The sequence below is a fragment of the Equus caballus genome, chromosome 18 (assembly GCF_041296265.1).
Source record: "Equus caballus isolate H_3958 breed thoroughbred chromosome 18, TB-T2T, whole genome shotgun sequence".
NCBI classification, from domain to species: domain Eukaryota; kingdom Metazoa; phylum Chordata; class Mammalia; order Perissodactyla; family Equidae; genus Equus; species Equus caballus.
Window position 1 is genome coordinate 72,789,033 of NC_091701.1, and position 123,195 is coordinate 72,912,227.

The following is a 123,195-nucleotide window of genomic DNA, read 5'->3' on the forward strand; positions in this document are numbered from 1 at the left end:
CAAATCAAATCAAATATAGGAATATATAAAAAGGGTAATACCGAATAACCTAGTGGGGTTTATCCTAGGAATGCAAGGTTGGTTAAGCCTTTGAAAAGTCAATGTAATTCACCAGAATACCAGACTAAAAAAAAAAATCTGTACAATCATCTCAATAGCATTTCACAAAATTCGACATCTCTTCATAACAAAAACTCTCAGCACACTAGGAATGGAAGGAGACTTCCTTAACCTGATAAAGGACAACTATAAAAAACCTACAACTAACATCAAACTTAATGGGAATCAGGCAAGGATACGCTTTCACTATTCCTATTCAACATCACTGTGAAAGTCCTAGCCAGTGCAACAAGGTGAGAAAAATAAAGTCATTCAGATTTTAAGGGGCAAAAATACTCTATTTATACATGACAGGACTGTTTATGTAGAAAATCCCAAAAAATATACAAAAAAAATCCCTAAAACGAATAAGTGATAGTTTAGCAAGGTCACAGGATAAGAGATCAAAATACAAAAGCTATGCTATCTACAATAGCACCAAAAAAAAAAAAAAAGCTAGATATAAATCTAACAAAATATGTATAGGATCTATATGCTGACAACTACAATACACTGATTAAAGAAACCAAAGAAGATGTAAAGAAGTGGAAAGATATATCATGTTCAAGGATAGACTCAATAATATTAATATTAATTCTCTCCAATTTGATATATAGATTCAGCATATTCCCAATCAAAATCCTAGCAGAACTTTTTGTAGGAATCAAGTTGATTTTTAAATTTCTAGGAAAAGTCAAAGGAACTAGTACAGCCAAAATAAATTTGAAAAAGAACAAAGTTGGAGGACTACAATTTTTTATTTCAAGTATTACTACAGACTGGAGTAATCAGAGACACTGTGGCACTGATGGCAACAAAGATACATAGGCCAATGGACCAGAATGGAGAGCCTAGAAAGAGGCTCACATAAATATGTTCAACTGATTTTTGACAATGGTGCAAAGGCAATTCAATGGAGAAAGGATGGATAATCTTTCCAACAATAGTGTTGGAATAATTGGATGTCCATAAGCCAAAAATAAAACACAAAAAACCCACAATCTATACCTCATATCTTATCTTACAAAATTAATTCTAAGTGGATCACAGCCCTAGAGGTAAAGCACAATACAACGTCTAGAAGAAAGCATAAGAAAAAATCTGCATGACCTATGGTTAGGCAAAGAGTTTTTAGATACGACCCCAAAAGCACAATCCATAAAAGAAAAAACTGGTAAATTGGACTCTATCAAAACTAAAAGCTTTTACTCTGCAGAAGACACTGTTCAGAGAATGAAAAGATGAGCCATAGACTTGAAAATGAAAATATTGTCAAATCACGTTTTGATAAATGAGTTGTATCTCAAAAAATTCATCAAGAAGAAAACCACTCAATTAAAAAAATCGGCAAAATGTATGAATAGACACTTTACTAAAAAAAGATATGTGCATATGAAAATATGTTCAACATCATTACTCAATGAGGAGATGTAAATTAAACCATAACAAAATACCACTACACATTTACTAGAATGGCTAGAAAAAATACTGACAATATCAAGTGGTGACAAGGACAAAGAGCAACTAGGAATGTCATACATTCCACGCAAAATGGTAGAGCCACTTTGGAAAGAAGTTTGGCAGTTTCTTACAAACTTAAACATTTACCTTCTATATAATCCAGCAATCCAACTCCTAGGCATTTATCCAAAAGAAATGAAAAATTGATTTTCACACAAAACCTCTATGCAAATGTTTACAGCAGCCTTATTAATCATCACCCAAAACTGGAAACCACACAGAAGTCCTTCAACCAGTAAACGAATAAGCAAAGTGTGATATATCCATACAGTGGAATGCTAGTCAGCTACAAAAATGAATTACTGATTCACCCAACAAATGGATGAATCTTAAATACATCTGCTAAACGAAAGAAGTTAGACCCAAAAGGGTATGACTCCATCAATGTGACATTTTGAAAAGCAAAATTATAGGTATGGAAAGCACATCACTGGTTGCCAGCAACTGGGAGGTAGGGGAAGAGGTTGGCTCAAATGGGGAAGCATGACGGAATTTTGAGGGTGAGGAAACTATTTTGCATACAATTGTGGGAGAACTAAGACTCAAATAACTTGTCAAAACCCACTTTTGTGTACACAAAAAAGTGAATTTTACTGTATGCAAATAAAATAAAACCAAGCAGGATGTGGGCAGAACACAAAATGGAATGTAGACTGTGAGCCCCAAATCAAACTGTATTACAAACAAATCAAACAGCCACACTGAAGCAGGTAGAGGAGAAGGGAGCTGACCTAAGAAACTTTGGAAAACAGTGTTTTGACTGGGTAGTGCAGGCCAACGACAAAAAGACGTACACCCAAGCAATATGCTCTAGTTTTCAATTTGTTTCTCATTGGGTATGGGTTAGCAATTTTTTAAAAAAATTTTTATTTTTCCTTCCTAGCCCCAAAGCCCCCCAGAACATAGTTGTATATTTTTTTTAGTTGTGGGTCCTTCTAGTTGTGGCATGTGGGATACCGCCTCAGCATGGCTTGATGAGCGGTGCCATGTCCTTGCCCAAGATCCGAACTGGCAAAAACCTGGGCCACCAAAGCGGAGTACACAAGCTTAACCACTCAGCCACGGGGCTGGCCCCTGGGTTAGCAATTTTTAAAACTACTATATGTGTGGACTAGGGTTGAACAAATAGACATGTTGTAGATAATGAGAGTCAGGTTTCCTACAGCCATAGAAAGGAGTTGAAGGTAAAGAAAGGGCAAAGGTTAGAATAAGTTGAGGTGCTGGATTTGAGTGGGAGTACCAGTATGAACTCCTGTTTTATTTATATATATACACATTTACATATATGTAAAAATATATATATACAGACAGAGACAGAAATATAGATATGTAAGTACATGCATGGGTTGGTATTTATACATATATTTCCTATCTCCATCTTCTGAGAGGAACTAGCAGCAGTGACACCCTAGCACTCAAATTTTAAATACTATAATACAAAGGAATAGGTCTCCTTGGAGAAGTGGTTGAATCTAAGGCTGGGCAGGGAAAATATAAGCTGAGCCTGGAAATCTTGCAGTGACAGAAAATAAGGAAGTGCTTAAAAAAAGAAAGATAAGATGGGACACAGCAGCTCCTCAGTGGTCTCCAAATGGCCAAAGCTGGAACAATTTGAACAATAAAGCAATGAGAGTTTTGAATTATAACCCAAAGAATAATTATCTATAAGCCCATACTGATATAAATAAATAACCAAATAAATAAACAGGAGAAAACATACAACTCCTCTCCACAAAAGAATTCCAATTAATAAATGAGGAAACTATACAGTCACTATCAGAATAGCATAATAACTGCTGCTAGCGAGATATACCAGCTAAAATTAGTGAGTGAACGTTTAAGGAGAAACAGACACAAATATCTCTCTCCAAATATTTATCAGTTACAGAGAGCAACATTGTAAGATCATAGTGGAGAAATCTAGTAGACGTCACCATAAGCAACTGATGAATAGTAACAAACAGTAATAAGACCCATACATCACGTACCCCCAGATACGATGCACCAGGAAGTGCACAACATCACTTTTGTGGTATTGTTCCCAAAATGCATAACCTTGATCTAATCTTGAGAAATCACGACAAACCCAATGGAGGGACATTTTACAAAATAACTGACCAGTAGTCTTCAAAAATCCCCAGGTCATGAAAAGACAAAGCCTGAGGAAGGAGACAGGACAAGTAAATGCAATGTAAGACCCTGGATTACATCCTGGAACAGAAAAAGAACGTTAGTGAGCAATCTGGTGAAATCCAAATGAAGTCTGTGGTTCAGTTGATTGTATTGTACAAGTATTAACTTCTTAGTTTTGATCATCGTACCATGATTACATAAGATGTTAACGTTAGTGGAAGCTGAGTGAAGGGTATACAGGAACTCTTTGCTGTTTTTGCAACAGGTTTGTAAATCTAAAATTATGTCATAATACAAAGCTTGTGAAGAATTATCTTGGTTAAGATGGAAATTATATGGTCACCCTACCTACAGAGATCCTCCTAGTGCTTATTTAGACAAATACAAAATTCTTACCCCCGTTTTCACACAACACCTTGCTTTTTTCACTTAAAATATATCCTGGAAACTTTCCATAAAAGTACATAGAGATTTCCTTCCTTTTCTTTTCCAATTTTTTATTATGAAAAAATTTTAAGACATACAGAAAATTAGCAAGAATGGCATAAATACCCTTATGCCACCTATATTTCCTTATTTTCTTTTATAAATGTGTGTTTTTCCATTGTGTGGAGTTAAGGCACGTATTTCTCATCTCATAGTTAGAGACTGATACTTCTGTCTTGACCCACTGTTGTCAGAATAGAGTGGAGAACGGGTAGGAGATGGAATCAGACTGAAAAGCAGGGGCTTTGAAGCCAGACAGACCCAAGTCCCAACAACCATTCTGGCTCTTCCTGGCTGTATGGCCCTAGACAAGTTACTTAGCTTCCCCAAATCTCAGTTGTCTCAGTAAAATGAGAATATAATTACTACATCTTAAAGTTACAGCCAGAACCATGTGAGACAATATATGCAAAACACCCATAGGTAACAGATTCACTAGGTGATACACACTGTTATTGTTTTTAATCAGAACATTTCAGAAATAGCACGCAGCTGATCTATGTGAGCCAATTTAAAGAACACTCATATTTCTTCCTTTTCCTTTTGTCATCCTATTAAGACCAAAAGAGTACTCTAATCTTAAGAAATGTAAAACAGAGCTACAGCAACATGCTCATAACCTTGACCTTATTTTTAAGTTTGGTCAATAGAACAATGTGAAAATCCACTTGACCACAAAATTCAGTTGGTGAAGCTAAGTGAGAGAGACCTTATAAGAAGTGTTGTTACCCTAGACCGATTCAACTAACAGATTTATCTTCGCAGTCCTGGGCTGATTCCTCAGTTCATTAAAAAGTCAGAGGCTCCTCTAAATTCTAATCTCTATACCCAGAGTCAACACTTTACCAAGAGGTCTGGACTGCCCACGTAAGGAGAGGAACTGCTTAGTGAATCTGCCATTCACTTTCCTCCATTGTATCAACGAGATATGAAAACTTTGATTTTTCGTGTTTGCATTTCTTTATCCACAGGATACATTTTCAACTCCAAGAGGAAGTGGTTGCAGGTAACTTTGCTGTCATTTGTGTAATTGCAATGTCAAATCATTGCCAGCTCTGGAAGAAAGCAGATGCCTTTTCCTGGTCTACAAATAGAATATATAGTCAAGAGAATGAGACATAGCCTCTGCCAGGAGAAGCATTCAAAACATATTCCTTAACTCACTCAATTAACAAGGACTCAGCAAGCCTCTACTGTGTACCAGGCACTGAGCTTGGCGTTGAAAATAAAAAACCAAAATCAAAACAACAAAACTCCTGTCCTCAAGTAGTTTACAGTCTAATTAAGGGGAGATGAGACACACTGACGATTACAATGCAGCGCAGTAAGTACTTTGGGAGGGGACAGAACGGCTTCACGGAAGAGGTTAAATTTCCGTTGGGTTTGCCAAACTGACAAGAGGAAAGGCATGCCTGGCAGAGGGTGCAGAGCCTGCAAGCACAAAGACACGCCAGGGGGCTGGAATTCAAGGTTCCCTTGGGGGATCAGGTGCACGTGAGGCTGGCAGATTAGGCTGAAGCCATTAGCAGTTTGGGCCTCCTCCTGTTGAATGGAAAAACTACTAGTTCAAAGGGAGAATTATTAAATGTTTTTCAGCAAGGGACCGAGATAAACAGTTACTTTTTAAAAACATTAGTAGCTGATGAAAGATGCATTGGGAAGGGTGATGGAAAACCAGTTAGAAGGCTATTATAGTATTGTAGTGAGACAGTGTGTGGTCCTCATGGAATCTCTGGAATTCCATGACTGAAAAGACCTTGTTTTATGAATGGGGTCAATAAGTAGGAAAACCATTTATCAATTGAAAATCAAGAGGGAAATCAGAAAGAAAATCAATATGTTCAGGCACTTGAAAGAATAAAAACAGAATTTTAACATAATAAATTCTCAGGTAGCCAGAGAGTGGTTTTCCAGCAGATGAATTAGTTTATTGAAGACTTCAGATTCTTTTCTCTGACTTTGTAATTGCTTAAGTTCTTATATGGTTTTGCCAGATGGTGGATAGAGGAAAAGAAATGAAAAACACTAAATTTAATCAATTTAGTTTCCTAACTGCTGCTTAATATGGAGATTCAAGGAGAAGGTGAAAACTCGCACTACACTGATACAGGTGGATTATCTGTGGAGTCATACATATTCCTCATCTCCACAGATAAATCAGAGGTCATTGCAAGAGAAAATGTACATACCGAGAGAATAATTGGGTCTTTGCATTGACGCTCTAAAATACCCTCCCACTTTTCATATTAAAAGCTTTATTTGGTTCCTTCACCTGAATAATGTATGCTGTGCTCATTTCTCTTTCACCGGTTGGGCTCACTGGTTGATGAATGTCTTACAGCTCTGGTTTGATGGACATTCTCTCCATCTCACGTTGAGGCTCGGCTATCAGAAGAAACAGCCAGACCAATTCAGTCCAACCACTTGCTAAGCAAATGAGGACTCATCTCGCATCTGACTGCACTCATCTGAGGGCTGAAGTTATTCTCAGCTGCGCCCCAAGGAGACGAGAGGAATGCGTTAATTGCCCGGTGGTGGTAACAGGTGTTCTCCCCAGCTACCTAAACGCAAAGCCGTGCTGTCTTTTCACTGTAGAAGCCTTCTCACTAAGTGTGCATCCCCACTCTTGCAGCAAAACAACTCAGAAATGGATGCAGTTTTATTTTCAATGTTCTTTCTCGTTTCTTAGCTACTTACAGTTAGATTTAGAAATACCTATTCACTTACCTGTCGACAAGGGGAGAAATAAATTAGGGAGAAAAGACAAAAGACAAGAGAGCAGATTCCAAGTGTTTTACTCTCCGTCTGGCCATCATGGACGAGGATGAAGAGGGGTTCGGTTTTTCCTTTAACGAGAAAACTGTTTGAGCTCTGTATTTTTACCATTTTTTACGCTCATTAACAAAATCGGTTACTTTCCTGTCATTCCGAAGTTACTTGATACTTCAGTCCTCCTGAAACTAAAAACATTTTCTAATCTTGGCCTCTCGCCTGCTGCTGGGTATGTGTTCGCCAGGTTACCCAAACGCCACACGTTCACTGGAGTGAGACTAGTAACTCCAAGCGGAGAGAACTGGACCTCCAGGAGGTGAGTGGGAGGAAACTACATATCCCGGCGTGCCCCGCTCGCGAGCACAATGGAGCCCTGTCGTCATCCGGGTCACGGGGCTGCGTATTCCGTGCGCGCCGCCGGATTCCGGCCTGGGTCCGCCCCGGGAGGAGGGCCCTCCTGGGCCGGGAAAACTGCAATTCCCGGCATGCTCTGTCACGGATGCGCCTGCGTACGGGAACGACCGTGCCGGGGAGCGCGTTGGTTTAAAGCGCTGTCTTAGTTCCATGGAAACCGGCCCTCTTGCTGCCGGACAGAGCCACAGGCGGACAGATGGACTGTGGGGTGAGGCTGCCGGGCCCAGGGCGGGTGAGCTGGGAACGGAGGCTCGAGGCCCGCGGGGGACAGTCGGCGGCTCAGATAAGGTCACCATCACCCCTCCCCGCCGTCCCCTCCCCTCCCCGGCGGAGTGTAGTCTCGTCCTCTGGATCCGAGGACTTAATTTACGGATCTTCTGCACTGGATGCGTATGGAAACCATTTAGGAGGAAGTTTGCGTTGGCCTGGCTCCAGCTGAGGGAGGCAGGATAGCCACCAGGGAGAGCCTCCACATAAGCCCCAAAGCCACCTTTTCTTTCTTTATATGTTAGGTTGGAGGTTACAGGTTCCTGGGAAAGCCATTTCGACGTTAAGGATTTTTGATTTTTGCCACCTGTTATCCTCCCTGGTCTGCTTGTTAGAGTGCAAGTGTCGGGAATTTACTTTGGTTCATTGCTGTTTCCCCTGTTCCTGGCACTTGTGCTACAACAGAATAGATGTTCCTTAAATTTTTGTTGAATTATCCCTCCGTTTGTTTGCCATCCACAATGTCCCATGCGCTAGGCTCTCAAGATAGAAAAGGGTTAAGAATCTGACCCTGCTTTGGGATGCTCGCATTAGCTTGCCCTTAACACCCACACACTCCTCACGTCCCTGATTGTTAATCTTGGAGTGTCCAGGACTAGGACTAGGTCCTTGAATCCTTTCTGTTCTCCACTATCCAGTCTCAAGGCTTTACAAGCCATGTGTATATTGACAATTCATTTTTGTTTCCAGTCCACACTTCTCCCTTGAACTCCAGATCTGCAACTTCAGTGATGTACTGGGCATCTTTCCTGGTTTACTTTAGTATTTGCAAAACAACTCTTGACCTTCCCCCTAAAACTAGTTCTTCCTAACAGGCTTCCATTGTCTCAATTACTGGCAACACCCTCCTTCCAATTGCTTTCTTTCTTTCACATCTAATCCATCAGGAAAACTTGTCTTTAAAATATGTCCGGACTCTGACCACTTCTTACTATTCCCTTGCTCTCACCCTGGTCCTAGTCAGCAGCATCTCCTGCCTGGATTAATGTAGCAGCTTCCCAACTGGTCTTCCTGCTTCTGCCGTTGTCCTTCTCCCGTCTTGGGGGGTAGCCAGTTACCCAGTTAAGAGATAAGTTAGAGCACAGCACTCAGCCCTGAACCCTCCGGTGGCTCTGAGACTCTGTGAGTTAAAGGCAAGCCTTTACAATAGCCCTTATGGCCCTATGTGACCTGGTCCTGTTACCAGCCTCTGACCTCCTTACTGTTTGTGGACCAAGGCATTCTGACCAAGGGTCTTTGCACTTGCTTTTTACTCTTTCTGGACCTGTCTGTCCCCCAGATATCCACATGGCTCTCTCCTTCACAGGTCTTTGCTCAAATATTGTCTCAGTGAGGCTTTCATTGACAACTCTGTCTAAATTAGAGGCCCGCGCCACAGTCTCCGTCCCGTCCTCTTCCTTGCTTTGTTTTTCTCCGTTGCACTTACCACCAGTGAACAAACTATGTGTTTTACTTAAGGTCTGTATTCCTCAAATGGAATGGAAGTTCCATGAGGGCAAGGAGTTTTGTCTGCTTTGTCCACTGCTGTGTTCCCTGGTGCCTATAACAGTGTCTGGCACATGGTTGGCATTCAGGAAATGTTTGTTGGATGTATGAATGAATGAAGACAATGTTACTGACCAAATTATTTTCCAGTGGTTATGATAATCAACATCGAGTCCCTGGCCTGTTATTTTGGAAGCAACAGCATATAGTTGTGCCTATTGCCAGGTATAGGAATGGAGCCTGTGTCCACGGAAGCAAGTAGCTCCTTTTCAAAGTCACCTGGCTTTTACTAGTATATTACTTCTGACCTCGGTCTTATTCATCCCATGCTTTCAGTGAGGTAACCTACTTAGGAGCTCCTTGGAAATACTTTCCCTAAACATAGAGACAGAATTGTATTAATTTGTTAATGATATATTTATAAAAGTAGCTGTGAGTGAACTTTTTAAAAAATAAAAGTTTGTATCTTAGTATTTTTATTATTACTATCAAGGATCAGGACTTAGGTTCAAGACTGCACTCAGTGATATTTACACCTTTTCAAAAACAGCAAAGCACAGTTATGTTCAAGCTGTAGCCTCTTTGCTGGAATATTAGCCATTAGAGCTAGGTTTTTTTGTGTTTTTTTTAAAGATTTTATTTTTTCCTTTTTCTCCCCAAATCCCCCCAGCACATAGTTGTATATTCTTCATTGTGGATCCTTCTAGTTGTGGCATGTGGGACGCTGCCTCAGCGTGGTTTGATGAGCAGTGCCATGTCCGCGCCCAGGATTCGAACCAACGAAACGCTGGGCCGCCTGCAGCGGAGCGCGAGAACTTAACCAGTCGGCCACGGGGCCAGCCCCAGAGTGTTTTTGTTTTTGTTTTTGTTTTTGAGGAAGATTAGCCCTCAGCTAGCTACTTCTAGTCCTCTTTTTGCTGAGGAAGCCTGGCCCTGAGCTAACATCTGTGCCCATCTTCCTCTCCTTTATATGTGGGATGCCTACCACAGCATAGCTTGCCAAGAAGTGCCATGTCCACACCCGGGATCCGAACCAGTGAAATCCAGGCCGCTGAGAAGCGGAACGTGCGAACTTCACCGCTGTGCCACCAGGCCACCCTGGTTTTTTTCTTCTAAGACTGTGCTTCTTAGACTATGAGCTATGGAGTTATGGCGTCTCAGGATTTACCAAGTGGGCAGTGGATTGTGTGTGGGGGTGGCATTTCTCTTACCCTGCGTTGGCCTGCCTGATGAGGAAGGGCAGGCAAGGATGAGTAACTGCAGTGAAATGAGAGTCTCTCCTGAGTCTAAACCGCAACTCATCAGAGTCACTGGGTCCCAAGTCCGTACCTCCGTCTTCCTTTAACAGGCACTCAGGGACTCTCCCTGGTGGATGTTGAGGCTGTCCTGCTCTTGCTGCTCAGCCGCCATTGCTTCCTTCTCTGCTTCTGAGGGCTCTCCTTACCGTGACATTTTTTTTCCCCATGGATGGGGTTGGGCACGGAGTGTTTTCAGCTAACCCTGTTTTTTTATTAAATCCCCGAAGGGTAGATTGGCTTGTTTAGTTTTCGAGTCAACTTCTTTGATGATCTGAACACATTCCTAGGTGATCGACCAAGAGGATATGTCAAGAACAACACCATGGATTTCTTTCAAAAGCTTTATCCCCTGCCCACCCCCAGTGTCTCCCAATCACCTCCAGCTCCCCTTCCTTCGGGTGAATTTTCTGTAAACCTCCTCCTCCTCAGAGGCTGGGGCCAAGGTGGTTTCTCCTTTTTGAGAGTATCTTTTCTCTCCGGAAGCCTGAGACGCTGCAGTGTAGATCAGGTTCAGGTGGGCGTGAGTGATGATGCAAATCAGATTCTTATCCAAACATGTATAGACTTTCTCTTTTTTGAGCAGATGAAGCAATTTAATTAGAGTTGTCTTCCATTTTGTTTTTGTGGCCATATGTCTTCACATCTTTGTATATCCAAAGACTCCATTAATATTCACATGTGCCTTTGTCTTTCCCGTCAAGATCTAATTGAAACATGAAAGGGAATAAATGCACATGCTATAAAATAAATTTTATATGTTTCATGGGTACTTTAGGGAAATATCAGCAAAACTATGACGTTTCAACAAACATGAAAAAATTTTAGGTGGGAATCTGCATCCCATTCAAAATTTGTGGAAAACTTGTATTCTATGTCTTGTATTTTTTCCCAAAAATGGACTTTTACTATATTTCTATTAGTATTAATTATATTATTATTATTAATAATTAATAGAGACAGTCCTTTATACTATAACTGGCTACTTGGGCCTAATAAGCTGCCATGGGAATTGTCCTCCCCTCCCACCTCTGGTACTGCTTGTCATTTCCTTAACCTCCTCCTTTTACTTGTTTCCCCACCAACTACCGTGTGTCAGGAGTGTTTTGTTTCAAGCAACAAAAAACACTGACTAAAACAAAAAACAATAAAAGTGTATTTTTTTCAAATAAGCCGAGTTTGGAGGTTGTTAGTTTTGGGAAAAAAAAAATGAGGTTAATCTGAGCTGCTCTAGCCTTTTCCTTGTGTTTCTCAGGCAGTGGTGATCCCTGGCTCTATGTTGATATTTAAGAGTGAGGCACTGCATGAAAGAGAGCTTGCAGAGCTCTGAGCATCATGGGGGGCTGAAGAAAGGACAGGTGCCCCATTTCTGCCTTTTTATCAGAAAAATGAAAATCTGCCCAGAAGCTCCTTGCAAACTTCTGTGTAAGGTCACATTGGCCAGAATGTGTCACATGGGTGTGCCACTTGTAAGGGAGGCTGGGGATGTGAACTTTTCAGCTTCTTTTGGAGAGAGGACAAAGGAGCCAACTCTGTCTTCCAGAAGCCCCATTCAATACTCTTTCCTTGCTTTTTCTCCTCGCCGCAGGCCTGGTTTATTTCCAGGTTGGCAGTAGCCAGGCGGCAGGTGAAGAAAATGGAATGGAGGGTGAACCTGGGCAGTGTTTCTCCATTGTTACCCCTTCATTTTCTCCCCACCCCACAGTATTGGTGACTCCCCCAACCCTCGCCCTGGTTTCATGACAGCAGAACAGCCCTAGAATCTTCTTCGGGCTCTTGCTTCTGTTACCTGAGGAATGCTATCCTGGCCCATGTGGTAACATGAGCAGGAGTCTCCAAATCTGGCTTTTTTCAGAAATGTAGGTGAACCTCACTTCACATCTTTGTATATCCAAAGACTCCATTAATATTCACATGTGCCTTTGTCTTTCCCGTCAAGATCTAATTGAAACATGAAAGGGAATAAATAATAGAGAGCTTCTTTACCCTCATGTCCTTAAACTGATGGTTAACAGAAAACCTGTTAGCAAATTCAAACAGATTATATGTGTCAGAAATGCATTCTGTTTCATAGAGGAGCATAAAAGAAAGAAATCCTGGTCAGAAGCAAAAAAATAAGAGCAAAAAAGAAAATTTGTACCCTTTGACCTAGATCATGTCCCCTCCCCCACCAGCCCCTGGCAACCACCATTCTATTCTCTGTTTCTATGAAATCAGCTTTTTTTTTTTGGTTCCAAATATAAGTAATACTATACAGTATTTTTCTTTCTCTGGCTTATTTCACTTAGCATCATGCCCCCCAGATTCATCCATGTTATTGCAAATGGTAGAATTTCCTTCCTTTTTGTGGCTGAATAATATTCCATTGGGGTGTGTGCGTGTTATATATATACATCTTCTTTATCCATTTATGCATTGAAGGACATTTAGGTTGTTTCTTTATCTTGGCTATTGTGAATAATGCTGCACTGAACATGGGTGTGCAGATATCTCTTTGAGATACTGATTTCGGTTCCTTCTGGTATATACCCAGGAGGAGGATTACTGGATCATATGGTAGTTCAATTTTTAATTTTTTGAGGAAACTCCATATTGTTTTCCATAATGGCTGCATCAATTTACATTCCTACCAACAGTATTTAAGGGTTCCCTTTTCTCCACATCTTTGCCAATACTTATTATCTCCCTTTTTGATAATAGCTGTCCTAATAGGTGTGAGGGTGATATCTCATTGTGGTTTTGATTTGCATTTCCCTGATGATTAGTGATATTGAGGGCCTTTTCATTTACCTATTGGCCATTTGTATGTCTTTGGGAAAATGTCTATTCAGATCCTCTTCCTATTTTTAAGTTGGATTATTTGCTTTTTTGCTTTTGAGTTGTATGAGTTCTTTATATATTTTGGATATTATGGTTTGTGAATACTGTCTCCCATTCTGTAGGTTACCTTTTTTTTTTTTTAAAGATTTTAGTTTTTTTCCCCCTCAAAGCCCCCCAGTACATAGTTGTATATTGTTTGTTGTGGGTCGTTCTGGTTGTGGCATGTGGGATGCTGCCTCAGCATGGCTTGATGAGCAGTGCCATGTCCGCGCCCAGGATTCGAACCAACGAAACCCTGGGCCGCCTGCAGCAGAGCGCGCGAACTTAACCACTTGGCTACGGGGCCAGCCCCTGTAGGTTACCTTTTGAAATAAAAAGCAGAAGTTCTGAGGCTCTAACATACAGCATGGTAACTATAGTTAATAATATGGTATAGTATACCTGAAAGTTGCAAGAGTACATCTTAACAATTGTTACTACAAAGGAAAACAAGAGGGGTTAACTCTGTTAACTATGTGAGGTGATGGATGTGTTAATTATCTTGGTCTTGATGACCATTCTACGATGTATATAGATATCAAATCATCATGATGTACATCTTAAATATATATAATTATATTTATCAAATATTCCTCAATAAAGTTTAAAAAAAGAGTGAAAAGAGAATGAGGAAGGCCATTCTCTGGGACCTGTGGAGGGAATATGGAAGGTGATGGAGTGCTATTTCAGGATGAAGGAAGGTCCTGGATACTTGTAGTAGTGTTATATTGGCAAGAAGCTCAGCCTTTCCACAGCCTCCTGCCGCACTTCTTGCCCCCTTAAATCCTGCCACCCATTTTCCCACTTCTTTAATTCCTGTCTTGGGGCCCACCTTTAGTGACTTGGACCTGAAGCAGTCCCCACTTCCACGGCCTGGGAAGTGAAGGGAAGGGAGACACCTGATTACACAGCAAGTGGGAGAGAAAGATGTGTTCCTCATATCCCAGTGGGACCTTGGTGAGCACATTCCCATAGGAACACTACTGCTAGTGATGATTAAGGTTTACAGTCTGATTAGTGTAGAAATGTCTGTACGGGATGGAGTTGCAGGAAAATGTCCTGAAAGTTTCCACCAGCAAGCTTGTCATTGAACTTTGGGCACATAACTCATTTAAATGTTGGCACTGCTTATAAGCTAATTCTGCTTCTGTCACTAACACCTGAAAGAGTAGTCTCGCTACTCCCATTTACTCTCATGTGATTTTGTGGGAGGAGTCTGGAAATTTGATGTCAATAGCTGTAGAAGAGTCTTTGCTATGTAGTTAAGTTTGCATATTATTTTTAAAGATCGCAGCTTCAGTGTAGTTGGTAAATTTATTTTATGACACCTGCTCAGAGGTCCAAGTATAGAATTTTTTTCAGAAAGCTTAGATGGAAATATGTTAAAATGAAAATGGCTGGTAATAAAAGAGGTAATAACTCCCTTAACCAAGTCATAGGTCCTAGTGTGTGTCTAATAGTAGCAGATAGGATAGACTAGATTATGATGCAGTAACAAACTACTCAACAATCTCAGTAGCTAATAGCAACATAAGTTTATTGCTCACTCACACTGGATATGACGGACGGGTCATGTCATCTTCACTCTGGGATCTTCGCACTTGGAGCAAACCCTGTCTGGGATCTTGCTCATCTCATGGGAGGAGATGGGGAGAAAGAAAGAGACGGTCTCCCCCAGGCAGCAGACAAAACTCTCTGTCTGCCATTAGCAGAGGGGCCACGCCCAGCATTCAGGGCTCCCGGCAGAGGCTCGGACAGAAGCCCAGAGGGCGGGGCGTCCCCCAGCTGCTGTTGCCCGCCCCGTGGGACTAGGGATTGCCGGAGATCTCGGAGAGGACCGGGGCGGGGGAACTTTCAAAGGCGGGTCCGGCGACCCGGAGGGGAAGCGCCGGAGCTCCGCCAGGCAGCAGACAAAACTCTCTGTCTGCCGGTAGCAGAGGGGCCACGCTGAGCATTCAGAGCTCCCGGCAGAGGCCCGGAGAGAAGCCCAGAGGACGGGGCGACCCCCAGCTGCCGTTGCCCACCCGGTGAGGCTAGGGATTGCCGGAGATCTCGGAGAGGACTGGGGCTGGAGAGAGTTCCAGAGACCCAGCTTAGTAGCCTAGGGGGAAACCCTACAGGCTCACAGAAGCCTTAGGGAAAGCCTCTGCACAGCACCAGTAGAAGGCACCCAGCCGCCAGCCACAAGGCTGGAAGACCCCAGGGCAAAAGCAGCATAGCTAGGTGTACTAACCACAGACTGTAGAAGATGCCAATAGCTCTCCTGCGACCCATAGAGGACAAGTGAGATTTGGTGGGTGCCGACAGCAACGGAGCGACAAATATAAGTGATCCCACCCCTGGCTGCTGGAAAAGCCCATAACACCGTTGCAGACCCCAAGGAGAGAGCGCATCTAGGTGGGCAACAACAGTAGGCCCCTGCAGCCTGAAGCCCCCCGTGACGGCCCCCACGGCAGAGGAGGGAATCCAAAGGGCCACTGTGGCTACGAAGAGGGGCCCAGGCCCAGTTAGCAACTACGGACAGGGTTCCTGGTTGGTGAAGTATAAACAGCTGCTCCCCCCACCGCAGCAGCTGAAACAAGTGAAAGGAGCAACTAAACTCTATCTCCATGCGGAGGCACAAATCAACATCATCAAGCAATATGAAAAAATACATTAAATCTCCAGAACAGAAAGAAAGTAACAAATACACAGAAAACAATCCCAAAGAAAATGAGATATATAACCTAAATGATGATGACTTCAAAACAGCCATCATTAAAATACTCACTGAGTTAAGAGAGAATTCTGACCGACAACTCAACGAGTTCAGGAGCTATGTCACAAAAGAGTTTGATACGATAAAGAAGAACCAAACAGAAATATTGGAAATGAAGAACACAATAGAGGAGATTAAGAAAAATCTAGATGCTCTGAACAGTAGGGCCGATAATATGGAGGAAAGAATTAGCAATTTGGAAGATGGCAATATAGAATTGTTGCAGGCAGAGGAGGAGAGAGAAGCAAGACTTAAAAGAAATGAAGAAACTCTCCGAGAATTATCAGACACAATTAGGAGATGCAACGTAAGGATTATAGGTATACCAGAGGGAGAAGAGAAGGAGAAAGGGGCAGAAAACCTATTCAAAGAAATAATGGCTGAGAACTTCCCAAATCTGGTGAGGGAGATGGATCTTCAGGTGACAGAAGCCAATAGATCTCCAAACTTTATCAATGCAAGAAGACCAACTCCACGGCATATAGTAGTGAAGCTAGCAAAAGTCAACGACAAGGAGAAAATATTAAGGACAGCCAGGCAAAAGAAACTAACCTACAAAGGAACCCCCATCAGGCTATCAGCAGATTTCTCAGCAGAAACTTTACAGGCTAGAAGAGAGTGGAATGATATATTCAAAAATCTGAAGGACAAAAACCTACAGCCGAGAATTCTCTACCCAGCGAAAATATCCTTCAAATACGATGGAGAAATAAAAACTTTCCCAGATAAACAAAAATTAAGGGAGTTCATTGTCACAAAACCTCCTCTTCAGGAAATCCTCAGGAAAACCCTCATTCCTGAAAAATCCAAAAAAGGAAAGGGGCTACAAAACCAAGAGCAGAGGAGATAAGTAGAAGGACAACAACAGAGAGTAGCAGCTCTACATCAGAACAGATTAAACCATGGGACGAGAAACAAAGGAAACTGAAGAAAACCGGAAAACAAGACACAAAATGGTAGTGGTAGGCCCCCACGTCTCAATAATCACTCTAAATGTAAATGGATTGAACTCCCCAATCAAAAGACACAGAGTGGCAGGATGGATCAAAGAACAAGATCCAACAATATGCTGCCTCCAGGAAACACACCTCAGCCCCAAAGACAAACACAGACTCAGAGTGAAGGGATGGAGAACAATACTCCAAGCTAATAATGAACAAAAGAAAGCAGGTGTCGCTATACTAATATCAGACAAGGTAGATTTCAAAGCAAAACAGATAAAGAAAGACAAAGAGGGACAGTATATAATGATAAAAGGGACTCTCCACCAAGAAGACATAACACTTATAAATATATACGCACCCAACACAGGAGCACCAAAATTTGTAAAGCAACTCTTAATAGAACTAAAAGAAGACATCAACAACAATACAATAATAGTAGGGGACCTCAACACACCATTAACACCAATGGACAGAACATCCAGACAGAAAATCAACAAGGAAATAATAGAATTAAATGAAAAATTAGACCAGATGGACTTAATAGATATATATAGAACACTTCATCCAAAAACAGCAGGTTACACATTCTTCTCAAGTGCACATGGAACATTCTCAAGGATTGACCATATTTTGGGAACCAAAGCAAACATCAATAAATACAAGAGAGTTGAAATAATATCAAGCATCTTTTCTGATCATAACGCTATTAAACTAGAAATCAACTACAAGAAAAAAGCAGAGAAAGGTGCAAAAATGTGGAGACTAAACAACACGCTTCTCAACAAACAATGGATCATTGAAGAAATTAAAGAAGAAATCAAATATTATCTGGAGACAAATGAAAATGAGAACACGACATACCAAATCATTTGGGATGCAGCAAAAGCAGTCCTAAGAGGGAAATTCATCGCAATACAGGCTCACCTCACTAAACAAGAAAAAGCTCACGTAAGCAACCTCAAACGACACCTAACAGAACTAGAAAAAGAAGAACAAACAAGGCCCAGAGTCAGTAGAAGGAGGGAAATAATAAAAATAAGAGCAGAAATAAACGATATTGAAACAAAAAAGACAATAGAAAGGATCAATGAAACAAAGAGTTGGTTCTTCGAAAGAATTAACAAAATTGACAAACCCCTAGCCAGACTCACCAAGAAAAGAAGAGAGAAATCGCAAATTAATAAAATCAGGAATGACAGAGGAGAAATCACAACAGATACCAATGAAATACAAGAGATCATAAGAGAAGACTATGAAAAACTATATGCCAACAAATTGAACAACCTGGAAGAAATGGACAAATTCCTAGACTCCTACAATCTCCCCAAACTGAATCAGGAAGAAATGGAGAATCTGAATAGACCAATCACAAGTAAGGAAATAGAAACGGTAATCAAAAACCTCCCCAAAAATAAGAGTCCAGGACCAGACGGCTTCTCTGGAGAATTCTACCAAACATTCAAAGAAGACTTAATACCTATTCTCCTCAAACTGTTCCAGAAAATTGAGAAAGATGGAGAACTCCCTAACACATTCTATGAAGCCAACATCACTCTGATCCCCAAACCTGACAAGGACAACACAAAGAAGGAGAACTACAGGCCGATATCACTGATGAACATAGATGCAAAAATCCTCAACAAAATTTTGGCTAACCGATTACAGCAATACATCAAAAAGATTATACACCATGATCAAGTGGGATTTATACCAGGGACACAGGGATGGTTCAACATCCGCAAGTCAATCAACGTGATACACTACATCAACAAAATGAAAACCAAAAACCACATGATCATCTCAATAGATGCAGAGAAAGCATTCGACAAGATCCAACACCCATTTATGATAAAAACCCTCAGTAAAATGGGTATAGAAGGAAAGTACCTCAACATAATAAAGGCCATATATGATAGACCCACAGCCAACATCATACTCAATGGACAAAAGCTGAAAGCCATCCCTCTGAGGACAGGAACAAGACAAGGGTGCCCACTTTCACCACTCCTATTCAACATAGTTCTGGAGGTGCTGGCCAGAGCAATTCGGCAGGAAAAAGAAATAAAAGGAATCCAAATAGGTAACGAAGAAGTAAAACTCTCGTTGTTTGCAGACGACATGATCTTATACATAGAAAACCCCAAAGAATCCACAGAAAAACTATTAGAAATAATCCACAACTACAGCAAAGTAGCAGGGTATAAAATTAACGTGCATAAATCAGTAGCATTTCTATACACTAACAATAAACTAACAGAAAAAGAACTCAAGAACTCTATCCCATTCACAATCGCAACGAAAAGAATAAAATACCTTGGGATAAACTTAACCAAGGAAGTGAAGGATCTATACAATGAAAACTACAAGACTTTCTTGAAAGAAATAGGCGATGACATAAAGAGATGGAAAAACATTCCTTGCACATGGATTGGAAGAATAAACATAGTTAAAATGTCCATACTACCTAAAGCAATATACAGGTTCAATGCTATCCCAATCAGAATCCCAAGAACATTCTTCACAGAAATTGAACAAACAATCCTAAAATTCATATGGGGCAACAAAAGACCGCGAATTGCTAAAGCAATCCTGAGCAAGAAAAACAAAGCCGGCGGAATCACAATCCCCGATTTCAAAACATACTACAAAGCTACAGTGATCAAAACAGCATGGTACTGGTACAAAAACAGATCCACAGATCAATGGAACAGAATTGAAAGCCCAGAGATAAAACCACACATCTATGGACAGCTAATCTTCGACAAAGGAGCAGAGGGCCTACAATGGAGAAAAGAAAGTCTCTTCAACAAATGGTGCTGGGAAAACTGGACAGCCACATGCAAAAGATTGAAAATAGACCATTCTTTTTCACCACACACCAAAATAAACTCAAAATGGATCAAAGACCTAAAGATTAGGCCTGAGACAATAAGTCTTTTGGAAGAGAATATAGGCAGTACACTCTTTGACATCAGTTTCAAAAGAATCTTTTCGGACACTGTAACTCCTCAGTTGAGGGAAACAATAGAAAGAATAAACAAATGGGACTTCATCAGACTAAAGAGCTTCTTCAAGGCAAGGGAAAACAGGATTGAAACAAAAAAACAGCTCACTAATTGGGAAAAAATATTTACAAGCCACTTATCCGACAAAGGGTTAATCTCCATAATATACAAAGAACTCACACTGCTTAACAACAAAAAAACAAACAACCCGATCAAAAAATGGGCAGAGGACATGAACAGACATTTCTCAAAAGAAGATATGAATATGGCCAATAGACACATGAAAAGATGTTCATCATCGCTAATCATCAGGGAAATGCAAATCAAAACTACACTAAGATATCACCTTACCCCCGTTAGATTGGCAAAAACATCCAAAACCAAGAACGACAAATGTTGGAGAGGTTGTGGAGAAAGAGGAACCCTCATACACTGTTGGTGGGAATGCAAACTGGTACAGCCACTATGGAAAACAGTATGGAGATTTCTCAAAAAGTTAAAAATAGAAATACCCTATGACCCAGCCATCCCATTACTGGGTATCTATCCTAAGAACCTGATATCAGATATCTCAAGAGTCCGTTGCACCCCTATGTTCATCGCAGCATTATTTACAATAGCCAAGACGTGGAACCAGCCTACATGCCCAGAAACTGATGATTGGATAAAGAAGATGTGGTATATATACACAATGGAATACTACTCAGCCATAAAAAAAGACGAAATTGGCCCATTCACAACAATGTGGATGGACCTCGAGGGCATTATGTTAAGCGAAATAAGTCAGTCAGAGAAAGACGAACTCTATATGACTCCACTCATAGGTGGAAATTAGCATATTGATAAGGAGATCTGATCGGTGGTTACCAGGGAAAAGGGGGGGTGGGGGGAGGGTACGGAGGGGGAAGTGGTGTACCCACAACATGACTAACAAAAATGTACAACTGAAATCTCACAAGGTTGTAATCTATCATAACATTAATAAAAAAAAAAAAAAAAAAAAAAAAAAGAAAGAGACGGTGAACAACAAATTGGCTCTTAAAGCTTCCACCTACATTTAACTGCCCAAAGCAGGATACATGGCCATTCCAGAGCTCAACAGGACAGGGATGATAATCCTCCCACAGGAAGGGGCAGTGATTTTTTTTAATTTTTAATTTTTCTTATTTATTTATTTATTTGAGGAAGATTAGCCCTGAGCTAACATCTGTCGCCAACCCTCCTCTTTTTGCTGAGGAAGACTAGCCCTGAGCTAACATATGTGCCCATCTTCCTCTACTTTATATGTGGGACACCTGCCACAGCATGGCTTGCCAAGCAGTGCCTGGGTCCATGCCTGGGATCCAAACTGGCGAACCCCAGGCCGCCCAAGCGGAATGTGCAAACTTAACTGCAACGCCACTGGGCTTGGGGCAGTGATTATTTTGAACAATAATAGGACCTACTACACTAATATTCTGCCTTTAATCTCAGGTGCATATGGAAACTACACTGTCCAGACGGGTCCTCTCTCCAACCCACATCAATGCTACAGCTTCTGAAACATTCACGGTACTTCAGCAAAGGATGAGAATAGTTGAGGAACAGACCAGTTCTCTGAGGGATGACCTAGTAATGTTGGACTTTGGTGAAAAAAGGTGACATGAAAAATGAATTAGATCTCTATAGGTTGAAGAATTTTGCTTCATTGGTTATTAATAAAGAGTCACAGTGTGGATGGTTTGGCAGGAAAATAGGTATTTACAAAAGAATTGAGAAATAACAGTTTCTATGTGAACATTAATTAGAAAATATTTGCAAGATAAAGAGTTGTCATCCTGTAATAGAGCCAGTACCGCTATTCCTCTAGACAGATTTTACAGCATATTAATTAAGTGCACAAACTTTCATGGCCTGTTCACCTTCAACACTTCATTAAAAACAAACATGTAATTTTTTGTGTAATTAGAAAAAATGTTGGTTATTTTTTAAATCAAAAATAGACTTTGATGTTAGTTAAGGTTAGTTAAGGTGAACATCGAAACTTGATTCATGCCATTAACATGGTCTTCATTTTCTTTTCCCAGATTTGTTGTAAATTAAAAGAAGTTTTAAGTCTTAAAAAATATTTTATAATTTAGAATGAGGTACTCAAAAAGAACTTTTTATGTTTTGTGGTGCTAAAGAAGTTATTGCCATTAAAAGTTGGATTATCAATAGCCTGAGGACTCTGGGTGCTTAAGCAGCCAATATCAAATTCACTGCTGTGATTTTCTGTAAAACTGTATGTACGTTTGTCTCTCGTGAAGACCTAAAATTACTATAGGTGGTATCTTAGCACCCATGGAATAAATAACACTTTAGCAGTTAAAGATTAAATATGTACAAATATTGAGTATATTGGAACAAAATAGGAACATTTATTACGACCTTGTTTAAAAATTTTCTAAAAATATGTGAATATATGGCCTCCATGCTAACTTTAATCTTAGTTTACCATGATAGAGTTAGCATTTAACGTGTTTTATGTATCACTTGTTTTTATATACAAAAAAAGTTCAGATTAAAGTAATCAACTGTTGAGCCTGCCTTGGTGGACTGGTGGTTAAGATTCGGTGCTCTCACCGCCGAGGCCCAGGTTCGTTTCCAGATCGTGGAACCACACCACCTGTCTGTCAGTTGTCATACAGTGGCGGCAGCTCACATAGGGAACTACAAAACTAACAACTAGGATACACAACCGTGTAGTGAAGCTTTAAAGACAAATAAATAAATAAATGAAAATAAACAATCATTGAAATGTCAGTAATCTTTACCCATCCCACACTGGTCTCACCCTCTTAACCTAATAGTGCTCTCTATAGTTACGTTGGAGGGGCTAACACATGCTTGTTGACTAAGGAATCTAATTTTTATTCTTAGTAGAAATGTTACATTGACTCAGTGGTTAGGATTGCATAATATTGTTATATTGGGATCTTTGTCCAGAGGCCAACTTGAAACTCCAGAGTGTTTAGAAGCATCTGTGAATCAGAACATCGTTAGTCCTATCCAGAATGAAGTACTTTGTTCAGGAAGGACAGATGTTTTATGGAAGAACTGTGAGTTTCTGGTAAGTCGAATGTGCCATCTGGAAAGCCTCATCCAGTCCTTGAAGATGAACATCTTTCGTCTGCAAACTGAAAAGGATTTGAATCCACAGAAAACAGGTATGGAGAGAAGAGAATCATGAGAATTTGGTCCTGCATGGGTGCTTGATAAGTTTATGATTCTTTTCCTTTCCTGGCCTTCTTTCAACTGCTCGATGCCCCTCCTGCGCTGTCTGGTAGCTTTTCTGAAGGATCGATTAAATACAATACAGGAGGAGCATTCCAAGGACCTGAAGCTGTTGCATCTCGAAGTGATGAATTTGCGCCAGCAGCTAAGAGACGTAAAAGAGGAAGAAGACAAGGCACAAGACGAAGTGCAGAGGTTGACTGCCACGCTGGAGATTGCCTCAGAGACAAAGGTTTGAGTCCAGAGCTCTGAAACGCACATTCACTGTGTGTTAGCTAGAGGAGGCAACAGACCCATAAAACTCAACTTTAAAAATAGGTGATGTTGATGTGAGGATTCTTTGCATTTGAAATTTATCTACATTGATAACCTAAACCATTGTGTGCTATCAGTAATTGAGTATTTATAGAGCCCTCAGCCTGTACACATGACCTTGGGGGTCCAGGGATACAAGGTAGCGTCTGTGCTCTTCAAGAGCTTATAGGCTAGCTGGGAGAACAAGGGGTAGCATGAGAAATTGGATAGAGAAAAAATAAGACATAGGAAATGTCAAAGGACAGTAGAGGACAGTAAGTGAATATTGAAGGGTAAGTGTTTTGTAGTCAGGTGGGTTGAGAGGGTGTGAATGCCCTGTCTAGAATAGATTAGGGTAGGCCTCAAGAAAGAGAGGACTTGAGCCGAACCTTTAGAAGGCAAAGTAGAAAAGTGAGGACATTTCAAGGAGCACACACACTGGCAGCAAAGAATAAAGACTAGGAAAATAAACTAACCGTTTTGTTTCCTGCCACGGGCCAGGCAATATAATAGATGTTCAACATGTTATTTTGTTTAATCTTTGCAAAACTTCATGACGTAGGGTGTTATTGTCCCCATCTTAATGATGAGTACTGAAGCCTAGAGAGAAGTCACTTCTCCAAGATCACACTTCCTGTCTTCTTCTGTAACCCACGTGTGAACCTAGATCTTTCCACTGGGTGCTGTTAGGGGGAAATGCATAAACTAGCCTGACAGGAGTGAGTATTTGTTTGTGGGAAATAAGCTGGAAATTAGCTAGGGATCGCATTATAGAGGATCTCAAAATCAAGAATAGTCAGTAGTTGGGCTTGATCTTATGGGGAGTGATTACGATTTTTGATAAGGCAGTGACATGATGAAAACAGGAAAACGAATCTGGCAGCAGTGAGAAGAGGAGAAGAGATTGGAGGCAGGGAAACCAATTAGGAATCCATTGCATTATTTGGGGCATGAGCCTTGCTAGGTCTGACCTAGAGTTGTGGCATTTTGAAAGAAAGAGGGATGTTCTGTAAAGAAAGACATGCTAGAATATGGTACTGGATAAGGGCCGGAGGTCAGAAAGAGACAAAGATGACTGAGGCTTCACGTCTTGGATTGCAGTGTGATAAATAATAATATAAAAAAGAATAAATAGTGAAAGCTATGTTTTTCATCCTCAATTCCTAAGCATGGATAATATTTGAGGCTAGAAAAAGTACTTAAAAAAACAGGAGTATACACCGTAAGAAAAATTTCTGTCAATTATCAAGTTCTCCTCTGATGATTGAATTTTATATAGGAAATTAATGTGACTAATCATTTTTTAGGATCTGAAAGGGAAGATGGTAGAAGTCATGAATCAAAGTAATCAGATAACTTTCTTTTTAAATATCTCATAGTAATAATTACTTCAGACTCAAGATAGGAAGTATTTATAACCATATTCAGAAAGCATTTATAGCTTGCCACAAAAAGGTCTAGATTTGAACGATATAGATAGTTTGTTCCTATCATTCCAGGTTATTTAGAACCTTTTCTCCTTCTACTTTTAGAAGACTGCAGCCATCATTGAAGAGGAACTGAAGACCACAAAACGTAAAATGAACCTTAGAATTCAGGAGGTAAGATAAAAAGATGCTGGAGGGTGGCGCGGTGTTGGAATTGCAGAAGGGAAGTCAAGAAAGTAAATAGAATGAAAAGAAACCTTTGAAGAAGGAAATATGTGACTATATACTAGGAAGGTTTAAAAAATATGCCACATGAAATTCAAGTGAAAGTGCCTGCCTTTATTTGACATTAAGCCTTCTTTTGCCTCAATACGGCCATAAAACCAGAGATAAAAAACATCACTGCTCTCTGAGCCAGGAGGGAGACAGTTACCATAAAATGCATGCGGTTGCCCGGACACTAGAGTTAAGTGAGCACCTTCATACAAAGGCCTTTTAAACTAAAGTTGTGTTAAAAATAAAAAGATTTTAATAAGCCTGCTCATCTAATTTTACCTTGAAACCTTCATTTCAGCCTAAGTTTTAGGAGGTAACAGATTGAAAATTGTGACGTAGGTGGCTGCTAAAAGCTGTTGGACTAAAAATTTGCAAGTGAAAACAGTGAAAGAGAAGACTTACTAACTTGATAGACCCTGACAGCAGCCTGAAAGCTCACTCTCCCCTGACGGAGTACGAACTGATGTCAGTCCCAATCAAAAGGGTCAAGTTATGTTTAAAATACTCTGTTATATGAAACAGGTACATGTACTTTTTAGGAAAATTCTCATGCAAAATTATTTTTTAAATTATGAACTTCAGTGCTTAAGGTGGTAAGTGTAGCTATCTGGAAAATTCTCTTATGTACTTTATTTGCCAGTAATTACTGATAGAAGGATGATTGTTCACAGTTAGAATGTGTTAAGTTTAGCACAGTTTTTATTTTTTAGACATTTTAATAGACTTTTTTTAGAGAAGCTTTAAGTTTATAGAAAAGTTGCACAGAAGACAGTTTCTGTAAACCCGCTCTCCCCACCCCCACAGTTTCCCCTATTATTAACATCTTGCATTAGTCTGGTACATTTGTTACATCTGATGAGCCAGTATTGATACATCATAATTAACTGAAGCCCACAGTTTATCTTAAGATTCGCTCTTTGTTCATTGCAGTAACATACAGGACAGTTGCACTGCTCTGAAAGTGCTCTGTGCTCCGTGTACTCATCCCTACGCACCCCAGCCCCTGGCACCCGCTGATCTTTTCACTGTCGCTATAGTTTTGTTATATTTGGAGTCATATGGTGTGTAGACTTTTTGGACTGGCTTCTTTCACTTTGCATGTGCATTTAAGTTCTTCCGTGTCTTCTCATAGTTTGGTAATTCATTTTATTGCTAATAGCATTCCATTGTCTGGATGTGCCGCAGTTTGTCTATCCGTTCACCTATTGAAGGACATCTTGGTTGCTTCTCAGCTTTGGCAGTTATGAAGAAAGCTACTGTAAACATTCATATACAGGTTTTGGAGTGGACATGTTTTCATCTTATTTGGATAAATACATAGGAGCACGATTACTGGATCATATGGTAGGCTTATGTTTAGCTTTGTAAGAAACTGCCAACCTGCCTTATAAAATGGCTGCACCATTTTGCATTCGCATCAGCAATGAATGAGAGTTCCTGTTGCTCCACATCCTCACCAGCGTTTGGTGTCGTCAGTGTTTTGAATTTTTGCCATTCTAGTAGATGTGTAGTGGTATCTTGTTTTAATTTTTAATTCCCTAGTGCAATATGATACTGAACGTCTTTTTATATGTGCATTTGCCATCTGTATATCTTATTTGGTAAGGTGTCTGTTAGATCCTTTGCTCATTTTGTAACTGGGTTGTTTGTTTTCTTATGTTGAGTTTTCAGAGTTCTTTGTATATTTTGGATACCAGTCCTTTATCAAATATCTGTTTTACAAATATTTTTTCCCAGTCTATAGCTTATCCTTTCATTCTTTTAACAATGTCTTTTGCAGAGCAGAAGCTTTTAATTTTAATGAAGTCCAATTTATCAATTTTTTCTTTCAGGGATTATACTTTTGGTGTTATATCTGAAAAGTTGTCAGCAAGATTTTTCTGCCATGTTGTCTTTTAGAAGTTTTATAGTTTTGCATTTTATATTTAGGTCTATGATACATTTTGAATTAATTTTTGTGAAAGATATGAAGTCTGTATCTAGATTCTTTGTGTGTGTGTATATGTTTACTTGTTCCAGCAGCACTTGTTTAAAAGACTATCATTGATTGCCATTTATCACTATTTTTTACTGGCAAAGTCTTAATTCTGAGTGCTATGATAAAATCTTGGATTTTCATTGAGCTCTATCAAGGACCCACAGAAGGGCTGTCTTAGTCAAAAGGCATCCTGAGGGCAGTGGAGCACTTTGCTAGGGCTGCCATAACAAAGTACCACAGACTAGGTGGCTTAAATGACAGAAATTTATTTCATATTTCTGGAGATGGAAGTCAAAGATCAAGGTGTTGGCGGGTTTGATTTCTCCTGGGGCCTCTCTCCTTGGCTTGCAGATGGCTGTCTTCTCACTGTGTCCTCACATGGTCTTTTCTTTGTGTGCACATCTCTGGGGTCTCCTTGTGTGTCCCAATTTCCTCCTCTTATAAGCACAGTCAGGTTGGATTAGGGCCCACCCTAACAGCCTCACTATAACTTAATCACCTTATTAACAGACCTGTCTCCAAATACAGTCACATTTTGAGATACTGGGGGTTAGGGCCTCAAGATAATAATTTGGGAGGAATACAGTGCCGCCTCTTACAGAGGGCTATACAAAGACAGAATAAATTTAGTCTGTATCTTCCTAAGAGATAAGAAATATGCATATATATAAAATCTAGTTCTGATGAACATAAAATGGATTAACCAATTGCCTTTAATAATGCTTCAGAAATTTGTACCTCAGTAGTATAATTATCAAATAGATTCCCTTTATAAACCACTCAAATTATATCTTAAGCAAATTATACTACATAATTTGATGCAGAGCTTAGAAAAATATATTAAGCTACTCTATATTAAAAAAAAATTATAATCTGATAGTTGTAGTATCAGATTATTATAAAATATAGCCCAAACCAAAAACTATGGCTCATTCTTAAATAAGATTGACTATTTAACTGATCACTGGATGAGGAAGGAATTTCTAAACTCGAAAAGAAGGAACAGAATTATAAGAAGCTCAATAGAGATTTGGCCAAATAAGAATTAAAAATTTGGGGACCGGCTGGGTGGCGTAGCGGTTAAGTTTGTGCACTCTACTTCAGTGGCCTAGAGTTTGCCGGTTTGCATCCCAGACAAAGACGTACACACCACTTATCAAGCCATGCTGTGGTATGCGTCCCACATATAAAGTGGAGGAAGATGGGTATGGATGTGAGCTCAGGGCCAGACTTCCTCAGCAAAAAGAGGACTGGCAGTGGATGTTATCTTAGGACTAATCTTCCTAAAAAAAAAGAAAAATTTGTACATGTAAAAAAAAAAAGCTAAACTAATAAAACATAACAAGACTAAACAAAGAGTTAATAATCTATTTTAAAGAACTTAAAATTGACTAAAAAAAAACAACCAAAAAACCAATGGGCAAAGAATAAGAACTCATAGTTCAGAAAAATGATATAAAGAACTAATAACCACATTAGAAAATGTTTAATCTCACTAGTAACCAAAGAAATGAAAAACTATTAAGATGTTATTTTTCATGTATTAGATTAGCAAAGATTTAAGAAAATAATACATAGTGCAGATGAGATTTATTCAAATACTACTGATAGGAGGCTAAAATTGGAAGGAAAATTACAATAAGAATCAAAAGTCTAAAAAGTGATTTTTAGCCTAGTGATTCCTCTTATAGAAATTTATCCTAAGGAAATAACCATAAATGCAGTGAAAGATTTATTCACCAGCATGTTCAACAGGACTGTATTTAGAATAGTGAAAAACTGGAAGAACCTAAGTGTTCAATCCTGGGGGTGTGATTAAGAACCTCATAGAACATTTCCAAAATGGGCTATCTTATAACAGTTTTATGTCACACGTTTTTCGTCTTTCAACTTTTTAAACATTATAAAATGTATCATCCGTAGAGAAAACATATAAAATATATATGTACAATTTAGAGAAGAGTTATAAAGAGTACTCATGTCATCTTCATCAGGGCTTAAAAACAGAATTTCTTTCAATTTAACATCACTTAATAAAAGGAATAGCATTCTGCAATTCCCCTTTAAGTTAGCAAGGGTCTCTTTACCTCATGATAAAAAGACTCTTTCTTTTTTATATCTTTATCTGACTCACTTTATAGTTATTTATTGAGAGAAGTGAGGTCAGTGTACCCCAATTCTGGACTGTCGGTTTTGTCTGCTGTTTAGTTACTTCATTATTTGTTTAGACCTTTAAATTCCAAGACAGAATTGAAACAACCTTCAGGGGTATGTTTATAATACTATGAGATAAAAAAATATATAGACAAATCAAAATATAGGAAAATAGGAGTTAAAAAGTAAAACCAGAACATACAGAAATACAGAGAGTAAATACACAGAGATACAATATTAGTGTTTTTCAAACTTCTTTTTGACACCAATCCAATATATCACATATAGTTTTTATTGCAACACTATATGCACGTACACAAACATATCACAAAGCATTACTTACCCTTCCTTATTACTTGCTATATGCGCTGATATTTTCTTTGTATTCTTTTTTTCCTTTTTGAAGTGCGGCTTGCAACTTACTAATGGATCTTGATCTGCAATTTGGAAAACAGACTTAGAAAATAGGAAGACCAGGGCAACAAATCTGACTCTACATTTCTTAGAAGGTTATCCGTTAGGGAGAAACAAGAGCATGTTTCTGAGCAGTCATAAACGAATGCAGAATGTGTGGGGGTGAGAGGGCAGGTCTGGTAAACTTTCCATGGTGGCTTTGATCTTTGTTAAACTGCTGTGATGTTCTCTTAGTCTTGCCTAACTGCACTGTTGCTCTGTAGCTAAGGAGACAGCTGTCTCAGGAGAAGCACCTAAGGGAATGTCTTGAGAAATCTGGATCAGCCATGCTACTCAAAATACAGGAAATGGGATCAACAGTGGAGGTGGAACGGAAACAGGTAGAGAGATTTTTCCCTCCTTGTTTGTGATGGAAAAGTGAAACCTAAAGAGAAAAGCTGCTATTTTACCTATGAGCCTATTGTTTTGCAAATTTCCTCTAGATTTATTAAATTATTTACTTTTCTTTAGTAATCTTCTGCTAACATTCTTACTACAGTTTAGGACTCTGATGTCATTCAGTCCAGTACTCTTAATTTATGAGTGAGGGAGCTCAGGACCAGAGGGGTTAATTTGCCTCAGGCTTTATCGAGGTGAGTGACCGCTTAGCTCCTGGGACAGTATCCTTCCCCCTGCACCATATAATCTCTGTGACAGGAACTGATTTTGGAAGGCATTGCCCTGGTTTCGTGTTGTATGTATGTGATGTGGCTAGAAAATAAAGATTAAACTGAGCTAACACTTGAAGCAAAGAATGCCAATAAGTAAAATAACCAGGAATGTTTTTTACGTGGCTCTTTTCAATTCTCATTATTATTTCAGCATAATATTTTTGCCTTCATCATAGTTATTTGACGTACATACATGTAATTTAGAATATTTTAAATTCTAACTACCCAAGGCAATTAGTTCCAAATCCTAATATCTGTAATTAGATTACATAATCTTTATTATTTTAACCAATGACTATTGGTCACTTTAGAATCATAAAAAGGATTCTATGTAAGGAGTTGGTAAACAATCCTTTATTGCTCTAACCTGCACTGCTAGTATTGTAGCCACTAGCCACATATGGCTATTTAAATTTAAATTAGTTAAAATTAAATAAAATTAAAGATTCAGTTTCCCACTCTCTCAGGCCACATTTCAAGTGCTCAGCAGTCACTGTGACTGGTGATGGCTCTGTTGCTGTGTTGGAGAGCACACAGGAAGCTCTGTGGACAGCTTTGCTCTCAGACACTGCACCCTGTTGAGACTGTAACAGACATAAACTCCCCTTCTCCGCCAGTGATCTTAAGATTGGAAAACCTGCCTTGCATGTGGTGCTATAAGGTAGTTTTTTAGAAATCTACCTTACAGAAAAGGAGTTTTTCTTTTCAGGTTCAAATTTTGCAGCAAAACTGTATTGGCCTACGCAATTCTATACAGACTACCCAAGAACTGCTGGCACAGGAGCAACGAAGAAAAGGAGAGCTGGAGACTGCTACCTCGCAGCTCAAGTCTGATCTAAGTATGAAAATAGATGCTACAAATACACTTTTGTTAGTTTTTCGAGATTTCATGCAAAAACTCTTAAGATCTCAAATTCTTGAAGTGTTACTGGTATTTTCTGCAGACCTGAATGCAGAAAATTGCTGATTTCCTTTTCATATGTGACATTGAGGGAAAAAAAGAGAATGTTGGTAATAAAATAGAATTTGACCCTCTTAATTGTAAACTGTTCTTTATTTAGGTTTTTTTCCAGGTTTATTTAAGTGTTTGTGGACTTGAGAACATTTGATTTCTAGGACTCTAGATTGATTATTGGATAATAGAATGTTAATAAGGAAATAAGGCTGTTAATCCTTTCTAACCTACCGATCCTAACTGTTAGATTGTGTCAGACTCTTCATTCTCCAGGGTACCAATCTATTTTGCTTAACCTGTATTTGTAGAAATGGATGGTTGTAAGGTACCTTAGAGCTTAGATTAATCTCATTTTACAGATGAGTAGAGTCCTTAGAGGTGACAGAGCTAGGAAATGGAAGAGTCTAGACTTGATTCTAAGTTTCTCAGAGTCATGCTTTCTGCAGCCCATCAGCCCTTATCATATTACTCTTGTTAATGTGTAATTGTAAAGCGGTTTTCGGATAGTCCCAATATGGAGATCACAAAGAATTACAGCGCAGTGCCTCACACATGAATAACACTTCATAGTTTACATAGAGCTTTCACATAAATGATCTCGTGTAACACACCCAACTATCTGTACTGCCCAAAGTGACAAAATGAATACGTGGTGAAGAGGGGCCTGAACCTGGATCTTCCAACTCCAAGCCCAGTGTTCTTGCCAGTGTGCCTTCTCTGCTGTCTGGCTGTGGTGAGGGCAGGGAATACCAAAAGGGAAATGAAAACTATAAAAAACATGGAGCAAAGAGAAATCGATTCAATGTTTTGACTTACTGCTTTTAGCAGAAAGTACTCTTTTTCTGGCTGGTTGTTGAGTAGTGAATTACTCTGTGAGATTCTCACTGATGATGCCCCAAGATAATTTTCTGTCTCCCTGTAATTGCATGGCTACAAAAATACATGCTACCTGTTATGGGGTTGCCACATTATCTCGTTTGAGCCTTACAACAACCTTGTGAGAAAGATAAGAAAATATACCCTATTCTACAGAAGATTAAAAAGATGTGTATCCAAGGACCCACAGCAAGTAGGATAGCTGGGGCTAAACCACTGATCTTTTTATTATAATAATTGTCCTTCTGATTAAGTGATTTTTAAAAATGTTACTTTCTCAATGGATTAATGCTTTATTTTTGAATTTTGTAAAGACTATATGGAAGACCATTTAAAAAAAATGAAGATTAAAGGAACAGTAATTCAAACTAACATGAGGAAAAGGAAGCCTGTCTGAATACCAACTATATGCTTCATATTGAATAATAGACTCTTTACATGCATGCAATTTTATTACTTTAAGGTACAAATAGTTATGCTAACTAGATTACTAAAAGGAATGCCTTTAGATATTTGCTTCAATGAATTTAAAAATGAAATTGTTTATTAACAATTGTTTATTGTGTTTATTAACAATAAACATATTTATATATATATGTGCACACACACATATATACTAATTAAGGGGATTAACTTGTTCTCCCAAGTAAGACAAACACTCCCCTTACTTTTTTTTTTTCTCCTCCCCAAAGCCCCCCGGTACATAGTTGTATATTCTTCGTTGGGGGTCCTTCTAGTTGTGGCATGTGGGACGCTGCCTCAGCGTGGTTTGATGAGCAGTGCCATGTCTGTGCCCAGCATTCAAACCAACGAAACACTGGGCCGCCCTCAGCGGAGTGCGCGAACTTAACCACTCGGCCACAGGGCCAGCCCCTCCCCTTTCATTCTTACTTTGATTGGTGGAATTTCCAAAATAGATCATATAGTTGATCTTTTCGATCCTTCACATATTTTAAATTAGAATTTACTCTAATGGAATGAATCTTGGACTCATAAATGTTCAAAAAGTATAGTTTTTCTGAGTATATCCTATATAAAATGTGAGTTTTTATTTGTTTTGTGATTTTTCTGGCTTTAGAACATTTAAGTGAAAGAAAACTAAAAAGTCTTTATGAATTTTCTATGAAGCCAAAACATTATTCTCAGAAAAGTTTACATCTTTTGGCTACTTGTATACAATGCCAAACTGTTCCCCTATTTCTGTCTTTGGTTTTATTTTCACTGTATATACCCTCTGAGTTGTTTCAGATCTTTTTTTTCTACACAAAATCATCCTCCTGAGCTCCAGATGGTGTCTTACTGCCTACTAAACATCTATATTTGGATGCCTTGCAGATACCTCAAAACACATGATGAAAACTTAAGTATTGCCATCGTTCTTACTCATTCTCTCCCCCAAACCTGCTCCTTGCCCTGTATTCCCTATTTAGTTGAAGAGTCCACTGTGCACGCCACTGCCTGTCTGAACACTAGATATTTTCCTTGACTCATTTACGGCCTTTACCCCACCGGTCAGTCAGCCACCAAGTCCTGACAGTTCTCCCTGTTCGTTATTCCCCCAGTCTGCTTTTCCTCTGCATCCCCACTGTCTTTACCTTAGAGCCCACTCTCGTCGTTTTTCACTTGGGTAACTGCAGCAGCTGCTAAACTGATCGCCCTGTCTGTGCCGAGCCTGTTAGAGTGAGCTCTCCAAGGAAACGCTTTGGATTGTGTGCCGCTCGGCTTAAAATCCCTCAGAGGCTCATCATCATCTGTGCGTGGAGTAACATGTGACCTCATCTACCATCGCACATGACTAGGGACTAGTTCTTGGTAATTCCATGACTTAGTTTCCAGTCTATGAAAATATGATAGAAATGCATTCTCCTTATTTCTGCAAAATACAGACTGAAAAAAAAAAAAATCAAAGCTTCTCAGGGAAAAACATACCATGTGATTTCAGTGTAATTGTAGTAAGTTGTTATTATACTTATGTGGACTTTTTGTTTTTAGTTTCTAGAGATGACCTCATTTCCAAGTTGGTTGAAGAAAATAAGGTAAGTTTTGAGGTTGTGGAGTACAGCGGTGTTCTTTCCTCTCTTCACTAAGTAATGCTTCCTCACTCACGGTGGTTTACTGGCCTTCTGATTCTCCTAAAATCTTTATTTCAAAAAATTTTCAGTGTAAATGAGTTATATATTCAGAACTGTTGTTAACTGGATGTTAGGAAATAAATCATTTCATGCAGGTTGTTATAGTTTGAAAAGGGTGAATTGGCAAAAATAATGAGACATTTGCATTTTATGCCTATTGCAAACTAATTGTTATAAAGAAGCTTTTTTATGAAATGTAAGAAATATTAACTACTTTTTGGTGGTGATGGTTGTACAACAATGTGAATGTACTTAATGCCACTGCACTTAACACTGAAAACTTTTGTGTACTGTATACTTAAAAATTGTAAGAATGGTAAATTTTATGTTATGTATATTTTACTATAATAAAAAATAAAGAAATATTGCTACTTTATATCTTAATACATGTCTAAATCAATCTCAATGTGTAGCTTCTGTTTAGGGTAAGTTTTCTGGATTCTCGCTCATCCTGTGTTATGTGATTTACCATTCTTGAGATGCTTCTCTTGGGAAAAGAGAAGAGTGGTTCTCTCTCTGTGTGGAGAGGACTTACACTTGGTCCTTCCCCATTTGACTGAGTACCTGTTAGGGAAAGCCCAGCCCACAACTCACATCCCTATCACCTTTTTCTCATCTCAAAGAGAACTAGCTATTTTTTTCACAGAGCAAAGGCACTTTCTTCTGCTGCACCCCCAGGCACTCCTTGATGAAAAGATCTTCACCTACTTATAACTTTAAAAGATCCTTGAATGTGTTTCTTTGAAATCACAAGATCTTACTGTTAATAGGAAAAACTGTGTATGTAGTATGAACCAACAAATATTTCATCTTGGAGAGTAGAACTTTCTTGACATAAGGATACTAGATAAATAGGTTATGATTTTAGGCAAATTATTTCTAGTTGGAATTCCAATATGAGAAATATTTAAAAACAGTTTTTATAAATAATTTATAAATAAGAAGTTTGAAAGTTGAAGATATCAAAATTATAAAAAATTCTTTATAAGACACTTATCTATGTATATCATTAGAACTTGAATTTGTACTGTCCAAAATACAGAGCAAGTATTTTGATAGAGATACATGTTATAGCTCTTAGAGAAGTTCTTTTTTTCTCCTATAGAATGTGAGGATGTCTTTCAATAAGGAACACGAAGAAAATGCATATTTGAGGTCTGAAATAGTATCCCTTCGTGAAGCATCAGAAAAAGCACAGGTAAATCTTCCCATTTCTCTAGTTTTTAGATGTTTAATTTTGTTCAATTAAAGAACCAAGAACCAGGATTAATCTTGATTATATAAATTCATACCATCACCATCATCCCTATTTTTTGTTTCCATATGATTTACTTCTTCTGTGAAACATTATCAAATTAACTGCATTTCTCATTTTGCTCTCCAAATTCCTGTGACACATAAGCATACGAGATGTGCTGCTAAATCATGCTCTAGTTTACACTTTGCCTTTGTTTACTTTCTCATTTATTCATTAAATATACACCTTTTGTTTCCCCCATGAACTTCTAAGCAGTTCAATGCCAAGGGGTATGTCTCATATTTCTTTGCATCTTCTATAGCAAATAGCACAGTAGGAATCTAATAAATCCTTGCTAGATTATGCGTAATTTTCTGTGGGATGGCAGTTTTCAAATTTAGCTGATGTTTTATATAAATATGCATGTATATAAAGAAGAGCCATCAACTATGCAGGCAAACAAGTTATTTCTCATAGGGCCCAATGAAACAGTATTGATCACTTAAATGAACTTTTTGTTAGTACAATTTGATTACTTCAAGGTTAGGATCATAGTAGCTGTACTCTGTTTATGATAAAGAAAATACAAAATAAATGTGTTCTTCTGTAAAATAATAATAACAATAACTGTTACTACCCTTACTATACTCATAGTAGTTAACATTTACTGAACCCGTTCTGCTTTCTAGGTACAATGCTAAGCACCTGGTGTTATTAACAAATTGTAATCCTTGCAATTAATACTACTATAGAAACTATTATTATTCCCAGTTTAAAGATAAGAAAGTGATATACAGAGAGGTTTAATAACATAGCTAATAAGTGACAGAGTTGGAATTTGAGCTCAGGCAATCTGGCTCCAAAGAAAATTAACTATTTCTTTTCAAGGAGCAAGAGTTCTCCTCTGTCTCACCCCCAGGTATTCCTTGATGAATAGTTTATAATCTAATTATAACTTTAAGATGCCTCTGAATGTGTTCCTATCTACTGTACTATACACACCACTTATGATAGTTTCCAGATAATCTATCATTTATGTTTCATTTCTTTTTACTGTTTTTTTGAGTGTGTTTTCTATTGATCCTTCAGAGTTATTTGGCCCCATCTTTGAAGAATTTGTTCATTAAAACGTAAGATCCTTGCCAAATATACTTGGCAAAAATAACTGGTAATTAAGATAAATATTTTCCACAGGAATACAAATTTCAAAATATCAAAAGGACAAGAGAATTATAAACTAACTACAAGTATGATAGATCTGTTTGCAGAAAAGATTTTGTTTTATTTTGGAAGATTAATCTTGTAAAATGGCACAATAATCTATATTTTGCTTTTGTAAATACAGTAATTGGTGATGGAGGAGCTTAGATATTTTCTGTTATCAGCTAAACAATTCTGAATACTCATTATCCAATTTAGGGAATGGATTTCTATAATATTGGCCGGGCATCTAGATTGTAAATTCCGTTCTGTCTTGCTCTAATTGATCAGTGTTCAAAATTGTGAAGAATGGGTCAGTAAACTGCCAAGTGCTGCAGTTGCTCCACCAAATCAACAAATTTCCCCCTTTTAATATAAAATTATTCAGAGTGTTGTCTCCAAATATTTGAAAGTATTTTATAAATTAGTGAAATAACAATTAGGTTAAATACATTAGGTTCTCATATATAGTGAAATACTCTGTAATCGTTAGAAAGAATGATCCATAAGTAAAAATAATTATTTATTGGAGAGGTTTATGACTTACTACATATGTTGTCTTAGGTTTTGAATGACCAACTGACTAGAAAGTGTTCAGAGCTGAACAGCATGCTGCAGACTGCTAGTACGGAAAATGCCAGAATCATTGCTGACCATCAAGCCCTTCTGCAGGTAGTCATTGTTAACACTCGTCAATTTCTGATAGAATCAGTAGGAAGCCTCCTTGTCTAAGAGATCAGGAAATGTAAATGGCCAACTGGATAAATAAAATATTTTAACAATTAATTCCAAGAAATTTTACTGAATTATTTTATTTTTTGATTAGTGGTTTTCAGTTTTCATCAGAGGGGTCATTTGGCTTTACTTTTTTTGTTTTTAAAGATTTTATTTTTCCGGGGCTGGCTCCGTGGCTGAGTGGTTAAGTTCATGCACTCCGCTGCGGCGGCCCAGGGTTTGGATCCTGGTCATGGACATGGCACCGCTCGTCAGGCCACGTTGAGGTGGCGTCCCACATCCCACAACTAGAAGGACCTGCAACTAAGATATACAACTATGTACAGGGAGGTTTGGGGAGATAAAGCAGGAAAAAAAAAAAAAGATTGGCAACGGTTGTTAGCTCAGGTGCCAATCTTTAAAAAAAAAAAAAAAAAAGAAGATTTTATTTTTCCTTTTTCTCCCCAAAGCACCCTGGTATATGGTTGTATAATTTTAGTTGTGGGTCCTTCTCATTGTGGCACGTGGGACGCCGCCTTAACGTGGCTTGATGAGCAGTGCCATGTCTGCACCCAGGATCCGAACCAGCGAAACTCCAGGCCACCAAAGCGGAGTGTGCGAACCCAACCACTCGGCCACGGGGCCGGCCCATGGCTTTACTTTCTTAATGGTTTCTTCTCAAATATCATTACTTAGGAAAAGTAATTACTTGTGCCATTATTTGTAGAATCATGGAGAACACTTATGACTGACCCTGAAGTACTGACCTCTTCCTCAAACACTTGTGCTTTCCCATTTTGCTTATGCTGTTCCCTCTGCTGAGAACAGTCTTTACTTCAACTATTTGAAATTCTACTCATTCTTTAACTCTCACTTTCGTCAAGAAGCTTGATCACTCCAACCAGAAAGGATCAGTTTTCTCAACTTCTACTCCTCGGACACTAAACAGATTGTAATATTAATAGCTCTCTCTCTCTCTTTTTTTTGAGCATACTTACTATATGCCAAGCATGCTAAGGATTTTACATATGTTACCTCCTTTAATACTAGCAGCCATTATGTAAAGGGATATTTATTATCCTCATTTTATAGATAACAAAAATGAGGTTTAGCAAAATCAACCAACTTGCCTGAAATCACTTAGCTAGTAAGTGGTAGAGCCGGATTTAAACCTAAGTCTGACTCCAGACTCAGTGTTTTTTTTTTTGAGGAAGATTAGCCCTGAGCTAACTACTGCCAATCCTCCTCTTTTTTCTGAGGAAGACTGGCCCTGAGCTAACATCCGCGTCCATCTTCCTCTGCTTTATACGTGGGACGCCTACCACAGCATGGCTTCTGCCAAGCGGTGCCATGTCCACACCCGGGATCCAAACCGGCGAAACCCAGGCCGCCGAGAAGCAGAACCTGTGAACTTAACTGCTGCGCCACTGGGGGGCCCCACAGACTCAGTGTTTTTAATCATTATGCTATGTTGCCTCTCTGTTCTGCATTCTATAGTAGTAATTATGTGCATGGCTCCTTCCTTTGTTACACTGTGAACTTCCTAGAAGCAAGGACAGTGCCTTGTATATCTTTGTTATTACCCATAGTACTAAGTATGTTTTGCACATAATAGGTACTCAATAACTATCTTTCATTAACTCAACAAACATTTAGTGTTTGCCCCATTCAGGTATGATGCTAGATCTAGATAGGATTAAATAAGTGAACGAGACAAAATTCTTACTTTCATGGGACTTAGTTTAGTAGAGTGAATAATATGACTTATATATGTAACAGTGTCACAACATTTTAAAACTTCAGACTGTTACACAAGTGAGATCCCATTTTACCAAGTATGAAGGTGTGTATGTTTGCCTTGCAATCAAATATGGTTAAAAGTGTTTTAAAATATGTTTACAAAAGTAATTAATATGTACTGTATTTGCAAAAGCTTTATAAATGGAAGATAGAGGGAGTGTGTATAAAAAAATGTGATGTTTTGATAATTCCAAAATGGTGAGCCAGAGAAAATAAATTGTGCAAAACAGTTGTAGTACTTGTGCTGTAACAGTATCTGAGTGCAATTTCAGATATTCTCAAAAGAGTGCTCGCAGATTCTTAAACATCATCATCCTGGCGGGTGGGCTTGTCTGGAAGAGGTGAGGGGAGATAGAGGTGGAGGGATCTTTTAACTTTGTGCATTGATATTGTTTTACTTTTTAAAATAAAGTATGTCTCATAGTGAAATTTTAAAGTACCAAAAATATTCTTCATATAATTTTATACCTAAAAATATGTTCGTGTTAGGAGTTTTGTAAATTTTGTAGCAATCTGAGTAACTAATTGTTGTGCATCTTGATTGGTGACCAGCAGAGCTATAAAATGATAGAATGGTGGTCAAGTCAGGGTGGGGACAAAAAGAAAGCTGGGCGTTAAATTCTGTTAAAAAGAGGTTCTATTTATATAAATAAAATTTGTCTTTTGTAAGCTAATTCAGTATCTTTCATCAGTTATTTTGAGTGATAGTCTGTCAAATGACTTTCTGGCATCTTATCTTTTAATATTACTTATAATACTCAGGTAGAGCAGAAAATGATGACACAGACGTTTCAAGAACAAAACTTACTGCTGGATGCAGCCCATGCCAGTATCACAAGTGAGCTTCAGACTGTTCAGAATGAGAAAACCCAGCTCCAAGCACATCTGTAAGTAGATGGCATGCAACTTCTCATGCAGCTTTTGTTCTTGCACGTGTATTTCTTATCTTTAATGAAAATGTTTAGTTCTGCATTTGCTGGGTCAGCCACAAAAATAAAGACTGCCCTCAAGGAACTAGTTTTGTTAGAACGTTTTGGTTAACTGCTCTCAGGCAGGAGATAGGTTCTATAAGAACATTTCGTCCTTCTGTTGAAGAACAACTCGCATTTAGCTTTCCTCCCTCCTTGTTCTCTTCCTGCAGGGACCATTTAATCCTTGAACACAACCAATGTATCCAGAAAGCACAGGATGCTGAGAAGAGGACAGCTACGCAAAAAGAGCTGCTAGAATCAACTATTGCAAGATTGCGAGGAGAATTGGAAGCATCCGTGCAAGAGAAGTCGTCTCTGCTAGAGGAGAAAGAAAGACTTCAGAGAGAGGTAGATAGAGGAAGATTTATGTTACCTCCTGGTTGGGGTGGTGATCTTGTTTTAAAATTGTGTTTTAAATGCGAAAGACAAGGAAAGAAATACAACCCAGATGCAGTTTGTCTGAGTTGCCCATTAAAGAAATCTTTAGGTGGCGAATCTATGTCTTTGAGCATGTGAAGTAGTCTGTGCCAAATGGTGTACCCTTATACAGCACTAGTGAGTGTTAACTAATAGTTCACACATCCTCGTGTTAGGTAAGGAGTCAGATTTTAAAAAGTGATTTCCCTGAAGGAGTGGAACAGTGTAGGTTAAGGGGGAACAGCCCTGTCTTCTCAGTTAGGAGGGAACCAGCAGAGTCTGACATGCAGACGTGTCTTTCTAATTTCAGGGCTGTTTGCGAAGTTTGCTCTGCCTCAGAGACTCCCTGAGTGGCCCCTTTTCTGAGAGGATGTGCTGTCTCTGCAGTGTAGGTATTAACTGACGTGCAGGGTGTGTCTGCTATAATAGAGCCTGTCAGCTGCTTTCAAATTGACCCGTTTCTTCTTTTCCCCTCCTTGGGCAGATTCATAAAACAGACAAAGAAACAGCACAAGAAAAATGCAGTTTGGAAAAGGAATTAGCCCAAAACAAGGTATTCCACATTTTATTTGTTGTTATTTCGCTACATTTCATTTCCTTCTGTGTCACTACCTCCTGTGTCAGCTTATCTTAGTGAGGAGACAGCTCCTTTTCTTGAATACCTGGATGTGGGAGAATAGAGAAGCCGAGAAGCTGGGTGCGGTTCAGAGCGCTCAAGTCACTGCAGCGTAGGCTGCTTCTGGGGAGCGTTCGCTTGTCTGAACGTCTGGTGTTGGCCAGTGAGGCACTACTGCCCCTGGCCCTAGGCGCCACTGCAGTTCAGCCAGGAAGTCCCGTGAGAGTGAGCTAATGCGCCTGTGGGAGGCAGAGGGATGATTGCTGACTGCTGATGCAGTTTTTTTTAAAACAAAGCTAAGTTAGGGTTCCTATGTACCTATTAGCACCTGCCACTTTACTTGCCAGGTACCTTTTCTGGGTTCTAAAAAGGTAGAATGGCCACGTGTTTCTCTAGCAACCCTTATTAAAATAAAACAAAGAACAATCTTTAAAACATTGCTGTTTGTATTTCAAAATTTGAAGAGAGTAGAGAGTCTGTACCACTGTCATCTAGAGAATATATCTCAAGCATCAGGGAGTGTTAGCCTGTCCCAGACAACAAATCCAGCAACAGGTATCAGAGTCTTCGAGCCGCGACTGTTCCTTGGCTTCTGGCTCAACTAAATAGCATTCGTATTACCATATACATGTGAACTGTCAATGTAAGGATCTGAGAGAGAAGAAGAGCTCACTTCTCAGCCTGGGCTCAAATACAGGTCACCGAGCTGGCAGGTGCCTTCTGTGGTTTGGTCATTCACATCTAGAGATTTGAAAATAGTCCACCCTAAACGTCTTTAAATAAAGCTGATTTCCTGTGGCAAGGACTTTGCTGGTGTCAATTTGACCTCAAATATGCTTTTTAAAATTTGGAAAACTGGTGGATACCATTAAATTCATTAATGCTTTTTGTTTAAAAATGTTAGTGAATGTTACATGGCTAAGGCAAATGATATGTGTCTGTGATTAAAACATAGAGTTATTATTTTGCTTGTCTGATTTCATTTGAGTTAATGTAGGCTGAGTGTATGTTCAGGGGGCTGACATATACTTGCTCTGTAGAGAGGTTCTGGTTGGCCAAATGATAATGCTTATACAGGGTCCCATTTTTTGGTCTAACTTGATATTTTTTAAATGTGTATTCATTGTAAAGCTATGTTTGTTTTAAAGTCAGTTTTATTGGATTGTAATTTACGTACTGAAATTTGCCCTTTTTTTAGTGTGCACTTCTGTGAGTTTTGACAAACACATACAATCAGGTAACCACCACCACAATTGAAATATAGAAGATTTCTATCACCCTGGAAAGTTAGTTCCCTTGTGCTCCTTAGTAATCAACCTCTTCCTCTACCCCCATCCCCTGGCAACCACTGATCTGTTTTTCTGCCCCTGTAGTTATATCTTTTCCAGCATATCATGTAAATGGAATCACACAATATGTAGCATTTTAAGTCTGGCTTCTTTTATTTAGCATAAGCCATTTGAGATTCATCCATGTTGTTGTATGTATCAGGAGTTTGTGTTCAATTATATAGATATATCACAGTTCCCTTTTTTTAATATCATTGACATACAATATCCTATTAGTTTCAGGTGTGCATCATAGTGATACAATATTTATATACATTGTGAAATGATTACCACGATAAGTAGTTAACACCTGTCGGCATACAAAGTTATTATAATATTATTGACAATATTCTCTATGTTCTACATTACATCCCTTGATTTATTTATTTTATAACTGGGAACTTGTATCTCTTAATCCCCTGCACCCATTTTACCTCCCTACCTCTGGGAACCACGAGTTTGTTTCCTCTATTTGTGAACGTGTTTCTGTTTTGTTTTGTTTGTTTTTTCAGTATCACAGTTTCTCTACCCATTTGCCAATTGAAGGACATTTGGGTTGTTTCCAGATTTGGGCAATTATGAATGAAGCCTGTATAAATATTCACATATGAATATATATTTTTTATTTCTCTGGTGTAAATATCAGGAGTTGGATTTCTGACATAGTAACAAACTGTTCAACTATTTTCCAAGGGATCTGTTTTCCGAAAGATTCTCCAAAGCATCTTGTGTTCCCACCAGTAATATATATATAAGAGTTCCAGTTTCTTTACATTCTCACCAGCACTTGGTATTGTTGGTTCCTTTAGTTTCAGCCATTCTAACTGGTGTGTAGTGGTATATCATTGTGGCTGTAATTTGCATTTCTCCAATGACTAATAATATCAAGCATCTTTTCATTTATTTATTTGCCATCCACGTCTTGAAATGTCTCTTCAAATATTTTAACCATTATTTAACCATTATTAATTCAGTTGTTTGTTTTCTTTTTACTTTTTTTTGAGGAAGATTAGCCCTGAGCTAACATCTGCTGCCAATCCTCCTCTTTTTTGCTGAGGAAGACTGGCCCTGAGCTAACATTCATGCCCATCTTCCTCTACTTTATATGTGGGATGCCTGCCACAGCATGGTGTGCCAAGTGGTGCCATGTCCACATCCAGGATCTGAACCGCTGAACCCTGGGCTGCCGAAGAGGAACATGTGAACTTAACCACTGTGCCACCGGGCTGGCCCCTGTTTGTTTTCTTATTATTGATTTTTTCAGAGATTTTAAAAGTCTCACATTAATTCTTATATAAAAAAATTCTTACTATCTGTATATACATAAATCTTATATGTGCTTTACATATACTTTCTTCTGTTTTATGCCTTGTCTTTTCATGCTCTTTCAAGAGCAGAAGTTTTATATTTTAATGAAGTCTAATTTGTCGATTTTTAAAATTTTGTGGATCATACTTTTGGCATCATGTCTAAGGAATTTTCGCCTAATCTAAGTTCGCTAAGATTTGCTCCTTTGTTCTCCTCTAGAAGTTTTAGTTTTAGGTTTTACATTAGTTCTATGATCCTTTTCAAGTTAATTTTTGGATATCAAACCAGATACAGTTCAAGGTTCATTTTATTTTTAGGTGGATTGTCTGATTGTGCTACTACCTTTTATTATTGAGAAATAATTAATATACTGTAGATTTACCTCCTTAAAATATACAATTCAGGAGTTTCTTAGTATATTCACAAGTTTGTGCAAACATCACCACTATCTAATTCTAGAACCTTTTAATCACCCCAAAAAGAAACCCAGTACCCATTAGCAGTCACTCCCCATTCACCCCTGCCCCCAGCCCCTGGCAACCACTATTCTACTTTCTGTCTCAATGGATTTGTCTATTCTGGACATTTCATATAAATAGAATCAAACAGTATGTGGCCTTTTGGGTCTGGCTTCTTAGCGTAATGTTTTCAAGGTTTATCCATATTGTAGTATATGTTGGTACTTCATTCCTTTTTGTGGCTGAATAATATTATGTTGTATGAATATACCACACTTCATTCATCCATTCATCAGTTGATAGACATTCAGGTTGTTTCTACTTTTTGGCTATTAAGAATAATGCTGTGAACATTTGTGTACAATTGTTTTGTGAGCATTTGTTTTCAGTTCTCTAAGAGTAAAACTACTGGGTCGTGTGATAACTGTTTATCATTTTGAAAAACTGCTGAACTGTTTGACAAAATGGCTGCACCGATGTTCAATCCCACCAGCACTATATGAGGATTCCAATATCTCGATGTCCTCACCTACTCTTGTTATTGTCTGCTTTTAAAAAATAGTTATCATACCCATCATAGTGGGTATGAAGTATCTCACTGTGTTTTTTTTTAATCGAGGTAAAATTCACATAATATAAAATCAACCATTTTAAAGTGAACAATTCAGTGGAATTTGGTACATTCACAATGCTGTGCAGCCACTACTTCTGTCTAGTTTCCATCACCCCAAAAGGAAACCCCATACCCATTAAGCAGTCACTCCCCGTTCCCTCCTTCCCCCAGCCCCTGACAACCACCAAGCTGCATTCTATCTCTGTGGATTTACCTATTCTAGATATTTCATATAAATATAGTCATCCAGTATGTGATCTTTTGTGTCTGGCTTCTCTCACATAGCATAACATTTGTGAGGTTCATCCATGTGGTATGCATCAGTACTTCCTTCCTTTTTTTGGCTGAGTATATTCATTGTGCGTGCCTGTGTGTATAGAGATATATGTAAATAAATGCATAGGTAGATGTATATACCACAATTTATCTGTTCATCTACTGATGCACATTTGCACTGTTTCCTTCTTTTGGCCGCTGTGGTTAGTGCTGCTATAAACATGTGTGTATGTGTATTTGTAAGTACCTGTTTTCAGTTCTTTGGGACATATACCTAGGAGTGGAATTGCTGGGTCATATGGTAATTTTATGTTTAGCTTTCTGAGGAACCACCAGACTTTTCCACAGTGCTGAACCCCTTTCCATTCCCACCGACAATTTACAAGGGTTCCAGCTTCTCCACATCTTCACCAACACGTTATTTTTCATTTTTTGATAATAGCTACGTTAGTAGGTGTGAAAGTAGTACCTCATTGTGGTTTTGATTTCAATTTCCCAAATAACTAATGATGCTGAGCATTTTTGCATGTGCTTGTTGGCCATTTGTATGTCTTCTTTGGAGAAATGTCTATTCAGATCCTTTACTCATTTTTAAACTGGGTTATTTGTCTTTTAATTGTTGAGTTGTAAGAGAGCTTTATATATTCTGGATAGTAGATCCTTATCAGATATGTGACTTGCAGGTATTTTTCTCCCATTCCGTGGGTTCTCTGTTTTAAATGTTTGTTTATTTATTTGTTTATTTATTGGTGAGGAAGATTGTCCCTGAACTAACATCTGTTGCCAATCTTCCTCTTTTTGCTTGAGGAAGATTGCCCCTGAGCTAACACCTGTGCCAGTCTTCCTCTATTTTGTATATGGGACACTGCCACAGCATGATTCTTTTTTTTAATTTTTAATTTTTCCTCCTTCTCCCTAAAGCCCCCCCAGTACGTAGTTGTGTATTTTAGTTGTGGGTCCTTCTAGTTGTGGCACGTGGGATGCCGCCTCAGCATGGCCTGATGAGCAGTGCTAGGTCCGCACCCAGGATCCAAACCAGTGAAACCCTGGGCCGCCGAAGCAGAGCACCAAACTCAACCACTCGGCCACGGGGCTGGCCCCTGCCACAGCATCATTTGATGAGCAGTGTGTAGCTCCATGCCTGGGCTCTGAACACCTGAACCCCAGGTTGCCGAAGCAGAGAGCATGAAGTTAACTATTACACCACTGGCTGGCCTTAAATTTTTAGTTTTTAATAAATCCAGTTTATTTTTTCTTTGGTCACCCATGCTTTCAGTGTCACATCTGAGAAACCATTGCCCAATCCAAGGTCACAAAGATTTATAGCTATTTTTTATTCTAATAATTTTATAGTTTTACATGTTATATTTAGGTATTTGATCCATTTTGAGTTAATTTTATATATGGTATGAAGTAGAGATTCAACTTCATTGTTTTGCCTTCGTTATTATCCCAACACCATTTGTTGAAAGACTGTTCTTTCCACTGAGTAGTCTTGTCTCCTTTGTCAAGACCCAGTTAACCATAGATGTATGGGTTTATTTCTGGACTCTGAATTCTGTTGCATTGATCTCTGTGACTGTCCTTATGCCAGTACCACACAGTCTTGACTACTGTAGCTTTGTAGTAAGTTTTGAAATCGAGATGTGTGAATCCTACAACTTTGTCTTCTTTTCAAGATTGTTCTGGCTATTCTGCATCCTCATATTTCTATATGAATTTTAGGATCAGCTTTTCCTTTTTTTCTGTAGGAAAGAGCAGCTGGAATTTTGATAGAGTTTGTATTGAATTTGTAGATCAATTTGGGAAGTATTGAAATCTTAACAATGCGACATCTTATATATTATCTCTCTATATATATATCTCATATATATATATATATATATGAAGATTGTATCATCTTCAAATAGTTTTATTTCTTCCTTTCCAATTTTGCTGCCTTTTTCTTCCTTTTTCTTGTGTAATTGCTTTGTCTAGAACCGCCAGTGCAATGTTGAATAGAAGCAGTGAGAGCAGACATCCTTGTCTTGTTCCTGATCTTAAAGGGAAAGCTTTCAGTTTGTCCCCATTGAGTATGATGTTAGCGGTGGGCTTTTTATAAATGCCCTTTATCAGGATGAGGAAATTCCCTTCTATTCGTACTTTGTTGAGATTTTTTTTTTTGGTGAGGAAAGTTGGCCCTGAGCTAACACTTGTTGCCAATCTTCCTCTTTTTGCTTGAGGAAGATTGTCACTGAGCTAACATTTGTGCCAGTCTCCCTCTGTTTTGTATGTGGGATGCTGCCACAGCATGGCTTGTTGAGTGGTGTGTAGGTGCATGCCCAGGATCTGAACTAGCGAACCCCAGGCTACTGAAGCGGAGTGTGTGAACTTAACCACTGTGCCACTGGGCTGGTCCCCATTGTTGAGAATTTTTATCATGAAAGTGTGTTGAATTTTGTCTACTGCTTTTTCTGTGTCTATTGAGATAATCTTGTGGATTTGTCCTTTATTCTGTTAATATGGTGTATTACATTGATTGATTTCAAATGTTGAACCAAGCTTTCATTTTTAGGATAAATTTCACTTGAGTCATGGTGTGTTTTTTTTATATGTTGTTTAATTTGGCTTGCTAGTATTTTGTTGAGGAATTTTGAATCTATGTTAATAAGGGATATCCTGTAGTTTTCTTGTGATGTCTTTGTCTGGTTTTGGTATCAAGGTAATATTGGCCTCTTAAAATGATTTGGTAAGTGTTCTCCCCTCTTCTATTTTTGGGAAGATCTGTGAGAGATTGGTGCTGATTCTTCTTGAAATATTTTGCAGGGGGCCAGCCTGGTGTCACAGCAGTTAAGTGTGCATGTTCCGCTTCGGTGGCCCGGGCTTCACTGGTTCAGATCCTGGGTGCAGACGTGGCACCGCTTGGCATGCCATGCTGTGGTAGGCATCCCACATATAAAGTAGAGGAAGATGGGCATGGATGTTAGCTCAGGGCCAGTCTTCCTCAGCAGAAAGAGGAGGATTGGCAGCAGTTAGCTCAGGGCTAATCTTCCTCAAAAAAAAAAAATTAAATTAAAAAAAAAGAAATATTTTGTAGAATTCACCAGTGAAGCCATCTGGTTCTAGGTTTCTTTTGTGTGGGGAGTTTTTTATTCTGTTCACGTTTAATTATTATAACTATTGATTCAGTCTTCTACTTGCTCCACTTCCATTCAGATTTTCTACTTTTTTTGAGTCAGTGTCAGTAGTTTGGGTCTTTCTAGGAATTTTTTCATTTCATCTAGGCTATCTAATTTATTGGCATATAATTGTTCATAGTAGCCCCATTCAAGTTCAGTATAATGTCCCTTCTTTCATTTCTAATTTTAGTAATTTTCTTTTTTCTTGGTTAATATGGCTAATGGCTTGTCAATTTTGTTGATCTTTTCAAAGAACCAACTTTTGGTTTTACTGATTTTCTCTTTTCTATTCTCTATTTTATTTCTGCTCTAATCCTTATTAGTTTTTTTCCTTTGCTTGCCTTGGGCTTAATTTTCTCTTCTTTTCTTAGTTTTTTAGGATGGAAGCGTAGATTATTGATTTGAGAGATTTCTTCTTTTTTAATATGTGTCTACAGCTATAAATTTCCCTCTAAGTACTGCTTTAGCTGTATACCATGCATTTTGTCATGTTTTCATATTCGTTCATCTCAAAGTATTCTTTAATTTCCCTTGTAATTTCCTCTTTGACCTATTGGTTATTTAGAAGTGTGTTGTTTAATTTCCCCATATATGTGAATTTCTCAAAGTTCCTTGTTTTATTGATTTCTAATTTTATTCCATTGTGGTTGGAGAACATACTTTGTATAATCTCAGTCCTTTCAAATTTATTGAGAGTTGTTTTATGGCTCAATATATGGTATATCCTGGAGAATGAGAATGCTTTCTGTGCGCATGAGAAAATATGTATTCTGCTGTTCTTGGGAGGAGTGTTCTATAGATGTCTGTTTGTTCCAGTTACTTTATGGTGTTGTTGAAGTCATCTGTTTCCTCACTGATCTGTCTGCTGTTCTGTCCATTATTGAAAGTGGGATATTGAATTCTCCAACTATTGTTGTTGAATCGTTTATTTCTCCTTTCAGTTATGTGAGTTTTTGCTTCATTGTTTTTACTTCATTTGTTCTCTGTTGTTAGATGCATATATATTTATAAATGTTATATCTTCTTGATGAGTTGACCCTTTTTTCAATATATAATGTCCTTCTTTATCTCACAGATTTTTGTCTTAATGTCTGTTTTGTCTAATGTTAGTGTAGCCACTTTAGCTCTTTTCAGATTACTGTTCACATGGTATATCTTTTTTTCATTCTTTTACTTTCAACCCTTTTGTGTCTTTGGACCTAAAGTGTGTTTCTTATAAACAGCATACAGTGGGATTTTTTTAAAAGTTCGTTCTATCTCTGCTTTTTAGCCAGAGTGTTTGATCCATTTATATTTAACACAATTACTGATAAGGTAAGATTTACATCTATCACTTTATTATCTGTTTTTTTGTATGTCTTATATGCTTTTTGTTCCACTGTTTCTCCATTACTGCCTTCTTTTGTGTTAAGTAGATATTTCTGGTGTGTTTAATTCTCTTGTTATTTCTTTTACTATCTATTTTTGATTTATAGGTAACAGAGAGTTACAATAAAAAATATATATTTATATATCTTTTATATGTACCTATGCTGCTAGCTTTACCAGTACCCTATATTTCTTTATGTGGCTTCCAGGTATTATCTAATGCCATTTTATTTAAGCCTGAAGAACTCCCTGTAGTATTTCTTATAGGACATAATTTCTATCCCCACAGTTCAGACCCCACCAAAGGGTGAACCTTGGTAAATTACTCCACGTAATTTTGATTGGGATTAGAGACAATTCACATCTTAGCAATATTGAATCTTCTAAAAAAAAAACATGATATATCTCTTCATTTTGTTTAGGTTTTTGATTCATCTTGTCAGTATTTTGTAGTTTTCTGCATATCAGATATTGGACATATTTTTTTAGATTTGTATCTGAGAATTTTATGGATTTTTGGTAGTGTTATAAATGACACTTTTAAGAAATATCAATTTCCAATTGTTTGTTGCTAGTATGTAGAAATACAATTGGCCTTGTATCCTTCAAACTTACTAAACTCACTTATTCTAGTATCTTTTTTGTAGATTCTTTGGGATTTCCTAAGTAGACAATAATGTCTGTTATAAGTAGAGACAGTTTTATTTCTCCCTTTCCAATCTCTATGCCTTTTATTACTTTTTCTTGCCTTATTGCACTAGCTATGGCCTCTTGTATGATGTTGAATAGGAATGGTGAAAGTAGATATCCTTGCCTTTTTCTCAGTCTTAGGGGGAAACATGCAGTCTTTATTAGTTGTAGGTTTTTTTATAGATATATTTCATCAGTTAGTGATGGTTCCTCTTCATTTCTAGATTGCTGAATTTTTATCACGAATTCATGTTGAAGTTTGTGAAATGCTTTTTCTTCATCTGTTGAAAAGGTCATATAGGTTTTCTTCTGTAGTCTCTTGATGTGGTGAATTATATTAATTGATTTTGAATGTTGAACAAGTTATGTATTAATGGGATAAACTTCACTTAGTCCTGATTTGTTATCCTTTTTATATATTTCTGTATTCATTTTGCTAATATTTTGTGGAGGGTTTTTGCTTCTGTATTCATAAGCTTAAATTAATATTTAAATAAATACCAAGTACCAGAAGGCCTTCCATTTCTAGTAAATGTGAACTATTAATTTGTAATAACTCTCCTGCTGAAGACAATGAGAAAAGCTGAAAAAATGTAAAAGAAAAGGAAAAAAAGTCTTTGAAATACTAGAGCTATCAGACTGTATCCCCACAAATAGAGGCAGGGGAAGATGTTCATATGATACCTTCTATTTTACAGTTACAAATGTCATTTTTAAATTAAGATAATATTTTTGGATCTGGCATAAATAAATTTCTGTTCTCCTTTTGTTTTTCAAAGGTACACATAAATGCATTAACTCACAACCTGCAAACTCTGGAGCAAAAGAATAAGCACCTGGCAGATCAAATGGCTTCCCTTGAACTTCAAGTCTCTTCTGATTACCATGGGGTGGGTATAAAAAGGTCAGTCTAAAGTAGAAATTAATGATTAATGAGTTAAAAAAAAAAAGGGAAGTCAGGACATGGTTTTTTTTCATTTGTTTGTGTTTTAATAATTATTATAAGTCTTAAATAACTCAAGCTAAATATGGCAGAGAGCCATACAGTATTCAAACAATAGAGGATTTAAGAAAACAAGTATTTAAGGCAGCTATTAAACATCTGCCTACACAGATGATCTATAATGCTGAAAAGCACAAAGATTTCTAATGTTTTAGAATATTGCCTCTTCCATAAATTGTGAGGAAGAAACTTGTATTTTTCCCCCTTTCTGACAGTTCCCCCCATTAGGCAATCCGTAATAAGTTCAGTTTCTAAAACCTATTTGATAAGGTCAATGCGTTACAAATGAATGGTAGAGTTCTTAACACGTCTTCTCTAAGTGAAGAGGATTTAAAGAAATGACCTTTGTGTTAAGCAGCTAATAAGTTTCCTGTGTGCTTTTGAGTACTTGAAAAAGAATTAGTTATTCCTTCTATACCATGCAAATCATCTTTGAAAATTGCGAAGAAGGCCCTGATATGAGTCTATCTAAATCTGAGCTAAATTCTTTCAAACTCTGTCATAAGCTGCTCATTACTTCAACTATGAAAAACTACAGAGTAAATCTAAATCCTCTTACCTTTTCATGGCTTTAGATCCACACTGCCTAGATTTCAATTTTGGCTGTGACTTTGGGTTTGATCCTTAACCTCTCTGAGCCTCAGTTTCCTAATCTGCCAAAATGGGGATAATACTACTATTATTAGGAGGTTGTTTGGGGATTAAGTTAATACACATAAAGCGTGTAGCAGACAGCTAACATTTATTGAATTCTTAGTATCTGAACTGTCCCAGAAAAAAAGCCTTTAAGTTTCTATTGGAGCAGCAAGGTGCATTGACATTAATTCCTGGTACTCTCAGACCAGCCCTGCTCCCCCAAGAGTAATGATTCATCCATGTCCTTTGCTGGTTGGCCAGGCCTCAGCTGGGCTTCCCCACCCACCTGGTTTTGGCACTTGTGGAAGACCACATTTAAGTCTGCCTGATTCTTTCATGCCCCCACTGCCAGCGAGCAGCCCTGTTAGTGACTCTGACAGATCTCTCCAGTGATTTGGTCAGTGTTGATGCTTGCCTGCTCACCACACCTCTTGATGAAGCTCTCCCAGTGATCACCCATACCTCGCTTCCAGCTTGCAGTTCTGTGTCTCGAGGTAGAAGCTCTCTGACCAAGGCTGCCTAGAAGTGTTTCAGTTGGTTGTATGAGTCTTGACGAATGAAGTCGAGATTTCAGGATTTTTTTTTGTCTTAGCAGTATCATTAAATCTATTGCCATTCAATGCTGGCAGTGTATTTTTGTTCTTTGGGAGTTAACACTTGAAATTCTCAGTAAGAGCTACCTTCTAGTGTAACTTCTTATTGATTTTTAGAGATGTACATAGTGTGTGTTGTGTATGCCACACCACAGATGTGAACTCAGACCTGGTTTCAACCCTTGGTTCCATTTATTTACTGTGAGACCTGGGCAGGTTCTTAACCTCTATGGCCTTCAGTGCCAAGGGGATCTCCCTTAACGGTTGGGTTCCCACAGCACACCATGCATACTTATATCAAAATAATTACTATGTTGATTAGAAATTGACCTGTTTCTGTGGACTGATCACTTTTATGGCTTTTCCATAGGTTTCCTATATCAAAACTAGAATGTCTAAAATGGCCGAATTCTTCTAGTCAAGGCAGTTACCAAGGAGTAAACAATGCTCCAGACTATGCGCCCTCTTATAGAACATATTCTATCACAAAAATATTTTGAACAGAGGAAAAAATGAGTTCCATGTTATTATATAATAATTTAGTTTGGCATGTGTTTTTGCTTTTTTTGGGAAAACATCCACAATACTTAAAGTGCACTACAAATGATGGCTAAAGAATAGTTGTAGCTATGTCGGAGGTAGTGAGGAGTATCTCTTGGGTAAATTAATATCCCTACATGTGTGGTTTCAACTGTATGAACTTGCCTAAAGTTGAACATAAAAGAAAAGTCTAAATTCTTTGGCTTTAAGTGCTTAAAAGTTTCCCTGTCCTATTATTCAGAGATTAAGCAAATGTAAACCAGAAATAGTGGTTATGTCAATATAGGAAATTTACCAGCATTAGTAAGACTTTGAACTCAAGATTTACTGCAGATGATCCACAGTGCAGCTAGTTGGCCTGTGAGATTAAGAAGTTGTGTTCTCAGTCACATCTGCTTGTGTGTGTATTATTCCCACAATTGATTTGTGAAAAATGATTTTAACATATGGCAAATACCAATATTTCCTGTTAAGACATAGCACTGAAATTGATTATGGAAGGTGAAAATTTCCATATTCAATCACCAGTAGTCTTCCTGAAGTACCACTAAGGCCCAAACTTAATCAAAAGAAAACTGCTTTATCTGACAAAGTCTGAGGAAAATGACATATGAAAAAAATAGCTGTCATTATGTAAGGCTGTCGGAATTATAAAACATGTAATTTCATGAAATATAGAGCCTTCAGTAACATTTGTCCCAGATAACGCTGTGTTGAGTACTTGATCAAACAATGTTGGACTTTCCAACAAAGGTTTCTTTTGTTTTTTCAGAGATTTATTATTTTTTTTTACTGACTTTTATTACGGTAACTGAAATGTCTCCTACCGTCTCAGTAGTTGTGATCATTTGCAGCCCCAATGTTCTTAAAGAACTATATAATCCTCAAACTGCATATCTGCAACCACTGATACCACCACCCCACCTCTGGCTTGGATTGCAACTACAAAGGAATAATCGATACACCAAAAACAGAATTAATAAGCAGAGAACAGCAGGCTGCAGGACTCGTGAGGCGCTGATGCCTCCATTAGCGGTCTCCCTGCAGGCGTGTGTTGGCGCTGTGATCAGCTATCTAAGAGGAGCAGGAGCAAATAAAGATGGATCCTGGTTTCGCTATTGTAGAAATGGAAAGGGTATAAATACTTGTTTAAAAAGGGAAATGCTTATTCCGTTCTATGCGTGGAGGTACTGATACCTGTGTTTGCTCTGTCAGCTTGCCCAACAGCAGTTGGAAAAGGTCTTGGGGAAAATTACTGAAAGTAAAAATAAACTGGCCTATGAAAAGGGAAAACTCCAGGTATGAGATTTCATTTTCTGATTTTTATTGTCTAATTTTTTAATGCCAATTATCAAGCTAAATGTTGCTGGATTTTGAGAGGACCTAATTCCGTCATTTACTAATTCTGTATCTTTGGACAAATCTTTGAACCTCCCTAAGTTTGTTGCCTCATTAAAATCTAGGTGACTTCTATTCATATACCTATAATATAATATAATGGTGAAACCTGACATTGTGAAGCCAAAGCCCATTCTGTGACTATATGAAGCTTTATTATAATTACTTTATGCATGGTCATTTGCTGATAATGTAGAGATCCTATGCTCTCTTTTTTTGCTGAATTTTTATGACATTCCTAAAAAGAAATTACCCTGGGAATTGGGACTCAAAGCAATAGAATAGACTTGAGTGAATGGGATGATGCTCTTCTTTGACTGCCTGTGGGTTTTGTCCCTGTAGAACCCACAGGGCAGAAAGCTTGCCACTGATCTGTCTAGGCCTGCTTTAAACGAAGTCCAGTGGAAACACTGAAGTCTAAAGCAGTGGTTCTCAGCCTTAGCTACACAGTGGAATCACCTGGGAAATTTTTAAAACTCCTCATGCTGGGAAGTGTATTATGTCTGCAATTTACTTTGAGATGAATCATTAAAAAAAAAGGAAAAAAAATTTTTGATGCGTGGATAGAGGAAATGATAGATGGATAGATATGTGATAAGCAAGTATAAAAAAGTTAATGGTAGAATTTGGATGGCATGTGTGTGCACATTCACAGTAAAATTCTTTCAATTTTTCTGTATATTTAAAATGTTTCACAATAAAATATAAGGGGAAAAATCTCCATGACAAGACTTGCACCTCAGAGCAATTAAATCAGAATCTCAGGAAGTAGGTCCTAGGCTTCAACACTTTCTGAAGCTCCCCAGTGATTCCAGTGTGCAACCATAGTTGAGGACCACTGGAGTAAATGGTATGAAGTGAAGTCCAGTCCGGCTGGGCAACTCTAGAGCCAATCTGATAAGTAATCTCAGTAGAGGCTTGCCAGACACGTCAGCGTTAACCTCATGTCATCTGCTCCAGGGGTTTACCCCATAGGGCTAGCAGACAAGATCAGGCCCGGACCCGGCAGGCTATCTGAAGGGCAGTCGACAAACCATGGATGTGAAACAGTATGTTGTCCACTTGAAAGATAAAGCTATTTGGCCACTACTCGTATGCTTTTAGTGAACATATTTCAGAGGCAGTGGTGCATTTATGATCATCTACACTTGTGTAACCTTGGACAAATCTTAATTTTCTTGAGTTTCATCTTATTCACCTGTAAATGAGAGGGAAAGCACACCTCACTGGGAAAGAAGGTCAACATTACAGGCTGAGTGTATAGATTATTACAGGCACAGAAGAACTTTGTCTTTTGTGAAACTAATAATCCCGTAGAAGCTATGACCCATGATTTTGACCTTCTTTTAGCTTTCCCAAGAGATACGAAATATATTTTTAAGTAAACAAGAAAAATCCCAAGTGCTCATAGCCAACTTAAAGCCGGATTTTGGCTGGGAATGGAATACATTTTAAAACTTATTAATGAGTCTGATGTTATCTATCTAACCTTTTAGACCATGATTATATAATATAAGAGGTTATCTTCATGATCTTAAGGAAAATACATGCCTTTTTTTCTGCCCATGTTCCTATAATGAGGGCTTAAGATTTCTGATAGTCTCTGAAAGCTGAAACACTTTTGAAACTTAATTCCCGGGTGTCTTTATGTCAAGCTTGAGTTGGCACATTCCAAAGGCACTGGTCTTGTCAGCAGAGCACCAGGGAAGGTGCTCTTACAGCACAGTACTCTTGCCAGATAATTTAAAGGAAAAGCTGGGGGCCAGCAAGGTGGTGCAGCGGTTAAGTTCGCACGTTCCGCTTCTCATCAGCCTGGGGTTTGCTGGTTCGGATCCTGGGTGCAGACATGGTACCGCTTGGCAAAAGCCATGCTGTGGTAGGCATCCCACGTATAAAGTAGAGGAAGGTGGGCGTGGCTGTTAGCTCAAGGTCAGTCTTCCTCAGCAAAAAGAGGAGGCTTGGCAGTAGTTAGCTCAGGGCTAATCTTCCTCAAAAAAATAAAAAATAAAGGAAAAGCTACATACTAAACATAATCAAAATAATAGTCTACTGTGTGTTCTCTCTCAATTGGGTTATAATCAATTAAAAATATCACATGAATCATATTAGATAAACGATTGTATTTTCAGAATTGACTTAATGATTGATATAAATACTGTACTGGGTTGTAGGTATTAATGTAGACTGTGTCAGAAACTGCTGCCCAGCATTCAAACCTGGTTTGGATTTCCTTTTCAGTGCTGTATACTATTCTGTTAAATAAATATGCCAAAATGTGTTTATCCTTTCTTCTGCTGATGACTATTTAGGCAGTTTCCAATTGCTTACAAACAATGCTTATATGATGAATTCTTGTACATGTCTCCTTGTACTCATATGCAAAAGATTCTTTAGGCTAGGTATAATTCTTAGGAGAATTACTGAGTTATAGGATATACATATCTTGAATTTTACTAGGGTTTGTCAGATTTTTCCTAAAAGTAGTTATACCAATTTAGAAAGCAGTCTATATAAGAGGGTATAGAGTTAGATGTGTTAACATAGATGAATCTCATAAAATAATACTATGTACTCTTTAGGGATACATTTTATAGTAAAATTGTTAAATAGGAATGACAAACAGCAAATTCAGCACAGTGGTTAACTCTAGGATGGAGGGAGATTTGGGTGGCGTGTAGGCTACACACAGGGTTTCAACTGTACTGGTAATGTTGTCTTTTTTAAGTTGAGTGACAGGTAGATGGGATATTCCTGTGTATGTCTGAAAGATTTCCAGCACTTTCATTGTTTTTAAACATGTCAGTTTGAGTGTGTTAGGCTCACTCTAATCTATTATTGACCCCATCACTTCCACCACTGGATTCCAATATTATATTAGCTGCCTAGCCCCTATAAGTAGCTGCATTTGTGACCTTAATTTAGAGATTAGCTAAGGGCTTTGTTTGTTTTGTGTAAATAAATTTTTTATTCAACTATAACATACATACAGAAAAGTACACAGTGTGCAGCCTAATGAATTTTCACAGAGTAAAGGTACCCATGTGATCAGCACTCAGAACGAGAAACAGGACATTACCAGCACCCAGAACCCGTTTCATAGCCTTTTCCAGTCACTGTTCCCCATGAGGGTAATTACCATCCTGACTTCTAACATTCAGATCAGTTCTACCTGTATTTGAACTTTATATAATAATACACTAGATATGTTTTCTTGTTTCTTTCACTTAATATCATGATTGAGAGATTCATCCACGTTGTTTGTTGTTGTAGTTCTTTGGTTTGGATTGCTGCATGATATTCTATTATATGAATATTAGTTAAGGATTTTAAAAGAAAAAAAAATCTTTGCTGCACTGAAATTATCAGTTTCCTCAATGTATTTTCATACTTTTAGTCAAAATACATAGCTTTGGCAGTTCAGGTTGTTTTAACTCTGAAGCTCATTTCAGACTATAAAGGGGCTCACAGTGCACCTGGTGGTGCACCGATTAAGTTCACACATTCTGCTTCGGCAGCCTGGGATTTGCCAGTTTGGATCCCGGGTGCGGACATGGCACTGCTCATCAAGCCATGCTGTGGTAGGCCTCCCACATATAAAGTAGAGGAAGATGGGCATGGATGTTAGCTCAGGGCCAGTCTTCCTCAGCAAAAAAAAGAGGAGGATTGTGTGGTAGATGTTAGCTCAGGGCTAATCTTCCTCAAAAAAAAAGAGGGAGCTCACATTGTGGGCATGTCCTCCTTTACTTCAAATTTATCATATGTATTGAATTTTAAAAAACCTGGGAAGTTAACTGCATTACTTTAGAATATCTGCATTACAAACAGATTAAAATAAGGATTCCTTTCCGTCCATTTCTTGGTTGTCTCATAGTTTCTATATATGTGTGTATATCTCTATATCTTCATATTTAGATCATTTGAAACAATATGAGGATATGACCGTGACCTAAATTACTGCTGTTCCTGAGACCTGAGAAGCTAGCTATGGGAGCTGCTCGGATTTTAATGACACAGAAACACCAGATCTCGGAGGGCAGCAGCATTTATTTGCTTCTTTGTTCTTTCCCGCTTGAATGTCCTGAATTAGTAATCCTGCCAAATAAGAAACTCAATACAAAAATTAGAGTGCTTTCTAGATGAGAACATGCCATCACACAAGTTTCAGGGCATCTTACTGAGCACCTGGAGGCTAAGCTGGGGTCAATTACCTGAGAAATATGAATAATCTGTGTTTTGCTTGAAGAGAGGCAAAGCTGAAAGTCTTTAGAGTTAGTCCATTTTCCATTGGATTCTGTAAGTTAATAGCAGTTTGCTTAGTTTAAAGTGAAAACAATCGTTGCATTAATTTTCAATCCTCAATCAAGAGGCAGCCATTTTAATTCTGCACCTTAAATGAAAACCGTGATTAATTTTTAGTGATGGCTTTAGGGAGCCACAGAACACATTTTATACTGTACACTGTGGAGAAGAGCAACAGAAACAGACAAAGCTGAGAGAAAGAAGGATCCTACTGATGGAACAAGAGATATTTCCTGAAACAAAATATGTTTTCATGTATCCTTTCAAAAAAACCTGACTATTAGCACTCAAATTTTAACAGTTCCTGAAAATGTCCAGTAGCTACAGCCAAGAAGCGTTAGCCCTTCACAGGTAGGAAACAAGAAAAGATATCAAGAAAGGAAAAGTTGACTTAAATAAAAAACTTTGAATGAAATTTTTCCTGATTCAAGGATATGCTCAGTAATGTTAATTGTTGATTTGTATGAGATGGTTGGGAATAAGAGGAAGAAAATGTGGACAAATACACTTTGGAGATTTGTGAGTAAATATTAATGATTTTATCCCTCTAAATGATCATTTTCTTTAATGAGAAAGATGTGAGTGCTCTTCTTTATAAGAATTCCATTTATTCAATTTTTGTAATTCTGTCAGTAAAATCCAAGACTATATCCCTTTCTTGCACATTGACAATTTTAATCATCCCTATTCAAAAAGATTTTGAATGCTAGATACCACAATTCCTTTAAAAATGAAATATATTACCCACAAAGTCTCACTCTTATATTCATGAGTCGTGTTAATTTGGAGTTTCCATAAGCAATAGAAACCAAATGAGTTATCTCAGTACATGTAAATGGCTATAGCCCACCTTGAGCTGTTGCAATAGCTGTTTAGTTGAAATAGCATTCATTCTTTGCATGATTAGAAAAACTTAGGATTGCTTTTTACAAGTTTTAATGATTTTCTGTCATTTTTTGCAAAATTCATGACACCTTTTTTTCCCCTTTTGGAGTATATCTCTCATTAATGAGGCTTGTTTTATTATTCTTCTGTTTTTCCCCTAGATAAAAGTTAAACAGCTAGAAGAACAACTACGTTCTTTTACTGAAACCAGTTCACAGAATGACCATCTGCGCAAGTTGAACAAGGCTCTAGAGGGCAAATATGCTCAGGTGTGATTAATAGCTACAAGAAGATTGCTGTTATATTGTTTTAATTAGTTTTTAAGAAATTGATGCCTTTCTCCCCACCTTACCATATAATCCCAGAAAGATGGATATCTGCTCACTTGACTCAATTAACAAACATTTTTTAAATACTCACCATGTACAAGCTTCTGCTAAGCCATGGAGGAATTCATAAAGATGCCTGAGGCAGGATTGGGACATTCAGATTGTTTATGCTGTAATTAGAGGCTTAGGAATGTACTCAATAAACTTTATGATAGAAAGTTAGGCCTTTCAGAAACAAAACAGATTGTATTATGAGCATTCATAGGGGGCATCATTATGAGGGAAGCATTGAGAAATGCTTTCATAGAGGAAGTAGGTTTTTAATCTGAGCCTTAAAACTTTTGGCAGTCGTGAGGAATCAATATCTTTGGTTTGTAAATTATAGGCAAACTCAGAACTCAGTCCCCAAAAGATACACCTGCAACAGACAGCTCACTCGAAGGAGATAGTAGTAGTGAAGGTGCTTACTTGTCTGCATGGTGGCTGCTGAGGCTGAAAACCTTTTGTCGGTCACAAACATGTTAACGTTAACAAATAAATAGAAAAGGTTAGACAAACAAGATATATAAAACATTTAATGAAGAAAATAATCCAGGAATCTGTTACCAAAAGAAAGTGATTCATTTCAATGATTTACAAATTTACCATGTATGTAATTTTTTTTTCATCTTGAACAGTCAGGATAAACTGTGTAACTTCTATATCTATAACATTTGTGTATGTATATATACCCCTGGCAACCAAGGAACTAGAATGTGTCTTCAAATGGAACACTGTCAGGGTTCTGACCATCTGACTGGACTGGTAGAGTGTCCCCAGTAGATCCGCTCTCCTGCTGGGAATTTGATTCAAGGTCTGTTTCTGTACTAGGACATACTTTACAGTGTGATTTCTTCATTCTGAAAGCAAAGGATACATTTTCAAGTATATTTTCCATCCTGGCTTCATTTAGAACATTGCGGTGTTTCTCTTAGTAAAGGGGGCACTCCTTGAAAAGTAACTCTAGGATTAGTTGATTTTTATTGTTTTTAATTGGTGATGCCTCCAAGAAAAAGGAAATCTCCAGAGAGGCCTGTGTCTTCAAAATTCCTTGAAAGCTGTAGGCCCCAAGTAAACAATGTAAAGGAAAGAACTTCATCAGTTGGTTTGCCCAGTGTTATTCCAAACTCTACACGCCGTGTGACCTTTGCACCTTCCCTGACTTCTGTGAGATCTTCTCAGGAGATTGGAGACGCTAGAATCTCTCTAAAGACTCTCTTGAATGCTATTAAAACCGTGGAGGGAAGACTGGAGGGTAAAATAGATATTCTGGCCGCAAGACCATTAATAAATGATGAGTCGACACATTTTCTTAAACTGGATTCGGTAAGTGAAGACCACAAATTAAATCATAAGGAAATGTCAGATTTATATGGCAATGAAGAAAATTAGTCGCAGTCCAGAAAGATAGTGTTTGGAGGTATCAGTAACAACACGGAAATTAGGTTCTTCACAAAAAGGAAAAATTGACAACGTAGATGGAAACCATCATTCTGGCTATCGCATAATTACATTTTTCTTTTAACACAGAAATATCAAATTTGGCTTAACATTAACCATTGAGGTTTTTTAAAATCTAATTTTTATTTTTTCAAAATTCAAAATGTCTACCTAATCTTCATATTTGCAGTAAAATATCTGGATAAAGCCTGATTTTAAAACAGAAATACATTAATAGAAGCCCCAAGAACTTGAACATTGGAAAATATTTTCCAAGAAGACTTGTGAGAGGATCCATCTTTGCTTGATATTTAAACATAGAAAGTACTATAGCTTGTCTGTTAGAGTTGACTACTATTTAGATCCTTTCTGTAAATATTTTTGCTTTTCATGTTTATGTCTTATAAACACTGGTAAAATTATAAAAACTGTTTTCTTCCTTGTATACTTTCCTAGAACAAAATCCAATAGGTTTTCAGAACCTATAAGTTGGCATCTTTTATGCTATTCTTGGATCCTTACAGAAAAAGTTAAAGTATTAAATGTTACAGGTTAAAAGTTTTCAGGAAGTGTAATAATGTTGAGGAAGATGGGAAAATACATTCTTCTTTGTTGCTGTCAGGAGTATAAAATGCTACAGCTTTCTGTGGAGGGCAATTTGGCAACATTTATCACTCTGCCCCACAATTGTACTTCTAGGAGTTTGTCCATGTGACATGTTTACAAGGTTACTTACTGAAGTAATGTTTATTAGTGAAACCCTGGAAGCAACTAAAAATCCATCAATAAGAGACTGGCTCAGTAAATCATGGTGTATCCATGGATTGGAATACTGCTTGAAGATATATATTAGGTTTAAAGTATCAAGGTTCATGGGGCCGGCCCCGTGGCCGAGTGGTTAAGTTCACATGCTCTGCTTCGGCAGCCCAGGGTTTTGCCGGTTCAGATCGTGGGTGCAGACATGGCACCTCTCATTAGGCCACACTGAGGCGGTGTCCCACATGCCACAACTAGAAGGACCCACAACTAAAATATACAACTATATACTGGGGGGACTTAGGAAGAAAAAGCAGCGGAAAAAAAAAAGATTGGCAACAGTTGTTAGCTCAGGTGCCAATCTTTAAATAAATAAATAAATGAAGTATCAAGGTTCAAAAGAGTATACATAGTATTTTACTATTTGTATGCAAAAGAGTGGGAGAATAAAGAATATATTTGTATGTATTCACCTGTAATGCATATAATAGTTCTAAAATTAATCATAATAAATTGGCAACACTATTTTTGAGGAAGAAAACTGGGTGGCTGGGAGATTTTTTACTTTACCCTTTGTACCTTAAGACTATTGTGACATGGGGCTGGGCCAGTGGCACAGCAGTTAAGTGCACACATTCGGCTTCTCGGCGGCCGGGGGTTTGCCTGTTTGGATCCCAGGTGCAGACATGGCACCGCTTGGCAAAAGCCACGCTGTGGTAGGCGTCCCACATATAAAGTAGAGTAAGATGGGCATGAATGTTAGCTCAGGGCCAGTCTTCCTCAGCAAAAAGAGGACGATTGGCAGTAGTTAGCTCAGGGCTAATCTTCCAAAAAAAAAAAGAAGGAATAATGTGACTATGCTACCTGTTTAAAGTAATTAATTTTATGAACATTTCATTTTCAACAAAAATGAAAGTAGAGAAAGGATGATCTTTTGAACAAAAAATGCTCGAGCAATTGGAACAAAAAACCCTTTGATCAATACTTCACACCATATATAAAAATTAACTCAAAATGGATTAGAGCCTTAAATGTAAAACCTAAAACTGTAAAACTTCCAAAAGAAAACATAGGAGGAAATCTTTGTGGTCTTGGATTACACAAACATTTCTTAGATTTGACATCAAAAGCATGCTCTGTAAAGGAAAAAATGATAAATGACAGCTTATGCTCTTCAAAGACGTTAAGAGAATCAAGAGATAAGCCATAGACTGGGAGAAATATTTGCAAATTACATATCTGATAAAGGGCTTGTCTCCAGAAGGTATTAAAAACTCTCAAAACTCACTAAGAGAAAACAACCCAATAAAAAGAATGGGTGAAGTATCTGAACAGATGTTTCACCAAAAAAGATATATGGATGGTAAATAAGCACTTGAAAAGATGTTAAACATCAGTCATTAGGGAAATGCAAATTAAAACCACAATGAGGGGCCAGCCCAGTGGCAGTGCAGCGATTAAGTTCACACGTTCTGCTTCTTGGCGGCCCAGGGTTCGCTGGTTCTGGTCCCAGGTGCAGACATGGCACCATTGGCAAAGCCATGCTGTGGTAGGCGTCCCACATATAAAGTAGAGGAAGGTGGACACGGATGTTAGCTCAAGGCCAGTCTTCCTCAGCAAAAAGAGAAGGATTGGCAGCAGATGTTAGCTCAGGGCTAATCTTCCTCAAAAAAAAAAAACCACAATGAGATATTACCACACATCTAAATTTGAAAAACTCACACCAAGTGTTAGGATGTGGAGCAACTGGAATTCTCATACACTGCTGAAGGTAATGTAAAATGGTACAGCCACTTTGGAAAATAGTTTGGTAGTTTCTTTAAAAGTAAAACATGCTACTACCATATGACCCAGCCATCCCACTCCCATTCCTGCCAAAGATAAATGAAAGCATATGTCTACACAAAGACTTGTACATGACTGTTCATAGCAGCTCTATTTGCAATAGCTCAAAGCTGGAAACAACTCAAGTGTTCAGCAGGTGAAGGGATAAGTAAATTGTGGTATGTCCATACAATAGAATACTATTTAGCAACAGAAAAGAATGAACTATTGATATAGGCAAAAGGCTGAATGAATCTCAAAATGATTATGCTGAGTTGAAAAAAGCCATTCAAAAGAGAGTATACACAATATCATTCCATTTATATAGAATTCTAGAAAGTAAAAACTGATTTATTGTGACAAAAAACAGATGAGTGGTTGCCTTGCAGGGAGGTGTAGAAACAGAAGGAGGTGTAGGAGACAGAAGAGGAAAATTACAAAGAGGCGTAAGGGCACTTTTGGGATGATTATATTGATCATTATATTGATTATGATTTCAAGAGTTTATACATATGTCAGAATTGTATACTTCAAACATACACAGCTCGTTGTATGTCAGTTGTACCTCAGTAAAGCTGTTAAAGATTGTGGGTGTATTACCTACACAAAAGTTAATTACATTAAAGTATTTAAAATAACATTCTTGAAATGACAGAACTATAGAATGGAGAACAAATTAGAGGTTGCCAGGGGACAGGGGATGGGTTGGGGGAGGATATGAATACAAAGACGAAGCACAAGTGAGTTCCTTGTGGGGATGGAGCAGTTCTGTATCTTGATTGTGGTGGTGGTCACGCATATGTGCATAGGATCAAATTACACAGAGCTATGTGCACACACACAGCTAGATGAATGTAGGTTTAAAAAATGGTGAAAACTGAGTTCCGTAGTCCAGTTAATTTAGTTAACAGTAATGTCCCAAAGTCAATTTCCTGGTTTTGGTTTTGAACTACAGCAGTATGTGATGTCACCATTAGAAGCAGGATGAAGAGTACATGGGACTCTTCGCATTATTTTTGCAACATCCTGCCAGTCTATAATTAATTCAAAATAAAACGTTTTTAAACAGTAATATTTAAAATAGTATGATGATCGTTTGAAATGATCGTGTAGATATACTAAAAGTGTTTCAGGGATATAAAATTCGAATATTTCTAATTAGGATTCATTCTTCTGTAACACTGTTTTCTTGACATTTTATTTAGTTATTATTCATCTTGGCTTTTATTATATTGTGCATTTGTTATATTTTCAAATTCCATGATAATCACTTCCCCCCATTTTACATCTTACTTCGAAGTCTTATCTCCTTTATCCCTTATTCTGTAATTTCATGGAGATTGGCATGTATTAAGTTTGCCCATGTTTATTCACGTAGAGTCTTTTTTTTGCTTTGTAGTTTTCTTTAAAGGGGAAAACAGCTAATAAAGCTGGGTTTTGCTTATAATAGTGGATAAGGACATTTAAACATTTTAAGTTCGGTTTCTAAACTGCTGTCTTATTCTAGTTGTTGATTTATTGTGCTTTGGAAAGTTATTGTTCCTTTTGTTCTGCTAAGGTGAAGTCCATTCTTGACAAGAACGAAGAGGAGCTCTCTCGAGCTGTGAAGTGCCGTGACGCAGCCCTGAAGGAGAGTCAGAAGCTGAAGGGGGACCTGGAGGCCGTGGAGGACAGAGAGAGCAAGAAGGCAAGGCGCAGCCTGCAGAGAGCCGCTGGCTGAGAGCAGGCGCTTGGGATCTCCTTCTCAGCCGCATTCCTGCATTTCTTGTGACCGTTAGTAAGAGAATGAGAACTGACCAGCGGAGGGGTTTTTCCTAAAGAAAAGATAACTTTGAAAGAGCTTTAAAATATTTCCCTTTAACTCCCAATTTTTTTTTTTGAAGTTGCTGTCTTAAAAATAATCAAAAGAAAAAGTCCTAATTTTTTCTATTCAAACACATCTAACGTTGGTAATAATAACCTGCCTACTTATGTTTCATCAATGTGATATAACACTGCCATGAGTTCGTGTTAAATTAAATCACTAAATGCTTTCTCCTGAACAGTCTGTGTGCTTGGTGGGAACAGAGGTCATCCCAAACTTGTTGACAGCAGGTGCTGGCTCTGCCTCTGAAGAGGGCTGAGTTCCATCATCTTCAGCAGCTCTGCTTTCTCTTCATGGTCTTTTTCCCTCACATGATTCTGATGTTCTCCTCTTCTGGCCCCATCATAAGATGGCTGAGCGGGGCCAGAGCAGGCCAGCCTGGAACCACCTCTAGACCCAAGAAGCTGTTGATCCCCGTGTCTCCAGTTAATAGACGTGCTGTGACTTGACAGTAGTTGGGAAGCACTGCAGAATTCTCCATAGGATCTGGGGTCTAGTTTTCTTTTTCTCAAAGTCATAATAACTTAATAAATGAAATAAAATTAAAACATACTTTAATTATTCCTCCCAGCATTCTACCATGCCTGATTTCCATACTCTTTCCTAGAAGTAATGGGACTCAGCGGCAGAAGAATAACCAGAAAGGATCAAATATCTTTGTCTTGTTTCCTTTTCTGTTAGGTGGGAAACTTTCAGCGACAACTGGCAGAGGCTAAAGAAGACAACTGCAAAGTTACAATTATGTTGGAGAATGTGCTGGCTTCTCATAGTAAGATGCAAGGTGCTCTGGAAAAAGTACAAATAGAGCTTGGGCGGAGGGATTCAGAGATTGCAGGCCTCAAGAAAGAAAGGTATCAGATTATTTTTCTGTCTTTGTACTTATATTTTTCTGCTGCATTGTTGTAAGGAGAAGCGTGCCGTCGAGAAACAAATTCACTTTATATTGCTTCTGTCGCAAAAAACTAGTAAAATGGTGTTTAAAGAACTAGCAAATTAGGGAAAATCTGGGATTATAAATATGATTTCCAAAAATTCAAAATTCCGATCTTTTGTAATGATGTGAAAGAGTGTGCATTCTAGAAATTCATGTGATATATTCTTGTTTTACCCTTACTGTTTTCTATGCCCTTTAAACCTGCCCTTGGGTCTCCAGAATAGTAATTGTCAAGATAATTGAAGCTAAGTGACTGCTTGAGTTTGAATTAATTATTCATTTATTAGTATCCTATTTAAAGATTAATAATTATTTTAGATGAATTATTCTGAGAACTACTTCTAGCCATGTTTTCTAAGTAAACTTCTTTGAATGTTTCAAAAATTGCATTAAAGTTTCTCTTTTAGGTTAATGAACTAATGATCTGAATTTAATAAGGCCTCTAAAATATATTGTAATCTGTATATTAGTGGTGCATATTGCCTCTATGTTATGGGAGAACAAGTGAGTTTTATATTCTTCATTGTGCTTATCTTTAATTTTTACATATTATGAATGTATATTACCTCTGAACTTAAAGGTCAAGGGGATAGTATTAAAAATATTGTTTACCATTCAGAATAAAGTTTTAGGTAGCTGTTGTATTTAGAAGCAAGAACCTCAACAATAAGTCAATCCGTGTAGAAGCGATAGATTTTTATACTAGTGATATATATAGTATAAAATTACCAGCCCATAAGTTAGTCATTAAAATGTATTGATAGTTTAATGTATCAAGCCAAATTGAATCCTAGATGGGACAAGTTTTTAATCCCTAGGAGCCTTAGTTTCCTGACCTAAGGCTGAGGCTACTAATTGTCACCTGCCAACTCTCAGATATTCTAAGCATCTGTAGCCTGCTACATATGCTATTTGAGCTTCTTAGAAGAGTGCCCTGTAACTGCCAGTGGTATCATTCCAAGATGGTTCTTGTCTATAGTCACTCTCTCTGTGCTTTCCATTTTTAGGGCTCTAAATCAACAAAGGGTGCAGAAGCTGGAAGCAGAAGTGGACCAGTGGCAGGCCAGAATGCTTGTTGTGGATGCCCAGCACAACAATGAGGTAAAGCCCAGGTTTTTATAGATGATAATATTGATATTTTAGGTTTTATTGGGATATTGCTGTTTTGGAAAAATGGAGTAAAACAATCAGACAAATTTCCTTTTCATTCAAGTCTGAGTTTTGGATGGTGAAATATTTACAAATGGGCCTGCGCTCTTAACAGTGAGTCATTTACTGGCAAACCAGGACCACAATTATGCCTAATTCTCTTTGCCTTATATAGTCCACATTCTTTTCATTTATTAATTCATAAATGACTGCAGAAGTTAAAGGGTTTAGAGAATCACTTATAACCTCAGTCAGCTGATCCCACTATTAATAAAGAGACACATACTCGCATGTGTGTGCTCACAGGTGTATGTACGCACATGAATATGTGTCTACACATATGCACGTATATAAAATACACATGGATATCTCATATAAATAAGCTTTTTCTGGAAGGATATGCAAGTTTCCAGTTCTTATCTCTGTAGACAGTGATACCAGAAGCTCATAGGATTAGGAAGGGGAATTTAACTAGTTTAAAATTTTAAAAGTTAGGATAAATTAAGTTGGCTCTATTTTCCAAAGCGCCCTGGTGACCAATGGAGCACACCCTTCCCACTGCCCTCTGAGAGTCTCCTCAGCAATGTCTGTAACACATTTTCACATCTATCTTCCAGGCATCTGGCATCCCTAGTTCCAACTAATTATTGTTTCAATGGCACTTGATGATACAGTGCAAGGAGGGAAGACTCAGCGTTATGGACTTGCTTGTGTTATAGTGGAATTACAAACACTCTTCTCTCTTTCAGATGGAGCCTGTACAAAAAGCCCTGGATGTAGCTAGAGAAGACAACAGGAAACTGGCCATGAGCCTGGAGCAAGCTCTCCAGGCAAATAATCATCTGCAAACAAAGCTTGATCAGGTTCAAGAGAAACTGGAAAACAAAGAACTTGAGCGACAGAACTTGGAAACCTTCAGGTAAGGGCAGAACAGTCACAGTGTACCTAGAGAAGAGACTCTGGGGAGTAAGTTTGGTTCTTTCCTTCCATAAACTAGTTAAACCCTTTTCTCCTACTTTGAACTAGTACTCCCAGCAGAGCCATGGTAAGGCACCAGGCATAGCTGAGCAGCAGCAGATCCTAGCTGGCTGGGGAATGCTCATTTGGATCTCCTTTTCAGCTCTCCCCTCTTCTAGTATCACGCTCCTTCTGTACATGATGGTTAAACCAAGATTTAAAGACTGTTGGTTAGAATGGACACTGGCATGTTTCTGTGAAGCCTTTTCTATCAAAAGCTTATGTGTCCTTTAAAAGCATGATTTGGAAAAGGAATAACAGCAGCCTGGATGGGAAGAACCCAGCCAGGACTCGGATGGCTCCATCTAAGCAGATGCTAAACCATTCATTGATTTCAGTTTTGGCGTGAGATTAGTTAGGTCAAATCCTTCAAGTTCAGGTCAAGCCACTAAAGTTTTGTCTTAATCTGTACCTAGGTAAATATGACTTAGATATTAATAACATTCCATGAACATTTATACCCAAGGGAAATGCAATGTGCATGTAGATCTTTATTTCTTTCAGGTAGTGAACTATTGCTGTAGGAGACAGGTATAAGCTAAAGCAAAGAAGGTATTTTTCATATTTGTGATCCATGCAAATTTTTTTAAATTTTTTAATTTTTTTAATTGCAGTAACATTGGATTATAATATTATATAGCTTTCAGATGTACATTGTAATATATTTTGAATTCTGTGTAGATTACATCATGTTCACCACCCAAAAACTAATTATAGTCCATCCCCTCATATGTGAGCCTAATCGCCCCTTTTGCCCTCCCTGCCCCCTTCCACTATGGTAACCACCAATCCAATCTCCATTGCTATGTGTTTGCTTGTTCTTGTTTTTACCTTCTACATATGAGTGAGATCATACTTATTTGACTTTCTCCCTCTGACTTATTTCACTCAGCATAATACCCTCAAGGTCCATCTATGTTGTCACAAATGGCTGGATTTCATCATTTCTTATGGCTGAGTAGTATTCCATTGTGTATATAAACCACATCTTCTTTATCCATTCGTCCCTTGATGGGCACCTAGGTTGCTTCCAAGACTTGGCTATTGTGTGTAATGCTGCAATGAACGTAAGGGTGCATGTATCTTTATGCATTTGTGTTTTCAAGTTCTTTGGATAAATACCCAGCAGTGGAATAGCTGGATCATATGGTAGATCTATTCTTAATTTTCTGAGGATACTCCATACTGCTTTTCCATAGTGGCTGCACCAGTTTGTACTCCCACCAGCAGTGTATGAGGGTTCCCTTCTCTCCACATCCTCTCCAACATTTGTTGTTTCCTGTCTTGTTAATTATAGCCATTCTGCCCGGAGTGAGGTGATACCTCATTGTAGTTTGATTTACATTTCTCTGATAGCTAATGATGTTGAGCATCTTTTCATATGCCTGTTGACCATCCGTATATCTTCTTTGGAGAAATCTCTGTTCAGATCTTTTGCCTATTTTTTAATTGGGTTTTTTTGTTGTTGTTGAGCTGTATGAGTTCTTTGTATATTTTGGATATTAACCCCTTATCTGATATATGGTTTGCAAATATCTTCTCCCAATTGTTAGGTTGTCTTTTCGTTTTGTTGATGGTTTCCTTTGTTGTGCAGAAGCTTTTTAGCTTGATGTAGTCCCATTTGTTCATTTGTTCTTTTGTTTCCCTTGCCTGGTCAGACATGGTAATTGAAAATATGCTGCTAAGACCGATGTCAAAGAGCGTACTGCCTATGTTTTCTTCTAGAAGTTTGGGGTCTTACATTCAAGTCTTTAATCCATTTTGAGTTGATTTTTGTGCATAGTGTAAGGTAGTGGTCTACTTTCATTCTTTTGCATGTGGCTGTCCAGTTTTCCCAACAGCATTTATTGAGGAGACTCTCCTTTCTCCACTGTATGCTCTTGGCTCCCTTGTCGAATATTAGCTGTCCATAAATGTGTGGGTTTATTTCTGGACTCTCAATTCTGTTCCATTGATCTGTGTGTCTGTTTTTGTGCCAGTACCATGCTGTTTTGGTTACTATGGCTTTGTAGTATATTTTGAAATCAGGGAGTGTGATACCTCCATCTTTGTTCTTTTTTCTCAGGAATCCTTTGGCTATTCAGGGTCTTTTGTTGTTCCATATAAATTTTAGGATTCTTTGTTCTACTTCTGTGAAAAGTGTTGTTGGAACTTTGATAGGGATTGCGTTGAATCTATAGATTGCTTTAGGAAGTATGGACATTTTAATGATATTAACTCTTCCAATCCAAGAGCATGGAATATCTTTCCATTTCTTTGTGTCTTCTTCAATTTCTTTCAACAATGTTTTATAGTTTTCGGTGTACAGATCTTTCACCTCTTTGGTTAAGTTTATTCCTAGGTATTTCCTTCTTTTTGTTGCAATTGTAAATGGGATTGTATTCTTAATTTCTCTTTCTCCTACTTCGTTGTTAGTATATAGAAACACAACCAATTTTTGTATGTTGATTTTATATCCCATGACTTGACTGTATTCATTTATTGTTTCTAAAAGTTTTTTAGTGGATTCTTTAGGGTTTTCTATATATAAAATCATGTCATCTGCAAAGAGTGACAGTTTCACTTCTTCTTTTCCAATATGGATCCCTTTTATTTCTTTTTCTTGCCTGATTGCTTTGGCTAGGACTTCCAATACTATGGTAAATAAGAGTGGTGACAGTGGGCATCCTTGTCTGGTTCTTGTTCTTGGAGGGATAGCTTTTAGTTTTTCTCCATTGAGAATGATGTTTGCTGTGGGTTTGTCATATATGGCCTTTATTATTTTGAGGTATTTTCCTTCTATACCCTTTTATTTAGAGGTTTTATCATAAATGGATGCTGTATCTTGTCAAATACTTTCTCAGCTTCTATTGAGATGATCATGTGATTTTTATTCTTCATTTTGTTAATGTGGTGTATCACATTGATAGATTTGCAGATGTTGAACCATCCCTGCATTCCTGGAATGAAACCCACTTGATCATGATGTATGATCTGTTTAATGTATTGTTGTATTTGATTTGCTAGTATTTTGTTGAGGATTTTTGCATCAATGTTCATCAGTGATATTGGCCTGTAATTTTCTTTTTTTGTGTTGTCCTTGTCTGGTTTTGGTATCAGGATAATGCTGGCCTTGTAGAATGAGTTAGGAAGCCTCCCCTCCTCTTCAGTTTTTTGGAAGAGTTTGAGAAGGATAGCCATTGAGTCTTCTTTGAATGTTTGGTGGAATTCACCAGGAAAGTCATCTGGTCCTGGACTTTTATTATTTGGGAGGTCATGCAAATTTTATATTCTGTGAAATGTTGCTGGCTTGAGACTATTCAGTATTGGTTAAAACAAAAGTATGTGTTTCACTCTTTTGGTTCGATCTCTTTATATTAAATGGCTTTTTGTTTTTTAATGCTACAGGTAAATGTTTTCTTTTCAAGTCTGTTAATGAGCTCCAGATCACTGAGGTTCACCTGGTGACTGATCTGCTTCTCATTCGTAAACCATACACCTTTTGGACAGTCACACATTCCCCTCCAGATCTCTCTTACCTCCTAAGATGGTTTCTAAAGATGAATTATCATCTGTCTTCTTCAAAACAGAGAACGGATGACCGAGGAATCCAAAATGGAAGCAGAATTACATGCTGAACGCATAGAAGCTCTAAGAAAGCAATTCCAAACTGAGAGAGAAACTGCAAAGAAAGCAGCACAACGGGAAATGACTGAGGTATGAGTCAAGTGACAAGCTTCCTCTAGGTGAATACCTTCCAAGAGGAGGACTAGCTATGGGATGTCCAAGAATGGATGCAGTTGAGCCATCTCTATGCTGTTTGTAAATCGACACACAAAAAAACAGTTTCTGATACACGGTTCTCTGTCCATTGAAGGAATGTCTTGATGAGAGCTTTCCCATCAGGGAGTGATGACTGAGTGGGATAGAGGGTTAAGGAGACTGCCATCAGATTCAGATAGACAGATATCAAACCACCTCTCTCCTCGATTCACCTAAGTAGCATCCATCACATATCTGCTGTCTCCTGAGAGGCACTATAAAAGCAGTAGACGACATGGTCTATGCTCTGGTTTCTGCTAAGTGACCCTTGTTTAATTGTGATCTCCACTCTTTATAAGACAAACAGGGAAGACATCAGAAGACCTTTCTCGGATAGCTAGAGGCTGTGTACAATTTTGAAGGAATTCAAAGTAAAGGAAAGTTTGTTTCAGGCTGGTTGGGTGACAGAAGAAGGGAAGCTTAATGAAAGTGCGGGATTGAGACTGGCAGAGCTGACAGGGCTGGGACACCCTATGTAAGAGAACGAGCCAATCTGAGTCACACAAATGAACGGGACATGTGAGCCAATGAGAAGGATTTGCCTCTCTGGATCGGAGCAGACACTTTGGGAAACGTCTGAGAGAGCAATTAGCTTAGATGGGACCGGCGGGTGGATAGCCTTGACTAGCAGGAGGTTGGATGTGAGCTCTTAGGTCACAGTGGGGCACTCTGGGTTTCCGAGAAGAGAGGGGTATGATATGAGCACAATTAGAGGAAGGTTAGTCTGATAGCAGTGGAGAGTAGGCAAGAATGAAGAGAAACTGGAGACATGGAGACTCAAGAAAACCAGAACAGTTACTCTGGGCTTTAGATGGTTAGGGCCAAGCAGAGTAATTCTGTTGAAAATAGAGAAAAATTAAGTCAAAAAGCCATTTTAACAGAAAAATCACCAAATAGACACTAAATGTTATATCATGAGCAAAGGGGAAGGAAGAATTAAAATCATTCCAAGATTTGGTTGCGGTGGCTGGTCTGTATTTTGCCAGATCTGGTGCATTTAGCAATTGCAACTTACAAAGACCATTTACAAAATCAGATTCGGCTGTTTATATAGTGCTTTGTAAATTGCAAAGTACTATATAAATATTAAAAATATAAAAAGCAAACTCTGTGGGAAACAGTAAGGTACACTGAAATTAGTGTTACCTTTAATCAGAGATAGTTGTTCAGAGTACTTATAAAATTCAAATCCTTTTAACAAGGATCGGTGACGATAGTGAACTTGTGAGAAGACCGAGAGAGCAGGGAGTGTGATGTCAGTGAGAAGTCAGCCGCAGGGCTGGGCTGTGGCTCGCTGCCTAGGAGGAGTCCCTGCTCTGCCTGTATCAGCAATGCGTTAACTTACCATCTGTGCAAGTGACTTAACTTCTGAGTCTCAGTTTCCTCAGTCAGAGAATGGAAATCGCCACAACTACCTTCCAGGTTAAAATGTATGTAAAGTGATTATCGCAGTGCTTGAACAACGTTTAAGTACCAAGTAAGCGATAATCGTGAGGGCTCACCCAGTTTTGGACAAAGCTGTGATTGAGGAGATGGTAGAATATCTAACAGGAAGTAAGTTGGGTGGAAATACAAGACCAGCACTGTGGCGTGCAGTTAGGGTCTGAAGGAATGAGCTAGTATAGAGAGAAGAGGTACAAATAACTTTGGCTTCTTTCTTTGACAGGTTAAATACTATCAGCCATAGAGAATACCACCTTCCCATCTCCCTTTTCAGCTGCATCTTCTTCCTAAAAATCAATGGCACTGATGTAAGGGCACGTGAGGAAGAGGGGAACTCTGTAAAATTATTTAATGTTAAAAGATAAATTGAGGCATATTAAAAATTAAGAGTTTCTTTGAACAAAAATCAATTCGAATTGGGCAGCGTCCAATGTAGCAGATAGAAAGGAGCTCTGAGGAGCTGCACAAAATGAAAGGCTTTCATAGGCAGAAGGGAGCGGGAACAAGTTATAGCAAAAAAGCGGTTATTGCAAAGCTCCTTTCCTTTAGAGGATGGCAGGGGTCTTATTAGCCAGGCATATTGCCCAGCTAATGCTTATCAGGCAATTCCTGATTGACCAGTTTAAGAGCCCATTTCTTGGATAGCTGAAACTGTAATTAAGTCTTGTTTTTTGACTTAGGGCTTAGCATAAGTGACTCCATTTTGGGTTGTTGTCCTGTTTTTAACAATTTCCCCTTTTGATCAGACTCTCAGCCTGAGAGATGTAATGAAAATGTAAGGCATTAGCACTACTCCCAGCTACTGCTCTGGAGTTCTTTGTAGTTTTTTGCTGAATCTCCGTGTGATATTCACTACTCATGATGTCTTTTTGCTGAATCTCTTTGTGGCATTCACAGGTCATGATTTTGGGTTCACATTCTTTCAGTCAGTCATTCTCTTCATTCCTTTTTTCTTTTTTTTTTTTTTGCAGGAGAAGATTCACCCTAAGCTAAGATCTATTGCCAATCTTCCTCCTTTTTTCTTCCTTTCCCCTGTCAAAGCCCCAGTACATAGTTGTATATAGTTGTTAAGCTCTTCTGGTTTTTCTATGTGAGCTGCTGCCACAGCATGGCTACCGACAGATGAGTGGTATGATTCTGCAACTGGGAAGCAAACCCAGATGACTGAAGTGGAGCACACCAAACTTTAACCACTAGGCCATCAGGGCTGGCTCTCTCATTCCCTGTCTGATGTTCTAGTCTTAGACCATTTGCCTGGTGGTTAGCAGCTGTGAACATGCACTTAAAGCTTTTGAGACAATGCAGCGTACCAGGGAGAATAAAACCACCGGGCTGGCCCCTCATCATTTGCTTTTTAAGAGATGGCTTTGGAGTCAGAGAGACCTAACTTCAAATCTCAGCACAGACACTACCTTGCTCAGCTGAAAGACAATCAAGGGCTATCCTATTATCAAGAACAACTTTGGCCAGAGAGTCCAAGGGGCTTTTGTTGGGCAGCTGTTGCTTTAGCAGCAGATTCTGTAGTATCTTCAAGAGTTAAGGAAAGGTTCCTGATTGTAGCCTCATGTGGACTTACTCCTAGCCAAGGCACTAGGGATTACCAAAGGAAGCTAATTTTGAATTATGAATGCCTCCTGGTAATTCCCAATTGAGTCTGTGGTTTGGGACTGGAAAGGTGACAGCCATGGAACCCAGTAAAATTTAAGGGTCTGTAGACCACACACACATGCTCCGCTTCAGTGGCCCAGGGTTTGCCGGTTTGGATCCCAGGTGTGGACCTATGCAGTGCTTGTGAAGCCACGCTGTGGCAGGCGTCCCACATATAAAGGAGAGGAATATGGACACAGATGTTAGCTCAGGGCCAGTCTTCCTCAGCAAAAAGAGGAGGATTGGCGGCGGATGTTAGTTCAGGGCTAATCTTCCTTAAAAAAAAAAAGCAAACGATGCATATATATCTACATTGTTTATCTGTTCTAAGAAGATTGTGTTCTTTAGTGTTAAAAATTATGGAAATCATTCACAACTACATGGATGGTCCTTGAGGGCATCATGTTAAGTGAAATAAGCCAGACAGACAAAGACAAACACTATACGATTTCATTCGTGTGGAATATAAACAAACTTACTAACAAAGAGAACAATTTAGTGGTTACCAGGGGGAAGCGGGGAACGGTGGGCACAAGGGGTGCAGGGGCGTGTTTATATGGTGTTTGACAAATATTAATGGACAACTGAAATTTCACAATGTTATAAACTAGTTAGACCACAATAAAAAATTTTTTTAAAAATTACGGAAATCACTTAGAGTGTTGCTCCACAAATCTGCTTGATCGGACACCGTTACTATTGCCTCACTTACCCGCCTTTTTAAAAGAAAGGTCAGGGGCCGGCCTGTGGCTAAGTGGTTAAGTTCACGCATTCTGCTTCAGGGGCCCAGGGTTTCACTGGTTCGGATACTGGGCACAGCCATGGCACCGCTTGTCAGGCCATGCTGAAGTGGCGTCCCACACGCCACAACTAGAAGGTCCCACAACTAAAATATACAACTATGGTACTGGGGGTATTTGGGGAGAAAAAGCAGGAAAAAGAAAGAAAGATTGGCAACAGTTGTTAGCTCAGGTGCCAATCTTTAAAAAAAAAAAGGTCTAAAGAGAACAAAATATAGAGACAAAGCTAAGCATAAGCTTCTCTTACTGAATAAAGGTAAAAAGGTTCTAATTTTCCCTTTGTGTTCCACAGCTGAAGAAAGCCCTTGATGAAGCCAACTTCAGATCAGTGGAAGTGTCCCGGACCAACCGAGAGCTGAGGCAGAAACTCACCGAGCTGGAAAAGATCCTGAACATCAGCAAGGAGAAAATAAAGAATCAAAAGGCCCAAATTAAGCTCCACTATTCGGCTAAGGCGAATAATGCTCAGAATATGGAGAGGATGAAGGTTGTATGAGAAACCCTAAGGCTCCCCTCACTTCCTTGGTGTCTGACGAGGATCTGGGCAGGTGGTGGTTCAGGAAGATGGTTCAGAGCACTAACGCTGCCGTGTGTTCCCTGGGAGCTCCAGCTACACCTGGGAAGCGGGCAGAGGGCTGGGGGACTGTCTCTTTTTCCAGCAGAGATACCATGGTGTAAATATTTGGTTTCTCACTGGCTGCCAGTGTCACGTTCTGGCTCCCCATCTGTCTCTTCCATAGTGATTGTATAAGACTTTGTTCTTCGGGGTCAGTGGGCCGGACGGGAAGGAGAGCCCAGCAGGAACTGATAACTGTGTGTCTCATATGGGATTCTTTCTGTCATCCTATAGGCAAAAAGAGCAAGCCAGTTTTTCCATTGATCATCTTTCTGTGTTATTTCCACATTTACTTTCAGCAAATAGAAAAAGAATTGAGGCAAATGGAGCTAATTAAGGATCAATATCAGAAAAAAAACTATGAACAGGTAGATGATTTCCACAAACTCTATGTTTACATCCACATAAAATCCCAAACTTGGACAGGTTCACCAACTGTGTCCCTCTTTGTGCCCTGCCAGTCGCTGAGTATCCAGCAATTTGTATCTGAAATGACTAACCTACAGAAAGAGATGCAGCTGTTGGCCAAGAGCCAGTATGATACCTCAGCACGGAATAAACAGCAAGAGCTGCGCCTGGAGACGGAGCGGAAAATAAGGCAGGAACTGGAGTATCGGTGCCAGGTAAGGGGTGGCCTAGGAGTCCTCTCAGGCTATCAGCAAGTGACATGTGCCCAAGCTCAGCATTGCGGCACTCAGACCTTCTAGGTTCTGTAGAAGAAAACAGAACTTTGCAAGTTGTTCATCTCAGCTAAGTATTGAGAATCACTGTTTCTAGAAAGAAGCCTGCAGCTTTGAATATGGTACACGTTCTCCATTTTCAACTTAATAAAAACAATCTTCATTTTTAAAGAACAAGTGGAGCTCACAGATGCAAAGTACTGGTTACTAAGGCAGACTCGTGAGCTGAATCTCAGTCTTTCAGGGACTGGAGAGCCGCTGGTTCCTCCCTGGGCACCGGTGCATCTGCTGCTGTTACAGGAGTTTTCGCTATTCCCACCCTGATCCAAACAAAACATGCTGTCACTGAAAAGGGACCTGAAGAGGTCAGTGAGCTCTGGCCTTCCAACAGAGTGTCTGCTATGAAAATATCCCTCCAGGTCTGGAAAGAGATGTTAATCACTTTTTCTCAGGAGAATCCATAAATTAAAGTCAAAATCTGTAAGCATTTACACATATATATACTGTAGGTTAAACTGCAAATAAGTTTTCATCTTGTATTTTGGTCTTTTGTAAAAATCTTCGTATCCTGTTTTCAGGAATTGGAAGAAACTATCAGACACCTGAAGAAATGTAAAGAGGCGACAGAGCACAAACTGAAAGAGGCCAGTGTGGAGTCAGAGCAGGTAAACCAGCAGCGTGGGCGCCAGGCGCAGGCCGCTCCTCAGACAGCCGCCTGCGCCACACGAGGCCCGTCAGTCCCATCGCCACAGCCGTCAGAGCCACACAGAAGAACCAGTAACTTACCAAGAATAGTGTCTACTATAAAGAGTAGTTTTTAGGCTAATATCTTGTGTCCTGACGAGAGAGAACAGAATGCTGAAATATTAATGAAGCCTGACGCCCGAGTCCCTCCCACTAAATAGACGAAGGGAAGGCGGCGTGTGTGGCTCTCAACGCGTTGTCTGACGCGAACAGTGCCCGCGGAAGCTCTCTGTTCAATCAGTAACTGCAAGTGTCAAGTAGGACATGTTAATTTGTTAACTTGCTTCCTCTAATATTTTAGATTGGCCTTGTTGAAACAATTTAAAATCAGACATTTTTAGGGCTTGGAAGGATCTTTGAAATCATTAGTGTGCCACACCCACCCCTCGTTGTCCAGACGAGAAAACAGAGATTCTTAAGCTTGAAGTGAACATGGCAGTGGTGTTGCTATGAGTTGGTCATGATTTGTCCCTTTTATAGCTATTAAATTACATGACAATATGACTGTGAGAATGGTGTATTAGAAAGAATATGGACTCTGACAAACCTGAGTTTGAATGTCAGTTGTGATGCTTACTGTGCCCTTAGGGAAGTTACATTTACTTTTTTTAACTCATCAGTTACCACATCCGTAGAAGTCAGGAAGTTAATACATAATGACATAATGACGTTTCTGTCAATGCTGAGTACATGACGGTGGTCCCATAAGATTGGTACCATAGAGCCTAGCTGTGTAGCAGGCTGTGCCGTCTAGGTTTGTGTGAGTCCACTCCATGATGTTCACACAATGATGAAATCGCCTAACGATGCATTTCTGAGAACGTATTCCTGTTGTTAAGCGATGCATGACTGGACTGTTATTCGCAGAGATGGCTCCGAGTAAGTTCCAGTCAATGTTAGCTCCCTTCTCCTTTGCCACGCAAGAGGAAGCATGATGCACAATGCCATTTCAAGCATCTTTCCCTCCAATTCTGGCAAAGAGTGCTGGAGAAAGGTGGGGTTTGGTTTGGGGATGGGAGTGTCATTGTCATCAGGATACACAAACAGACCTGGAAAATATTTTAGCTTTGTACCTTTCTACAAGTTAAATGTCAAAGGGAGCTTGATTTTCTTTTTTTTTGTAAAGATTGGCACCTGAGCTAACAACTATTGCCAATCTTTTTTTTCTGCTTCTTTTTCTCCCCAAAGCCCCCCAGTACATAGTTGTATATTCTAGTTGTGAGTGCCTCTGGTTGTGTTATGTGGGACACTGCCTCAGCATGGCCTGATGAGCAGTGCCATGTCCGCGCCCAGGATCCGAACTGGTGAAACCCTGGGCCGCCGAAACCCTGGGCTGCCGAAACCCTGGGCTGCGGAAGCGGAATGCGCGAACTTAACCACTTAGCCACGGGGCCGGCCCCCTCAGTGCCGTCTTGTGCTTTCATTCTCATCTTACTTTTCTCCTGGGTCCTCTCTTACCTTAGTCCACATCCAGGAAATATTAACCAATGCGTGAAAAGCAGCAGGCTTAAAGCATTTTTTAAGTCTACATCCAGAAAGTACTCTCTCATCTGTAGGATGTGTTATGCAAATAGATTGCAAGGAGCTTGTGGTCAGAATCTGGGTCTTTTAATATCTAGGTAAAAAGTCTCTTGAACTAATATAACAATGAACACAACAAAGAAACAGTTGTAAGTTTTTTGTGTAACTTTTAATGATGGCATTGCTGTGTCCAGATAACAGCTAACCTGGAAGAAGCTCACCGTTGGTTCAAGCGCAGGTTCGATGGCCTACAACTCGAGCTGACAAAAAACCGGCTGCAGAGACTTCCCCGTGAAGACAGGTGGCGGGACGAGGTAGGCTATTTAGACACGGCTGTCTTAAGCAATTCTGGATTTGTTCCTTCTCAGATTTGTCGTTACAGAAGTTCTCTCTTCATCCAGCTACTCTCTCCACTCATCTTTACCATTTAAAGCAGTAGTTCTTTAAAGTACTGCTACGAAACCAATGAACTAGATTTCTTTCTTAAAAGCTCCCTTTCTCCCAAACTGTCTAGATTAGAACCACCTACCTTGATGAAAAAATGCTGTTCATAAAGACAAAATAGAGCCTCAGCTCTGCAGTGTTGTGTGTTTTCTTTCCAACAGGACCAAGATCAAAGGCACGATGTCATGTCCAGCCAGTCTGCTCTACATCGATGGGAGAGTAAACAAAATCTTAGATTGATGCCCAAGAAGTGTCATTCTGAGCTAGAGAGAAAGTGATGTCCTTGAGAGAGGAGCTGCTGCTCTGTACCACACCACCACGATTCCCTAGGCCGGCAACTAGGGCTGGCCTGTTCCTACAGTCATCAGAACGTGCAGTCTTTGATGTGGGCTGAAGATTTTGGACCTGAGTTTATCCTTTTATGAACTCTTTAATAACAATACAGAACCACCCCATCTTTTTTGTCCCTTTCCCCATTTTCCACCCAATAAATGTATGTTAATTTGTTGTATGATAGACAATGCTGTTGCATGATACTTGGCTATTCTTCTAAGTACATTTTATCAAAAATCGTTTAGTGAGGTACTAGATATTACGGCTACTAAATGATATGATACCTGGTTTCAACGAAATGTCCTAGTCTAACATCCAGTAGATAGTCCCTGGAAATAGAATCACCTGGAAAGTGGTAAAAATTCTTCCTTCCACTGTCTTGTTAACTTATACCCTTCTATGCTGGGCAATTACGAGCGCGTGTTTAATAAGACTATATCTCTATTCTTACAGAAGAGATCTGAGATTGTATTTACAGCTTCCTTGGAGATTTATAAAGAAGTTTATTGAATTCAGCAGTCTGCTTTGCTCAGGGAGACGACGCTTCACCAACGTAGTTCTCCCTTACTATAGTAAGCCGTAAGTTCAGCTTCATCTTTTTATTTCAGATATTGAGTGTTGGATCAGGTAATCCACACTTCATGTATATAAACAGCTAGCATGATACCTGGCTTAGTTGATGCTCAAATAGTGGTAGTTGCTGATGATACTATCCGGGCCTAAATCAAGTGAGCAATTTTGAAATTGGAGAGAATATCAAATATAAGACTATCAGAGTTTGATGAGCCCACCACTCGGGTGAGACTGTTGATGACTGGCATGCAGAGGCAAGGTACTGGAAGGTGTCCATTCCTGTGTGTCTGACTTTCAGAAGTGATGGACTCGCTGATTGGCAGGCTGATAAAAGCATGTGCGCTACAGCGAGTTGTCATTGATCAGCGGACAAGTTTAAAATCAGTTCTGATGGCTGTTTGTTACCATAGCTTCAGAACAATCAATCTATCGTCCCATCTATTGAGAAGGTGGGAACATGTTATTCTTTGTGCCCCCTTTTGGTCTTTATATCTTATGTTAGGACAGTGGCTCTGTAGAAGCATTTAATACTGAACAATAGACATCAACCAACCATTTTGTTAATCTAGGTACACTATGAAGTGCTAGCATGGCGCAGATACCTCTCTGGTTAGAAAAAGAGAATTCATGGCTATTTTATTACCCACAATTACTTTGGTTAAAGAATTTCAACTTTAAAAAAAAGGATTTAAACTTGTTTGTTGTGTCTTCAAGGCTTTGGCTATGTTATTTACTGGATCAGCCAAAGTGAGGGAACCCATTTTTGATGATCTCCTCAAGTTGTCCAACTCCTATGGGATTTACCCCTTTGGACTCTTGGTAAGGAGATATAGTCGACTGAGGGCATTGGGGAGTCATAATCTTGAAACAGTCTAATGAAGAGCCCCACAGAACAGTTAACCTTGGTCCTGGGTTGGCATCGTTGGTCCTGAATTCTGCACAGGAGGAAAGATCCCATGATCAACCTTAACGGGTTGTAAATATATTGTCCCTGAGTCTTGTCATGACAGTCACATGCCAAGAATATGTATATCCTCCTTGTCCAGAACAAGGACATTTTTCTTCACTTATATATTGTATTCAAAGGACATCATTATTGATAAAGTTAGTATAACACACGTTTCTATCATTTTTTAGATTGGCTATACTAAACACTAGTTTGAGAGAAGTGAATTATAGAGTTAGACTGGTGATCATTTCTAGTAAAGCTTATAGTTAGAACAGCCTATTTAATGTGATGATTTGGTAAAGTATTTCTGATATTTTAAAAGTATTTCCATAGTATTTTTATAGTGTCTGTTATGTAGTATACTGGCTTCTAGCGTGGGCCTCTACTTTCGTGACATCAATAGTGTCGAGGTATCAAATAGTTCATGTTTGTTCATTTTCAAAGGGTATCTGACGAGGTTAAGAAATGTGTTTCTATAGCATTTCAAAGAAGTGAATTATTCTAAAAGCATTGCAGCTACTAGTGTGTATATTCATTCTTTTAGTTTAGCAACTTGTCATGCCTTCGAGAAGGCACAGTTCAGTAATTTGAACAATTTGGCTTCTGGTAAGGAATTAAATTCTTTAAGACATTTGACAACATTATATAACCAACCTGATATTGTCCCTTTTCGTTTTTAATATAAGATCTATCAACAAACAACATTAAGTCAGAATTTGCTTTTGGAGTGTGCAAAAGTTCCATTCAAGGCACAGACACACACTTCTTGAATTACTAAAATTGCTGGGTTAAGATTTTTTTTTTAAAGATTTTATTTTTTTCCTTTTTCTCCCCAAAGCCCCCTGGTACATAGTTGTATATTCTTTGTTGTGGGTCCTTCTAGTTGTGGCATGTGGGACGCTGCCTCAGCGTGGTCTAATGAGCAGTGCCATGTCCGTGCCCAGGATTCGAACCAACGAAACACTGGGCTGCCTGCAGCGGAGTGTGCGAACTTAACCACTTGGCCACGGGGCCAGCCCCTGGGTTAAGATTTTTAAGCCAGGATTTCTGCTTCTGTTCAAGATGGAGTAATATGGACCAGATTACCCTCCTATCTGAAATAACCAAAAAACAGACAAAATATGAAGCAGTGATTTGTTTTTTTAAAAAAGATTGGCACCTGAGCTAACATCTGTTGCCAAACATTTTTCTTCTTCTTCTTCCCAAAGCCCCACAGTGCATAGTTGTATATTCTAGTTGTAGGTCCTTCTGGTTGTGCTATGTGTGACGCAGTCTTGGCATGTCTTGATGAGCAGTGCTTGGTCTGCACCCAGGATCTGAGCCGGTGAAACCCTGGGCCACCGAAGCAGAGCGTGCCAACTTAACCACTCGGCTATAGGGCCAGCCCCTGAAGCAACGGTTTTTTTTGTGTGTTTTTTTGTTAAGATTTTACTTTTATTTTTCCTTTTTCTTCCCAAAGTCCCCTGGTACATAGTTGTGTATTTTTAGTTGTGGGTCCTTCTAGTTGTGACATGTGGGATGCCGCCACAGCATGACTTGGGGAGTGGTGCCATGTCTACACCCAGGATCCTAACCAGCGAATCCCTGGGCCACCGAAGCAGAGTGCACAAACTTAACCACTCGGCCACGGGGTGGCCCCGAAGCAATGGTTTTTAAGAGACTGGACATTATGTATCAAAGAACAGTGATCCCTGAGAGAAAGGGAACAAGTGAGGTGAGCCCTACCATTGCCCAAACTTACAGCCTTGAGAGAGTTCAGGCTACAATGCAAGATGGGAAACCAGGGTGGAGCCTGTGGGTTCCCTGAGTTAAGGAGCCAAAGCTGAGTCCAGGGAGACAAAGGCTGCTGGAGTTGCAGGACAGAGTACCAGAGAAAATAGAAAATAAGTGTGTTGTAAAGTTACAATCATTGGAATAATTTGGTACTGCCTCAGAATAGACTAACAGATTCAATGGAACAAAATAGAAACTCCAGAAGTAGTCACCTTTAGAATTTGGTATGTGATAAAGACCGTGTGAATGCAGAGTTAACAAAACCCTTTCTCCTTTTCCATGAGGAAAAGACCTTGGATTTACTTTCCCCAGCATCATTTGCCTGGAAACCTGAGAGGGTGGGATGTCAGCTCTGTTACCAGGCAACGTTGCTTATCGTGAAAATGGCCCCTGAAGAGCAAATTGCACCTAGACTGGGAGGACCATAAATGGACTCTAAGGGCTGGTGGAGGCAGGGCCTTGGGGCTGCAGTCAACTCTCATAAGCTCGTGCATCTTCCCTCGCGGCGCCCTGGAAGCCATGTTCATGGGGCTTCATGGGCTCTCACAAGCGATACTGGCTCCTATGGTGGTCTCGGTTCCTGTGCGGCCTTGTTCTCTTTTACCTGCACTGTCACTTGAGGGCCACAAGACAAGCTCCTGAACTCTGTAAGGACCCTCGGTGATGACACAGCTGATGCTGTTCTGCTGACATACTGTAATTCCTGTCCTGCATCTTTCTGCAGATCTAAGTGAAGCTGATGCCAGGTGTGGCCTATTGGTCTTGTGAGTGCAAGTGTCCTGAGACCACTGTGCTGGCTGAGCAGAGTGGACGTCGCACACAGCATTTCAAAACAGTGGTAAAACGGGGGCTGGCCCAGTGATGTAGTGCTTAATTCGCACATTCCACTTCGGGAGCCCAAGGGTCACAGGTTTAGATCCTGGGTGTGGACCTACACACTGCTCATCCAGCCATGCTAAGGTGGCATCCCACATACAAAGTAGAGGAAGATGGGCACAGATGTTAGCTCAGCGACACTCTTCCTCAAGCAAAAAGAGGATTGGCAACAGATGTTAGCTCAGGGCCAATCTTCCTCACCAAAAAAATAAAACCCTGGTAAAAGATTTCTCAGTAAAGTCAGTTGAGACAACAGGCTAGTCAGTTGGCCGTTTATTTAAAAAAAAGTGGGTTTCCACCTCATCCTACTTCACAATACAAGCCTTTATATTCAGATGGATTATACATTTAAAGAGAAAAAACACCACTTCTGGGTATCCTAGAAAGAATTGAAAGCAGGGACTTGAACAGATATTTGTGCACCCACGTTCATTGCATTATTCACAGTAGCCAACAGGTGCAAACAACCCAAATGTCCTTTGACAGATGAATGGATAAAAAAACTTGGTATCTACATAGAATGGGATATTATTCAGCCTTTAAAAGGAAAGAAAGTCTGACACATGCTATAACATGGATGAACCCTGAAGACATTATGCTAAGTGACATAAGCCAGTCACAAAAGGACAAATATTGTATGATTCCACTTATGAGGTGCTGGAGTAGTCAGATTCATAGAGATAGAGTAGAATGTGGTCACCAGCGGCTGGGGGAGAGGGGATAGTGTTCCAGTGGGGGAGGACGAGACAGTTCTGGAGGTGATGGTGCTGATGGTTGCACAAACATGGGATGTACTTAATGCCACAGAACTGGACACTTAAAAGTGGCTACAATGGTATACTTTACGTTACGTATATTTAACCACAATTTTTAAAAAGGGAAAGAACAAAATCATAAAAGTACTAGATTACGTGAGCGGAAATTTTGTCATCTTGTGGAGAGAAAGACATTTCTAAGACTGACACCAAAGGCAGAAACTCTAAAGAAAAAAAAGACTAGGAAAAAATAGTCCTCTGGAAAATACAATTAACGAATAAAGAACAAACCTGCCGCGATTCCTCCTCCCCTCCACCTGCCGGGTCTTGCACCTGGGGCCTCCCTGGAAAGAGGCAGACAGGCCCGTCTGGGCCGGGAGCACAGCACCTGCACATATGCCGGCACACACCTGCCAGAGCACTTCATCGAAACGTCAGAGGGGACACACGGGCCTCGCTGTCAGAAAAGCAACCAGCAGAAATACCACAGGTTTCTTCCTCCAACCCTCCTGAATAACACAGTGAGTAACAAGCAAGACTCTGGGGGTGCGGAAGCGTCCAGAAGCATTTGGACTGCTCCTTGTCTCTGACCTCTTCCCAGGCTGGGGGAGGTCCCCACGCTGCCCAGTGACTCTTCAGTCTAACTGGTGAAGGCTGATGATTTCAGGCCATCTCCAACAAACCCCCCGAAGTTCCCGGTGAACTCAAAACATGTCACTAGTGTTCAGAGGTTGATGGGCCAGGGAAGAAATCTCTGAATTCAATGTTTATTAAAAATATTTTCCACATACTTCTCTGACGTGCAACAGAAATGACACTTTCCAGGTGATAGGTTTCTTCCCTCCTTATTTCCCCTAGGAGAGCCACCACCTCAGAGACTTGTTTCTCATGCTCTTTCAAAGCTCTTCCAACATCACTGAGTCTTTACCTACAGAAGCACCTCCAACTAGCTCCTGTGGCAACCACTCAGCGGCCGGAAGACAGCTGGCTCTCCAGTGATGCCCCTATCCTGGCAAATGGAGCCGTCTTCTCTTTTTTCTCCACCATGAGCATCGGGTAGCACCTATTGCTAACATGCTAGTTCCCATCGGGCCGTCCAGGGCATCCTGAACTCGGGGCCCAGTGAACTGATCAATCTAAGGTCGTTTGTTCAGTGACCTGCAATTCATATATAGCCTCCATCTCTTGGGGACTATTGGAAATGCACAAGAACTTTGAAATTCAGATATAATGCCATTAATTAGGACTTCCTTAATATGGTCCTTCAAATCTGTACAGTCCAATATGGCAGCCAACATGCCTATTTTAATTTAAATTAATTAAAATTAAATGTAATTTAAAATTTCGTTCCTCGGTTGCAGTGGCCACATTTCAAGGGCTCAACAGCCACATGTGGCAGTGGCCACCAAACTGGACAGCACAGATAAAGAACATTTACATCAGCATACAAAGTTCTATCGGACGGTACTGCGTTAAATCATGGATCTGTGACCACACTCTTTCCAACATTCATTAAATGTCTACGCTCCTGTAACTCCATTGTTCCCAGGTGGAGAGAGACAACATGCCTGTTCCTCGCCCTCAGCGTCCATATTAACCTTCTTTTCATTTCTAGGTTGGGTGCTGGGGGAGCACAAAGCATTATCCTGTACTTAATACCCTGACCGCAGCCCTCCCGGGAGTTCTGGGGAATGTGGAGGGCTGTGTTATACAAAGGAACGTAAGCACGTGTGTGTAACGCCTTCCTTAGCCCATTGCCAACAAGAGCGGGTTCCCGAGCCGGCCATGGCCAGCTCACCTGAGGCGGGGAGCCCGGGGACCTGGCACACCCTGCAGCCCGTCTGCTGCTTCTCTGACCCTGACAACAGGCTCTGGAAATGAGCAGGCTCATCACAGGGCATCCCGAGTACAAGAAACTCTGCTTTCAAGCCATGGAGACCTTGTCAGTATTAACTCACAGAGTGACTCACGAAACATAATTCCTTGGGACCACCACCTCTCAGCAGGGCTCTCCCTGTGACACAGCTTTTCGCCACCCTACCCCCTCCAGGCTAGAAAAAGGCCTGAAGTTGCCTCATGGCGGGGCGGGGAGCCCAGGGGAGCTTGAGGTGAACGTTCGGTGGAATCTGCCTGGCGCAGTCGGGACCACCAGTCCACTTTCTGCGACCCCTCAGCACTTCTGCACCTTTTCCAGAACCATCGCAAGGCGCCTGTGGGCAGGCAGAGTCCGCCAACAACAAAGGTCCCGCCGGGAGACTCCGCGGTCTCCCCCAGGAGCCCTCCCCGGACTGAAAGCTACTCCCTTCCCACGGGCGCCGGCGTCTCTTCCCACACCTTCGGGGTCACTTCTGCCTCAGTTGCTCCACAGCGTTACCCGACCTGAGAGAGCTCCCCAGCGCGTTCTGGGACTCTCTGCAGCGCGGGCCCAGCTCGCCCTCCTCCGTTAGGACAACAGCGGGAATCGCAGGGGCGTCTTCGGCCTCCTGCGCTGCCTGACGTTGGCCCGCAGATGCCCGCACTGACTTGGCTGCTCCCCGTCTCCACCGCCTTGAAAGACAGATCTGGTAAGCTCTTGTCTCCGGCTAGGGGAGACTCCCGGCTGCGTGATGAGACTCTGATCTTTTATATAAGGCAAAGCCAAAAGTCTGCCACGAAACCCTTAGGCAGTCAAGCACACGGGCCGTGTACTCTCTCTGCATTTTTAATCCTTACAACATCGCAAAGGAGAGCCTTGTAAATCCTTCAAAATTCACCTCTGCCTCAGTCTCTGAGAAGTCTCGCCACGTTCCGGAGCTGCCTCTGTCTCCCCCAGCAGCCATCCGCTCCAGAGCCTCTCGGCTTCCCACCTGGCTGTCAAGGTCCTCCCCTCCGTTCTCTACTTTTCGTCGGGCCAGATGGAGGTGGGGCTGGTCTGCCTTCTACAGGCTCTTCCTGAGAACTCAGATTTTCCAGGATCTTCCCTACTTTCCTAAACACAATCGAGATTTCTTTTGAAGTTTTATGTTGGCCATAGAAGGGGGAGAAAAATTGATAAATTTAATTATACCAATAATTGTAAATTTGAGTTTTACAAAAAGGTACTATAAATAAAAAAAAAAACAAAGACTTAATTCCAGATTAAATAAAGAATGCCTACAATTCAACAAGAAAAACAGGGCTCAACGTTTTTAAAAATGGGCAAAGGATATGACAAACGCAATTTAGAAAAGAAAAAAAATCCAAAAGGTTTATAAACATATGAGAAGACAGAGTTCAACCTCACTCATATGCAAATGCAGCCACCATTTTCACCCGTCCACTGGGACAACAATGCCAAGTGTGAGGCGGGCACGACGAAAGAGGCGAGCTCACACAACTGGTGCAGCCAGCCGCCGGGGTAGCTTGGAGCCCTATCAGAGCGCAGGCACCTGCCATCCAGTAATCCTGGCCGTGTCAGGAGGCACACACAGTTCTTTTCTTTGCCCCAGGAAGGGGGAAATCAGGCCCTGTGCGTCCAGGGAGGAAAACTTCAGGTCTCACAGGTGAGTCATCTGTGAGACAGACAGACCTTGACGGTGTTGATACCGGCTGACACCGCAGAACTTCAGTGTTAACACGCTAACCGTGTGGGCCTCTTCTCTCAGGCTTACCAGAGACCTTCTAGAAAAAGAAAGGGGATGGGAAGAGAAGAGAGTATGGAGAGGAGGGGAAACCCACCCGTCGTGACCCTGCAGAAATCATCAGGATATTTTCAGGCTTTGATCACCTCCGGGAAACAGAGTCAATGTGAGTTGTTCTTCACTCACCCCAAAGCCGGTTTTAATCTGTGTCTCGAGAGCGACCCACTTTCCACCCTTTCTCACGTCCTGGCGCTCTTGCAGGGCGCACGGGCGGCCCCGGGTGTGCCTGCCTCCCCGGCCCCAGGAGACCCCGGCTGCCGGCGGGCAGCCTGCCTGGCTGGAAGTCCTGTGGATGTCACCTCCCTCTAGTGGTCGGAGTCACTACCGTTCTCTTCCTTCTTTGCAGGGCTGAGAGGAGCACCTCAAAAGGAGAAGATGCGGGATCGGGCCTCACCCACAGCACAAGCTTACGAGCATCTGGCCAAACAAGGCAGACTAATTCTAGAAAGCGTGTCATTAGAAAAATACTTCTTTCAACTGTCTCGAGGTATGTAGACATGCTTAAAGAAAAACATTCATTTTGCTGCATTCAAACCCCTCTGAAACTAGAATCCGAGATTAGAGCCTAGAGCTCTCAAGAGGAAACGGAACGCTTAGAATCGGCGGCATCGGGTTGACGGCACCGGCCTTTCCTGCAGCCCGGGGTGCTGAGCCCCAGGGACTGTTTCTTGGCTTTCTCTTTCCTCTTTTCCCCAGCTTCAACTCCCTTTTCTGAATATAAACACCTGACTGTCTTTACTAAAATGCCAAGTGGGCCTGCGAATCCTCACTGTAACCTTAGCTTGCTTACCTTGGGTCTGCAAACGGGGTAAATTTTGGGCGTGATCTTCAGGGTGCGATTAGTGACTTTTCCAGCACGAGCCAGTTCCCTTGATGTCTGCTAGACATTCTTTTGGTCAAGGCTGGGAAATGGGCCGCAAGAAACACTGGTTAGGGCCCCAGCTGTCCTTCCTTCCATGCTGATGGAGTAAGCGGTGCAAAGGGACAGAGCTTTTTGGATATGACTGTCCAAATGGGGAGGGGGATACTGACATTTTTTCTATCCAAACAGAAATTTTTTTTTAAAATAAAAATATATTTTTTGTCCAAATAAAAAAAATTAAGCTTTTTTTGTGAACAATACTAAAAGCTGGCATGACTGTATTAAGACAATGCAATGATGAAGTACAAGTCTAAGTTTATAGAAATGTACTGCCCTCTGCTGCATATAAAAAAATCACTGCGGGGGTTTGCTTCTCCCACTCGAATTATTTATAATTAAGCAATCAAATACCTTGAAATAGAAGTGAATTTATAAGATATGGTTAACTGCCACAAAGCACTTGTAAATTAGACTTTCATAAACTTTAATTTTCTCATCTGAAATTTTCTCATCTCTTCAATTTTCAATTTCGTCTTTTTAAAATTCTATTTTCCCAACTCTATCATTGAATTAGTTTAGGCAGTTACATTTTTAATTTCATAAAGCTCTCTCTTATTCTTTAAATATTCCTTTTAATAGCATTCTTCTGTTCAGTGATACAATATTTTCTCATCTGGAGATATTAATTACATTTTCTTTATTTTTCTGCTTCCTGCATTAGTTCTGTTCCCTTAGCACCCCCGCCCCCGCCCCCGCCCATTTGCTTGTGTGGCTCTCTGTCGTTTCGGAGGCTGTCCTCAAACGGCTAATGATCATGGATGAGCTGTCCGTCCACACGGATGGCAGGAGACTACGAGCTGACCGGGGCTCGGTGGGAGCGGGAGGGGTTCGTCCACGGGCAGGTTCCCTGGCCAGGACCAGGCTGTTTCACTGAGGACTCCCAACTATCAGCATCTATAGGTCTGTTTGCTTGGGCAGCATCTTCGCGGAGAGGGGCCCTCTAATCCCCGCTCGAGGGCATTAACTCGGCCGCCAGTTTCCTGGGCGCCAGCTAGGAGGAGGAGGCGAGATCACTGTCGGGTGAGGACCTGCACCGAATCCTCTGCCCTCGGTGCAGCCCTCTGCTTCCGGCTCGGCCTGTTCTTCGAGATCCAGAGCGCCCACTCCGCCGGCTCCGGAAGATAACCCGGGGCCCTGCAGGGCGGGGTGCCGCAGCCCCGCTCCCGGGGGAGGTCCCCGGGGGGCCCAGGCTGCCCCTTCGCGGCGGTCCGCGCGCCCCGCCCGTCTCTCCGCAGGAGGCTCCGGACGGCGTCCGCGCGCCTGGCGGCCTCCATGCACCTCCCCGGGCACCGCGCTCTCACTCTCCTCTGGTTTAAGTTAGTTACCAATTGCCCTTTAGTTTGCTTTTTAGTTTCTAAAATTATTTTGTCATCTGTCAGCTCTTCTCCTATTCTCTTTGGTCTTGAGTTTATACTGTGTTTTTTGTTTGGTTGGTTTGGGGGTGGGTTGTTTTTTAGCCTCGAAACCTCTGTGGTCTCTGTAGACCAGGGGTGTGGTTACTTGAGTGCCTTCAGCTGTGGCAGCTTCAAGCTTTGCCGCAGCTTCCAAGCCGAAGTCACGCTGTTCTCAGAGAGGCCCCCGGCCAATGACTGAGCAAGGTGGAGATACCCAAAGTCATGCTCTTCTCCGGTGACTTCCAGCCAATGACTGAGCATGCTGTACGGGCCTAGCCATGTCCACCATCACAGGACTCCTCCAACAGGCAGTCTTTGCTCCAGAACTCTCCTTTGGCCTGGCACGGCTCGTGTCAGGTCCGCATCGCACTCTGAGGGCTGCCGCGCCCAAGCCTGCTCCGCTCTTTTCCTCCCAAGCGTTACTCGCCTCCTTCCTGGAGAGCCCAACGGGCATGCCAGCTTCTGTAAGAAAGAGAATCTGTTGAAAAGACACAGTTATCTTGCGGAATCAAATGAGGAACTCACTTGTGAAGGAAGGAGAGCTCGAGGTGCCTCAGTGGCAGGACTCTGCTAGCCTTTTTCCTTGAAGCACTGCGTTAGTGTAATCCAGTTCCGAAGACACCGGGTCTATCCTCTCTCTAGGCTAAGATTCAAAATACCAGGAAGAGAGAATATGATCGACCCAGCTTGGGTCAAGTCAATTAGCAGTGCCCAGGAGGACTTGGTCTTTATTGGGGGCTGTTTCCAGAAAAGAAGGATGTGTGAGCTAGTCACCATCCAAAAAGATGTTAATACTAGGCAGAAGATGCCAATTGCCAATGATTGTGCAGACAATAAATGAGGGACAATATTAGGGAAATGTATCTTATAAGCTAGATTAGAAAAAAGGGAGATGCTATTTATTCTAAGCTACACAGAATAAGAGTAATAACTCCCCCGCATGTGTTCCATTGACTATTTGAAAAGAATTATGATGTTCCCTTTTTCAAGTCGTCCATATTCTAGGCTGGGCCTTGATTTCCTTTTGGAGTTCTCCATGTGCTATTTTTTTAAGAACCGTCACTTTCCTATTTGTCATTTTCTGCAGACTTTATTTCAGTGGGATCCGATCAGAATGGATACTCTTACTTTCCCCTATTTTCACTGAAGTTGCCTAATATTACATTCATTTGATAGAAACATCACCATGTCGATTCATATTGAATTTGCTGTTAGCTAAAGCTCCCAAAGAATTTTCAACAAGCGACTGGTAAATTAGCCACAAAGTTGATGTTCTTGAACTTAAGCGCCTAATTTTTTTCTGAACTATTACTTGTAGTTCATTTAGTTTTCATTCTTGGTTCATGAATACTGGTACTTACTATAACTTCTAGTTTGCCCACATGTAAATCCGACAGCTGCTTAGATCTTCACCTAAGCTGTTGATGTTAAAGAACCTGATGGCACATCATTTGCCATTTCTCTCCAGTTGACGTCAGTCTATCAACACGCATTCTTTGGGTTTGGTCATTCTACCAGTTGAAGATCAAACAGCCACATTTCTCCAGTCCATCCACAAGCATATCACAACAGGCTTCCTCAAGTCCTCTGCTGGAATCCAGATACGCTGAAACTATAGTAGTCCCCTGAGACACCAAGTTCCCTTCCAAGGAAAAGGAATATGATGTCCTAAAGGGCACCACTTCTAAGGGCACACAAATCAGCAGAGTCATGTCAGGATCAACTTGGTCAAGTGGTTTCCAGAATCCACCTTTTTGCCCACTTCATAAATTATTTAATCATTTTGTTTAGAATGCCTCAAAAATTACAATTTGCAGTTTCGTAACATAACAGCAATTGGTTTTGGGACTTTGGACCTGGAGATGAAACTCAGTTCTCCCTCACCAAAGCCTCACCCAGCTTGGGATTAACTCCTTCTTCTCCATGCTTTTCTACCTTGTTCTGTTTATTATGCTTCTTATAGTATTAACTACGTAAGCAGCATAGTAATTGAACACTCCTATGGTCTACCTGTTTACTCTATACCAACAGAGAGTAGGCACACGCCTTTTCTTGCTCTGAAGTTTTTAAAAGGCTCTTTATTGTGGATTAGACTTCATGATGCTACTTATAATTCAGCGACATCATCCCTGGTGGCTACCTGCCGTTCCTTCTTATGAAAATTGCTAAAATGCCTGACTGCTAAATGAAAAGATGAAATGATAGTGGATTGGTTAGGACTTTTTTGGGTGCAAATAACAGAAAAATTCAAGCTAGTGTGAACTTTAAAGTGGAATTTTTTATGGAATCGGAGATATCCTATAGAAAGAACCCAAGGGTAAGAATGCAGCCTTAGAGAGGATGGGAGTGGAAAACGAACATCTCTGGGCATCCCAGGCGTGCTCTCTCCATCCCTCGTCTCTGCTTCTCTTAATGCGTAGGCTTTGTTTTTCCTGCTCAATGGAATGGGTTAACTGCTAGTTGGCCGACAGGGAAAGCAGAAAATGGCCCCATCTCTCTCAAGCTCCAAGGCCCATAGAAAGGCTCTATTCCAATTCTAAAATTCCCAGGGAAGGAGGGAGAAAACTCTTGATTGGCCCAGTTTGGTTCAGGAGCAGACTCCCAGGGGAATCCACTGTGACCAGTAGAAAAGAATCTCATTGTATAAAGTGGCTGTCAGGATCCCACGGCTGGGGGAAGGATGGTAGGTAAGAAAGTGAATATCAGCTTCCTAAAAGACACCCAAAAAGATGTTTTCTACAGAGGGTTTTAATAGGCTGAAGGGTGGAAGATAATAAAAAAATAAGTGCCAGTCACCTTTTTCTTTCTAAAATAAAATTATGCACAATTTTTAGGTTGTTACTCTGGAGGAAGTATGTTCCTCCGAAGGAACACCTCTGAGCAAGGAGTAGCTTGCTAGTGATCTTGAACGTGCTATTTAATCTCTCACATGTAAGAGGGAGATGACAGTAACCACAGTAACAGCACCTACCTCGCAGGTGATTCTGAGAGAATTGGATAATGCATCTAAAGTATCGCACTGTACTTAGCCGACAGCCGCAAAACACTCAGCAGATGGGAGCCACGATTTTAAATGCTAAACATGCAATACCAACTTTCTTCTTAGCAAACTGCTAGAGAGATGTACTGTTTCCTCCAAGGCTGCTCAGCAGATACTGGAGTCACAGCCCAGTCAGTTTCAGTCAAGAGAGAAACTCTCAACCCAGAAAACTCAAATCTACCTTACGACTCTCTCACAGTCAGCTTTATCATTTCTTGACAATGGCATGAAATAAAATATATATATAAGCATGTGAAACAATGAACGTTAATTACAAAAATAAAATTTATTTAAATTATATACATACATACATATATATACACACACTCATACATACAGAGTGCACGACACATTTACTTATTACATATGAATTCTGCTTTTCAACTACAAAGTTATGTATGTGGTGTAAACAGTGGTAAGAATTCCTAAAAAACCCCCACTGTATTTCTTTGATCCTAAGTCTCACACTTGTTTCCCTCCCACAACTAGACTGGTTCTTACACTCTATATGCACATTTATTATAGCATTTATTTTCCCCTAAAAAGAAACTCTGAAAAGCTGTTATTAAACCAATAGTATATCTAACAAGAATTGTGATCTTAGATTCAAGAACATACAATATTTGAGATAAGTAAAGGTTTTTATCTTTTTTTTTTACTTTATCAGCAATAGTTTATTCCATATATAGCATTCCCCAGTCTTTCTCCCTTCCTGGTGATCTTGAAATGGAAACCAGATCATGTTACTGAACATGGTCCTCTCTTTTCTACTTTTTTGTCAGAAAGCCACAAACATTGGTAATGTACTTTTTTATTTGCCTCAGAGCAGACTGGTGTGAACTAAGCCCACTGTCCCAGGTCTCACTCAGTCCAGGTAGTTAAGACACACGCAAGTGAAAAGTAAAAGATTAACTCAATTATTTGTCTTCCCACCATACAACCATTTTAAATAATTTTGTTAGGAGCGAAGTGATTTATGTAATTGTACTGACATCAGAAAGAGTCCCAATTTGTCTTTCCTTTAATAAGCAACCTCCTTTTCTGTGTATTTGAAAAACTGCCCATGCAATAGTAACAGCGCACTAAGAAATGGATGACTAACAACGATGGTGTACGTAGAAATATAGCAAACATTTCTTACAAATAAATATATGCTTGAGTTCTATATTTAAAGAATCGCATTGACAGGTCACATCTGTCTTACTATTGTATTCCCAGCACCAACTACAGTGCCTAGTACATAGTAGGTGTTGAATATATAGTATTAAATGCACAGATGAATAAATGGTCTGAGTAAAAACTTAGTGTATTCAACTCCAAGCTGGCTTAAAGGCTAATACTGTCTATTTCCACTTTGAGGACACTCTTGCTGAAAAATGCTAAAGGAGGGCCAGCCCCAGCGGCCTAGTGGTTAAGTTTGATGCGTTCCACTTCAGCAGCTCGAGTTTGACTCCCGGGCATGGACCTACACCACTCTTCTGTGAGTGGCCATGCTGTGGCAGCGGCTCACATACAAAAAGAGGAAGATTGGCAGCTGATGTTAACTCAGGGTGAATCTTCCTCAGAGAAAAAAACAAAAAAAGCTAAAGGGAAATACAACAACATATGAATTCTTGTAGGAATGATAATTTTGCAAATCTACTAAAAGATCATTATCACATATTAAAAATGAATTACATGTTAGATAACTGTGAAATTATCATTTCCATTTTGGGGTTAATAATAAGCCCTGAGACAGAAAATCCTGGTCCACACACAGCAGCTACCCAATGCTCCTTTCTCAGTTGAGGTGCTTTATATAGAACAATAGGTATACAAAAGCTTTTGAGCCATTGCAATATTCCCGCTGCTCTGATAAATGAGGGATAAGTTGTAGGCAATATCTCTTCGTAAGTCTAACTGGTCAACTTCTATACCCTAGGGGAAAAAATATATGAATGCGTTATATTTCAAACTGACAACCAGGACAATTTTATGGCAAAGAAACAGTTTCATAAGTGTAAGTGTTCAAAAAGCTATCAAAATTCACAATATTAAAAAAAATTATAAAACTATGATATACCTTGGATCTAAATTTTTATCAGATAATGCTGATTCAGTGAATTGTTACAGTAACTATCATCAAATATTTTTAAGTGTCTAACCAATAAGTTAAAGAATAAGTCTCACCCACAAGCCACAGCAGAATAAACTCCAGTTGAATTAAGGATTTAAGAGTGAAAAAATGAAACCATAAAAAAATAAGTTGAATAATATAATCTTGGGTAGGAAAGGCCCTTCTAAGTATAACAGCAAAAGTAGAAACTACAAAAGGAAAGATTAATGGTGTGACTTCATAAGAAATGTAAAACTTCTTCATGTAAAAAAATAAGTAAATTATAACACAAATGACGAGATGGGAAAAAATACGAGTGCTATATAACAGACAGGCATGTAAAGAATGGGCCCAGGAGGGCATACACCAAATTGAGTATAATGATTACCTTAGGGGTTATAACCTTTTTTCCTACTTAAATAACAAAGCAATAAACTCAATGGAATAGATTAGATCTATGTTTCTAATCTTTCTCAGTACAAACTTTTGAACAATGAAAAATAATACCTACTAAGCTTAAGGAGTAATACCTAAAGGTATTTATGAAATGAAGAACACAAAAATGTGTATATTTCATCAGCATATCTATAAAAGTGTGTCTTCATTTGCTTAACGTCTAACATTGAACAAGGGTAACAGAATATAGATCTGAGGGAATGTGGGGATTATGAGTGCAACTTAAAAAAATTAACAATGAAAACATATTTTCTTCAGAAATTAAAATAAAAATTAGACTTTAATCACAGATTATAATAGTACTGGCAACACTTTACCCTATGTCACATTATCTAAAAATAAACAAAGCTACATTAATACTGATCTTTCATCTTTATAAGAAATATGTTTCACTTGAACTTGGAACTGGACAACGGCCGCATCACTTCACACTGAGGCTTCACCTCTACCAGCTGACACCTGTAAGCCTGAGGCACTATCTTAGGATAATCGAAATGGTCGGAACCACAAGTTGTATATGTCATATGGTTGCTGATCAGGTCATAAGGCCAGGATGTCAAAGATCTACTTGTTACTGAACCTAAGTACATAAATGCATCAAATAAGGAAATACTGCATTTTAATATATAAGCTATAATTTATTTCACTCTCTGGACCACAACACTGAGCTAAGTGCACTTATCTATAGATGAAACAAAGTGACTCCTTGGTTTTTGCGGTAAATCATACAATACCTCTACCACAAGCGGCGGGAGCTCCAGGGCCTTCTGATAATAGTGGATCGCAAGATGAATCAGCCCCAGCTGATGAAGCCCACGGCCCAAATTGTAGAACGACTCCTGGCAGGGCCCACGTAGACTGAGGTATCGATTAAGAAAGGAAAAGCCCTACCAAAAAGAAAGAAACGATTCAATATTTCACTCATTTGACAAGTGTGTATTGAACTACTATATATTCTACTCTTGCGCTTTGAGGCCATTATTAAGTAAAATAAAGGTTACTCGAGCACAAGCACTGCAATATCTCGGCAGTCGATCAGATAATTGAGACAGCTACTAAGAGACTATCTACTAAGTGTGGTGTACACAGCGTGGATACGCTGGACAAAGGGAGGATTCACGTCCCTGGCAGGAGGGAGCAGGACTGTGTGAGATTTCATCACACCTCTCAGAACGGTGCACAATTTAAAACTTATGAATTGTTTGCTTCTAGAATTTTCCAATTAATATTTTCAGACTGCAACTGACTGCAGATAACTGAAACCATGGGAAGCAAAACTGCACAGAAGGGGAGGTTACTTTCCAGAAAAAAGTAAACAAGAAAAGAAAAAGGTAACTTCAAAGTATTACATGAACCAAGAAAACTTTAAAAGAGCAATTTGGTGATGATGTAAAAAAAGTCACACAGTCAAATATTCATACATTTTTGTATGTATATATTATTATATACATATTTTTTTAAAGATTTTATTTTTTTCCTTTTTCTCCCCAAAGCCCCCCAGTACATAGTTGTATATTCTTTGTTGTGGGTCCTTCTAGTTGTGGCATGTGGGATGCTGCCTCAGCATGGTTTGACGAGCAGTGCCATGTCCGCGCCCAGGATTCGAACCAACGAAACACTGGGCTGCCTGCAGCGGAGCGCGCGAACTTAACCACTCGGCCACGTGACCAGCCCCTATTATATTTTTAAAAACTAACTTAAAATAAATCAATCTTCAGGACCTGGAAGGCAGGAGGGCTTAGGGGCTTCAGACTATAGGCAGCCTGCGCAGGATTCCTCCAGATGCTGCCTGTGTGGTAATCTCTTAATGGTCAGGTGTATACCCTTTCTACACGGCTGCCTAAGTCTTAGCCAGGAGTACCAACAGATGTTGAGCCCGTGAGTGTGTACACACGGATAGGTGTTGGGACTCCCAGCATGTGTACTAGGCAGGTATTACTTTAGAAGTAGGATAACAAAAACATTCAGTATATTCATTTTTAGAGAACATAAAATCAAGTAATGAGAAATCCAAAAGAATTACCTGAACAATAAGAGCATGTCTCCTTAATACATACTTCTGAGATGCCATGTGAATAAAGGTCAGGCCTATACAGAGGCTATAGAGAGGTTCATGGGGATGGGTGCGGAAGGCTTGCACATACTGTCCTGAAAAATGAACAGTGGTATCAGATGGTGTGACAAAAAACATACTTCCTTATTTCTTCAACACTTACTCATATACATTTTAAGGCTAAACAACCATTACTGATATTAAACATATGCAAAGTGTACACTGTAACATATCAATCAGATGCACACTAATCTGAATTTTAAAATAACATAACTATAACAAAATTAGAGTTTACCTATGAACGTATCCTAGCCATGAAGATTAAATATGAGTAACTAAAAGGAACTTTCTTTTAGGTCCAGTTAGACATTTCCATGTAGGCTAACACTTCCAAAGTAATTTATCAATTGTGACCATAAATCTAACTTATGATCTTAAATCTATTTAAAAAGCAACGGGGGAATGTGTCTTTTGGTGAATTCTTTTGTAAAATTAATCGATCCATCTTATAAATTCAAATGTGATGGATCATGGAGGTGAGAAAAAGAAAAACAGTTCTGATTTGTTTTTTAGATTATGGGTGTTGTTTTCCCAAGAGTAGCAACCACTTTGTTTTTCCTGAGAAAAGCTAAATGTATCTAATAATAAAATAAGAATTTGGGGCTTTGTGAATTCTATGTATTCTCTATATACAATTATCTCATGTCAAAAGCCTAACCATATGAGATAGGGGAATTTAAGAAAATTTTTCTTATAAAGGAATGATCTAGAATTTATCATACGTAGATGAAAACTTCTATTCCTTCTGGCACCTATTCCAGAAGGAATGGCACCATAAAATCTCTTTAACAGCCCAAATGGTAGACTGCCATTTGGACTTTCTATTTTTACCTTCTGTAAGTTTCTAAATATAGGAAAATAAATCTCTATTTTATATTTTCTTAATATTAAACTAACAACTCCAAAAGTACACGGAGTGGAGGAAGGTTTCAATATCTGATATTCAAGGCTACTAGCTGAACAACTATAAAAACACCAGCCAGGCCCGGCCCCGTGGCTGAGTGGTTAAGTTTGCACGCTCTGCTTTAACAGCCCAGGGTTTCTCCGGTTTGGATCCTGGGCGTGGATATGGCACCGCTCATCAAGCCACGCTGAGGTGGCATCCCACAGGCCACAACTAGAAGGACCCACAACTAAAAATACACAACTATGTACCAGGAGGCTGTGGGGAGAAAAAGGAAAAGAAAAAATCTTTAAAAAAACCCAAAAAACAAAATGCCAGCCATACACAGAAAAACACGAAAGTATTAAATAGCCAAAATCACAGTTTATTTAAAAGTGAACTTGGCAACACTAGCTTTTAGGCAGCAGGATATACATGCCTTATTTTAAGTTTAAACATTTGGTTAAGTATTTTTCTACCTGTTTTCTTCTGATTCTTTATAACATAAATTCCTTATAAATGATTAATGAATTTTCCCTGAGTTTAATTAGAGTTAGCAAGCCCTATGTAAATAAATCTTGATATAAAGACTTGTCTCCTAAAGGAATGAACTATCAGCAAATCTTAAATCCTTTTTTGTACTATAACAAATAAAAATCAGGTAGCAAAGCATCCATAATTAATGAAAATTATTTTAAACACCAACAAGCCTAAGCAGGGAGAACTGGTGACCTTTAAAATGAACTATAAGACCTACTTCAGCCTTTTGAAACCAAAGCTTCCTAAGAAAAGCAAATATTAATATCATTATCATTATTGCTAACACAGCCACGTACCATGTGTGCCAGGCATTGTTTTAACTATTTTATATTAACTCATTTAATTTTCACAATAATCTACAAGGTAGATCCAATTATTATCTCCACTCCAGAGAGAGAGAAACTGAGGCAGAGGGAAGTAGAATAACTTGCCACGGGGGAGTGGCTATTTAAACCAGGCAGCTCTGCTCCAGAGGCCAGGCTCTTTGCCGCCACACTTGGCCATTCCTGAGAAAGTCACGTGCCAGGACACTTACCAAGTGCATGCTTAAAACTACCAGACACGAATGCATTGTGTCCATTCAACACACACAGGGCGTGATTATCTGGGTTTTTCAGCATTAAACGAAGACAAAAGCGATGATGTCGTACATCTTGGGAGTGCATGGTAACTTGATTGAAAATGTTCCAGAGCTGGGGTTTATTGACATTTTCCATTACCATTATCCTAAAATCGCAGAGAGGGAGAGGGTAAAAAAATACTGTAAAAAGAAAATCTTCCCGAATTCTAAGAACGAAGCCCTTCAGTGCTGTCCTCCCAACGCTGAAATACACCATCCCTCACCAAGGAAAAGGAGCCTGAATCAATCTAGTCAAGCAGAAACACTACGCAGTGGAAGAGTTTTCCTGGAAAATGCAGCTTAGGTTAGTATTTCTGCATTGTTTCGGCTTTTCAACAAAACTTTTAAACCAAAAAACAGAATCAAGTGGTTTCTGTCTCACCTTTTCTCTCTCTGTCCACTACAGCTGCACCACAGTGAACAAGGAATCATAACTAATCGTAACGTGTGCCGGAGACGGTGAAAAGGCCTTATATATAACAACTCATTTAACCCTCACAATAATACTACGAGGTGGGAGTATTATGATGTCCACTTTATAAAGAGGGAGACAGAGGCACAAGCGGTTAAGTATATGAGAGTGCATGCCTCTCAGAATCACAAATGAGCTGAATTAACCAGCAAGCAAGAGGAGAGTTAAAATAAAACAGCTAATTTTTGAGTGTGAGAGACTAAGTCAAAGTAAATATATACACCCTAGCAAAGAATCTGATTAAAATAAGTTATTGAAAAATCACCTGATATAGTTGTATGCCTTTCTGAAATTTTTGTCCAGAATTGCAGCAGAGAGACCAAAGTATTCTAGTTCTTTGCGTTTTTGCCTGTCATCATAAAATGAATAATACTCCAATGAAGAATTCACAAGTAACTCAGCCTCCTGAAATCGGGATAGGTCACACAAAGAGTATATGGCCTTCAACAGAAGGTTCCACCAGTCATCTTTTGTCAAGACACTCGTGAGTACAGCAAATATTGCTAAAATGAGACCAATGAAAATCAGTTAGGACACTGTATTTCCAGAAAGAGCAGAATTAGAAAGAAAAAGTCACATGAGTGACTTGAAGGTGAAATGTAACAGCCATGGTCCCACAGGAGTGAACTCTCCTGCCAGTACTCTTCTGACGGTGGCAAGACGAGGCAGTTGCCTGTTCACATTCCTTCACCGCCACCCCTCTGCTCTGCCTGTCCAGGTAATTCTCACTCTGATTCAATTAGACTACGATCAGGTGTTACTTCATGAGTCTTTTATCAACTCAGTCAAGTTTTACGTAATAAAGCAAATGAAAGTAATTACCTTTTGCATCACAATTTGCTGTCTCTTGGTCATTGTTGTCTGATATTTTGTCTCTTGACACTTTAATAAGGTAGAGATGCCTCTCTCCAGATTTGGAACTGGATATCAAACAGACTTGGGCTCTATTCATCGCTACCTGAATTAAAGATAGTAATTTGAGATTTTTTTAGTCATAATTTTTTAAAGAAAATCTATGGGAAACAAATACCACAGGTGTGCGAAAGCTGCTTTAGTAAGGGGAAAAAAAGACCAAATTATTACGTATAAAACACCTAAAAGAAAACGAATAGACTAATTTTTTTCTTACCAAAGGAATTTGGGTAACACTACTCAGTAGGGAAAAAGAAGGTAATTCACATTAACTTTATACCAACACACACACACACACACACACACAAACACCTCCCAGCAAAAAAGCCAAACTGGGGACTGGCCCAGCAATGCAGTGGTTAAGCGCACACTTTCCGCTTTGGCAGACCAGGGTTCCTGGTTTGGAAGCTGGGTGCGGACATCTCACCACTTGGCAAGTCATGCTATGGTAGGCGTCCCACATATAAAGTAAAGGAAGATGGGCATGGATGTTAGCTCAGGGCCAGTCTTCCTCAGCAAAAAGAGGAGGATTGGCAGCAGATGTTAGCTCAGGGCTAATCTTCCCCCCCTTCACCGCACCCCCCAAAAAGCCAGAATCAGAAAGGATGTCATATCTGGAAAACGTTTTTGCAAAGTGACAAGTTTGGCACACAGCAGCATTTAAAGAGCCAATAATCGATAATACTGTGCTTCTCACTTTTCTAAATATGCATTAGCAAGGATTTTATTTCACTTAACAGTCAAGTTTACACTTTCATGTAGAACTTTCAATTACATACCATTAATCTCTAAGTCTTTTGGCTTTATCTGACTTTCCCTTCAAAAATTTTGAGTTTAAACCATTATGACCTCAATAAAATAATAAAATAAATGAATAAATAAAAATTAAAAATAAATTTTTGAGTTCAACAGAATTTTAAAATAGCTGTAATCTATGTTTAAATCAAATTCTAAACATAAAAAAAGGTCAAGAAGGCTAATACAAAGAAAGATCATCACCCACCTTTAAAAGCATGGCTAACATGGTAAGTAATGTATCCACATAACCATACGTTTTGCCTTGTGAAAACAACAGAGTAGAACGATGAAGCAGTAACTTCAGTTCCTAAATAAAAAAGCACATGATAATGAGTGTGATATGGTGCTTTTGCTGTAAGTTGTTTTGTTTGCATAGAAAAGCTTTGCCTTAGAAATCAAACCTTAAGAACATTTGCTTTATGAGCTTTCATAATAATTAAGATCCAATATTTTGGAAACTACAATTTACAATGTCTAATGAGTTGCTGAAACTTAAGACTCAAAATCATTTTTCAAAAACACGGAATTTAAAACACTAAAATAAAGCTTTTGGATATAAGCTGTAGAGACATCCTTAACTGAGGAGAAAGTCCTAAAATATAATGCACCAAGAAAAACTTCCTTCTGTGTTACATCACCTACCTGCTGGGCAGCGTTTGCATCTTGTGCCAAAGTATCTGGATCGTACATTGGTTCCAGAGCTTCCAGAGCTTTCTCAGGATGGCCCAGCTGCTGCTGAAGGGTGGAGAGTGAAATCCTTGCATCCAGATGGAGGGGGGCCAGATCAACCACTTTGCCATAGCTCTCGGCAGCACGCTCCATGTAGCCTAAGGCCTTTAAACATTCTAAGATGGTGTTCAAATAAAGCGTAAATATGAACTACAGATTTATAAGCTGGCCAAAATTATCTCTCCATTTTAAAAGAAATATTATGGCAATATCAAAATTACAACAGGAAAGAAATGTATGCATATTTTTAGTACTTTAAAACAATTATCCCTTCTAATCTCTATCTATTGATCAATCTATTATTTCTCAATTCAAACTGCTACAAGGATGATAATCAGCATATACATACAATTTGGAGTTCTGCTTTATTCATTTAACATTATACTTTCAAGATTTTCCCATGTCTTCACTGGAATTTTGCATGGTTATAAAATTCACTTAAATTGATTATTTACATAACCATATTATTTGACATTTAGGGTACTTCCAAATTTTTACTGTAATAAACAACACCACGGTAAACTTCCTCATTTATATAAGCCAGAGTTCACAAATTAGCAGACCAATTTAACCCACAGATGTGTTCTGTTAGGCAACAGTGCTGTTAAAAACAATAAATTGTCTACATTTTTAAAAACTAAGATTTTAATGAAATCCAAATTATTGGATTCTTTTGAAAAACCTGAATTTGGCAGCAGTGGCGCCCACCCCCACAGGGCACATCAGCCCACGCACATCACCCTCCAGGCGGGCTCTCCGGTTACCACTCCAGCCTGGTCCTCTCACCTCCCACTCTACTCATTTTTGTTAACCTTCCAGGCTTCTGAGTTTGTGATCCCTACTATAAATTACCTCTCTCTCCCTCCCCAATTATTTCCTCCGGTTAGGTTCTCAGAAGTGAGGTTATTGGGCTCTATTCCTCAAACTTCATGCCAGTCAATCACTAAGTCCTATCATTTGAACTTGAGAATGCATCCCCATAAGCATTTCTTCCTTCCACTCTAACAGCCACGACACTAATGTAGGCCCTTTTCATTTCCCTTTTTCACTGCAGTTATTTCCTAAAAGGTATTTTGTCTCCAATTGTTTTCTCAAATCTCTAATTTCTCAAATCTCTCCAGACCATTATCTTCAGGTTAAACTTTGATAATAAAGGAAAACTACTAATTAGGGATGGATCATGACAAAGGCCTTTCTCTTAATTTTTCATTTTTCAATTTTAAAAATACTTTGTTATTACGCTACAAGCATTCAATTCCTCTAATGATCTTTCTTATATACTGACCCCAAATTTCTTTATGATTTTTAGATCATTCTGAGGTTTTACCTTCTACTCATCTCAAGCTACAAAGGCTTGAAATGGAAACAGCATTTATCCGCATCATGATCATAATTAAAGAGGATTTGTAAAGTATCTACCAATAACAGGAGCGGTTTCAGTGACAGCCTTAGGAAGGCAATAAAACTCCAGCTCCCTGCTCATGTTTTTAAAATTCAAGTACCATAAATAATATAACTTTTTATGACGGTATTACATTGGTACACATGTCTACCCATCCAAACAGTAAAGTGCTATCTTAATCATTAAGCGCTCTCTGCCATTTCATATGTGTGATGTATCTCAAAACATCCCAAAATGTCAATTAATGCTTTTCTAGTTGGAGAGAACTTTCTGCCACTATGTAATATTTTAAACAAGGATTATTCAAATTTTAATGCATCTTTTATGTTGAAAAATAGGAAATCCTATTAGAAAATTTTTGGCTTTCATACATTTCTTTAAGAGATTTAGCTTTTCTTAAGCTATTTTTTCTACTCTAAATGATTTATTTCAGATTACTGTGGATTTAGATATAATGAAATAAAATGATAGATAAAACCCAATCTTGGGCATATCTGCAGCTCAAAGGACACTGAAAATACATTAATTTTTTTCTCAATATATTAAATATAACTTCATAAAAACTCTTCAAAAATTAGATTGCACTCCAACTCTGACAAACTGTTACTAGAGACCAGAGCCTCTGGTTAAGACAGATAAAAGACAGGTATTTAAGGTATTTTAACAGGGCCACGTCACTCCTTCTCCTTCACTCTTCCAAAGCCTGAGCGAGGAGGAGCCACTTAGTGGCATACCAAGACAATTTAAAACACCGACTTTCAAGAAACTGCCCTGAAATCAGAAATACTCTCACTAAGACATTAATATTTTATAAGAATTACTTTCCTCTTGGGAAAGTAAGTTCTTGCCTGCTTATATGATTAAAACTTCTCCTTCCCACAAAAAAAGTATTACCTGCGTGCCGAAGCCAAACCACCGCGAGGTTGTATCTTTCTGAGCAGACCAGCGCACTAAGGAGCGGAAGTGCAGAATTATATTCACCAACATCCAGAAAAGCTTCAGCAACATCTAGATAGAGGTCTCCCATATCTTCAGGATTCTGTTCCACTAGTGTTGTCAAGAGAGGCTAGACCCCAAAATAAAAGCCTGAAGTCAAACACTCATTACAAATATGCATATCTATGTATATTTCTCTTTTTAACATATTTATCAGTTCTTGGAGGCAAGCCTAAAAGGAGTAAGGCTTAATGAATACAGGTTTAAATAATTAATTTTCTATTCATTTCTGTATCTCTGTTAAACAGAACTCATTCTGCCATCATTCACTCACTCAACACAGTACTTCTGCAGGCCTGTTCTGAGGCAGGCCCTGCAGCAGCTAAGACAGCACTGATCTGCTGTGCTCCCCTCTAGCCCAGTAAACGCCCCCACGCCTCAGGGCCATGGTGTTTGCTGCTGTTTCTGGAGAGCCAGCGGCTCCCTCCGATATCTGCATGGCTGACCTCACTTCCTTCAAGTCGTTATTCAAATGTCGCTTTTCCGGCAGCCCTCTTCTGACCATCCCATCTAAAATTACCACTGCTCCCACCCCCAATATTCCCTGTTCTTCCCTGTTTGATTTTTCTTCAGGGCACTTATCACCAACTAACATCCTACATTTTACATACTTATTTTATTTATTATCTATCTAATCCCAACAGAACAAAAGATCCATGAGGGCAGGGACTTATATACTTTATTCAACACCTCATCCTAAGGTCTGCAACGTAGATGTCCGAAACATTTTTTTATTCAATGAAATGCTTAATCGGAAGTTGGCAAAAGAGAACAGCTGTCAAAAACTAACAATTGTCTAAAAGGCCCAATCTCAAATTCTGATCTCTGGGTTGTTCTCATTTTAAAAGAAAAACAAATTATTCCAAGACCAGTTCCAAAACTTTTACCTTTTACTTTTATAAGCTTTTATATTCACACAAAAATAATCTGATGTTCATGGTCACTTCCTGGTTATTAAGAGATGTGAAATCTAGGGTCAACTCAAAATTTCTTGTCATCTCACGGAAAGATTGTGGATGTGATCTGAAGTACCTCAAGTACAGATCTTCATGTTACTCACATCAAGTGGTTCAAGGATGTTGAGATGCACGAGGCAGACCATCAGCTTCACCGTGATATCTATGGGCACACCATCAGGTATGGTGCAGGTAACACTCTCACTGGCTGTGGATTAGAGAGAGAAAAAGTAGCTTGTAGACTCAAGCTTAGACAGTGGGGCAAACGAAGCAGACCCTATCTCCTGGAAGGTCGCATTTACTTCCTCCAAAACAATGCCTGCACAGTCAAGTCTAAGTCTGGCCAACTCCAGTACTAGGTTCTTTTACCTCCATCAGTCTGTCCTTTGGTAGCAGAATTACCCTTCCTATTCTCTTCTTAATACCTTATCCACTTATCTGAAACCTATATAAACTCCCTTCTACCAGAAATACAAAGAACTAAAAAGACAAAAAACAGCAAACAAGGATATATGAACTCTCTGTTTTCTTCTTGAATTCAAAAGCCTCTTTTTAGTCTTTGCTACAAATAGTCTTTTGCTGAGAAAGGGATAAAACAATTCTGTGCTTAAGTTTGAAGCAGCATTTTATGTAAATGCTTAAGTTTGAAGTAGAATTTTTTCAATGCTTAAGTTTGAAGGAAATTAATAGTGAGTATTTTAAGTCTTTCCTGAAAAGCAAATTGCTTTAGTTCTAAAGGTTTTTGATAAGCTGTTCAGTAATCCATTCTTTTTTCACATGGCACTAAAAAGACTCCGGGTCAATGAGAAATGCCATGTTCCAGTGGGCATACTGAGAAATAAAAACAACGGAAAACAATTTTTTTCAAAGATTACCTGTGAGTGAATACTCACAAGAAAAAGATACAAAATCATTCTTAGGAAAAAAAAGCTTCTTGGGAAAACCTGTTATAAGAACACTAACTATCAATTTCAAAATGTCATATTATGAACAGGAGAGGATTATCCATATTCCTCTGCAGAGGAAACTACAACCTTTATTCTCTTCTGGAGTGTCTTCCTCTGCAGTTTTTTTTTCTAGCACGATTCCAGAAAAATCTGTAATTACCTAGAAGAATAGGGATAAAAAAAGGAAATCACACAATAGGTATGTATGAAAAACCTTCTCACAATGCAAAGATATATAGTAAACCCTTACTATAAATGGGCTATAAAAACCAAGAGTAAATCACTTTAAAATAAGAAACTGCTGTGATACATTAACAGTTTTATATCATATTAACCATATTAACAAGTGCTTAACTGAAGATATAGAATTCCTCTGTATCTAACTAATCTACTTTTCCAAACAGATTAAGAACTGAATCATAGTCTGGCTGCTGAGTCCTGCTTCCCTGAAGTACAGACATATCTGGTACCTGTAATAATGGCAACAGCTTTTATCATATGATAACTACATTTTATATTTCATATGGAATTACTATAGAATCTAGAAATCTGTTTCCATACAGACTTTAAATATATAATTTAGAATATAAGTAATATATATAACTAAAATGAGGAACTGTCAATTTTTAAGAATTACTAGAACACAGAAATGTGTTCAAAAACTAACAGAGAAACACTTAAGTGGTCCTACCTCCAAAGCTTTGTCATATTGTTTGTTAGAAATGTACAGTTCAGCTGCTATGTTAACATCTTCCATGGAGACTAGGCCCTGGTGTTTTGAGAAAGCTTCTTCAATTATGTTAATAGCTGAAGTAACGTCATTGGCTTCATAGTAACTCCTAAAAAAATAGATGGCAAATGGATGAGTGCTTATTTAATTCAGAACATAAAATTCATTTCCTTGCTTAGACTCTCTATTAACTATGATTTTCATTTTCTTAATATTGGGGAGGAGAAAAAACTCTTCTTTAAAATCATAATCAGTGCTGATCCAGAGAAAAATGTGCAATGTCAGTATAACGATGTCACAATGTCAAGCATCTTACTCTCCCAAAGCTACCTCCTATCATTCCAGCTCATTCCCTCTGTAACCAATACCAACAACACGTCTACCTCAATGGGATCTACGAAGCGTTGATCCTACCACTTTTTCACTGTCACTGTACCCCTCCTGTCCTCACTTTCCCCTTCTGCACAGTCCAACATTACAATTACTCCCTTGCACATCTCCTCAATTCTTCTGCCCTTCTCTCCCTCTACCAAAATCATCTGATAAAACTCCAACTCCGGTTAAATCCAAATATGCCTACTCTTCACCATCAGCTGCCCAGCTGACCATGCTGATTGGATGCATTCCAAGTTAATGACCACTAGCCTCAAGTGGGCCCATGGTGCTGATCAGCAATCTTACTACAGTTACCTAGTCCAGTACTTCTCAAACTTGAATGTGCATCCAACCACCTGGGTTTCTTATAAAAAGGCACATTCTAATCCAGTAGTGCTGGGGCAGGGTTAAGATTCTACATTTGTGACAGGCTCTCAGGTGATGCAAATGCTGCTGGTCGGTGGGGTAGCCAGGTCCCAAGGACATAGACAACTATGTCACATCTTCTCTCCAAACCTCCAACACTCTCCCACCCTCACTCTCAGCTGATGACCTTGCTTATTTCACAAAGAGAATCAAATCAGACATCCCACATATTCCCAACACAGCTACCTACTTACCTATACCCACAGGCGTATCTTCTGCCTTCTCCTTTTCTCATAAGGACAACCCCCAAGTAGATCCCATTCCCTCCAACCTACTCAAAAACACCACTCAGGCAACTGTCCTTTCTCTCATCAATCTTCACTATGTCCCTCAGTTGTGGATCATTCCTATCTAGATTTAAATATATTGTAATTTTTCCTAACTTAAAAATTATCTCTTACCCCTACAACTCATTCCAATTACCTCCCCATTCTTTTGCTCCCCTCATAAATTTCTCCAAAGAGCTGCCTATCCCTCAGGACCCCCAATTCCATCTCCAATGTCACTACTCAGCCTTCATTTTACACGATCTATCCGCAGTATTTCACAGAGATGACCACCCCTCCTCCTCGAATTGCTTTCTTCAATAAACCTCTAGAATACCATGTTCTCTTAGTTTCCTCCTACTTCATTGCCCATTCCCTTTCCATCTCCCTTGCTGTTTCCTCCTCATCTTCCTGACTTCTAAACACTGTAGTGCCTCAGGACTTAGTCCTCAGAACTCTTCCCTTGCTCTGTCTCTCACACATGTGCATACACACACACCCCACCTCATATCCAATAAATCAGAAAACTCCAAGAAGTCAGCCTTTGAAATACATCCTGAATCTGATTACTGCCCATCACCTCCTGCTACTTTTACTCTGGTCCAAGCTACCATTATCCCTTCCCTGGATTCTGCCCCAACCATTCTGCTTCTGCCCCAACCATTCCTCAATCTGCTCTCAAAAGACCAGCGAGAACTGATGCATTTAAAATTTAAGTCAGATCATGTCACTCTTCTACTCAAAATCCTCCAATGGCCTCCAAACTCATTCAGAGTAAAAACCAAAGCCTTACACTGGGCCCACATGGGCCGAGGGATCTTCCTGCTTCCTCTAAGACACTACCTCCTGCTCTCCTCCCTGAACATGACTCTGCACTGCCATTCCCTTTGCTGTGACACTCTTCCTAAAATCTGCCCCCACATCTCCTTCAGCCACTTTCAGGTCAGCATGACCATAACATACGGAATGAAGCCCTTCTCTAGTCTCCCTGTTGAAAATAACACACTCCAATTCCTCAACTTCCTACCTCCCTCCCGGCTTCATTTTTCTTCAAATCACTTATCAACATCTGGCATACTATAAACTTAGTTGTTTATCTGCTTATTGCCTGTCCCCCCCCACTAGAATGTAAGCTCCACAAGGGCAGGGAATTTTAAAACTCATTCAATCCTGGATCTCCTGGTACCTTGTACAGTGCCGAGCACAGAATTCATATTCAACAAATATTTCTGGAGGGAAAGCAGGGACAGAGAGAAAGCCATGTCAATCAGAAGTTGTAGTAACAGAATTTCATGTAGGAAACATCTCTTTGGCAGTGGCAGAACCATTCATCACCAATCTTTCCCAACAAAAAGATTATAAATAATACAAGTGGAAAACACATCTACTATCATAGGTCATCTAATAGTTCAGTAGAAGCCTAGTGGGCTAACCACCATGACAGCTCAAGATCTGACTAATGATAAATAACCTGGGAAGATCCTCAATGCTCATCATATACATCAGGGATCAAGTGAGGGTTGCCTTGCCTCAAATTTCCTAAGAATGCTTCCAGTATTCCTACATAACCCATCCTTGGGAGCGTGGGGATGATTTCACAGCTAAGCATCTTCATGACAATGGCCATGGAACTAACAGGGTTAACCCTAAAATACCCAGATTTAGATGATTAATCCTAGGCTGGCATACTATAATAATAGACATCCCTAGAATAGAAAGCATCCCACAAGGCATTACAGGCCCAGAATGTTTCCTGCTTTGTTTTGCTGTACAGCCTATCAGAGAAGTAAATGCAGTTGGGTATATTATTTTAGAATAAAATATATACCAGTCAGTAGCATGTGCCAACCATAAAGAAAATTTTTCATCTTAAAATATTATTCTAGTATTGGCTCCAGATAAAATGATTATAGAAGATCCCAGGTCACAAACATTTCATTAGCACATCTGCAATAAATAATTTAAAATAATATTACTGAAAATGTAAGTATTTTCAACTAATTTATGGAAACCAGGGAACCTAGTCATCCTTTCAGAACATGCTGCATTTTTAAGCTTCTGAGCACTTGAAAGGTAATCGTACATACAAATTTTTCTAAGCAATCACACAGTTGACTTAGAAACAGAGAAGTACTGAAAAGAAAAACCCATTTCTAAATTTAAATACAATAAAAAATACAGAGAGCAAAACAATTCCTTGAACCTCAACAAAAAAGTATATTCTACTTCAAATGCATACTTGGATTTATAAAATAAGATGATCATTAAGAGCATTTATACATTTTCACTCCAAACTTACTTAGCCATATCTCTAGTCAATTGCATAAATCGTTCTCCATCAGACGGAGACAACAGGTTTAAAATGCGCCTATAACCATCCATTGCCATTTTATGGTCTCCCATCTGTTCATAAAGGCTCGATCGCTCCCACAGATAACGGACATTAGTAGGTTCATACTTAAGAGCTAAAAAGAAAAAAGAATATAAATTACAGATTTATCATAAAAAGGGGTTCATGGTACCTGGGTGTGACCCATCCTCATTTCAGAAAATTTAATAAACACTCTAAACTAATTCTCCAATGGAACCAAGCAGGTTACTTTGGAATAAATCCACCTTCACAGGACCTCTCGACAAGGCCTGATCTAAGACCAGCTAGAACCTGACTCTCCTCACTAATCTTCCTTTGATCACCCTAGTCTCATATTAACCCTCAAGGAACAGCTTAGAACCAGCACTGATCTCGGTGGGAAACTGAGGGTACTTACTCTTCGTCTACCAAGTTTTGTGCTGTATTAGCTCATGCTATAAAAAAAGTTACTGGTAAATATGAAAACAGAGGAGCCCCAAATACTTACCTCTGATATAAAAAATAAATATATTTTAGCTAACCTCACCTCAGAGTAGTAAGTACAATTATCAAAAAACCTATTATGTAACCTTTCATCAAACAAAAGGAAAGAAACATTTTAATTACCTTTTGTGTAGCAAAAAATAGCCTGCTTAATATTGTCTTGTTCCAGGGACATTTCTGCCAATCTAACCCATTCTTCAGTGTCACTGGGATTTAAATGTGCAGCAATCAACTCAAACTGCAGCGATTTCTCCATGTCACCCTGGTCCTCATATATCATGGCAAGAGTAGAGAATGGCTCATAAGCAAGAGGAGCTAAAAAGAAATTTAAAAAAACAAATTCCATTGGCTGAGGGATGAGGCTTGAGCTGATGTCAGTCTCATGATTCAAATTATGAATCCTTTTTTTAATACTTAAACTCTTTAAATACCTCTAACAAAATTATACAAACTACCTAATGGAAATTAGAATAAACATTAGATTATATTTGCTTTATTTTATTTTCATACATTTTGGGCACTTTTTTTGTGTGTGTGTGAGGAAGATTGGCCCTGAGCTAACACCTGTTGCCAAACTTCCTCTTTTTGCTTGAGGAAGATTGTCCCTAAGCTAATGCTTGTTCCAATCTTCCTCTATTTTTTTGTATGTGGGATGCCACCACAGCATGGCTTGTATGGTGTGTAGGTCTGTACCCAGGATCCGAACCTACAAACCCTGGGCCACTGAAACAGAGTGCACAAACTTAACCATTATGCCACCAGGCTGGCCTCCATTTCTGGCATTTTTAAAGCATACTTTTCTCTAAGCAAAGCGTAGTTTCATGAAAAACTTTACTCTCCACCATGCCCCCCTCATGAAAATCCCCCTCTGCTAAAGCTAAACATGGCTCAATAACTCAGCAAGTTCCTTCTGATGAGCATCAGCCACGTCAGTGGGGGTGAATCTTCACAATCCAGCTCCCAGACCAAGGAGGATGGGATGAATGGAGAGAGGGTACCTAAGCAGCACCTAAACCCAGGATATCCAAGTGAATGGCTAATCTGCATTTCTGAAAGAACGTTTCTTAAATGAAGTTCTAAGATTATGAGGAATTAAACTCAAAGATAACTCTCAAAAACAAACAACTGTAAACTGAAATAAAGAAACAGACAATATGGGAAAGTAGGAAACAAACAAAATATCCTGAAGAAAAAACTTCGGTTAAACTTATTTCGATGGGGTAGTAAAGAAAAAGCAGTGACTCAACTTATCCTAATGAATCATCCAGGAAACTTACAACAAGACTTCTACAAGGACTTTACTCTAAATAAAAAGAAATGCCAAAATATTGAAAAGATAAATTAAAAGTTCACTGTATTACAACTACCCAAGCCACTACACAGGGCATCATTTGGCAACACATCAGGAAAGGAAAATATTAAACACAAGCAGCTAGTTAAAAAGTCGCCTTTGAAGACATCCTTCAATATGCCAAGACCTGCAGTTTAATGGAAGATGACAAGTATAAATTGTGTCTTTTACCAAAAACTAGATTAAAATAATCTAGCACAGTCTTATTTGGAAAACAGAAAGAAAAAAACACTCTTCAAGCGATTTTAACATAATGTGTTTGCCATATTTATAAAAGACACAGAATGCAAAAGTCTCAAATCCCTAAGATGAAACATTAAAAAACAAGCAAATAAAAACAAGAATGAAGGCTGTAGGGGTTCAACAAATATTAATGATATTTCACTGAGTCATACTCTGATTTTCATTTTCTTGGTAATATGTTCTACTAAATGTGAAAAGTGCAAATCACTGTTATCACAATCAACTCCCAGCTTCTGAACATATTTTTCAAATAGCACAGTGAAGTCCTCCTCTATCTGTAAAAGTCAGACTACTAAACTTCTGTTGGGAATAATTCCACAGAAAATACCCTGTCTTATGATTTCCATGCACATCAATATCGCCTCTTCACGTTCTCCTCGCGCAAAGCGAATGTTGGCTTCACCCATGAGGCCTCTCAGAGCTCTGGGAAGTTTACTCCGAGGCCTTTTCTCCTGTACAGAACAAATATGACACTTAGATTAAAATATAGTAATGTCTTAGATTTCAATTCCAACCATATTAACAAATACAGACCCTAATGACACTGACATTTTTCTTTAAAACTTTTCAATCTTTTAAAATCAGAACTAAAGACTTTGGTTGTGATTATAACTGACTCATTAACATTAAAGTCTATATTTCAGGAAAAAGTCTAAAACTCAACTGCAAGAAATAGCAGAAATTATTCTATGATACTCTCCAAAAAGGAGCACTTCAGAAAATTAAAAAAAAAAAAACCCTACAGTACAAAGTTCAAAGTACAGTAAACTATATAAAGAAAGCAAAAACCAAAGTAGTCAGCAATTACTAAATTACTAATTAGAATTATAACAAATGCAGGAGAGGATGCTGCAAAATAGATTTATATGCCAGGAGACGACTTATGAAGTAATCTACTGAAGACCCTCCTTCTTTCAAATTTATCTACTCAGAATGAACTTGGTTAAAAAAAATCAAGTTACAATATACACTTTTTAACAGCAAAACTATAGTACGTTTTGACATATGCAACAATTGAGGTTTACATTAAAAAAATCTCTAAAATGAAACATTAGAAACCAGTAACAGGAGCTGTCTCATAGTATCTCCTTTCTCACAGCTGGAATTCTTTTGGAATATACGTATAATTTAAAGATTTCTTTTTTAATTACTATGTCACATTTCTGCATTCTGTTTATAAATGCCGAAGTAAGGAACGACGTACTTTCATCATTTTCTTGGTCTCCCGGTTGAGAACCATCTCCAATACAAACACATCGCCTGCAGTGGGTTGCTGTGGTGTTTCCTCCTCCTCCTCCTCCTCCTCCTCTTCTTCGTCCTCTTCCTCCTCATCATCTTCATTCTCTCCAAGCATGGAAGCAAAGACTTTGTGAACTGACTTACTGACTCCATCTGACGTTTCTCCTGAAGACAGACACATTGAGGTTACGAAAAACCAACCACACAAAAAAGCTTTAGAACACTCAGCAGTCTAAAGAAAAAAAACAATATTCTCTGGAATATAAATTTCTACCCTAGCAACACCAAACTTGAAAGTGAAAGATCGACAAATGAACTCTCCCAAAAACCCAAAGAAGAAAGCTGTCACAAAGCCATGTGTTTCACTCTGTAGGAATTGCTGACTCATCCATTAGGTCTCAGATAGACAGGCAAAATTAGGTGGGAAATCAGAAGCACACGCAGCAACAGTTAAAAGTAGAGAGGACCAAAACAAAAGAATTGTAAGACTCAGACCTATGAATTAAAGTCTGGTGGTACACAGCCAGGTGGTATAGAATAGTGGTAAAGGGCAAGGCCTCTAGAGCCGAGCTGTCTGGTTTCAAACTTCATCTCCATCTCTCGCTAGCTGTGGAGCCTTGGGCATATCACTGAAGCTCTCTGTGCCTCAGTTTCTTCATCTGTAAAAAGCGGTTAATAATAATGTCTGCCTTATAGGGCTAATCTGAGGATGAGACAAGTTCTTAAATATATTCGAATAGAATAATGCCCAGCAGAAAGTAAGAGCTTAATAAATGCTATTATTAATATTAAAAAGTATTATTATTTCAGGAACAAAATAACATCACATACTTCATTTGCATCTGAGGATACCATTATAGTACAACGATTTTTCTAAGTTCATAATGATGATCATGAATGATCAAGAAAAGGTTAAGTTTAGAAGTTAATTTTCTGTTGAAGCAGAGACATGTAACATATTTCAGAAAAGTCCCAACAAAATAGTTAAAATTAAAAATACACATGTGTGCGTATGTGTATATATATATATATATATATATATATATTTGTGTTCAAAAATCCTTAAGCTTATTCTCTTATGTGAAATACCTCAAACCCCAAAAATGATGGCTAACTGAGATAGGATGTTCAAGGAAGAACAGAATAATAAAAAAAATATATTTTATGAGCAACGAATAAGTAATTATTATTATGAAGTCATAACGATCATCCTCAAGAATTCTGAACATCCAAAATAAATAAATAAATGTGTGAAATAAAACCTTGTCAATCAATAAAATTTATTACAGTAACAAAGGAGAAAAATCATATGACCATCTTGATAGCTACAGAGAAGCATTTGATAAAATCCAACACCCATTCCTATTAAAAATTCTTAGTCAACTAGAAATAGAAGGAATATCTTTAATCTGATAAAGAATATCTGCTAAAAACATTTCCAGTTAATGGTGAATTATTCAAAGTTACTGGGAATGAGACAAGTATGCCTGCCATTGTCACTCTTTTCAACATTTTACTGGAGGTCCTAACTAATGTAGTAAGGGAAGAGAAATAAAAGGCATAAAGATGGCAAGGAAGAAATAAAATTGTCATTATTCACAGATGACATGATTAGGCACATAGAAGATCCAAAAGAAACTACATATAAACTGTCAGAATACATGAATTTAGCGGGGTTCCTAGATAGGTCAATACACAAAAATTAATTGTAGTTTTTGTATCAGCAACAATGAACTGAGAATGAAATTAAAGGAAGACTCTATCTGCATGGCGTGAAGGAAAGGTGCTGAAGAATAAGAATTTAGCAGTAGTATTCCCCGCAAGGCACAGGAGAAAAGAAAGACTGACTCCAGCGGCCATATATTCCAATTAGCAGACTTTGCCAAAGCCTGTTCAAACTGACTCCTTCTTCGGCTCTGAAGACATGCTCATACTCACCAAGGGTCTCGGTAAAGTTCTGGGACAATTCCTTCCTGAGAAACTGGGAGCTTTATATCTTAAAAGGACTGATGGGATTATTCGACTATTATTTGTCCTATTTGATGGGACTGTTATTAGTCGGTGCGCATCTGACTGCTCATGATGAGGTAGAATTGGATTCCATTAATCCCTCTTTTTACGGAGGGCCTGATGGCCACCTCCCAGGGGCAGCTTTAGGCAAGAAGACTGGCGGGCACCCCGTGGCACCTGCTGCTACAGCTGCAGCTCAGAGACCTGATGAGGCAACAGCTGCTCCTCCCCGGAGCAGGTAAGGAAGGACCCACGGGTTGCTAGCACAACTTCAGCCCCCTTTTCCACTCCACTTGCCTGGCACTCTTCTAGGTCTTTTCTTCCCCACTTGGTCCGAGGAGGCAGGAATAAAGCTCATTTGTTTTCTGCTCACTCTAGTATGTTTCCTCTGTGCAAAGGCTTATTTGTTCAGAGGGAAAAGAATCAGCCTCTACATCTACCCTCTAGGACTAGAAAGCTTAATTTAGTTTTCAATCAGACCCTACAAATGAAGTTACATTCTAATTGATAGTTCAGCATCCCAGGTAACTTGATATGTGTAAATGGATACCATGAACTATTATCAATATTCTGATCACTAGAAAGCTATATAGATCACTGGAAATTAATAAATTTGCATAGTAATCCATCAATTAGGCTCTGATGAGTTTAATTAGTCTGGGTGCACTAACCAAATTTAATATCTGCACATGCAGAGCTGAGGAGTAGATCCTGGAATGGGGTAGCATACGGAGATACCCATGCTGCATGTGAGGCCCCATCCGGGCAGTCAGCTGGCCTTCCACTCTGACATTTCTATCTCACCTCGCATAACTAAAGCAGTGGTTTGGAAGCCACTGCGGATAGAAATATAATTCATTACAATTTTGGGGAGTATACTCTGGAAGTAATTAGTAACCAAATGAGAAGGCCAATTTAAAAACTAATGACACTAAAAAGGCTTCCAAACAAATACTGATGTCAATTTCAAACACTTTTTCCACACAAAAAACCATCACCATATTTAATAACTCAACGAATACTGAGCATCCACTATATACCAAGCACTACGCTCCTGATAAACCAAGTAATCAACAACAGAATACCACTGCAATGAAAAAATAATGTTTTCACTAAACTATTTGGTAGTTTTAACATTTAATGCAAGTAGCAAATGATCTTAGCATACCTTCATTGCCATCTTTGTCCTGGGATCTGGAAGAGTCAACTCCTGATGATGACGGAACTTCAGAGTCATTTGGATTTTCTTCTGCTGATAACTTTCCTTTCTCCTGAAGACTCTGGGATTGAAAATTAATTAATGATTGCAAAAACCATGGCAGGTTTCTCTCTCTCCAGTTGAGAATAGGGCATCTGCCTTATTTTCGACTTCTATAAATACTTGAGTTCTGCACACATACACAGTACATGGAATCTATATTTGAATGTTGTCAAAGCCTTTCAGAGAAAGATACAATATCTTGATGATTTCACTAATCTACATTGTATCCTAGCTTTTTAAATGAAAATAGATGGTCACATGAATAAGGAAAGAATCCACCAGCTAATTTTAAAGGTGCGATTACTTTTATTTTCCCTCACACTTGAAATAAGTGAGAAGATACGGAAAGTTCAGATATTTCCTCCTAAGTATGAAAAAATACGTAAGAGTGAAGATTTTGTTATCAGACAAGAAAATTCTTTTTTTTGGTGGAAGATTACACGACACCATCGGGAGACTCCTCAAAAATGGGAGCTCACACCTCTCAGTTTAGAACTAGAGAGGTGAGTTGCCCAAACGCCCAGGAAGACTTGGTGGCAAAGCTGGGACTAGAAGCAGAACTCCGACTGCAAACTCCAGTCCCCACTCCGACTACCGGCGCTAAGCGACCCTCAAGTAAAATGTCCTATTGGCACAAGAGAAGAGGTTACCACGGGGACAAAAGCTTGCCGGTGGCGGAAGTGTTTTTAGAGCACAGGGCGGAGGTGAGACCTGGGGTTTCGGGAAGAAACTGCTGGGAACTCCCGGCCCGCCGCATCCCAGGGAACGCGGTCACCGGGGACCCCCATCTCCCAAAGGGCATTAGGGCGACAGGACGGTGAGGGGCATCCCAGCCTAGCGGCGCCTCACTTTCTTCTCGCGAGTTTTTCTCTCTTCTCTCCGCCTTTCGAACTCCTCGAAGGAGATCTTTCCTTCCAGGTAGTCGATAAGCTCCGGGCTGAACCCCGACATGTCTGCGGGCCGGATACACAGCCCCAAGAACCGGGACAGAACCGGGAAGAGCTGCCCCTCCCAACTTCGCTCCGCGCCGGCGCCGAGAGCAGGGACCGGCGTGCTCCCGAGAAACGGGCCCGGCCTGCACCGCGGCCGCCGCGCTCGGGTTCCGCCGCCGCGTCTGGCACCGCTCCGCCCAGGGGCGGAGCCTCGGTGCGCCGGCCTCCGGCTCTGACCTCCTGCTGCAGATTGTTAGGGAGTTGAAAAGAAATGTGCTTTAAAGAAATTGTCTTTAAATAATTTCCCTCAATTCCCCATTAGGGTCCTCACTACCAATCCATTTCCCTTTCTGGATGTTTGTTCTGTAAGTTAATTTGATCTTTGCCGTAGTGATTTTCTTCTTAATTTAACCGCTTGCCCGCCCGCGTGCATGCGCCGCGGAAGCCGGAGTCCTCGCCCAGGCTACGCTGTCAATCTCACCTCCCCCAATCAAAGGCACCGTCAGTTTCCCGTCTTCCCCAAATCCTCAAACTCTGCTTTCCTCGGGCTTCTTCTCAGCCTGTAAATAAGTTCATCTGGACTTTATGTTCCGCCTCTAACTCTCACCCTAGTTTTCTTCACAAACTTTTACAAAGAGTCGAATGCTTGATATGATAATCAAACCCTGTTGCCCGTTTACTGTAGGTCATGTCCTGTCTTATGCATATTACATGCATATCTCAAAATAATCCTTAAAAAAGGATATTGTTGTCGCTAATGCCAAAGTCCAGTATCTAATAAGAAGTAGGACCAGGATTTGAACCCTGGTCTATCCAACTCCAAATCCCATGCTAGGAATTAATGTGATATACGGCCTCGCCTCAGTGGAAGTATTTTTCACCTCCTGCACACTGTTGTGGTGTGTCTTTTACCTTGTGTTCTGTTTCTCTGCTGTTCTAGAGACGCTAGCCGTCAACCTCTTGAGAACAGCACTACCTGATAGCACCTTTGCGAACTCTCCTCTGTAGCCTAGCAATCTGTGCTCAAAATACCCTTCTGAATTAAATCGGATGGAATTGAAAGTGCCTCGGGAATGGGCAAGGGAGTCGCGGTATGGGGAATGCAGCTCCACATGCAAACAAGGTTAGAGAGGATTCCTGGGAGCCTACCACGTGGCGGGCGGTGCCTCTTTACTACAAGGCGGATGAGGATAAAAGCAGCAGTGGGACGGGTGGCAGAATGAGGGGCCATCCTGCGAGAGGGGGACTTGGGGTGAGAGAAGAATATCTCACAGCTAGAAGTCATCCCCTTTCTCATGATGAAGGCTCCTCAGGGCCCTACATGGGTATGAAATATGGGGGGCTAGCGTGTGGGTTGGGTCAAGGTAATCCACAGAAATCACTTATAGCAAAACCTTCTCCTGAATTTCTCTGGGCAGTCAGGGAAGGACATCTAAGAGGAAGTCAAGAGGCTCTAGTCCTAACTCTCCCAGGGGAGAAGGAGGGAATCAAAGGGAGGAAAGATGGTCACCTGGTAAGGAGAACGCTCTCCTGGACCCAGATGGCTTAGACTAGCTTGTTTTATTACTGGCTGCCAGGAATACGGCAATACCTGTTGTAAAGATACAGATTCATGTTGGGGAGAACGGCGGGCAGGGAGCAAGGGCTGGAAGGATAGTCTCTCTGCTATGGAACAGGTCGATGACGTGAAAGTTCATTTACAGGTCAGAATGTAGCAACATATCTTGACGTTGTAATCGTTCTGTTTTTCTTTTCTCCACTTACTTTAAGCGATTTGTCCCCGGGTGAATCAGAGGCATCTGCGTTTCCTTGAGATGAAGTGGGATTGTTATAGCAGCCATGAAAATAGCAAGAAGAAACTTCTCAGGCTTTAAGAATGATTTTTGAGTACCAAAATGGAAAGTCTGAAGAAAGCAGAACATTGAATTTGTGCCATGACAATAGAATTAAGAGTACATGAGAAGGAGATGACTCCATCCTTCCTCCTTGTCTGTGGGTGTGACCCTTTTGGGGAGACAAGTTTTCCATGGGTCTCTCACTTTTCTGCAAAAGCTTGTGAGAGCCTTCCTTCTGAGCTATCTTTTCAAAGATGTCTGCAGAACAGAGAGCCTTGAGAAAGAGAGAAATAGTGTCTCTCTCTGGGCAAAGTTTGGGCATGTTTGCTAGTAGCCTCCTTATAAGTGTGGGGTTTTCCTAAGCTTGGGGTTCCTCAGCTGTGGCCCAAACCTACTTGTGCGCTGCATACACCTGG

At 39.4% G+C, this 123,195-nt stretch overlaps 2 protein-coding genes across 23 annotated transcripts; one reads left to right on the forward strand and one right to left on the reverse strand.

Moving 5' to 3' along the window:
- Nucleotides 1-7,401: 7,401 nt before the first annotated feature.
- CCDC150 (coiled-coil domain containing 150) lies at nucleotides 7,402-81,586 on the forward strand. 21 transcript variants are annotated; one of them, XR_011428597.1, is made up of 28 exons: nucleotides 7,402-7,633; nucleotides 21,512-21,675; nucleotides 23,006-23,226; nucleotides 23,347-23,525; nucleotides 25,120-25,188; nucleotides 30,100-30,216; nucleotides 31,256-31,385; nucleotides 34,370-34,413; nucleotides 35,615-35,707; nucleotides 37,511-37,618; nucleotides 40,223-40,347; nucleotides 40,602-40,779; nucleotides 41,159-41,236; nucleotides 41,333-41,401; nucleotides 51,443-51,553; nucleotides 54,651-54,734; nucleotides 60,179-60,286; nucleotides 65,964-66,092; nucleotides 66,951-67,120; nucleotides 68,211-68,304; nucleotides 69,102-69,271; nucleotides 72,939-73,065; nucleotides 77,353-77,547; nucleotides 77,911-78,044; nucleotides 78,138-78,299; nucleotides 78,935-79,021; nucleotides 80,816-80,935; nucleotides 81,227-81,586. XR_011428597.1 is itself a non-coding variant. In XM_070242086.1 (28 exons), exons 1-28 carry the CDS (start codon nucleotides 7,622-7,624, stop codon nucleotides 81,341-81,343), a joined length of 3,330 nt encoding a protein of 1,109 aa, XP_070098187.1. In that variant the 5' UTR covers nucleotides 7,402-7,621; the 3' UTR covers nucleotides 81,344-81,586. The 21 variants fall into 21 exon arrangements, 15 of the variants coding, with proteins under 15 accessions (XP_070098187.1, XP_070098191.1, XP_070098190.1 ...); XM_070242086.1 differs by having other exon boundaries at nucleotides 77,976-78,044; XM_070242092.1 differs by having other exon boundaries at nucleotides 7,412-7,633; nucleotides 23,379-23,525; nucleotides 77,976-78,044.
- Nucleotides 81,587-92,323: 10,737 nt separating this feature from the next.
- GTF3C3 (general transcription factor IIIC subunit 3) lies at nucleotides 92,324-121,083 on the reverse strand. Of its 2 annotated transcripts, none has more exons than XM_005601659.4 (18): nucleotides 120,862-121,078; nucleotides 119,920-120,031; nucleotides 116,707-116,906; nucleotides 115,831-115,954; nucleotides 114,032-114,223; nucleotides 113,354-113,519; nucleotides 109,949-110,096; nucleotides 109,345-109,417; nucleotides 108,415-108,518; nucleotides 107,253-107,424; nucleotides 104,870-105,072; nucleotides 104,433-104,534; nucleotides 103,340-103,475; nucleotides 102,783-103,020; nucleotides 101,962-102,152; nucleotides 99,914-100,038; nucleotides 98,625-98,777; nucleotides 92,324-92,761 (listed from the first exon to the last, which is right to left on the reverse strand). In XM_005601659.4, exons 1-18 carry the CDS (start codon nucleotides 120,961-120,963, stop codon nucleotides 92,588-92,590), a joined length of 2,715 nt encoding a protein of 904 aa, XP_005601716.1. In that variant the 5' UTR covers nucleotides 120,964-121,078; the 3' UTR covers nucleotides 92,324-92,587. The 2 variants fall into 2 exon arrangements, with proteins under 2 accessions (XP_005601716.1, XP_001502557.1); XM_001502507.7 differs by lacking the exon at nucleotides 92,324-92,761 and adding an exon at nucleotides 95,607-97,256 and having other exon boundaries at nucleotides 120,862-121,083.
- Between the last annotated feature and the right edge of the window lie 2,112 nt (nucleotides 121,084-123,195).

Coding starts and splice junctions, on each gene's coding strand:
- GTF3C3 (XM_005601659.4), bottom strand. CDS start 120,963: ATGTCGGGGTTCAGCCCGGAGCTTATCGACTACCTGGAAGGAAAGATC. Junction 104,535..104,869: donor ATGCAAACGCTGCCCAGCAG/GTAGGTGATGTA, acceptor TTTTTTATTTAG/GAACTGAAGTTACTGCTTCA. Junction 103,021..103,339: donor AGCAAATTGTGATGCAAAAG/GTAATTACTTTC, acceptor GTCTCATTTTAG/CAATATTTGCTGTACTCACG.
- CCDC150 (XM_014732592.3), top strand. CDS start 7,576: ATGGAAACCGGCCCTCTTGCTGCCGGACAGAGCCACAGGCGGACAGAT. Junction 31,386..34,369: donor GCAGCTCAAGTCTGATCTAA/GTATGAAAATAG, acceptor TTTTGTTTTTAG/TTTCTAGAGATGACCTCATT. Junction 35,708..37,510: donor AAGCATCAGAAAAAGCACAG/GTAAATCTTCCC, acceptor ATGTTGTCTTAG/GTTTTGAATGACCAACTGAC.